The sequence below is a fragment of the Helianthus annuus genome, chromosome 15 (genome assembly GCF_002127325.2).
Source record: "Helianthus annuus cultivar XRQ/B chromosome 15, HanXRQr2.0-SUNRISE, whole genome shotgun sequence".
Lineage (NCBI taxonomy): Eukaryota > Viridiplantae > Streptophyta > Magnoliopsida > Asterales > Asteraceae > Helianthus > Helianthus annuus.
In genome coordinates, this window is record NC_035447.2 from 7462974 (window position 1) to 7607152 (window position 144179).

A 144179-nucleotide genomic window follows, 5' to 3' on the forward strand; every position below is an offset into this window, starting at 1 on the left:
ATTCTTAAAAACGAAGTTGTATTAAAAATATAGTATTTATTTGGTGTCGTAAAACGGTATTATTAAAAATTTAACCGATTATGACTGTTTGGTTTTCTAAACAACGTAGTTCATTTTCAAATAACAGTTGTTTTACAATAGCATTTGCTCTGTTCCGCCGCAACGCGCAACTTTAAGAAATCTATTTATATATAGTTGATGAAGAAACATGAATAGTTATTTTAATTTTATAAATTATTTTATAATGATATATAGTTTTTTAATATTTTATTATTTAATATTACAATAGTTTATTATTATACTTATTTTTAAGTTTTAATATTTTTTTGCTTTTTTAAAACCATATTTCCTTTATCATTTATGTTTTGTTTTTAATAATTATTTCTTTAAATCATATTTCCTTTATCAATTAATTCGATATTTCTTTAATAACTTCCATTCGTTAATTCTTTTCCCTCGACGACATTATGGTATAAGTTTTGTTAAAAAAAGAATTTGTATTCAAAATGAAGTACTTATTTGTTATCGTAAGATGGTACGGTGATACGCTAAATCGATAATAACGGTTTGACTTTCTAAACAAAATGCTTCATTTACAAAATATTATTTGTTTTACATTATCATTTGTTTTGTTTCGACACAATTTGCAACATCAAACAAGCCTAGCTATTATTGAAATTATTATTGTAATTATTATTATTATTATTATTACTATTATTATTATTATTATTATTATTATTATTATTATTATTATTATTATTATTATTATTATTATTATTGAAAGGTAAGCTTGATAAATATAGTAAATTAATTATCAATTTAATATTATATTTAATTTTTAGATCTTTATTTAATTTGATTACTTTTTAAATTGTGTTTGTTATCTTTTTAAATAAATTAAATATACAACTCAATTTAATTTTTTGGTATCTCAAGTTATACGAGTGTCGTTATTGTTCCGGTACTTTAATGAACCGAACTGATTTCAACTGAATAACATCAGTATTATTGGAACCAGGATTTATTTTTTTGGATTTTTATCGATGTAAAATACGTGTCGATATCATTTTAGACATCTCATGGCTTTATTTTTTTTTTTTGTTTTCTCTATCAGCTGTTGTAGCGAGTATCGACACTATAACGAGTTGAACCGATGCCAACCCAATTCCCCCATATAGCGCGGGAATTCCCACTAATTGTTATTATTATTATTATATATTATTATACATGCATACACACATACATATGCATACACATTGGTTAACGGTGAAGCGGAATACACTCGCTTCTTCACCGATTAATTTCATATTCGTATGTGAAATTCTCTGCCCCCGTGGGTATCAAACACGAAGACTCCAAAACCACCTTAACACTTTATCTTTGTTTCCCCAGTTAACTTACCGTGTATACATGACAAAACTACATACACGAAAGCGGTATTTTAATTCAGAGACTACCTATTACCAAACCAACACCGATGGTCTAAAAGAGGGTGTAAAGGGAGGCTTTAACAAGGGACGTAAACGTTAATGAATCAACAATACTAATGTTTTTTTTGTTTGGGATTTTGAAGCAACACATGAAACCACATATTGAGAAAATATTCGACGGACGACGGTCGTAATTTCTGTAAGAGATAATAACGAGAAAACAATTCAACTATTTACCTGAGATAAGATCGCGTTTTTTTTTGGAATTGTCCATTTTAGCGTCAGAAAAGCCGTCGAGAACCTGATATCGAACAAATGTTTGGGAATCAAACCTGAAAAAGCCTAGCGTGGACTATTATTGGGATTTAGTGATCATCGGATCACCGGCAAGTGTTCTTTCTATCGTATATTTCCGACGAATAACTGATAGTTATGTGATATTTATAAAAAAAAACATATTATTTAAATGTTTTCTAACGGCAACCATTGGTTAACATGTGTAATTTACCGATGGAACGATACGTTACCGAGGGCTCACGCAAAATTTCATGCCAATCTGACGTCGCTTGATGCGGTTTTGAAAGGTTTCAAAAAATATGATTTCTCGATAATTTAATTAATGTATGTTCATGTCACTTAGCTTTTTGTGCAAAATGTATATATATAGGGGAGAGATGGGTGATGAGCAGCCATACCTGGCGCATGCTAGCGATCAAGCTAAAGGCGGCTGGTCATCGAGCACAAGGGGCGCGTAACCCTTGTACACGAGCAAAGCATCCCCACGATGCCCGAGACCCAAGCGCCGCTACCTCCACGTTGCCTAGCAAAGTCGATCAATGACTTCGTTTCTGGTACATCGACGTGTACACACGCCCCAACGGCCTGCCTACTCGCACAATGACTCGTGCTTTCTTGGCCAACAACTCATGAACGTGCCCGAATGACTAGCAAACCTCGAACATTAAGATTCCTCGAAATTTTAATGTCTGTTTCTGTCACTTTACCTATCGTGCAAAATGTATATATAGGGGAGACGAGGGGCTTAAGCAACCCCTGTGCCCCAGCAACGACATAATGGAAGCACGCAAAAAGCAAGGTTTAAAGCCTATACAAGCACGGTGTCGGTCTCCCAAGCCTTGTTGCCTAGAAATCAATCCCCGTGCCTTGTAAACGCCTCACACGATGCCGAGACGCAATGACGTTTGCTTGTGAATCAATCAATGCCCGATGAAAACGCCCCACATCTTACAGCATGTTGCCTAGTAAACATACCATCCTGCCTAAAACATAAATAATTAATCTTCATATATTTCTTAGTGAATAGTGAGTGCAACTTTTAAAAATCCAAGATATTTCGATTGAAAAGAAAATTAGAAACATATAACGCAAAGAATTAAAAGTTATCGCAGGAGCATGTCCTATGATCACCTTCTCACTCAAAGTTATATTTGTTATATTAAGAAAGAGTTATTTAGGAATGTTATATTGATAACAATTGCCGTAGCAAAACCTAACCCGACCCAACTCGATCCCGATCAGATAAAAAAATTTAAATATCTAGCAATAGGCGACCGATCTCCAAAATTTACGATGTTCCGCTAGTGATCATACCTATGCATATTGTTCCTATTAATTTATTAAAAACTTAGCATTAAGAAATGAATTGAACTTCATATATAAAATGATCAAATTTTAGTTTATTTGAATACTTTTTAATACTTTATGCACCATTTATGAATATGCTTATTATATTAGCAGAACCCTATAGATCAATACAAATACGATTCTAGTTTTAACCTAGTGCTTAAAATGACCTCTATGTTCTTTCAAACACATTTGTTAACTCATAAATTTCAAGCTTTGGATAATAAATGAGTCAATCGAGCTCGATCTCAAGAATAACGCCCGAGCTCATATGTTAGTTCATTATAATACTGTTCGAATAATAAACCAAACATCGTGTTTGGGCTCGAGCTCGAGCACCATTATAAAAATATATTTTAGTTGTGCACATTGTTCCTAACCAAGCAAAGTCCGGATTACCCTCTACTCGGCTTGCTTCATTACAAACCCCAGGGTTATGACCAGAATGACAAGGACAAGACAACTCAAAGTCATTTTAGCGTGCTTTCAAATAAAACGATAACAGTCATATTGCCTGTTAAATTTAGGCTTTCACTATTCTTACACAACTTAATCTTATTTTCACATTTTTTTTCACTTTATCTTTCTCTGTATATATCTATGTATGTATAAAGAAAAGATAGAGAGACTGTAGGGCTGTAAACGAACCGAACTAACACGAACAAGGCCTTGTTCGTGTTCGTTCGTTAAGGAAATAAATGTGTTCACGAACAGTTCATGAACACTTACCGAACGAGATTTTATATTCGTGTTCGTTCATTAAGGAGGAAATGAGTGTGTTCGCGAACGGTTCACGAACACAAATAAATTTGGCGAATGTGACGAAGGATAAAGGTGGATGGCCTAGAGAGTAGCACTAGAACTTGAATTCTTTATTATGGAACGGATGTCAGTCGTATTCGTCGATGTAAATAATAAGAAATGAAAGAGAAATGGTGCATAAACAAGGTTAAATAGGGTTTTTTTAGTTTAATATTTAGATTAATAAAAAAAATATAAGTTTAATTATATAAAAAAGTATAGATAAAATATATGAAAGTACATAAATCTTTCATTAAAAGAAAAACATGCGAACATAAACGAACGCAAATGAACGAATGTTCACGAACACCTTACCGAACGTTCACGAACACAATTGAACGAACGAGATCTTTGTTCATGTTCGTTCATTTAACTAATCGAACGAAATTCCTTGTTCGTGTTCGTTCGTTTATTAAACAAACGAACATAAACGAACTTCCCGCCGAACGGTTCACGAACTGTTCGCTGAACGTTCAGTTCGTTTACAACCCTAGAAAGGAGAGGTATGTGAATATTAAATCATTCGTAATAAAAAACAATCAAAGATATACGTTATTTAAATTATTTTCGTTTGGAGATCCACTTAACGCGTACAGCACTAAATTCTGATATTTAAATCTGAAAACAAGTGCTTGTGAACTTATAATTGTCCGTGATGAAATTCGATTAATGTTATCAAAAGACACGTCATACATCTTATTGTTTAAAGGATAAATAATAAACTTTTGGACAGCTAATCATTTATTTCAGTTAGTCTATGCTACTGAAAAAAAAAAAAAAACCATTAAATCATAACTTGGCTGGGTAATCAAGTTGAGTCTAACTTGAGTTCCATTAAACTTGAGGTTAGCTAGTTTAACTCAAAAAACTTTTTTTTTTTTTTTTGAGATAATTGAAATTTGCTTCTATCTACTGAATTTAACATATACGTGTATATTATTTAATTTATACATATCATAAACCAGAGACGATTATAAACTAATGACAGGTAGACGAGCAACAAGTTGTGTATGCAACGCCCGATTACAAAAAACATTGAACTCGGCTCGTTACAAACCGTGTATGCAAAGCCCGAAATCGTCTTGTAAAACAATTTTCAAGCCCATCGGGTATGGGCAGGGCCGGCCCAAGGGTAATTAAACCCAAGCAAGGGCTTTGGGCCACCACTTAAGAAAGGCCCCAAATTTAAAAAAATTTGCTAGTTTTTGTATATATATTTAAACTAGGGCATTTAAACATAAAATGTAAGGTTGACTTAGTGGTAAATTTCCTGCCTATTTACAAAAGAGGCGGGGGTTCAAGCCTTTCTTATGCCGCATTTTTTCTTATTTATTTTTAAATACAAAGCTCAAAATCCAATTGGTACAAGCCCAGCAAAAAGAACCTTATTTAGTAGGCCCCAAATCTCTAATTCGCTTTGGGCCTCTAAAATGATTGAGCCGGCCCTGGGTATGGGTGACACCACTAGAGATGGGCATAATAACCGGTTCCAAACCCTACCCGATAGACTCGACCTGTAACTGGTTCCGCTTCCTACCCGCTGTATAGAAGAACCGGTTCCGGGTTCAAAAAACCCATAGGTTCTTACCCGGTTTTACATTTTATAAAAAAAAAATAGGTTCCTACCCGGAACCCGTTCATTCGTAAACAAAATAACCCGCTGCATTAAAATAAAACCGATTACATTAAAACCAAACATTACAACCAAACATTACATTACATTAAAACATAACATTAACATAAAACCAAACATCATAACTAAACATAACATTAACATAAAACACACTCAAACCAACATCACATAAATACACTAAACCTTCGAAGAACCTGTTCCGGATGATTCACCGCCTTCACTTTTCTTCATGTAGCCTTTGTAACCGGACAATGACGGTCAGTGTGTTTTTTAAGCGTCGAGTTTGCCGTAGCCTTCATGAACTTGCCGCAACCTTTGCATCGTGCCATCTTGTGGCTATCGATCATTAAGCACAGGTCAAAGTGCTTCCAAACTTGGGGGTTTCTTTTGATTTCCAAAACCATGACCACTTCATCGTTGCACGTCATAACCGATTTGAGGTGTGACTTGAAAGTGGAAACCGATTTGACTGGGAGTAAGTTTTGTTTGATGGTGATATGCACATAAATACTTGAAACCGATTTTAATGGCAATAAATCGATTTCTAACAGCATTATAGCCGTTGGAATCGATTCCGCAGGTTTTCTGGAAGTTACCCGGAGGAACCGGTTCCTCGGAGGAACTGGTTACAGTCTACCCAGATTTGGTTACTAACGGTTCCGATAATTTTGGTTTGAAACCGGGTAGGAACCGGAACCAGTCCCTACAAGAATCGGTTCCATTCAAACTCAGTAAAAAACCGGGTATGATTAGGAACCGGTTTCAAGTATAAAAAAACCCGATTTGCCCATCTCTAGCCCCCACAATGGAGTATTACATAATTTAATAGGTGTATATTAGGAGTCATTCACAAACACATATACACACACGAACATATATATATATATGTGTGTGTGTGTGTATGTATATATTTATGTAGGGGAAGGTTAACATACAATAGTTCTTAACGTACGATGCGTACGATATTAAATCACGCATGTTATAAAATTCAAACTCTAATTACGCATGAACAAAACCACATAATCACTTTTTTTTAATAAATTTCAAAACGTGTTCCAAATGGATATTACATTAAAACAGAAGGTAGACGGGCAATAGGCTGCGCCACTACCCTCTTTTTGAATAGCAAAACTAAGTCATTTAATTAAAAACTACATCCATAGATCTCGGTGTCATAACATTACTATGCATGACTCTTTAAACTCGACTAAGTAGGTGCACAGCCTCTGGCGTAAAGAAACTAAAAGTATCAAAAGTAAATGCGATAAACACGTGCTGCTTGTCAAGGCACGCTATCTCGGATGAACAAATTATATAATCACGCATGAAGAAATCATATAATGACGCATGAACAAATCAGAAAATCACGCATGCAGTAAACCCTAATCACACATGTTATATTTTGTTCATGCGTGATTAAGGTTTGAATTTTATAACATGCGTGATTTAATATCATAGTACACATCGCACCGCATGTTAAGGACTATTATATTTAAAAAAAAAAATCTATGTATGTATGTATGTACGTACGTACGTATGTATCTATGTAACTTAATGATAAGAAAATGTAGAGCGTGTATGATGGTTGTTTATCTCAAGAGAGGAATATGATTGTTTCAGTTATAGTTTTTTTTTTTTTTTTTTTTTTTTAAATTACACTGTTTATATGACCCTAACCTTGTAAATGCAAAACATGATTGAATGAAGGAAAATAAAAAAAAAAAAATCTTGGATGGCGTATGCATGTACATTATTTAACAAAAGATTTTGAGAATATGCCTTTTCGGACCCGCCACCTTACAGCGCTGAGCATATACAGTCTTCAGACAGTCATATAACCAACTTGTAACATAATTGATATTAGAAAATGATAGATATATTACTACGTCGTATGAATTTATAAAGGTTTTTTATAAACTCACGTTAATTATCATTACACAAAACCTAATCCAAAAGGTTCAGTCAGACGTGTTTTCTCACATACCCGTAAGCTATTGTTTTGTACATTTGAAACAGATATACGAGAATTCGTCAATTATTTATGTTAACTGAAGAGATAAATATCCCATATGGGTACATCAGTATAACATTGGACCACTACATCCGGACCACTAACCATAAGCTCTAGACCACGACATTCGAACCACTAGGCATAAGCCCCGTATCACCAAGTCTAGATCAATGACCACCACATATGGAGTTTGGACCACTAGGCTAGTCCTGACAAAGAAACTCTGGACTAAGCAGATTAAGGGGTTTCTTGATGAAAATGCATTATACGATGTAATTTCACATACGACACATTTAAAACGAGATCTCACCAACAGAGGGTATTCATTAGGTCAAATAGTCATTGACAAAACTAGGGGAAGGGTGATTGGACCTTCATACGAACATGTATACTCTGATTTAATACACACATTAAACACACTCTCAACCGAAAGTTATTTATTCTCACATCAGAGTCGGGGCATAAAGGAAAATCTCATTCTCCATGTGGTGAGGTAATGACCATTACAATGCAATTTAGATTGAAGACCTCGGCTTGTTACGCTAACTCATTAGCATTACAATTCTCATCGAAGAAGCATCTGGCGCGACACATATTTTGTGAGAGTGCATGCGTCTGTTAAATATGATATCCTTTTAGACACCCATTGTTGTTTGGGTTAGATGCAAGATTGTAATCTCACACATTGTATTCATACTTCAAACTTTGGCAACTTGGAAACATCGTTTTACAATGTACCCACTCTTATAATTAACGCATTGTTATAACTAGTTTGGACACACAATTATAAGCAACAATACATCTTTATATGAATGACACTATTAGAACTACTTTAGACGCAGAGCTAAAATCAACAATACGTCTTTATATGAATGACACTATACTCGAATTAAAACATATAAAAGTCTTTAGTTTATGGTATAGCTTTTTTTAATTAATCATCATCGTCGTCGTCATCATCATCTTCATACTCAGTAAATCTCACCAATAGCAAGGCTAAGATAGGGTCTCAGGATGGTAAGATGTAGACAACCTTACCTCTACCTCGTAGGAATAGAGATGCTGCTTCCAGTGAGACCCCCGGCTCGATAGTAGTTTTGCATCAAGCCTTGGACATAAGGCACATAACACTCAGCAATTGGGATAAAGGCCGATTAGTGCATGTACCACATAGTCTTTCGGCTATCAACGCCACCACATGATGCATAATTAACCGTCCCCCGTTTTTATCGTTATTTTCAGGAAATTAGTAAAATAACTTTAAAATTTGTGCACTTTCACTTTTGCCTCCCGAGTGCCCACACACATACATTATATGCGTGTAACGCAAGCGGGGTGTCTTTTTTTTTTTAAAAAATAATGAAATTTATAAAAAAATTCAAGCAAACATAACTGGTGATACTAGATTTGAACAAAAACAAAATGTTCAAAGTCAAATTCATTCTTTGTCCTTTTCATTCTTCAAGTTGAATCTAGCTTTATGACTATTTTTTAAAAATACAAATAAGTTTTGTATACTTTTTATTCTTTTCTAAATTATATAATAAATATGAAATTTTATTATCTTTAATTTGAGTGTAACTTTATTCTATATAAAGAAACTTATTTAAAAAAATATATATTGTCACACAACTGAAACATCATCTAATTATACACACGCATACACCATTTGCCTAACATAAACGTGTCACATCTGCCGGCTTCTTAAACTTTATATAAAAATGATTTGTGTATAGACCTACCTCTATATATAAAATATGATTTTGTATAAAAGCTACCTCTATAAAATATAATGTAGGCTTAATATTTTGTTATGAGAAAAGTGTCCGAATAGTCCTTGTGGTTTACTCCGTTTTCACCTATAGTCCTTACACTTTCAAAATTACAGTTATAGTCCTCAATTTTGGCACTTTTGTTCTCAGATAGTCCCTGACGTGGATGGAGGTTAGTTTTTGGTGTTAAGTAAGTGCGAAATAACTAAAATGTCCTTACTACAAAACAAAATAATAAAAACAATAAAACATTTATAAATTCAATGGGCCCCACCCAACCCGTCACCTAGGGCTGGCACATCGTGTGTACCTATACACGATAATACACAAACACGATAATGCACAAACACGATAATACACGATACACGAAATCCCATACACGAACACGACACGATAAGGTTTCATGTCCAGTTTTCCATACACGAACACGAAATATTTTTTAACGGGTATACACAATAATTAACTGTTAATACCTGTTTACGAATGTTTCAATAATTACATATTTAGGAACCCTTTAGTGAATTAAAAGTTGCCAAAAGTTCACAATAGGCTTAAATAATGTATAAACGCAAGTTTACATGGGTATTTCTTCTCAAATCTTCAATTCAAAGTTCATATGGGTCTTTCTTCTCGATGGCCAGTGGTTGGCGTGGTGTAGCTGGGAGTGGGGCTGGAGAAGGGAAGAATTAGGGTTTTTTTAATATGTCCATTGGAATGGGAACGGGCCAGAAATGTTAGGGAAACTAGAGAGATAAGTAATAAGATCAGGTTTTGAAATCACATGGTCCCACTAAATTATATTTTTTTTATTATATTAAAATTGTTAACATGTATTAACACGTATTTTCGTGTCTACCTGTTTAGTACCTGTTACTTGTTAAGGCCATACACGATATCTGTTAACTTCGTGTAGATTCGTGTCCTGTATTCGTGTACGTGTCTAAAGTTGCCAGCCCTACCCTCACCCAATCAACCCCTCCAATCATTCTTTGTGGGACCCACTATCACCATCTTCAACCTACTTCACTCTCCTTTGCAGACCCTCACTTTCCCGCCACCACACTCCACCAGGACCACCATCGCCACCACAACATTACCCTCTCACCACCACGACACCAGCCTCTCCTCCATCTCCGCCACAACACCACTCTCTCACCACCGCCGCCACCATCACCACTGCCACAACCACCATCCGCCATCATCATCACTACCACAACCAGCCCCCGCCACAACCACCACCGCTGCCATCGTCACCAGTGCTAGAACGGATGAAACATTGATAATTTCTAAGGTTTCTACCAGTTCCTCACACTCAAAATATCTCTAAAATCTACACATAACTTGTTTCTTACTGAGTTTTATTTAGATTGTAGGATTTGCAAGTGATAACAAATTAAATAAAACAGATTTGAAAGTTTGAAGAATTAAACGAACCATGATGTTGCCAAAAGGATGACAAGTAATCAGCCCTAACCCATCTGCTGCACATTGCTTGTAATACCTCTTTGATTCTAGATCAAATTATGCAAAATTCAAGATTTTGGATCGCAATTCCGGTAGATTCACCCATAAGTTTGACCACATATTTCTTCACTTCCGGAACTCGTCCCTCTATTTTTTAAGTTCTGGATCTAAGTAAAACACACTTTTCTGGCAGTGGTGATGATGGCGGCGGTGGTGGTTATGGCGGGGGGTGGTTGTGGCAGTGGTAGTGATGGCGGAGGGTGGTTGTGGCAGTGGTGATGATAGCGGCGGTGGTGAGAGGGTGGCGCAGACAAAGTACCATGGGGCCGACCATCTGATTTGGACTTTAACTCTTGGTGCAGTCAAATTTGTGTTTGAACTTATGGAGTTTTATGGTTGTGGTGGTTTAATTGGGGTTGCAGACAAAAAGCAAGAAAGAGAAAGAGAGAAAGGGAAGATAGGGCGTGGGTGTGAGGGGATAGGATAAGGTGGGGCCCACTCTTTTTTTAATATTATAATTGATAGTAAGGGCATCCTCGTCATTTCACACCCACTTAACTGAGAAACTATCCCTCATCCATGCGAGAGACCATCCGAGAACGAGTTTGCAAAACTTAAGGACTATAGTTGTAATTTAAAAAATGTAAGGACTCTAGGTAAAATCTGGGCAAACCACATAAACTGTCCGAACACTTTTCTCTTTTGTTTATATTAATTTTAACATGATTAACAAAAAAAAGGAAGTACGTTTGGCTTCTAAAAGATTATCAACTCAAATTTAGTAAATTTAGAAATATGAATAAAATAAAAATAACATGTCTAAAAGAAACTAACACCTAGTTTTAGTTGAGTAAATTGTCATTTTAGTCCTTAAGGTTTGACTAAAATTGGCACTTTAGTCCAAATAGTTTTTTTTTTCTTGTCATTTTTGTCCAAATAGTTTTATTTTATGCCATTTTAGTCCCCAACTTTTGTCATTTTTTGCCATTTTCATCGACCACCACCACCACCTCCCACAACCCACCCCGTCACAACCTTCTATCATCGCCACCACCTGCCTGCACCGTCACCACCCACCCACCTACCCCACCACTATCACCACCCATCATTTCCACCACTACCGGCCACTTTTCCGCCACCCACGTCATCAACCAACATCGCTGCCATCATCGTAAAACCAACAACCACCGCTACCATCTTCATTGTAAACCGGCACAACATCATTCCCATACCATCGCACCTGCAAAAAAAAAAGATAGAAAAATGTGGTTTGGCCAAAATTCACCTAAGTTAACTAAACTTTTTTAATGGAGTTATTGGGTTAGAAAAAAATGACAAAAAATGACAGAAGACAGGGACTAAAATGGTAGAAAACAAAACTATTTGGACTAAAATGGCAAGAAAAAAAACTGTTTGAACTAAAGTGACAATTTTAGTTAAAACTCAAGAACTAAAATGGCAATTTACTCTTTATAGTTTGAAAGTCCGAGGATAATATCTTCGAATTGGATATGAATTACTTTCAGAATAAAACATGAATTACTTTCAGATCGAATAAAGTATTTTACAGGATAATATCTTCGAATCGGGTATGATTTATTTTCAGGATAAACTATTTTATAATACTTTCAAAATCTTTAATAAATTTTTTTTTTCAAAGAGAACACAATTACACAAGAATGAGTACGTTTTTACGTTGAAAACGTATACCAAAAACATACCGGAGACATTCATTATATTGGTGTACCGCCACAACGTTCAAGTTGAAACGTTACAACTCTTCATGAAAGAGTATGTTATTTGATTATTATAATTACGAGCAGTTGTTCAATTGCATCAATCAATTGGAGAAATACTCAACACGAATATCATCAGCAATAACTTTGTTACTATTGGGTGATTAGTTTGCAATAGTTACTCAGTTATTGATGATCGTCCAACTTGCCATTCATATACATTTGATGCTAATAGCCTAAGTTGTCGTTGATGAGCATGTTAACACTAACGACCAAATTCCTACTAAAAATATTGGCTACTACTTAGTGTTAACTTACTGTTAACGATCATTATACCATTGATACTACCAGGGCCGTTCCTACGTTTTTAGAGACCCTAAGCGAACTACGAAATGGAGGCCTTTTTGCAAAATAATCCTTTTCAATATATTTAGTAACAAAACCCTCTTCCTTTACTCGGGCTTGGGACCGACAATTATAAACTAAAGAGTTTATAGTTGGCAAAGTTTAAATAAATTGTTGAAAGTTATATGTTTTGTATAGATTAAGCTTATGTTTAAATAAAACTTACTTTTCTAGCTTTTAATTGAGGCAAACTCTTTGATGAAAGAATCGTAATCAAGTTATTCTAACAATGAGCCCTAAACAACAAAGTAAAATAAGCAAATAAGCCCTAAAGGCCTAAACAACAAACTGAAATCAGCAAATAAACCCTAATTCCTTAAACTACAACTTAAAATCAACAAATATGAAATAAGCATAAGCCCTAAACAACAAATTCAAGTATGCAAACACACTGTAAACAACAAATGAAGATATCTAACCTGAGTGAGAGCCATAAGATTATATCACAATAATGAGTCGGAGTGCCACTGTGTTCCAAGTTCCAAGCTAGCCACAAAATATAAATCCCAAAACTGAGTCAATATAACTGAAATATCGCAAAACTAATATCAGTTTATGTTTGAGGGTCGATCAGTCATCAATATATATGACTGATTAGCATGTATCATACTGCTCATGATTAGTTTCACCAAGGGGCTTAGCCTCTTGGACCCGTTAGGGGAGGTGCCCCTTGTAGTATTACTTGAGAATCCTAAGTATTATGTATAATTTTAAACGAGTGTGTATTAATGTATATTCAAATTTCTATTTAACTTAATAAGTCTAATATGAAATGGCTTGACAACTCTAAAGTCACCAACATAAAGTTTAGATAGTAATTTAAAGAACAAACTTTGTTTTTATAATAAAAAACTCGTATCATATATACTGAAAAGAAAAAATGAAAGTAAGTTATGTGCACAATATATATTTTTTGGGTTGTCTTTTTATTTAAAGTGGCTAGTATATCGGACAAGATTAAGGAGGGGAGATTGAGATGGTTTGGGCATGTGAAGCGGAGGCAAACGACGACACCAGTTAGAGTAGTGGAAACTCTTACTATGGAGGGGAGGATAGGAAGAGGCAGACCCAAACTGACTTGGGATGAGCAGATTAGGCATGATTTACTAGGGTTGCATCTTTCTGAGGACATGGTCCAAGATAGGACTTCGTGGAGGCATAGGATTAGGGTTAACGACTTCTAGAGGATATTGCAGTAAGGTCTTAGGTGTTTTTTAGGGGTATAGGTCTTTCTTGTTCTTAAATTGACTTTACCGGTAATTGCCTTCTGGTGTTTATGTCCAAATGATGTTGTATACTATTATACATGATTTGCATTATATTGTGTCACTCTAATCACTTTCTTGGTATTGGTGGCTTCCTATTTACATTATATTATGTCCAAATGATGTTGTATGCTATTTCTATATTGTTTGACTTTGTGTGTTGGCATGTTGTTCGTTTTGGAGCCGAGGGTCTCTCTGGAAGCAGTCTCTCTATCCCTAGGGATAGAGGCAAGGTCTGTCTACATCCCACCCTCCCCAGACCCTATAAGTAGCTTTGCTATTTGTGAGATTTACTGGGTATGGTTGTTGTTGTATTTATTTAAAGTGCCTAAAACAGTGTAATAGGTATCACTAGGAGGTTTTTCTCTCCCGATAAAACGTGAGAACTCTATGTTATCTTATTAAAAAATGTCATACATGTTTATATAGTGTACATTAATTCAGAAGTGTGAGAAGTGTATTATAACACTATATATAACACTATATAACACCATATAAACACCGTATAACACTATGTAATACCATATAACACTATGTAACACTATATGACACTATATAACAATATATAACACTCTACATCTATCATAGACATGCTATTAGACAAACTATAGTGTTATATTTGTTATATAGTGTTATATAGTGTTACATAGTATTATATGGTGTTACATATTGTTATACGGTGTTTATATGGTGTTATATAGTGTTATATATAGTGTTATAATACACTTCTCACACTTCTGGATTAATATACAGGATCTTCTACCATATAATAGTATAATAGTATATGAAGATGCATGAACATGCAAATGAACAGGTTTTTTAATACCAAATATTGTGTCACAAGTTAAGTCTGTATTATAATTAGATTTGCATACATTTGGATGATAATTATTGTTTTATTTTTTGTATCCTATTTTGTCCTTTTATGAGTGATGATGATTGGAATTTGTCGCCACGCTTTATTTAATAATTCTAGTAAAATTCTTTTCTAATTAGATTCTAACGAATTTGTATTATTATATTAATATAATATATAAGATAGAAGATAAACTTGTGGGTTAGGGATGACCCTGAGAATTCTGTACCATGTTCGAGCTCGAAAAAACGTGCCCTTAGGCCTTAATGAAATTGAGTATTGGGCTCACTAAAGGTCTAAACCTAATGCCAATGGGCTAATAACTAAGCTAAACCATAAGAATAGTTTTGTAAGTGGACCTATGCTCATGTTTGTATGGGTACACCCTATTAATTTATTTATTTTTACATATACAAATTGCAGTTTTTTTTAAAAAAATTATGTGTCCTTCGAAATATCGGGCCCTGGCCGGTGGTCCTCCCTGCCCACCTTCAGGGCCGGCCATCTTGTGGCTCGAAATCGATTTCAGGTTGAATACTTGAATCCAACCAAACTTAAATAATCTCGAATTAGATGAAAGTCTAGATCTCATTCAATAAACAGTCGGACCTGATCCCTAGTGCGGAGAGTAACCACACTCACGAACTTATTGTTTGTATTAATATAATAACTTGGATTCAGGCGAGTGTCACGGGCTTAAGCCTTAGGTGAGGGTTTTCCCCGGTTCGAACGAGATTGTATCTCGATGTAGTGAATTTCGCCAGTATCCCATTTGAAAGATTCATTGCCCGTTCAAAAATATATAATAAATATATATAGTATATTTCGAATAAAATAAACGTGCCAAGCAATAAGCATGGGAAGTGATTTGAATTATTTTACAAGTAGCTAAAACTATAGAAGGTAATTAACCTCCTTGTTAACTTTTGTTATTTAAATCTAGTTAACATATTTTTTTGAACTTAAATTTATATATATTGTAAGACTAGTATTTTCACCCGTCGCGTGTTGTGGCGGTGTCGAAAATTAAAGTAACTCGAATTTATCCACTCGTTTTTGAACAAAAATTACGTCACAACACAGACCAACTGAAAATGCATATAAAAACTAAGCATTAAAACGTATTATATTTGACCTGTCTCAAAAAAATTGCATCAAACATAAATCCACTTAGATTTGTACCGAAACATACTTAAAAATAAGCACGTAAAAATAGTATTTTTAAGTTATAAATTAAAATATGGTACCACGCGTTGCAACAACGTCAAAACGTAAGATAACTCGAATTTATACTGCCTACTTGTATCCCTACAAAATTTATATCAAAACGTTGACCAACCGAAATTGAACATAAAAATAAGCACGTAAAACTCGAGGGGATTAAAATGACATTTTACAAAGTTTTTATAATGTCGATGGCGTGCAAGTGTCGATGCTGAAAGTGGATGTACATAAAAGAAAAAAAAAACATTGTATATAAAAATAAGCAAATCACTAAGGAACATTTTATGCGACAATAAAAAGACCTTGTCATGACGATATAGTCAAAAGTTATGGAAAAATTATTGGTTTAGCTCGTTACAGAATCAACACTAACCTACTTATGACGCTACATATGTAATTTAGAAAAACATTAATCTGTTTTAAAACAAAAAGAAAAAAAACGATTAAAGGGAAAATATTATTTAAGTTGAGATGCTAAATATATCATTACCAAAGTTGATGGACTATATGATAAAATTATTAAATATTAGGGGGTCTAAATGAAAAATATATCCCAAAAAAAAAGAAAAAAAGACAACTTAGATGACATTCTTAATTATGGTTCCTATAGATAAACGTGATTTTATAAATTTTGAATATAAAAAACAAAACAAAACAAAAATATAAAACTTAATCTATAGATAAACGTGATTTTGTAAATTTTGAATATAAAAAAACAAAACAAAAATGTTAAACTAAATAAAAAAATGGATTGTAGAAGGTATTGCCATATGGCATTAATTGGAGTTCTTTATTAAAATTTAGATACCATAAAATCAAGGATTTCTTTAATATCACTAGTTTTTTGCTATCGCCGCGTTACGGCGAAAGTTTTTTGTTGTTTCGTCTGTGTTTACATGTGTTTTGAAATCACTACGAGAGCGTTGCGCACGGAAACTGCTAACAAGAATAAAAAAAATGTAGAAAAAACACTAAAAGATAAACAAAAGAAAATCAACCAAAAAAGGTGTATGGTAATAATGTTGTTCGTATGAAACCTGTAGTTAGAGATGAGCAAATGATACAGGGTATCGGTACCGAATTTCCCGAACCGAAAAATCTTAAGTACCACTTCGGTACGACTTTTGGCGTTCCTGGTACCGGTTCGCTACCGTTTTTTAACTTCATATACAGGTACCATAATTGGTATTTTTGGTAAGTACCGATTCGGTATTGGTTGGCACCGAGCTCATCCCTACCCCTGAAACTAAAAAAATAAATCATTAAAAGTTGAAGGAAATAAAAAAAAAAGTTGCACGATACCGTTGTTGTTCATACGACACCCGTGATCAGGGATAAGCAAATGGTACCGGGTAGCAGTACCGAATTTCCCGAACTAAAAGATTTTAAAAATCAATTCGATACCGACTTTTGGTGTTTTCTGTATCAGGCTGGTGTCGATTTGTACCTTTATGTACCGATAACCGTACTGGTAATTTCGATACCAGTACCGGTTGACAAAAGCTTATCTAACTGAAAAAGTAAAAAAGATAATAAAACTATTAAAAAAAAAGCATATATATTAATATAACTTTTACTGTTCAAAGCATTGCAAGGAGAATTTTAAGTATAGCATTTTTATATTCTTTTTGAACCTACATTATTTAAATGTTGATACAATGTTGTAAGCTACTTCTAAACTAGATACAACCATGCATGTAAGTTGTTCAATTACAATAGTAAATTTTAACCAATTACAACAATGGTATAGCATATATTGGTGAAATGAATCATCATAACCATGTTACTTGTTGCAAATAATTATCTACAATGACACTCAATATATATATCCCACAAACATGAAAAGAATATAGCCGTAGAGAACCAACAAGATTTTTAGTCATTCATGGATTTAACGGTTAATGTCACATGGTGCACGCATGGATAGCGGTCACGCGAAAGAAACCTCACATTGAATGGAGCCCGTCGGGCCTATCACTTTATCTCATTGTATTTTTATAAGTCTAAAAAGAGACAATACAAGCATTGGTATAAATTGCTACAATACAAATTTTAAGAAGTATATGTGGTATGTTGATAATGTAGCAAAAGAAGGTCACATGAATCCCTTGTATAAAGTTATGATATTATACACTTGTTAGTATGTCCATTGTCCAAGACCAACAGTATGACTAGAAGCAATGGCTTTTGTACAACAAACCAATATTCATTATTGATACAAGTACATACAAATAGGTTGGCTTATCTGGAAATGTAACCATCACAAAAGAAAATAACAAAACTGTAAGATAAATGTACCAAAACTGAGGTTACATTGCAGTACATGATGGGATAAACAGGCTGGCTAATCTTCAAGCGGTGACACGGTACAAAGTGACCGCTCTTTAGAATTTCATTTTTACCTGGTGGCAGGTCAAGAAATTTTCGTCGGTCTGGTTACATCAAATCATGGAAACGTACATATAAATTTTTGAGGTCCTACGAAAAAAGTTGCAAATTTTAGAATTTTATATAGCCATTAGTGTGTCAGGAAATTTCCTTAGTGGTGGCTCGAAAAAGAATCGAGTTGAAATATGTCACTTAAAAGTAATTACATTAAATCTTAGCAAAAGTAAAATTTTCTTTTGTGGTGGATCGATTAAAAACAAGTACATCAAATCATGGGAACACATAAATTCTTGAGAGCCTATGAATACGCATAATTTGGAATTCTATATAATAGCGTCTCAGGAAATTTCGTCATTGGTGTCTCGAAAACGAATCGGGTTGAAATATGTCGTTTAAAACTAATTACATTAAATCTTTGAGTTAATATATTATTTAGGAAAGTTGTTAGATTTTATTTTTTCATAGTTGAGTATTGGCCTTAGGCCCCAACAAGCATTTGGGCCAAGCTGAAACTGGTGCAACAGAAACTTAAGCACACAAAGTCACAAAACCCACACGGATTGGCCCAATCATTTTGTTTTGTGCAAACCATCATAGATTCATACCAAAGGCCCAACCCAAAACTATATCTAAACCCATTTTAATGAAGATCCTTGGTTACAAGAAAGGATTTGCTTCAAGGTTGGTGAAAGTAAAATGGGGTTTCTAAAAGTGAAACCGGTTTGGTCAATGTGGGTTTGGTTCGGTGGCACGAGTTGGTTTGGTTAACCGTGGTTTGGCTTGGGTTTTCATTGATGAGAACAAGTATAAGCGGAACCAAACTACGAAAGTAGCTTTTCAACGAAAGCTTAAAGGAACGTCGGTTTTATTTTGTTCATTTACATCGGTTAATTTAGTTTACGTTTACTTCATCCGCTAAATACAGAGCATTTCTTTCCATATGTTTAATTTAGTTTAAGTTTAGCTCACCCGCTGAGTACATGGTATCGATGTCAAACGACACCCTTCTCTTTTGTGTATCATATAGAACATATAATAGCTAGATTCCTAACGACCTCATTCTTTTGTTACGATTAACTCACCTTCTAAAGAAATAGTATCGCGAGAGTATCTTTATTGTATCTTAAGCTATAACGAGTTCCGATACCAGGAACAAAGTTGGCACCGATAGTGTACCATCGGGTCGATGTAAAACACGCGTGAATATCCTCACGACTTTATTTTCAGGCATTCTTTTTTTCTACTAGTTTAATTAATTTTACTTTTTTTACTAAGTATATAACACAACTTATAATTTTATAATTCAATACCATAAAAAGTATATTATAGTAAGTTCAATACCAATTTACTTACACATTATACTATACTATACTATAAAATACACTATACAATACAATTGTTTAAAAACCAACTTTTGTAATAGTGTAGTTTTGGATTATCTTAATTGAACCACTATATTTTTCTATAATAAAATTTGACCATAACAATTTAATTTTCTCATAAACATTTGTACTTTAAAATTTTGTGTTGTGTTTACCCCCTACACTTATATAAGTTGTTTGCTAATTTATTTTACTATCGCTTATGCTTTGAAATTTTATGTTTACCATTTGTACTTTATCTAAATTGTTTTTTTTTTTTTCCCTTTTTTTATTAGTTTACTTCTTGATGTCATGTAAAATTTAAAAACTAACTTCTGTACCACTAAATTTTCAATATTAAAATTTGGCCAAAAGGTTTTTCTCATAAACCTCTATACTATAAAATTTTATGTTTACTCCCTACACTTATACATTTTTTTCCTTTATTTTAGCTAATTTATTTTGCAATCCCTTATGCTTTGAAATTTTATGTTTATCCCTTATACTTTATCTAAGTTATGTTTTTCCAAATTATACTGATTTTTTTTATTGTTGTCCTTTTACTCGAATGAAGTTATTAAATAGCCCTTGAATTTTAATGAAGCTACTTTTTAACCAACCATAAGCTTTTCACTTTTTAAAAAGTAACCACAAATTTTGTATATTATATTCTTTTTAATCAATCTTTGCACCTTCCTTAATTTTATCTACCTTTCAGCCCGCTAGGAAACACAGTTACTACTAATTTACTTTGTTAACTCTAAACTTTAGTTAACTTATTATATGGTCCGTGAACAATCGTCGTCGCCATGCATTTTGCGTATGTTGGATCCTTGTCGCAACGCATGGGTGGGAAACCAGCTAGTACAGTTATTTAAAACAAATTTTTGTAAAAGTATAGTTTTAGGTTTTTTTTCTAATTGAACCACTAAACTTTTCTTTATTACAATTTGGCCAGAAAAGTTTTTTCTCGTAAATCTCTATACTTTGATATTTTACGTTTACCCCCATACACTTATTTAAGCTATTTCCTTATTTTAGCTAATTTATTTTGCTATCTCTTATACTTTGAAAATTTTCGTTTACCCCTTACACTTTATTTAAGTTATTTTTTTCCCTTTTTTAACAAATTTACTTAGTATCCCTAAACTTTAATAAAGTTACTAAGCAACCCTTGAACTTTAATGAAGTTATTTTTTTCTTTTTAAACTAACCCTAATTTTTTTTCACTTTTTAAAAATATAACAACAAATTTTTTATATTATATTCTATTTTACCAATCCTTACACCTTGCTTTTAAAAGTGAATTGCAAATTTTATTCTTTATTTTTATACCTTTTTTAGTGGTGCACTTTGTGTTTAAAATTGATGAGTTTTGTACTTAATGTTTCAAAATCCTGCACGTTATGTCCTTTAGCCCTAACGCAGTTAAAATTTAACTAGGTTAGTGCTAAAGGACATTTCATGCAAAATTTTGAATCAATATAAATATAAAACTCGTCAATTTTAAAGACAAAGAACACCACCTGAGATTTGATATATAGATTTTGTATCAATAAGTGCAAAACTCGTCAATTTTAAACTTTAGTTAACTTATTCTACGGTCAAGGAACAATCGTTATCGCCAAGCATTTTGTGCATGTTGGATCCTTGTTGCAACGCACGGGTGAGAAACCAACTAGTATAGTATAGTTATTTAAAAACCAACTTTTGTAATAGTATATTTATAGGTTTTCTTAATTAAACCACCAAATTTTCTATATTACAATTTGGCCACAAAAGTTATTCTCATAAACCTCTATGCTTTGAAATTTTACATTTACTCTCTACACTTTTTATAAGTTATTTTTCCTTATTTTAGCTAACGTACTTTGCTTTCCCCTAGACTTTAACCCGCCGTGAAACATGGTAATTACCTACTACAAATTTACTTTGCTACTTTGAACTTTAGTTAACTTATCATACGGTCCGTGAACAATTTTTATTGCCATGCATTTTGTGCATCTTGGATTCTTGCCGCAACGCACGGGTGGGTATTAGCTAGTATAACTACTTAAAAACTGACTTTTGTAATAGTATGGTTTTAGATTTTCTTAATTGAACCAATAAATTTTTCTACATTACAATTTGGACACACAAGTTTTCTTTTTAAACCTCTATACTTTAAAACTTTATGTGTACGCCCTACACATTTTTACGTTATTTTTTTACTAAATTACTTGTTATCACTAAACTTAAAGTTACTAAATTCCACCTTAATGAAATTATTATTTTTTTAGACCAACTCTAAGTTTTGCACTTTTTATAAGTAACAATAAAATTTTATATTGTATTCCTTTTTTACTAATTTCCTTGCGTCTCGCTTATTTTTATCTACTTTTTTCAACCTATCGTGGAGTACGTGTAATTACCCACTACTAAATTACCTTGCTACCTCTAACTATAATTAACTTACCATACCGTCCGTGAGCTATCCTTGTTACACGTTTTACACATGTTGGATCCCTACCGCAACGCGCAAGTGGAAAACCAGCTAGCTTTATTAATTTATAACAAAATGCTATAATTAAATCTCGAGGTGATGCAATTTTAAAACCTTTATAATTGATATAAACTTATAGAAGTTTTTCTTTCCTTTTCCGTGTTCCATTAACGTTTTGTGGCTCTGACTAAGGGTGTAAGGGGTGCTCACCTAAGAGGTGAGTCCCCTCTCTTACGCCCAACCAATCCTCGTGTGCCACGTCAACTCCCCTCTTAAACTCCCCTAACACCCTAAATTGATGGCGGCACTCCCCTCTTAGGTGAATTGTTTTTTTTTTTTTTTTTTAAAAAAAAGAAAAGCATTGATTGGTCACTCCCTCTCTCTCTCCTCCCTCTCTCTTCGGTGAGCCGCCACCGGTTCTCTCTCCTCTCTCTACCTCACCGCATGGATGGCGGTGTATCCCCGCTCGGCAAAACACCTCCCCGATGGGGTTTTCGGTGTGCACCCCGATCGCCCTAAAGATGGGTTTGGTCAATCGAACCACGATATTGAAAGTTTGAAACAAATAAAATCCAGATATTATGAATTCATTTTAATAAAATCAAGTTGTAAGGTTATCGTCTTTTTTATGTTTAATATAAATATGCCAAAGTGAGTCATGTACGTAAGTAGCGTTTGGTATAATACAAAAGTCGAAAATATTATACATATTTTCGGTTCACGTAGGAGCTTTACAATGTAGATAAACTTTAATTCAACGTACTAAATTTGTTTGACAGACCCTTTTTTTATGTTGATAATAATGATATTAAATTAAATTCCAAATCAAAAGACATGAAGCTTTTGAATAGTTTTTGTTTATTTATACATGTATTAAGATTAAAACTTGTTAGTAATTGACCATTTCAAGTCAAGCAAGGAAAAAAATAAAATAAAATAGAAGCTGTCTATCACTTGTTAAAACAAAAGCTAGTTTTGTCTAAAACAAAAAAAAAATAATAATAATAAAAATATATTATATTTCCCTAAAACAAATAACATATTATCTTTAATCTCCTAAAGTTATTACAAGATATGTTTCAGTATATTAATTTTTAATCTCCTGAATTAATTAAGCAATTAAAGTATAGGTTTTAGAATAATCGTATTTGATTTGTTAAATGGTTGCAACAGGTTGGACTTTCAATTAATACCAAGGATTTTCAATTAATATAACTACAAATAACCTTAATGAACACAACACATGTTAAATTTAGATGGAGTAATAAATACTAATAATGTGATTATGAAATGATAGAATTGTTTTTATTTAGAAAAATAATAATTGTTATAATTATCTTAAACCCAGATAGAGCATGATAGGCACTACAAGAAATAAGGCATTTAGCCACTAACCCTTTAGCGACGATTTTTTAGGTTTCCGTTAAGGGTGCAGACGAGACGAACTGAACCGAGCCTAGTTCAAGCCTTGCACTACTCAAGCTTGGCTCATTAGGCTTTGCTGAAGCTTGAGCTCGGATTGATTCGAGCGTATGTTATTGTGTAAGGCCTCAAATCCGAGAAACTTCACAGTTGGGTTTAAGTATTAAAACATAGTTATTAAACTAATGAAAAGGTCATACATGTGCAGTGGAAGATCATTAATGTCAAATACATCAAGCCATCAAAGTTAAACAAAGCAATACAGGTCTAAATAAGTAAACTATGTTTTATAGGATGCCAAACTTCAAGGTGCCTTTGCTCTATGTCGTGAGACCTCCTTTTTTTTTTTTTTTTTTTTTTTTTAAACGGCTAATTTCTTTAATCTCCTGTCGTCTGTAGGACTTGAACCCAAGACCTTCCCCTTCCTAACCTAGGTGTTTTTAAAGGTTTTGCCTTTACCAATGGACCACCACCCCATTGGTGTGAGACCTCCTATTACACATTAATACATGTTTAACGTGACATGCATGTTAAATCTAGTCTTTGCTGAGTGAGTTCCTATTTTATATAAAATATTTAGGATCATTTAAAGACATTCCATGATATTAAGCTTTAGTTGTAATACATTTTATACCTTGAACAACCTTATCACCAAACATTTATATTTGATACAGAATACGTTTAACCTTAACCTTAGTAAAGCTAAGTATGTAAGTGTCCAAAAATTATCATAACATTGCCCTTATGGCTCGTTGTCCATAAACTGATAATGCATATATATCATAGCCCCTATGGCTTGCTATCCATAAACGACCATGCGTATCATAGCCCCGGTGATTTGTTGTCCATAAACCTACCATGCACAACACGAGTGATCATCACCACTCTCATCTTATAAGTTGTACAACCCTCCGGTGACAGGTATATAATTACAACATACAATCTTGTGAAAGCACCGGATCGATGACGAACATCAAACATTGCACTTGATTCAAGACATGAAGAACACAATATGAAGAACAAGATAGAAATATGTAGAAGATGAATCCCTTTATTGATGAATCAGTCATCACAGATTACACAAACCAAAGGAGTATACATCATCTACAAGCTGGTTTAGATCACAAAGATCTAAACCCTAGCTTTCTCTCACTAACACATAGTCTCTCTCTCTAGAATTCACACCAGGAGGATGAACAAGTGGGAGAGGTGCACAAAGCTTCAAGAGTTGCACAAAGCTTTCTCTAAATCGTTGCCCTAATCTACACAATACACACATATATATAGGCTAGGGACTAAACCTCGGACAAACCAATTCTACACCAAAACTCAGACAAAAGTTCTCCCTAGGAACTTCTTGGGACAAGTTGTCCCTAGGAACTTCTTGGGACCAACTTTACATAAAACTCTGACTAAACAAAAACCCTTCCAAACCTTGGACAAGTTGTCCCTAGGAACTTCTTAGGGACAAATTGTCCCTAGGAACTTCTTAGGGACTAACTTTGGGCACTTGTACAATAAAGACCCTAACAATTGGAAGCCATACACTTTTCACCCAAAGTGCATTAACAACTCCCCCTTGATCAATGCAGGTCTTCATGTGGTCTTGAATTCTTCGTTATGGTTGACTTTAACTTGGACTTCTGCTTTGGTTGACTAGAACTGATAAGCGACAGTTACCCGGCAGGAACTGCACTTACAGTCTCCCCCTTAACTGTTGCATCAGTTCAGTGTGGCATCGATAATCTTCAATCACGGATACTGCACTTAGAGACTCCCCTTAACTGAAGATATTATGTCAGCTTTCAACTTTGGCTGAGACTTGATCTTTCTGGTAGAGCACAGTGATCTTCAACCCTTCTAATTAAAGACTTGCTGACGATCACTTAAGGCCGCTTTGAGAAACCCGAAGAATCCAACATCAAACACTGTACATCCTCCCCCTCAAACTACTCCCGAATCAAATTAACGCGAACCGACCTACAACCACATGTAGGAATATCGCTCGATACATTAATCTTCAAACCTAACTGGTAGCAGAAAGAAACATTGGATTTCCAATGCCCAACCTTGAACACTTCAAACTTCACAAAGACATGAAGCTCAGTTCGATAAGTTAATAACAAACTGAACTTTGTAAAAGTACATCCACCATCTTGATCAGAGTCTTCAACCGAGTGTCTGAAATCATTTCATCTCGAATCTTCAAGATCCAATCCCATATCTTCACAAATCCACCAATTACCCGTTGACTTTCGTCTCTCATCTCCCCCTCAATGTAAGAACCCCTATTTCGAGAATCCGATCAGTCACCAACTTGGAAGAGGTACCAAGAAGACTAATCTTCTCTACTCTAACCGGCATACGATAAAGGCTTGACCTTCAACTAGTTGCCAAATGAACAATTTGCTTCATCACGTCAACACTTGATTGAACCTCGAACAAACTTGACAAAACTCAATCATACACTAGCTCTAACTTGCTTCATGTTAAAAACACTTCCCCATCGGTAAGATTAACACTAAGTTAATCTAAAAAACAGTGAACATGAACTTGTTTCGATTGTAGCACTACGAGCTTTTGGTTTACAAAGAAAACAGGAAGTTCAAAATTTTTACTCCCCGTTTTTCTTTGTAAACAATACAAAAATCCAAGCAGGTCGTATTCTCTTCAACTCCTCACTTGATCCGGACAACATAAGTACCATAAAACTTTTCGATAATCCAAAACTGACTTCAAGTCTTCAAACTACGCATAATTCTGACTCTTAGTTAGTTATCCGGTACCCCAGGTAACCCGGAATAACTAGAAAAACTCGGAACATGCACAACTTGAAACTTCCGAGCAGCACAACCTTCTAAATTGAGCTAAAAATCCGGTACCCCAGGTAACCCAGAATTCTAGAAAATTTGGAACTCGTAAAACCCAGAAGCTCTTGAAACCTCGGATCAAATCATTTGAGCAGTATTTAGAGTACAATGGAATTCAAAACAAATAAGGAAATAGAGAAAGCTCTGAAGAGAACCCAGAACACGAAGCCAGATTTAAAGGTTGGACCTCAAAAGCTGACTGTGAAACCTATCCGAATGAACTTGGAGAAATCAGCTCGGTTAATCTCGGAACCAATCTCACTCGCTTGAACCCTATCCAAATGAACTTCAACCAAACAATTTTCCGAATCAGTAACCTCCGTTAACAACGATCCCAATCACCCAACCATCTTAACAACTTTAACGCCTTCAATCTCTTCGTACCACAAATCAATGAGCCAAAGAACTGTCCGTTATAAAGCTCGTTCAAACAAACCGATTTCCATGAATTTGCATCCGAGCCAACACCAATCGGCTTTTCTGATAGCAATCCGTATGCTTGATTAAGCAGTCCAGCACGACCAAACATGTCAAACACACAAGTATAATGTTCAACCGTTGGTGTAATATTGTACTTTGACTTCATTTGACTTAGAAATTCTTGCCCTTCCTTTACTAGACCCGCGTGGTTGCAAGCCGATAGCACCCCAATGAACGTCACTTCATCGGGCGTTAAACCTTTTTCACACATTTTGTGAAACAAATTTAACGCCTTGTTGCCAAACCCGTGCATTGCATAACCCATGAACATGATGTTTCATGAAGTCGGATCTTAGTGCACATATGATCAAAATTAATTTAGCTTCTCGCAACCACCCACATTTACCATACATGTCCATGATAGCGTTGTCAACGTATGTATCATCCGCATTATTAAACTCCCCAATCTGAGCATATCCATTAATCATAGCATTCCACAACATCTCGGAATTGAAAAAGGAACTCGGACATTTGCAAAACTTGCTTCAAAATTCAGACATACAAAACTCGGAGCACTGTAGTTTAGATCAAAACTCGGAGACTGTGCGGAAACAATTCAAGACTTTGATAACAATTTCGCACACCATAGCATTGTTCAAGTGAATCATGTTATCAAACTCGGAACAGTGAATCATGTAACTATTCCAAAACTCGGAATAGTGAATTAATTCGGAACAAATACCAGCTGTAAAAACTCGGAACAGACAAATTTTTTAAACCTCAGACCAGACTTTCGGACTGTAAAAACTCCTTTTAAACCTCGGACTAGATTTTCAAAAATCGGAACAGTGAAACTCGCACAAGGTATTACTCAGAAAACTTCGGACTAGGATGTAAACTCGGAACAGAATGTAAACACAAGAGTACAAAACTCGGAACCCCATATATATGCGAAACTCGGAACAGTGAAACTCGGAACAGACAACCAGACCTCGGACAGATATACCCATTCAAAACTCGGGGTCATGATGAACCTCGGAGCTGTAAAGAACTCGAACCTCGGACCAAACAAACAACGTTTCAAAAACTTACCTCGGAGCACAAACCTCGGACTGTGTTATAAAAACTCAGACAGAACGTTTTGGTCAAACTCGGGACAGTACAAAAACTCGGGACCTGTTCAAAAACTCTGAACCAAGAAACTGTTATATTTGGTTAAAAAACTCGGGACCATGTTACTATATCATTCAAACTCGGGCTAAGTTTGAAACATAACCAAAAACTCGGACCAAAGAAACGACAAGACTCGGGAACGTTTGAAAAGAAAAACTCGGAGCTGTTTCACAAAGGCGATACTCGGACATAAAAGATCTGTAAAACTCGGTCAGTTAATTCACAAAGAAACTCGGACCACTGTTTTCTGTTTAAACTCAGACAAGTTCAATGAAAACTCAGAAAAGCTAAAGCTCAAAGGAAACAAATCTCCGGACTTTCTCCCTAGTGTGACTTCACACTAGTTCACCAAAACCACGGAAACAACAAACACAGAGTTTTAAAAAAAACTCAGACAAGTTTAACACTAAGAAAAACTCGGACAGAGCAATTTTTGGATCAAACCTCACATCTGCAACAACTTGGAGAACAAAACAACCACGAACAGCTCCATTTTCTTCAACTTTTCTGCAAAATCTTCAAGTCTTCAAGATGTTTGGCGGAAACAAACATCAAATCAAGAGCAATGGTGATTAGGAAGGCGGTTAGACCATTCCGAATCGGTAACCATGCTCTGATACCACTTGTAAGGCCTCCTAATCCAAGATCTCACTCAGCTAAAGCAACCAAAAGGTGTGCGGAATCCACCTGATGATCAACCACTGTAGATGATAACAAGAATGCAAGGATTTGAGAGAGAAATCAAGAATACACTGAGTATTCTTGATGAAGATGAATGACGTCACTCACACAAAGCGCCGCCAGACAAAACACAATGATTAGGGCACAGAAATTCACACAGAAATCGTTACCTTGTCTATTCCATATTAAAGTATATATACAAGGTGAAACCCGGACTTTCAACACTAAATAGAAAGCCCGGACAAAACATAGAGCACAAAGCAAACACAGAGTTTTTTCCACAAAACTCAGACAAAGTCTAATCTATACAAAACTCAGACAAAGCAAAAACTCTGACTAACAAAAACTCTTCCAAACCTTGGACAAGGTTGTCCCTAGGAACTTCTTAGGGACAAGAGAAACTCTGACTAACAAAAACTCTTCCAAACCTTGGACAAGGTTGTCCCTAGGAACTTCTTAGGGACAAGAGTTCTCCCTAGGAACTTCTTGGGACAAAGTTTAGACACTTGTTCAATAAAGACCCTAAATGTTGGAAGACTTGCACTTATCACCAAAAGTGCATTAACAAACTCCCCCTTGATCAGTGCATGGTCTTCATTGAACTTGAGATCTTCAAACTTCCATTGGTAACATGGGAGTCATGCACTTATCACCTAAAGTGCATTAACAAACTCCCCCTTGATCAGTGCATGGTCTTCATTGGACTTGAGATCTTCATCCTTTCTTCGAGAGCTGCTTCCTGTCCAGAACTTGTTCTTCACACATAACTGAACCACCTTGATGGACTGGTCAGCTAGAACACGATCTTCTTCATTTTATTTTAGAGGAAGGCGCCGAAGCTTCTTCAGATGTGCTCCCCTTAAGTTTGCAAGCCAAATCAGATCCAGCACCTTAGCAATCTCAACCGTCACTTTCTTTTCAGAAATCACTGCTTCCCCAGTCTTGAGATGCACGATCCAAACGCACACAGCTTCTCCAAATCTTCCATCTTGAGATGAACGATCCAGACCTGAAACACTTAACCCAGAATTAAGAAACTTGACCCTGGAGACATCGGCCCAAACCTGGATCCCAAAATATAAATTCCAATACCCCAGAATAAACAATTGAAATATTAAACAACCAACATTTAATAACTTGTTTAAACAATTTTCACAACCCTAGAGTATTCTTAATAAGATAACTCGCACATAGAAACAAGAAAGCAAAATCTTTTTGAGGTTTTTCAATTTTTGACTAAAAGGAAATTAAACCTACGAACGTATTTACACTAATTATCTTTTTGTGAAGTCGGAGCAAAGGAATCATATCGGTTTTTCTGTCGGTATCCAACACAGAAACCATAGCATTTAGCTTTAATGTTTTAGAATAATGTTGACAGTTCAAGACGTTCAACGGTATTGTGGTCCACTTAAGTTTTAGCACGCTTTCGAACACTGTTTTCGAGATATGGAATTAAGTATATTAAGCTGACAGTAACTGTGTTTACCCACCTCAGAATATACTCCCGTATCAAGGTATGCGCGAGAGATCATCTTACTGGTGAGTATACCATTTATCATCTGTTTTTGACGTATAAGCTAATGTGAGATACTCACTTATTTGGATTTCAGATGCAAAGGGCACAGGAGCAAGTCATTTGTGATAGAATCACTTATTGAGGATAGACTTGACTCCCGCAAGATTTTGAGGGACATGTGATTGTTTATCACTTATTTGGGTCGGATGCATCATGTTTTGAAGATATTTACACGTATGTATGGTATCATGGAAGATCTAGACTTGCGTCCCCGTTATTTTCCGGTAAAAGAAGCAACCATGATACCCAGATGATAAACAACATAAAGACCACGTATCTCAGAACCTCGGCAATCTATCAAACGAAATTACGGTACCAAGACCATATATCCGAGAGATGCGCCACACGAGTTACGCAGTTCATTATGTTTATATACCAAAAACAGGTTCTTATTTACGCGTAAAACCTACCGAAGCAACGTATAATGAAGTTGTCACATTTAACAGTTACCTTTATATATGTATATAGCCATAGACATGCACCAGATACGACTAACCGATGTACTATCATTTCCCTTATATCTCAACACGACTTCATTTTAGATTTTTCATATGTTTTTGTATTTTTCTGAAAATTTATCCTACAACTAAGTAAAATATTTTTGGAGTTTTTCAAATTTTTCGAAAGCGGTAAGAACTATACAGAAAAATAAAATAAAGTTTCTATGCGAGTTTGGAAAGCATTTTACTCTGGGTTGATCATGCCAATCATTCGGACCAGATTTTCAAATCTAGCCCGATCTAATGTTTTCGTAAACAGGTCGGCAAGATTATCCAAGGTGTCTACCCTAACCACTTCTATCAACCCCTTCTCAGCACAGTCGCGAATAAAGTGATGCCTAACATCTATGTGTTTAGTGCGTGAGTGATTTACCGGATTGTTTGTTATGGAAATGGCAGAGTTGTTATCAACAAGGATAGGAGTTCGAGTAAAATTCAAACCGTAGTCCCTCATTTGCTGCTGAATCCACAAAACCTGAGCACAACAGCTTGAAGCAGCAATGTACTCGGCCTCGCACGTGGATAGAGAAACGGCAACTTGCTTTTTGCATTGCCAAGAGACAAGACGGTTTCCAAGAAGTTGTGCGCCACCAGAGGTTGACTTTCTGTTCATCCGGCACCCTCCGAAATCTGCGTCAGCGTACGCCATCAAATCCAGACCACCTTCAGCTGGATACCACAATCCAAGCTTAGGCGTTCCTTTCAGATATCTGAAAATACGCTTGACAGCTTTCAAGTGCGACTCCTTCGGAGTTGATTGGTACCTAGCACACAAACAAACAGAGAACATAATATCTGGTCGTGAAGCAGTAAGATACATCAATGAACCTATCATTGCTCGATATAGAGTCGGATCCACTTCAGGATCTTTCTCATCATCGGGTGAAAGCTTGAGATTTGTCGGCAGAGGCGTGTCATAGGGTAAGCTATCTTCCAATCCAAATCTTTTGAGAATCTCGTGGACATACTTTGTCTGATGCACGTACGTCCCGGTTTTTTCTTAACTCACTTGAAGACCTAAAAAGAATGATAACTCGCCCATCGCGCTCATTTCAAACTTTGACTTCATCACCTTCTCAAACTCACGACACAACTCTTCATTTGAAGAACCAAAGATTATGTCATCAACGTAAATTTGCACGATCAGAAAATCTCCCCCTTTCTTCAAAATGAACAGTGTGGAGTCGATTGCACCACGCGAGAACCCGTGCTCCAAAAGATGCTTTGACAACGTCTCGTACCAAGCTCGAGGGGCCTGTTCAAAAACTCTGAACCAAGAAACTGTTATATTTGGTTAAAAAACTCGGGACCATGTTACTATATCATTCAAACTCGGGCTAAGTTTGAAACATAACCAAAAACTCGGACCAAAGAAACGACAAGACTCGGGAACGTTTGAAAAGAAAAACTCGGAGCTGTTTCACAAAGGCGATACTCGGACATAAAAGATCTGTAAAACTCGGTCAGTTAATTCACAAAGAAACTCGGACCACTGTTTTCTGTTTAAACTCAGACAAGTTCAATGAAAACTCAGACAAGCTAAAGCTCAGAGGAAACAAATCTCCGGACTTTCTCCCTAGTGTGACTTCACACTAGTTCACCAAAACCACGGAAACAACAAACACAGAGTTTTAAAAAAAACTCAGACAAGTTTAACACTAAGAAAAACTCGGACAGAGCAATTTTTGGATCAAACGTCACATCTGCAACAACTTGGAGAACAAAACAACCACGAACAGCTTCATTTTCTTCAACTTTTCTGCAAAATCTTCAAGTCTTCAAGATGTTTGGCGGAAACAAACATCAAATCAAGAGCAATGGTGATTCAGAAGGCGGTTAGACCATTCTGAATCGGTAACCATGCTCTGATACCACTGTGAAAGCACCGGATCGATGACGAACATCAAACATTGCACTTGATTCAAGACATGAAGAACACAATATGAAGAACAAGATAGAAATATGTAGAAGATGAATCCCTTTATTGATGAATCAGTCATCACAGATTACACAAACCAAAGGAGTATACATCATCTACAAGCTGGTTTAGATCACAAAGATCTAAACCCTAGCTTTCTCTCACTAACACATAGTCTCTCTCTCTAGAATTCACACCAGGAGGATGAACAAGTGGGAGAGGTGCACAAAGCTTCAAGAGTTGCACAAAGCTTTCTCTAAATCGTTGCCCTAATCTACACAATACACACATATATATAGGCTAGGGACTAAACCTCGGACAAACCAATTCTACACCAAAACTCAGACAAAAGTTCTCCCTAGGAACTTCTTGGGACAAGTTGTCCCTAGGAACTTCTTGGGACCAACTTTACATAAAACTCTGACTAAACAAAAACCCTTCCAAACCTTGGACAAGTTGTCCCTAGGAACTTCTTAGGGACAAATTGTCCCTAGGAACTTCTTAGGGACTAACTTTGGGCACTTGTACAATAAAGACCCTAACAATTGGAAGCCATACACTTTTCACCCAAAGTGCATTAACAACCCCCCCTTGATCAATGCAGGTCTTCATGTGGTCTTGAATTCTTCGTTATGGTTGACTTTAACTTGGACTTCTGCTTTGGTTGACTAGAACTGATAAGCGACAGTTACCCGACAGGAACTGCACTTACAAATCTGATACTTTGAACACTTAGTCAGCTGTCATATACTCATATAAACCATGTCAACTTTGCGCACAATCTAACCATACAAAAAGGTATGCTTTTCGCTTCCATATAACCCATCGAAATGTGGGACTTTTTGCTAAGAATGCTTCCACGCAAAAAGTAACTTTTCGCTTGGGCAACATTTCTTTCAATACTGTGAACATTTTGCTAATTTAACATTTCGCATAACGGACCTTTCGTTCAACATACATTTCCTTGTTCATGCTTTTTGTTGTCTAAAACATTTCATGCAATAAGATATGCTTTCATTGATTACCCTTTTCGCTAGAACATACATACATATATTTATTTCCAGGGAAACAAAACGCAAGCAAGTGTAGTTGAAAAATGGTATAAACGGTTTGCAAAGTTTCTTCGCGTCGTTTGTTTTGCATGACTATTAATAAAAGTCAAGGACAGTCATTGTGTAAGGTTGGATTGTTTCTAAAACAACCAGTGTTTACACATGGCCAGCTATACGTGGCATTATCAAGAGTAAAAAATAGACATGGACTCAAGATATTGATACTTGATGAGGATGGTTAAATTTACCTTTCAAAAAAAAAAAAAAAAGAGGAATAATCCGTGATTTCTTTTTTAGGAAAGAAGAGCAGACTTTCTATGATTCTGAGATAATAATTTTTTTTTTTTGAACGGCAAATTTGGATCACTGACGGATCACTGGAGTATCATCGTGCCACCAGCGGAATCACCCGATCATATCCATCTCCACTAGGCATAATACCTATACACCAATTCAGGAGGAAACCCAATAAATATGGGAAAACCCCCCTTGTGGGAATCGAACTCAGGACCTATTGGTCTCAAAGTCTTATCCCACCACCAAGGTGCCACTAGGCTATAAATTAAGATTTCAATTAATCATTGCTAGATCTGTGAATTTGACATAAATTTTTTCCATGTTTAAGATTTCAATTAATCATTGCTAGATCTGTGAATTTGACATAAATTCTTTCCATGTAAAATTGAAATGTTTGTTAAACATGGTTGAAATTTAAAGAACCATTTTTAGCTACGACGTAGTGAAAAAACACAATGTATTTCAATCTAATGGGGAAGCATAAAAAAATTAAAGTCTTTCGCATCTTATAAAAGTCGTATTCGGCACCTTCTTCATTATTTAGAAGTCATATCACGTCATTGTTTTCTTTTTAAATCTAATCTTTATCGTCATTGTTTTCTTTTTAAATCATATCTTTATCTGAATATATATTTTTATTACTAAAAGTCATTATATGTTAGTAGAAACATTAACGTGTAGGCCTAATATTAATTTAGTCACCATGGTTTCGGACTTTTAGAATTTCAAAACGTAAGAATAATTCAAAGCCCTTAATTTCATGTCTGAACACTTTAATTTCAACCCAAATCCGATTTGTTCTTATCATAATAATATTTTAATCATGGTCGTATAAAATGATATAATAGAACTGAAATTAATCTTATATTTTTTTATTTTAGGAGTTGGAAACACGGTTTGACCTTTTTGTTCCAGAAGGAATACCTTGTAAATAAAGTCATGTAAATAACCGAAATTTTCGGGATGATTTAACTTTGATATGTTTTTATTACCTCTTATGGCAATAAGGTTAACGTAAGTTAAATAAAATGTTAACGGTCAGTTAGGCTTTGGTCTAAGGCTCCAGGGTGTGGTATAGGGCTTTATCATGTCACTCAGCGTCACGTTACATACAGGGCTTTAAAGCTCCTTCCATTAATTTGCAGAGTGTGGTTTAAACCCCCCCCCCCCTTTTAAGCTATAGTGCCCCCCTCTAACCAATCTCAACCTTCATCCCCTCAATTCTGCTCGTTAACACAATGGCGAGGACATGATGACGCCCCCTTTAATTCCGGCGGTATGGTCGAAGGCGCCCTAGGGGCGCTATAGTGGCTGAGGTGGCAGGGTGGCGTTAAACCATACCCACCAACCTAATAATTAAAAGGAATTATCTTTTATGACAAGAATAAAGTTTAATCCCTTGTAAATGTAATTTATATAGATATTATGGAAGAAAGCTTAGTTGTTAAAAAGAAATAAAATGTTAACTCAAAGAATTCATATATACAGTAGAGAAAACAAAATACAATACTGATGAGTATTTTGTCTCATTGAGATAATTCTTAATGTATTTTATAGGGTAAATTGTATTTTACGTCCTTTAAATTTCGACAAAATTTCAGACATTGTTATTTAATTAATGAAATTACAGCAGATGTGTTTCATGTTATAATTTCTTTACAGGCGAGTCCACTCTAAGATAAACTCTTATAGAGGTAATACGATAATGTAAACAAACTCTTCGTTAAGAATAATATATGATAAACTCTGATATGTGATAATGATATTCTATTATTTGATAATGATAGTCTCCTCTATAAGATAATTCTAGATTAACCCAGTGTATATGTATATATAGGAAAATCCTACACAAAGGGAAAACGAAAAATGTATGACCTGTAAGAAGCCATCAGATTGTGATACATATACCAATGATCTTTTGGCTTAGTGGTTAAGGAGGAGATGAGACGCTTTGTTTATCTTGGAGGTCCGAGGTTCAAATTCAGGCAAGTGGGGGATTTTAATACTAACTTGATGATACTAACATATTAACTACTAACCCGATTAGCGACATTCTAACTGTACGTCGTTCGAACAAAATGTCATGCATATACTTTAGGCTAGTTAGGAACATTGTCGTCCATACGTGAACAAGTATTTGGTGTATATCATTATGTAAAACCGCCTAAAAAATCACTTGGCGTTATAATTGTTATGAATACAAGTCATATTACCTATTCACATACCATGTTAAAAGAAAATTATTAAGAAGAAACTATAAAAATACTATAGTCAAATTAAAGATAATTTGTTTTTATTGTGTATATTTTTTAAATATTAACTTATACAAAAGTTGTGTTAAAAAGTCAAGATGAAGTTGTTTTAAAAGTTAATAATGTTGGTTATTCCTTTTTGTTTTCCTTTCAACCCTTTTATTATATATAATTTTTTTTTGAATAGCTAATTTTTAATCCTCGTTGTATCGTGTGTGAAACCTGAATCTAAAACCTCTGTTTTCTAAACCTAAATGTTTAAAAACTTTGTTTTTGCAATGGACTACAACCCTTTTTTTAACAGTATACTTCATTAGAACTAATGCCAACCTCAAAACGAACCGGCCACAAACACGAAAGATATATTTACAAATTTGCACCAATCTTTCCACGAAATGGTTTTGTTTTCAGATCTACATTTGAACCATAAATAACCAACCAACTTAACCTCACTAATAATCTCCTCGATCTTTATATTCTTGTTGTTTAACTTGACTTCGTTTCTCGCTCTCCAAATGCTCCAACAACCAATCCTTAGTAGGCCTTTTAAAGTTTCTTTTTGAATACCTTTTAACCCGAGATGTTCGTGAATCTCCAAGAGGTCCCTAAACGAAAAAAACGAAAAGGTTTGGGATTTTACACCAAGCACTAATACTAGACCAAAGGATAGAGGCGATCACACACGAGCAAAAGATATGTTCCACACATTCGTCGCCATCGTTGCATAACACACACGTTGAGTCTTGAATCCCAATATTCCTCTTTGCTAAAGCATCCATTGTCGCAATCTTGTTCATCTTGGCTCGCCATATGAACACATTACATTTTATAGGCAACCATTTACACCATTCTGGGACATACACGTCTTGATCAATCCTGTTTCTATCAAGTAACCTTTTTACCGCTCCAACTGAAAATTCATTATCTGCGGCTCCGAACCATATCCATCTGTCTATGGCTTCTTTTAATTCAAAGTTGAAAAGAAGGCTGCATAAATTGGTCAATTTGATTACCTCAATACCTTGCATTAATAGACCGCTTCCACTTTCAGCAATAAGCACTACCATCGACCGGAACTTTCACCCTCTCGCTCACTCTACATCTCTTGTCCAATTCCAACTTGAATAACTCTGGGAACTTATCTTTTAAAGGCTCATTACACAACCAAGGGTCTAACCAGCAAGCCGTATCCAAACCGTTACCAACCGAACTCTTGAAAAATCTTCTCAAGGATTCCGTTGATAGATATTTTAGATAACACCGACGCAATATTACGTAAACTCCCATCCATGTTTTGTCACATGAATGGCTTCCACACTTTAGACCAAAGCTTGCTTTTATCCGATACGAACCTCCATCCCCATTTAATGAGAAGTGTTGTATTAATAGTTTTGAGCTTGCTTCCTTAGGAAGAGACACCCGGTTCCAAGCCACTCAATGTATTTTCTTATTAGACTCGTCGCTGATGCGGGCCCAAGTGTGGATGAGCGGGCCATCTTTGTATTTGGAGGCCCAAGATCACGTGACAAAAGGGGCTTCACTAAAATGACTCTAACTTGGGCTACAGGCGTCCGTTTTGGGCGTGCGACCAGGCGAATCGATCTTGAGAACGAACCCCATCTTTCTACGAGTTATTTATATGAGTTATTTCTATGAGTTATTTATATTTTTATGTTTTTTAGTGCTTTTCATGGACTTTTATTTCGTTCTAGCTTTGGGTCCAAGTGTGTTTTGAGGCCCGTTTTCAATTTACATTATTATTTATATGGATGTAAAGGGAGGAAGATAATCAGTTTTGAAATATATGAAAAGTCATTTTTCTCTCCCAATTCACTGTTGAGTGTTTTGAGTGTGAAACCCCCAACTTTCGGTATTCTTCGTGAATCAACGAATTTTTGAAGAATCATTCCTGTTCCTGGCATTCTGTGAGAATCAAGAGGTCCGATTTTGTATCCCGTTTTCTAGTCTACATCCCCCCCCCAACCCCAACCAAAAGGAAATTGCTAATTTTAGATTATAAGTCCTTAATGACTTGAACCGGCGCTTTATACAATGAGAAATAATAATTTGAAAGACTTTCTAAAACAGATTTGATTATTTCATATATCTTGGCTTAACGGTGGGTGCGAACATGAACCAGGTTACTAATTGAAAACCGGTTTATGATATTTTTGATGCCAGACTTGCAAAATGGAAGGCTTCTTTATTGTCGATCGGGGAATGGACTACAACCCTCAAGTCCTTTTGTATATACTTGATTCAAAGATTTTGGGCCAATTAAATATCAACTATTTTTTTTTTTTGAACGGCCGACAGAAAATTTTATTAAAAGTAGCAAGATGCTACACACCAAAGTTACAACGTATTACACCAAACAAAACAGTACAATTACATCAAGGCATAGCATCTAACTTGAATCGACTCCAATCCTCCCACATTAAAGCCCCCACCTTTGACCGATTCTTTACCCATAAGTATGCCAGCGATTTGATTTCTTCAATCGACCTCGTAACATTTGGAACCACCTGACGGAATAGGGCATCGTTCCTAGACTTCCATATGCTCCAAAAAGACACAAGGATGATAGCATGAATGACCTTCTTTTTACGCCGCGAGCCCGAGCATGAGAGATGTAATGAAAGTAAATCATTTATACTGAATGCGACGATTGGTGGAATCTTGCACCAGTCCGCGATGATCTGCCATAGCAATTGTGCGAAGCAACACGAGACAAATAAGTGATCACTTGACTCAGCATATTCACCGCATAACACACACAATTGGTCTGAAACCGGGATACTTCGATTAGCCAGAGCACTTTTCGTCGGCAACTTTTCCATTTCTGCCAGCCAAGCGACGATACTGACCTTCTTCGGGACCCAGTTATTCCATTCGAAGACGTTGGTAGGCCTGATACGATTAGCAGAACTGAGAATATTTTTGATGCTGGCCACAGTAAAAGCCCCACTGTCATCATACCTCCATTTCCAGCAGTCCGCACCCAACGATCCAGCCCGATTGCTTAATAAAAGCTGCAACTGCTGCAGCTGAGACGCAACAACATGATCAAGATCCGGCCGAACCCAGGCCCAACTAAAAATAGGCCCAGAACCACTATGGGACCAACGGTCCTGAACCAAACAATCTTTTACAACTTCCATGTGGAATAGAGCAGGGAACATTAGACACAATGGTGATGACTCGGCCCAAGTATCCAACCAAAAGCAAGTGTTCTTACCATTTCCGACGGCTACTGAGAAAGCGGACTTGAGATCAATATTAGCGGCTAGCAGAGGCTGCCAAATGCTATGTAAATTCTTCCATGGTCCCGCAATCGACGCCTTAACTGGAAAGTCGCACCATGCCCTCGAATTATGATGTATTGCCCATATAACCCGCCACCACAAACCTTGTTTCTCTGTTTTGAAGCGCCACCACCATTTTGCTAACATCGCAAGGTTAGTATCTCTAAGTGAACCAAAACCCAAACCCCCATATTCGACCGGAGCTATTGTTTTTTCCCACGCCACCCAGTTCATCTTCGCTTTCTCTTCCGACCCGCCCCAAAAGAAAACCCTTCTAATTTTATCCAAAGCCTCTATAACTTTAATTGGGGCTTTAAATAAAGATAGATAATAAGTAGGTAGAGCATTTAACACTGATTTTATCAAGGTTATTCTTCCACCGTATGAGAGCGTTTTAGCTTTCCATATTGATAACCTGTTTCTGAAAGATTCGATTACCGGCTTCCAATTCCGAGCTAGATTCATGTTCGCACCAACCATTAAGCCAAGGTGTATGAAAGGAAACGTACCTTGTCTGCAATTCAATAATTGTGCCATTCCTTGGACATCCTCCTCATTCACACCCACACCAAAGACACTACATTTGGCCAGATTTACTTTCAGGCCAGAGACTAGGTAGAAACATCTCAAAATACGCTTCAGGTTGATTATGTTCGAAACCGACCAATCCCCAACGAACATTGCGTCGTCCGCGTATAGTAGGTGAGACAAAGAAGGCCCATCATTGGTGATTTTTAACCCTTTAAATAGACCGATAGAGACAGCCTTTTTCATGATCCTAGAGAGGGCTTCCATAACAATTACGAACAGAAAAGGGGAAAGGGGATCCCCTTGGCGAAGTCCCCGAGAGCATGAAAACTCCCGCGTTGGAGAACCGTTCACTAGAACCGATGCCCTAGCGGAGACTAAAGTCGCCATCACCCATGCCCGCCACCTACTCGGAAAGTTCATCTGTGCCATAACCGAATCAAGGAACTCCCAATTTACAGAATCATACGCCTTACTAATGTCTACTTTAAAGAACATCCCACTTCGCTTGGACTTTTTTAACCAACTGAACACTTCATTAAGGACCAATGGACCTTCCATAATATTCCTGCCGGCCAAAAATGCGGATTGTTCTTCCGAAATCAAACCCCCCACTACTCTTTTAAGGCGATTGACGAGAACCTTAGATATTACTTTATTAACAACCCCAATTAAACTTATTGGGCGAAAATCCGATGGACCCATCGGATCTTTTGTTTTGGGGATCAAGGCAATAAAAGAAGATGAACAACATTGATTAAGGGTCCCTTCCTCATAGAATTTACTGAATAGCTGCACTAAATCCTCACGAAAACCTGACCAACACCTTTTGATGAACTTAAAGTTGAAACCGTCCGGTCCCGGAGCCCGATCCCCATCGCATTCCCAAACAGCCGCTTTGATTTCCTCTAGAGAGAAAGGACTTACCAGCATCGTAGAATCCTCATCAGAGATAATATCTAGGTCCGGGCACACCAAGGTTGGCCTGGCTGACATCGGCTCCGAAAACTGGTGAGCAAAGAACTCGTACAAAGACTCCTTCATTGCTAGTGGATTCGTAACCCACACCCCATTAATCATAAGCCCGTTTAACCGATTGGTGCTAATATTAGAATTTATAATATGATGAAAAAAGGCAGAATTTTCATCCCCTTCTATTGCCCACTTTGATCTAGATTTCTGCCTTAAATCCAACTGATTTATTCTATCGAATTCCGCCATGTAATTTCTGCATTCCGCTCTTTCGGCCAACTCCCCATCTAATAGCATTCTTTCCTCCGCCAGACATTCAAGACAAGCTAATCTCTTTTTTTTCTCGTTATAAATACCCTCCTTATTGGCTTTTTCCGATTTCAACCAAGCTTTGATTCTATTTTTTAGCCACCTTAATTTAATCGCTAGAGCGAGATCCCCTGGCCCCTCAAAAGTGAACGACCCACACTGTTGTAAAACGTAATCCAGAAAACCATCATATTCAAACCAGGAATTGAAGAACCGGAATGGTATATGCCCAAAATCCGACTGGACAGTAGAAAGGACAATAGGCCGATGGTCAGACACAACCCTATCTAACGCAATCACCGTTGCATTAGGCCACATGTCCCTAAACCCCATACACACAAGGAACCGATCCAGTTTGCTAAGCTTTTTACCATTATCCGAAATGTATGTGAAATTACCCCCACCCATATTGTACTCCACCAAGCCGGCCGATGAAATAAATTGGTTAAACGCAGTAGCATTAGATTCAATAAATTCTGAATTCATTCGCTCATGCTCATCCCGAACCTCATTAAAATCACCCATCATCACCCAAAAACCTTGAACCGAGTTCCTAATACCCAAAATCTCCGACCAAAGAGCACGTCTACTAATCGCATCATTTGGGGCATAAACGTTCATGAAATTGATTCTACTACCAGAGTGAACAAGTGACCCCGACACTACAATAAAGGATCTATTATAAATAATATCATCGCACCTGAAAACAGACGGGCACCATAAGCAAGCTAGTCCCCCGGATCTGCCTTGTGAGTTTACCACTGCCAATTTGAATTCCGCTCTTCCCCAGAACTGACTAAATCTGAATGACTCGGAGTCTTGAAGTTTAGTTTCCTGAATAGCGAGAAAGTGAATACCATAACCAGTTTTTAGACCACGGATCCAATCAGATTTCCGACTGTTCCGTATCCCCCTTAGATTAATGGACAGGCAATTCATTGGTAACCGATTGTGACACCCTCTTCTGCAACGAGCTTCTCAGTTTCGATTGCAAAACCATTAAGGTCAACCCCAATCAAAGCCCCAACCTGTATTGTAGCTTGAGTCTCTTCTAACACCGAACGATGCAGATCTGACGCGACTTGATCATCTCCAACACCGGTTCCGGGAAACTCCTCCTGAAGCGCTGGATACACTATTGGGGTAACCGGCACCACAGGTTCTGTAGGTGCAGCATCCGACGAGTCAGGGTTGATCGTATGTTCCTCATCCACCGTGACCGGGTTGCTAGAATATTCACGAACAGGGGTGTTCAGATCAATTGGGTCAATTGTGGCCCTACTATCATGGTGATACAACCTGTGGGAAGGCCCCTGGGTAGACCCAATCGACGGTGGGCTTCGGTCTTTTCTAAACCTTTTCCCCAAATTGACAGGTCTTACTGGATCTTCTTTTGCCAGCCCAACATCAGGCCCGGTGTTATTAATCTCCTTATTTACCATAGTAGGCCCACCATTATCAAACTCATTTAAAAATTCCACGTCATCATCTATCTGCTCATCATTCCCGCCGCCAACCTCCTCATCACCCATTTCCCCATGCATGGGGGCCGAATTCCCACCATCATTAAATATTGGAACCTCTTGAGCTCCCTGCAGCTCCCGATTGGTCAACGGCTGTTCGTTTCCCATCTGTTCCGAATCCGGCCGGCGAGTATTCCGATCATCTTCCTGATTATGAATTTCACTAACCCTGATCTCCCCCTCCTCAAAGTCATCCAAGTCTTCCGAGCCCGAATCCGATTCCGATTCCGAGCATTCTTCTGATTCAGAATCATGAGAATCTTGTACCGATACCTCATCCATGCCTTGCTGCCATTGCCCACCCGACTCCAGCACCCAGCAAACTATCGACTTGTTATTCCACTTGATAACCACAGCCTCATCAATCCGAGAAGGCTGATGGGTAATGATCATAACCGAACCCATGGAGTTATCCTCCTCCTGCCAAGAAAACGACGACTTCTGCACCACCTCCCCGAACATACCACCGATGTTGTCAAACAGCGAGTTGTCACGAATGATGAACGGAACCCCAGTGATATTGAGAGACACCAGCCTACTGTACGGAATATCCTCTCCATTCCATAAGTGGAACTTCGAGAACATTGAGTTAAGGAACTCAGCGTGTAACACCAAACTAGAAGTGGCAGTCACTTTATCACGAAAGGTAAGGATGAAGGTAACCCCTCCAACAAACGACAGACCAACTTCTACTAATCCTTCATCTTCAATGGCCTTTTTCATACTACTAATGGACATTACAGATTTTGCATAACCCAGTATAGACCTGCCGATACAGTGAAGAGGATAAAGAGAGCCTTTACCCCCCACCGTTATCACTTTTGCCCCGTTTCCCATTCCCCCAGCCTTACCTGATAGCGCCTCCGCATAAGACCTACCAACCGGATTAGTCGGTTGTGGAACATAACCTTGACCAGCCGAGCCATTGTTCCTAGGAGGATGATCACTAAAACCATTCCCATCACTTTTCTTGTCCTGCTTCCAATCCTTTGGCCTCCACTCTTTTCGACCCAATAACTCAGGAGCATAGTTAATCTTGTTATGATCTTTATCATATTTGGCCAATGAAACAGAGGCTATCAACCCAAACATCTTCACTGTGTTCATGGACCTCAATGTCTCCTTAATATCCGCGACACCGACGTACCGGATAAAACCGAAACACCTACCCTTCGTATCTCGCTTCCGAGCCACGTAGGCATCGGAGACATAACCGAACGGTTTAAACGCCCTCCATAGAATGCCCTTCGTCACTTTCTCATCAATATTTTGGACGAGGAATGTCCACTCCACACCGTCCCCTCTCCCCCTATAGTTTTTCCGGTATTCCACCTCAGACCACGGACCACCGGTGTCATGCTCTCCCCCTCCATCGTTCATCTCAACAGTTTTGAACAAAACCACCAATACGTCGGCCACCCAGGACGCAACTTCTACGGAGTGTTAACGGGATTCGAATCGATCTAGCTGTGCTATACGTAGATAGACGCGACCAATATCAGACCCGCTAAGCCAACAAGAAGAGGGTCCGTCAGGGAAACCGACAGTCAACCAGCAAATCACAACCAGAGAAACAAGAACTGATCCCGGTAGCGAGAGGAGGAATACAATCCGGCGAGATTAGAATGAGAGGTCAAACCAAAAGAAGGCAACCTCGCACGCTAACCAGGCCGAGACGTCCCCGTCGAGTCGCCGGCAATCAGAAGACCTTTCGTATTCTAGTGAGTTGTGCTTTTATGTAACACAAATTGTAATGCCTCACTGTAATTAAATATCAACTATTGCCGTTCAAAAAAAAAATATATATCTACTATTGAATTAATAAATGAATACTCCAAATTCTTAACCATCACTCATACAACTAACTTATCTGATATTTAGGTGTGAAAACTAAAAAGTTATAAAAGAAGACACGTAGAGCTAACATTACCGATAGTATTAACTACACTAAAACTAAAACTCGTATCTCACATCTCATATTTAAATTGATGATTATTTGTTTGTAAGATACTGGTTTGACACACAATGCATATGAGTTTATGACGGCCATCTGATTTGGTTGACACCTAAGGTTTGCATCATGTGATATTACTTGTAAGTTGTAAGGGATTTCTCTAGTCTTAAGCAAACATTTCAGCCTTTTTTTTCTAAGTTTTTCGGTATTTTGACTTTTGGAATTTCATGTATTCGTTTTCTATTTGTATATAAACTTAGCTCTTTATTGAAAGTTAATAATAAAATTACAACGAAACTAAATTAGCATTAAGAAGATAATTAGTATTTAGAAATCACTATTCAATCATGTTAATTTTTATTGGAAAACAATTATGAATTTATATCGAGATAGATGGTAAACGGCCAACAAGCTACGCCGCTACCCCTTTTTTAATACAAAAACTAAGTCTTATAAATACTACGTCCATAGATCTCGGGGTTATAACATTACTAATTAGTTTTGTTGTAATATATATATATACACACACATATATATATATATATATATATTTGGGTAAATTGCATTTTACGTCTTTTAAGTTTTAGCAAAATTGCAGACGTTATCCTTTAACTAACGAAATTACAGCGCATGTCCTTTATGTTCTAATTTTGTTTACAGGTGTTATATATATATGAGTAAATTGCAATTTACGTCCTTTAAGTTTCAACAAAATTTCAGACATAGCGCATGTCATCCTTTATGTTTTAATTTCTTTACAAGCGTTGTCCTTTCTCCCTAAAAAGAATTAAAAAATATAAACAACATCCGCGGTAAAGAAATTAAAACATAAAGAACATCTGCTATAAAGAAGTTAAAACATAAAGGACATCCGTTGTAATTTTCTTAGTTAAAGGACAACGTCTGAAATTTTATTGAAACTAAAAGAATGTAAAATGCAATATTTACTCTATATATATATATATATATATTTTTTTTTTATCAGAGAATACATAATACATATGATTCACAAATAGTGTAATCATGAGCAAATACACGTATACTTTGATGATGGTTCATATATATGCCCATATAATTACACAAAGGAAAATATATCATGTAACTGTGAAAAAAAGTCACCCAAGTTTCATAAGGGTTTTGTTTAGGTTATTCAGTTTAACTATTTATGGGAAAAAAATTAATTACTTACAATTAAGTCATACTTGTCTATTTTTATATGCTCTACCACAAACATGTATAAACTGGTGAACCCATAACTTCTAGAATCTTACTTTGACATTTTTGTATTGTTACTTATTGTTAATTCACTTTTAATATATTTCAGTGCTTTCTACATGTTTCACATTCATTTGTTTGAAATTTCGATCATTTGAAACTGTGTTGTTTTTATTGTTCTCGGTCGACCTAGATTGTAGTTTATTGTTTGATCAATTGATATGCAACACCCCTTTTTATTATGTTCTCATTCGTTTCAAGTAAATTTGTTGTCATTTGTTTGTATTCAAAATTTGCTCTCACTTGTTCTATCTGAATCCAAATTTTCTAATTGATTCTTTTAACACAAACGGTTGGGAGAAAAGTTAAATTTGGCTATGTGGTGTTAAAATTCTTTTAATCTTAAATTACACATTTTCTAAATCTCATAGATCGTGTGGCACATATATATAAGAGATGGTTCTTATTTCATAGGGGCGCCGAGCAGGGAGTGAGGCGGTGAAGGTTTTTGCCGAGCGGCGTATCGCTGCCTGCTCCGTTCCGGTGTGCGGTGAAGTGCATGAAGGGTGACTAGTTACTGAGGAGAAAATTATAACAGTTAAGAAAATGAACATTGGTATGTACCATTGCACAATTAAAAAAAATATATATATATTTGTTTTCTTTTATATAATTGGCCATGCTCTTTTTAAATTTTTAGTTTTATTATGGTTTATGTTTTAATTTTATGTAATGGGTTCTTTTAATTAAATATAATTTTATTTTGTTTAATATATGTTTTATTTAATTTTAAAGCATAATTTCTAGAAATAAAAAATATTAAAAAAAGAAGATTCCTCATGTGTTTGAGCATCCCTGATGATTGAGTGCAAAGTGAGGAGTGAAGATGGGAGTTGACATGACATAGGGTGATTGGCTAGGTGAAGAGTAAGGGTGCAAATGAGCCGGGCCGAGCCTGAGCTCGACCAGGCTCGAGCTCGGCTCGAAGGGAATTTTTCAAGCTCGAGCTCGACTCATTTAGTATTTATCAATTAATTTATATTAATTATTATTATTATTATACATATAATTAAGTTACTTTTTTATATTTATATAGATGTTAATTATTATTATATAAATATATGTTTAATATATTAATAAAAAAATATATAAACAGAAAGTTCGTTTAGGCTCGCAAGCCGGCTCGAATTCGATAAGCGAAGATCGGGCTCGGGCTCGTTTACTAAACGAGCTTGTTTTTTAGGCTCGAGCTTGTTTAAGCTCGGCTCGTTAAAGCTTTTTTTCGAGTCGAGCTCGAGTAGCTCGCGAGTAGCTCGGCTCGTTTGCGCCCCTAGTGAAGAGTTTACCATTTCACATGTGTTTGAGCACCCCTTTTACCCTTATTCACACACGTCAAATACAAATTAAAATAATTATCCGAGATAAATTTAAAAATGAAATAAGAAACGTCCAAAAAATAAACAAACATTAAACTTTAATTGTAGGGGTCAATTGACACCAACGATCGTTAAGTTTCTCTTCATTTTCGTTTGTTTAGAGATTGAGACGTGCTTAGGTTTTTATATTCTTTAGTTCAATTTTAAAACTTTATTTTGGATGATTATTAGTTAGCATTTGAAATGAATTTACTGAAAAAAAAAAAAAATTATAGTGGGTTGGTTAAAAATTACAAATGAATTATAGTTCGTTGATTGAAAAAAAATAAAAAAAATAAAAAATGGGTTGATTAAATAAAAAAAGTTAAAAACATAAAAAAATCTATTACGTTGATTAAAAAGTACAGAATAAATAAAATTATATCAGCTTAATAAGTACATTTATTCAACACCATTTTAACATTTTTGGTAAGTTTATGAAAAACTTATCAACTTCTACGTACTAGTTTATTAAGAGTTGACAACTGGAAGCATGCAAGATGGTCAAGGTGTTTAGGTGTTAACGATTAAAAAACCGTGTCGTTATACTAATTCAAACATCTTCAAAATTCAACTCACATGTTATTCAAGCAACCAATATATATATATATGCATACAGATATGTTCTTCTAACCAGCCACAACTACCTTCTCTCTATATGTATGTACATACATATATACACATCTAATCACATATACAACCAACACATCTAAAAAATCTTTCAAAACTTCTTGCACGTATAGTATTGCTTTATTGTTGTTCCGCGATGGTACGAAGCTCATTGTTCGCGATTGGATTGGTGCTAGCATTCTTCGCTTTGTCTTGTTCGCCAGCGTTTGGTGATACCGTGGAGACAACATTTCGTGTAACCACAACTTCTCTTTTGTATCTTTTATTTTAATAATTCGTGTTAGCTAAAGTAAAATGTTATTCTTCACAGGTCGCAAATTTGACAGCGAATCGGTTATGTCAAAATCAAGTCATCTCAGCGGTTAATGGAACCCTTCCGGGGCCGGCTTTAACGGTTAAGGAGGGTGACACCGTTATTGTTCATGTGATTAACAACTCTCCATACAACGTTACTATTCACTGGTAATAATATTATTTCCTTTTATGGAAACATGTCACTACTAGAAAATTGTGTGATTGAGACCGAAAAAAAGTGTCGTTATATTAGCGGCTGATTTGCGACCAAAGGGATATCGATCACAAATGACCAGTTTTCTAGTAGTGTGACGGTAGCAATTTAAGTAATTAATATATGTTTAACTAATTAAAGAGATGATGATATAATTAAATTTGATGTAGGCATGGGGTTTTCCAGAGGTTGACTCAATGGGCGGATGGCCCTGAATTCGTCACTCAATGCCCGATCAGGCCGGGAGGTAACTATACTTACCGGTTCAATCTCACGGGACAAGTGGGCACGCTTTGGTGGCATGCACACTCGCAATGGCTCCGAGCGACCGTACATGGTGCTCTCATCATCCGCCCTCGAGATGGTCAAAACTACCCTTTCGCTCAACCCGATCTTGAAGATACAATTATGTTAGGTACCTTTTGTTTCTTTGCTTTCTTCTTCCTAGATATATGCAAATGTTCATTTTAGAGCCAATATAAATATGTTAGGAAATGTGAGAACTTAACGTTGATATTAACATTTCAGGAGAATGGTGGAATGCTGACCCTAATGATGTCGAGAACGCTGCACTAGCCAATGGAAGCGCACCTGCTAACGCTGATGCTTATACCATCAACGGGTGGCCTGGTGATTTGTTTAACTCGTGCCAATCGATCTCAAATAGTAAGTGAAAGGAAAAACGTTTATGCAAATTTAATTATAAAAAGGTCTAACTGGCCGGTCCAGTCTGGTTCTGAAAACACTGATATATATTATTTTTTGAACTAGACACGTACAGGTTGAACGTGGCACCAGGACAAACAATTTTGTTGCGAATAATCAACGTTGCACTCAATAATCAGTTCTTCTTCAAGATAGCGAACCATAGCTTTACGGTGGTCGCGATCGATGCAGCCTACACGAACCCATACCAGACGGACGTTATCGTTATTGGACCCGGTCAAACCACCGATGTCCTATTAACCGCAAACCAGTCACAAGGATTATATTACATGGCGGCACATCCATACGTCAGCGCAGTGCTTCCTATACTCAATACCAACATCACCACCGCGATCCTTGTGTACCCGAACGCGACCCAAACAACACCAATACTTCCCGACCTACCCGCTTTCAACGATACACCAACGGCCCATACGTTTTTAACCAATCTAACCGCTCTTACCACTAGCCCGTTCTGGTCACCGGTTCCACAAACAGTTGATGAGAACATGTTTATAACTTTCGGGCTTGGGTTATCAGATTGCGGTGCCAACCTATCATGTGGAGGGCTATTTTTTGAAAGAATGGCCGCAAGCATGAACAATCTATCGTTCGCTTTGCCCACAAGCGTCTCTATTTTAGAAGCTTTTTACCGAAACATTAGTGGGGTTTACACTACAGATTTCCCTGATCAACCACCTACAGTATTCGATTACACGAACATCAGCAACAGTTTCGATCAAAATCTTTTGATGACAAACAAATCAACAAGCCTCAAGAGATTGAGGTTTAACTCAACGGTCCAAATAGTGCTTCAGAACACAGCCTTGATCGGTGTTGAAAATCACCCCATGCATCTGCATGGGTTCAACTTCTATGTGTTGGCTCAAGGGTTCGGGAACTATGATGCTGCGAACGCCACCAGCATGTTTAATATGGTTAACCCACAAGAACGAAACACGCTTGGAGTCCCTGTCGGCGGCTGGGCTGTCATTAGATTCAGAGCAAATAATCCAGGTAAACTGATCGTCGTCATAATTTGGTTGAAGTTAACAAAACAAAATTCATATTTTTGGTTTTCACATTTGTACATTGAGTGAATGTACGATTGAGAAAACCGTGGTCAATGGATATCTTTGGGCTCTGAGTGCACCATATGTCGAGGATAACGTAAAAATGTACCACTTGAGAATTAGTTTTTTTTTTTTTTTTTTTTTTTTTCTGACTTATTACGCCTAAAGATTCCAAGTGGTATGTTTTCAAGTTGTCCATGTGCAGTCATATGGTGTACTCTATACCAAAGAATCCAAATGTTGGCTTCTAAGTGGTCCGCTCCGTCTATATTTATCGGTTAAAATTAAAAAGACAATGTTTACTTGATGGTTTGACAAGTCAAATTCGTGAATATCCTTCAATGTCTTCTCAACTTTACAATTTATTGAAATGAATATTTCAGGTGTGTGGTTCTTTCACTGTCATTTGGAAGTACATTTGCCATGGGGTTTGGGCATGGCATTCTTGGTGGAGAACGGCGGTACGCCGGAGTCAACGTTGCCGCCACCACCGGCCGACTTTCCTCAGTGCTAGAAGGAAACGTGGAGACAAGCATAGTTCAAATGCTAACAAGAGGATTAGCAGCATATGCATGCAAGTATGATTTTTAATGTTCTAGTTTATATTGTATTGTTGTGAAATATAATAAATGTACTCTATTGGATTATACTAATACTGTGCATTCTTGTTAATTAATAATGTTTATTTGACCATTACAAACGATAATAAATATTTCATATCTATTTGACCATAACAAACGATAGATGATAATAAACATTTCATATCAAACCAATTAGTTTATCTCTTTTATTATTTTATCTAATTCGCCACCGTGCAAATAAATTAATTATTGAAAACCACGATATGATGATCACACCTAAATCTATTATCATATACAAAATAAGTTATAATGTTTTCTCATTGATTAAGAAACTGCATGTTTACATCTATTATTTAAAATTATTACGACTTAATTATCTGTGTGAAAGTCCAATTAATTCATCTCTTTGTTTACTTGCAAGTTTTTTTTTTTTTTTTTTTTTTTTTTTTTTTTTTTTTTTTTTTTTTTTTTTAACTATATGAGCATATTAGTCACTTAAAATTTAGAATTGTTTGAGAAGTTTATTTGTATTTGTTCATTTGTGTTCGTTTATGTCTATGATTTGTTCGTTAAGAACGTTAATCAAATGAACATAAACGAACCAACATGTTCATTTCTTAACGACAAAACCTAAATAAGAAAACCCGTCCGTGTTCGTTTCCAATTAAAGTACAACAAATGAACACCAACATGCCTTCATTCATGATCGTTTTATTCATTTACAGGTCAAGCTGTCTATGGTGACAAAAAGAAAGTTTTTAGTGATGATCTCGTTTCATAAACAAAAATGACGAATAAAATGGTGTAAAACCAATACTTTATAAGTTTTACTAATTTATATAATCTTAAAGAGGAATGTCGGTGGACATTCCTCTTTAACCCCTCAAAGTTTTTTTCAAAGTTCATTTTTACCCCTTAGATATTGCTTTTTGACATTCAAGTTTTTCAACTTTCATTTTCATCCCTTTTTTAGGTCCTTTAGTTTAGGCAATGTAATTTTCAACCTCTTAACTTTTTGTAAACTTTATAAAATGTCACTTTGACCCCATCGAGAGTATATATGTTCTTTTGTTCTTAATACACTCGGTCGTTAACTTAAAAAAAAATTGTTGTGTGCTTATTTTTATGTACGTGTTGGTATAAAAAATTGTGTTGGGCTACGTTTCGATGAAAAAAATTGTTTGAAAACAAGTCGGATAAAATATAATACATTTTTGTGCTTACTTTTTTATGTATATTTTGATGTCAGTTTTGCTCAGAAACTATTCAGGTCAAATATTATACGTCTTGATTTGACAAAATAAATTCAAGTTGGTCTACATTTCGAAGAAAATTTTGTTTTCAATTATAATATGTTTTCGAGCATACTTTCGATGTACATGTCGTTTGTTTAAAAATAATCGGGTCAAATACGATTCGTCAATTAAAGATTTTTTCTACGTTTTAACGTAAAGGGTCGCTAATAATCTATATATCATCACGCCACATAGTCGGTACAATATTCGAGTTTGTCTACATTTCGACTCAAATTTCGTATACGTTTTCCTATAAGTTCGAGTTTGTCTACGTTTTAATGTTAACTTGGTGTACACTTTTGTGGTTTATTTTGTACATTTCCTACATATGATTCAAGTCGCATATTCGTTTTGACTTGACAGTATTCGAGTTAGTCGGGTCGCGTATAATATCTTATGATTGTATGGTATAAATTCAATTTACTTTACGTTTTGATCGAATCACGATGCTTATATAGGTTAAACTGAGTTCAATCATACGCATAAAGCTTGGACTAATTCATTTGACATTTACGAGGTACCCGCGCCGCAACGCGCATGAGTCTTATTACTAGTATTTCCTAAAGAAAAATTAATAGTGTCACACTTTTAAGTAGGCTAAGTATCTATGGAAAACCCATTTAATCAAGAAAACTTGGCAAACCTTAATTGTGTGGTCAAGATTGATCCACATCATCTTTTTAAAACACATGTTAAAAGGGCACATTGGTCATTTGATCAAGCTATCATTTTACTTTCTTCCCCATCCCATCAACTCATTTATTACCCATCATTTCATTCTCCCTCTTTCTTCTTTCTTCTTCTTTTAGAATTCAAAATATATCATTCTATCTCTTTCTTCTTCTTCTGTAAATTCACCATCATCATCATCATTCATTCTCTCTCTCTCTCTCCATGTTTCAAAATAAACACCAAGAACACACATAAGTGTGTGTGAGAGAGTTCAGGAGGTAGAGAGAGAGATTTAAGAGAGAGAAGAAGACGACGATGGACGACGGACAAGTCGTCGTCTACAGCGGTGGAGGTTCTCCGACGAACCGTCGGTGCCGACGACGGTGTTACAGGCAACCGGAGTGGGGATTCTGATTACAAGCCTTCGTCTACAGCGATGGAGGTTCTCCGACGAACCGTCGGTGCCGACGACGGTGTTACAGGCAACCGGAGTGGGGATTCTGATTTTAGCTCAGTTCAGATTCGAGTCAGCCACAGATCGGGACTCGGTTCAGGTTTCCGGTTAGTGATCCAGTCCAAGTATGGTTCAGTCTTTTTGGATTCTCTTGTTTTATTTTGGTTTGGATTCTCTGGTTTTATACTCGGTTAGGTGTCATTTGGTTTGGATTCTTTGGTTTTTTTTTCAGTCTTTTTTAATTTGTGATTATTGTTTGTTTAGGACTGTTCAAATGTTATTTTTTCTCTGTTTAAGCGGTTTGGTTTGGTAATGTTGTTAGATTTAGTATTGAGATTGTGTTTTTAGTGTCGGATTAGCTGAATGTGGGCATTTTTTGTTAAAATGTGAAGGCGTAGGGTGGAAAGGTGTGTGCAGAAAAATGCAACGTCCCGAGTGCATCAGAGAGTGTGATTGTGTAGTTTCGGTGCAGAATACAGTTTCAGGTAACACTTTGTAGTGAGGGTGTTGCTTGACGAAAAGAAGATAGTTGTTGACGATTGTGTAGTTTCGGTGCAGAATACAGTTTCAGGTAACATGTGTTACCTATCTCGTACCTGTTTGTTGTGTTAAATAACTCCGGAAATATTACTTGTGTTATTATGTATTTACTATGGCTGTTGTATTTGCAGGAGTGAGGAGAATGACCAGGTCCGTGACGGGTAGGCTGGCTAATAAGCGAAAGCAGAACGATAAAGAAACAGAACGATAACGAAAGAAGGTAGATGGAGAAACCGATGAAGAATGGGAACAAGAAGTCGATGAAGGGCAAGTGGTGGGTACCTTTGATGTTGTACAGAAGTTACCCTCCAGTGTAACACATGTTACAAACATGTGTTACATATGTTCAACCTCTTTGTTACAAAAAATCGGGGCTGCACATATGTAACACGTGTTACAACAGGTTTTTACCTACTTGCACGTCTCTATTACAAATGGATGAAAACAGTTTTTTTAAAACATCCACGGTGTAACACTTGTTTATTTGAAAGTTCTTAAAACAACCGTTGTAACACGTGTTACATCTTTATACTCAGTTGTGCATTTTCCTTTTTATAATCCCATCCTCAACGTAAAGATACATCCAATGTAACACGTGTTACAAAAGAAAATTACCTACTTACACATCTCTATTACGTTGATTTAAACAGTTATTTAAAAACATCCACTTTGCAACACTTGTTTATTTGAAAGTTCTTAAAACAACGGTTGTAACACGTGTTACAACTTTTTTAGTGTTGTGCATTTTCCTTTTATAATCCCATCTTCAGCTTGAAGATACATCCAATGCAACACGTGTTAGGTTTTTTACGTGTTACAAAAGGTTTTTACTTAATGTAATAGTAAGTTTAAATGTTAAAACGTTTTTTTAAGATTGGTTGTTAAATGTTAGAATGTATAAACTTCATAATTTATTCGGAATATCTCGTTTATTTTACAAATAAAAAGTCGTGTTTTTTTGGTGGGATAATTAGCTACATATGTAGTAAACGTTACCCAAGTTACTTGTAGTTACCCCAACCCTTTTTTGGACACAAAGGGGGGTTGCACATATGTAACACATGTTTGTAACATGTGTTACACTAGAGAAGTAACACATGTATAGCCACGTTACACATGTTACATAGGAGATTAATAAGTTTTTAACTATAGAAACTAATATTGATGTACTTATTTTGTTCACATGTGAAAAAATGTTTTGTGTTCAAGATGAAGATGGTTATCAAGAAGCGAAGCCCGCCGAAGGATTACAACGCATCATCAGGTTTTCGTGGTGACGATGGTGTGTTTTTTGGTTGGCTGCTATGTGTTGTGAAGATGGATGTTGTTGTGAAGACCATTTTTTAGAAGCATTACAACTATTGATATAAAATTCATTTTTATTTTCATTTTCATTGTTAGTATGCCCATTTTTGGATGAATACGGATGTTGATGTGACGGCAATTTTTTTTGGGATGCAACAACTATATGTAACATGTGTAACCTTGACGTTGTAACACATGTAACACCTATATGTAACATGTGTAAGATGGCTATACATGTGTTACATTTGTTGCCCCATAGTGTAACATATGTTACATATGTCAGTCCCTTTGGTGTCAATTTAAACTTAGTAAAATTACATATGTAACAACATTACGTCATCCAAAATGTCATATCAATGAACAAACAAGTAATATATGTAACTATAAGTATATGAGACTAGCGTAACGAATTAAAGGGACAAACGATACACTTCATGTTACATATGTACCTAGAGTTGTTATTAACAATGTTATTAGTAGATAAAAAAACTGCATTAACGTATATTTTTTACATTGAACCCAGCTTATTGGTCATAAGTCTTATACATGGCAAGAAGTTCTTTCAGTGTGACATATGATTTAACACTAATAGGATGATATTGCTCGTTGACATTCGGTGTCCATAATTTAGTGCCATTAGAAGACTCGTAAAGATGGTAATGTGGAGTATGTTCTAGATCATCTGTGGACATAGGGATGGATGTTAGTATAAGTTTACGTGCATTTTCCTTTTTATAATCCCATCTTCAGCTTGAAGATACATCCAACGCAACACGTGTTAGATTTTTCAAAACATCCATTTGTACCACTGGCTATCGTCCGGCTTGTTACTTATTTGAAAGTTCTGTAAACAACCGTTGTAACACGTGTTACAAATTTTTACTCAGACGTGCATTTTCTTTTTATAATCCCCTCCTCAACGTAAAGATACATCAAATGTAACACGTGTTACAGCAGGTTTTTACCTACTTACATGTCTCTATTGCAAATGGATGAAAACAGTTTTTTTTAAACATCAACTTTGTAACACTTGTTTACTTGTTTTTGTTCACAGGTGAAAAGATGTTTTGTGTTCAAGATGAAGTTGGTTATCAAGAAGCGAAGCCCGCCGAAGGATTAAAACGCATCATCAAGTTTTCATGGTGACGATGGTGTGTTTTTTGGTTGGCTGCTATGTGTTGTGAAGATGGATGTTGTTGTGAAGACCATATGTAACATGTGTAAGATAGCTATACATGTGTTACATTTGTTGCCCCATAGTGTAACATATGTTATAAACATGTGTTACATATGTCAGTCCCTTTGGTGTCAATTTAAACTTAGTAAAATTACATATGTAACAACATTACGTCATCCAAAATGTCATATCAATGAACAAACAAGTAATATATGTAACTATAAGTATATGAGACTAGCGTAACGAATTAAAGGGACAAACGATACACTTCATGTTACATATGTACCTAGAGTTGTTATTAACAATGTTATTAGTAGATACAAAAACTGCATTAATGTATATTTTTTACATTGAACCCAGCATATTGGTCATAAGTCTTATACATGGCAAGAAGTTCTTCCGGTGTGACGTATGATTTAACATTAATAGGATGATATTGCTCGTTGACATTCGGTGTCCACAATTTAGTGCCATTAGAAGACTCGCAAAGATGGTAATGTGGAGTATGTTCTAGATCATCTGTGGACATAGGGATGGATGTTAGTATAAGTTTACGTGCGTTATGAACGTTGTAATACGTTTAGCACCCTAGGGTAACAAAAAAAGATCACACATGACACTTGTCGCCATGTTACACATGTTAATTGTGTGTGCACATGTAACATCTTCTCTACAACGTGTGTAACATCCTTAAAAGTTGTGTTCCTACTATGCTTTATATTTTTTAAGTACTTATAGGTAAACATGTTTTTTAAGATACAACATGTAACATGTGTTACACCGAAATGTTACACAAGTGTTTCCAGTTTACACATGTTACGTCTTGTGTAACTCTGCTTTATATTTTGTAAGTGTTTCCAGTTTCCAGTTTAAACATGTTTTAAAGATACAACTTGTAACATGTAAGTATTTATAGGTAAACATGTTTTAAAGATACAACCGTATCACCTTACAAGTTATATGTTTTGCTGACAAACGCCATGTCACACATGTTACACACTATAGAGTGAAACAACAGTATTGAACGCTGCTACACATTTCCCATTCTGTCATAACATGTGTAACCTTTTTGGGGGTTTCGATGTTGTAGGTTTATACAGACTTAAATATATACAAATGATCCAAAAATGATCATACATGTGCTACCCTCTAGTGTAACATAAGTTACAAACATGTCTTACATATGTGCAGCCCCGATTTTTGGTAACAAAGGGGTTGAACATATGTAACACATGTTTGTAACATGTGTTACACTAGAGGGTTACTTCTGTTCAACGTCAAATGTACCCACCACCTGCCCTTCATCGACTTCTTGTTCCCCTTCTTCATCGGTTTCTCCATCTTCCTGCCAAGATCCCTTCTCGTTTGGCTGCAACTGCTATGGTCAAGTCATAATAACACAAGTTACAGTCCAGTATTTTTAATTTACTAATTAAAAAACAATAGTAATAACATCACTAACACTAGTTACCTTCGACCCAATTATGCCCTGAACTTGAAGACTCCCCAAATTTTGAGTTTTTATCTGCATCATTTCACACATAAAAAAAACTAAGCAAAACCACCCAAAAAAAGGTTACATATGTAAACAGTTACCATACACTTCAAACAACTACTATCCGGTAGAACCAACTCCCTCGCTGCAAGCACTAAACAAACATGTAACATATGTTAGCACAACCTTTCGTATTTGTTTGACGTCGTATAGCTTTTGTTTTTGTTTTCTAGACTGGACAGTTGTACTCCCCACAACAATTGTTTTAGATGTGTTACCCTTAAGTGTAACACACGTTACAAACATGTGTTACATATGTGTAGCTCCTTTTTGTGTCCAAGAAAGGGCTGGTTTTAACATAGGTAACAAGTGTAACATTATTACAACATATGTAGCTAATTATGCTAGCAAGACATTTCAACTAACAACCCATTTAAAATAAATTTCAACCCATTTAAAATTACATTTCAACATTTCAACTTGTAAGCTAAGAACAACTGATAATATCAAAAAAAAATAAAAATGATTTTAATACAAAAATAAAAACCTGTAAACTACATAAACATTTACCCATTAGTAGACCATTTTGTGCACACAAAAACATATTAACAACAGCCTTAACAAAAAAAGGTTACTAAGTAAAACCTCTAGTGTAACACACGTTACAAACATGTGTTACATATGTGTAGCTCCTTTTGTGTCCAAGAAAGGGCTGATTTTAACATAAGTAACATGTGTAACATTGTTACAACATATGTAGCAGCAAAAAGAACTGCTTTTTATATATAAAATGAACGAGATCATTACTACATAAACATGATTTTAATACAAAAAACAAAAACCTGTAACTACTAAACATTTACCATTACTAGACCACTTTGAGCACACAAAAACATATTAACAACAACCTTAACAAAAAAAATCAAGGTAAATTAGTTCAAACCTGCTTCTCTCTCACACACTTGTGTGTGTGTTCTTGGTGTTCGAGAACACGATGAAGATTGTTGTCTCTCTATCTAAAATCAAGGTAAATTAGGTTCAAACATGCTTCTCTCTCACATACTTGTGCGTGTGTTCTTGGTGTTCGAGATGAACACGATGAAGATTGTTGTTCCTCTCTCTAAATCTGCTTCTCTCTCATGTTCATCTTCAAATCTGCTTCTCTCTCATGTTCATCTTCAAATCTGCTTCTGCACTTGCTTCTTGTTTTCTTCCATTTTCCGGTGACTTTTACCGGATGATAACAACTGAAATGTTGCTCTCATATCTAGGGATTTTGATTCACCGTCGCACCTTGTTTTCATCTTGTTTCGCGATTCACCGTAGCACCTTTTTCTTCTTCTCCGGCGAGACTTCTTCTTCTCCGGCGAATGGATGATGATGATGATGATGATGGTGGTGGTGGTGACTTCTTCTTCTCCGGCGAGATTTCTTCTTCTCCGGCGAGACTTCTCTCTTAAATCTCTCTCTCTCTACCTCCTGAACTCTCACACACACACTTGTATGTGTTCTTGGTGTTTATTTTGAAACATGGAGAGAGAGAGAGAATGGATGATGATGATGATGATGGTGAATTTACAGAAGAAGAAGAAGAATGAAGAGAGAGAATGAGATATTTTGAATTCTCAAAAAGAAGAAAGAAGAAAGAGAGAGAATGATGATGGTTTGATGGTGATGGTGACAATTAAAGAAGAGAGAGAAAGAGATATTTTAATATATGGTTTGTACTTACTTTGACTTCTTTTGGACAAATGTAATCATATCATATGTAATTTTACCCATATGCCCTTGAACTAACTTTATTGACTTTATCATGTATTTAATTTAATTCAAAAAGGTTTCAAATTTTATGAGCCATTGGATGATCTTGATCAATGGTCATAGATTGGGTTTTCTAGGTTTTCTTAGTACAAATAAGTTTTCTATACATCCATGCCCCTTTTAAGTAAACTATATTATAAATATAAAATACAATTATATAATCATACAAAAACTAACTTGGACACGACCGGCTTATGGAATCGTCGTGACCACACAAACACCCCGTCATGTCCAATCACACCGTTCAAGTAATGTCCCCGCAAAAAGCAACTAAAAGTTGCGTAACCGCCATACAACATACTCACCACCGCCATACGTCCCGGTATCACTTCCAATCATCCTTAACAACAATCGGACTTTCCACACAACCCAACTATAAGATTACTAACATGTTTAAACAACCAGAAAATAAAGTCAAACTCTGAAGATGGTGGACACACCGTTGCATAACCGACAATACCATTCAAAACCCGTCATCCAAAAAAGCCATTCATAAACCGTCATTTCCGTTGATAAACAAACCGCCGCACCTCCTCTCTACGCACCGTTTCCCCCTTCTGCCACTGTTTCAAACCCTATATAACACTTACCGGTCAGAACATTTACAATTATTTTTTGGTTGCCGCAAAGAAGTTTAGACGGTTACGGATGGGAGCAACAAACAATTTTTTCGGTGGAGGTGTTGTTGTGGCGGTGGTTCGGTGGTGGTGCCTTGGCGGTGGTGTGGTGCTCGTTTCTTCTTCGACGCCTTTGGTTCCCTTTTTGAGGTATGTGTTTAGATTATCTGTGTATAAAAAAACCTTAGAGTATGAAGAGGGGAGATGTATACTTTTTGACATTGAAGAAACATTTGTTTTAGAGATTGAAATTATATATATTTGAGATTACATATCATCGAACCGATCTAGAGTGACACAAAATCTGAGAGAGAATAATTATGGGTTGGGTTAAAGTTCTGAAAACCAAAAAAATTATGGTGGTGTGATTGTGGCGGTGGTGGGTGGTATTTGATGGCACATTGTTTGAGTTTTTTCTCATAATAGTGTTGTTGAAAAACTATTTACAAAAATACTTTTTTCCCACCAACACTATTATGGGAAAAAACTCTACATTGTTTTATCTTTCTTCAAATATAATAAATTTACATATTTAAGTTCTAGAATTTCCATTGCCTAAAGCCAGAATGAATTAAAGTGGTATCCCTTAAAAGAAATCAATGAGTCTCTTTCACGTTTGAGGTATGTGTTAGCCTGAATTGAAGAATCGTACAAGAAAGAGAGAGAGAGAGAGAGAGAGAGAGAGAGAGGGAAAATCCAAATCAAGCTTAGTTCAATAGTTTGGGGTTGTTATCTTTATAACTACCATTAACTACTTCTTACACATATTACAATTACAGTCCATCAACTATCACTTATTACAATTGACTACCCCCAACTAATACTAACAGACTTATACCGTAACAATAACCCCCCCCCCCCCCCCCCTTTATAATATTTTTGTCCTCAAAAAGTGAAATTGGGGAATCTCAGTTGAACATCCTCCAAAAATTCCCAAGAAGCCTCTGAGATAGGCAGACCCTCCCAATGAATTAGCACTTTCATTGCAGCTTTGGATCCCCGTTTCACCAATTGACGGTCCAGCACAGCTCGTGGTTGCAGTATAAACCCCGGACCCTGTGGAATTGGTCCAGTTAAGACAGTGGAACCTCGAGCTTTTTTCAGCAAAGATACATGGAAGGTGTGGTGGATTTGAGCATGTGCCGGTAAGTCCAATTTATAAGCAACTTTTCCAATTCTTTGTAGAACTAGGAATGGACCGAAATATCTCGGTGAAAGCTTCCTGTTGTGATGAGTTTTTAAGGATTGTTGTGAAAATGGGTGTAATTTGACATACACCCAATCCCCTGGTTCAAATACTCTGTCGGTCCTATGTAGTTAATTGTTTCATCCTGTTCCTAGCAACCTCAAGATTAGCTTTCAACTTCACAATCATTCATTCCCTGTCTCTGTGAAAATCTTCAACCGCTGCAATAGTGGTATCACCAGAGATATAAGGAATGTGAATGTTAGGTTTAACTCCAAACAGGCCTTCATAAGGAGTCATTTTAATGGTGGAATGCCAAGTAGTGTTATACCACCATTGGGCTAGAGGAACCCATTTCACCCAAGTTAGGGGAGCATCCATGCTCATAGCCCTTAGATAAGATTCTAAGCACCTATTTAGTACTCCAGTCTATCCATCATGATGACATAGCTAATTCAATTCCTTGTAATTTCATGAGTTCCATCCAAAATGCACTTAAAAATACAGGATCTATGTCTGAGACTATTGTAGCAGGACATCCATGAATTTTGAACACATTGTCCATAACAACAGTGGCCACAGTAGCAGCCGAGTAGGGGTGGTTTAATAGTAAAAAATGACCATACTTAGTTAGCCTGTCCACCAATACCAATATAGTATCCTTGCCTTGGACTTTAGGTAATCCAGAAATAAAATCCATTGAAATATCACTAAAAATGGCTTTAGGAACTGGCAATGGTTGTAATAGTCCAAGTGTAGCAGTAGTTTCATATTTAGCTCTCTGGCATACTGTGCACTCTTTGACAAATTTATGCACATCCTTGGAACAGCCTTTCCAATAGAAGAAATCCTTAATTCTGTTAAGTGTAGGAATCACACCTGAGTGCCCCCCAGTGGATGATGCATGGAACAAGGTCAAGATCTCTTGTTTAAGAGAAGGGTCATTAGGAATCAGCAACTTATATTTCCTTTTTAAACACTGCCCATCCCAACTTTTGTTTGTAATAACCACTCCTTGTTCAAGTTTGTCAATCAAGTCTTTGGTCTCAGCATTATGTTTCGAAGCATCTTGAATCTTTTGCCATAAGGTAGGATAAAAGGAGCTCAAACTGATCTGAAACAAAGCCATACCCTGAATCCTTGATAAGGCATCTGCTGCCACATTATCTGCCCCTTGTTTGTAACAAATTTCATAGTCATACCCCAATAATTTTGAGAGCCATTTCTGTTGTAGGGGTGTTACAATTTTCTGTTCTAGCAAGTATTTTAGACTTTGATGATCAGTTTTAATGACAAATGGTTTGGTCACCAAATAATGGTGCCACTGTTTGACAGCCATAAGAATGGCTAGCAGTTCTTTTTCATAAACAGATAAACTCTGTTGTTTATTAGATAGTGCTTTGCTAATGTATGCTAAGGGGTGCCCCCTTGCATTAAAACTGTACCCATCCCTTTTGCAGATGCATCAGTCTCCAAAATAAACTTCTTTGAAAAGTCAGGGAGTTTCAGAACTGGAGGTGTACTAAGAGCCTCTTTGAGCTGATCAAAAGCCAACTGAGCTTCATTGGTCCAATTAAAACTGTCTTTCTTCAATAATTCAGTAAGAGGTTTGGCTAAGGATCCAAAACTCTTAATGAATCTTCTGTAATACCCCTGCTAGCCCTAGGAAACCCCTTAACTGTTTAACAGTGGTTGGAACAGGCCAGTCTTGAACTGCTTTCAGTTTGTTAGGATCAGTGGAAACACCATCTTTAGTAATAATGTGGCCTAAATATTCAACTTTGCCTCCCCCAAATGAGCACTTAGACTTTTTAGCCTTGAGAGAATTAATTCTCATATGTTGTAGTACAGATTTTAGATCCAGTAAGTGTTGCTTCCATCTACAACTGTACACTAAGATGTCATAAAAAAAACTAATGCACATTTCCTTAAAACATTCTTGAATGTAGCATTCATCAAGGATTGGAATGTGGCTGGTGCATTAGTAAGGCCAAAGGGTAACACGAGAAACTCAAAATGGCCCTGATGAGTCTTAAATGCAGTTTTATATATATCAGGCTCATACATCCTTACCTGATGATATCCAGTCATCCAGATCTCAGGTCAAGTTTAGAAAATATGCTAGCTCCTTGTAGTTCATCCAGAAGTTCTTCAATCAGAGGAATGGGAAAAACATCCTTAACAGTTGCTTCATTCAACCTTCTATAGTCCACACACATTCTCCAATACCCATCCTTCTTTTTGACAAGGACTACCGGTGCAGCAAAAGAACTGCCGATGTGTCTTATCACCCCTGAATCTAACAATTCTTGTGTCATTCTTCAAAACACTTCTTAGTTTTGCAACACTTTTAAATTCAAACTCTATTATTTATGTTTTATTACAGAATCTAGACTATAACTCTAAAATAATTTTATAATTATTAAACAATATCTAACACGCTCATCAGAAGACATAAAACAATTACAAATCGTTTTGACAAAATTAGTTTATTATAGTCAAACTGATTCTAACCTGCTTGTTAGAAAATAAATGATTACAAATCGTTATAATATGTGGTTTTTAAGATAAACCAATTTTAATACGCTCATTAGAACTTAAACGTTTGACAAACGTTCAACATATTCGGTTTTTATAAAGTAAATTATTTCTAATGCGCTCGTTAGAAGTAAAACAAGTACACTTAGCATTATAAGTCATTTTGGTTTATATAAAATAAACCTTTTTTAACCTGCTCGTTAAACAATTACCAAACTTGTTAAACCGTTTTAAACACGTTTGTTAGAAATGACCAATTACAAATTTATTTTGAGTTACTATTCAATCATGGTTCACAAATACATTTTTTTTTTACTCAGAGAATACATTATATACATATGATTCACAAATAGTGTAATCTTGAGCAAATACACTATAATCATTAGTAATGCAATATTGACGAGTAAAACTAATGAAATTGTCGAAGCACGTATACTTTGATGATGTATGTATGTCCATATAATTAAAAAAGGAAAACGTATCATGTAATTATGAAAAAAAGTCACCCAACTTTCATATTTTTTTATAGGTCATTCAGTTTAAGTATTTATGAAAAAGAATTGCATTACACATAATTCAGTCATACTTGTGTATTCAAAATTTAGATAGTTATTAATTATTAATTTGGATTACATATATAACATGGGTATGCTCTAGTGCTCTACTACCAACATATACTGGTGAACGCGTTACTTCTAGATGCTTACTTTGACAATTTAGTAACACTTGTCTATTAACAATTTCGTCAGTTTATTCTTTTTTAATTTGGATTATATATATATTAAAACATGGGTATGCTATATACTACCAACATATGCTATATACTGGTGAACGTGTTACTTAGATGCTTACAGTTTTGTATTGTTACTTATTGTTAATTCACTTGTAATATATTTCAGTGTTCTCTGCTTACTCGCATTCATTTGTTTGAAATTTCGATTATTGAAACTGTGTTGTTTTTATTGTTCTTGATCGACCTGGATTCAAGTTTTTTGTTTGATCTATTGATTCGTGACATCCCTTTCTTCAAGTAAATTTGGCGTCATTAGTTTTCAATTAAAATTTGTTCTCACTCTTTCAATTTGAGTCCAAATTTTCGGAATTTTTTGTTGGGAAGTGTTAAAATTCTTATTAATCGTAATCACACATGATCTAAATCTCATAGATCCCGTGGCACAATATATATAAGACGGTTTATCAATAAACTCACGCACACCAAATACACATTGAAATAACTATCCTAGAAAGATTTTAGAACGTAATAAGAAACGTCAAAAAGAAAAACAATTAAACATTAAAACTTTAATCGTCGGGATGGAGAAGTCAATTGACACATTAAACTTTAAAACTTTAATCGTCGCGATGGAGAGGTCAATTGACACGAATAACCGTTTTTCTTCATTTTTGTTTGTGTAAATATTGAGACGAGTTAAGTTTAAATGTTTGCTTAGCTTATAATCATCCTAATTTTCAAGTTTATTAGGATGATTATAATAGTTTGTGTTTGAAATGAATTGACTGAAAAGAAAAAGTTATAATGGGTTGGTTAAAAAAATATAAATGAACCATAGTTTGTTGATTTAATTTTTATTTTAAAAATATATAAAATGGGTTGACTAAGCAAAAAGAAAAAAATACATAAAATATATTATCTATTTATGTTGGTAAGTTTATTTAAAAATTAGCGCTGAAAACTGGAAGCCTGATGGTCAACAGAAGGTGTTTAGGTGTTTTCAGATTCAAAAACAGTGTCGTTATACTAATTCAAACTTCTTCAAAATTCAACTCACATGTTTTCCAAGCAATCAATATATATATATATATATATATATATATCATATATGTATATGGATATGTAACCAGCCACAACTTAATCTTCTTTACCTTCTCTCTCTCTATATATATGTACATATATATATAGATATCTGATCACATATACAACCAACACATTCAGAAATCTTTCCAAACTTCTGCACGTATAGTATTGTTTTATTGTTGTTCCACGATGGTACGAAGCTCATTCTTCGCGGTTGGATTGGTGCTAGCATTTTTCGCTTTGTCTTGTTCGCCAGCGTTTGGTTATATCGTGGAGACAACATTTCATGTAACCACATCTTCTCTTCTGGTACCTTCTATTTTATTTAATCATTCGTATTAGCTAAAGTAAAATGTTATCCTTCACAGGTTGCGAATCTTACAGTGAATCGGTTATGTAAAAATCAAGTCATTACGGCAGTCAATGGTACCCTTCCGGGGCCGGCTTTAACGGTTAGGGAGGGTGATACCGTTATTGTTCATGTGATTAACGACTCTCCATACAACGTTACTATTCACTGGTAATAATATTATTTCCTTTTATGGAAAACATGTCACTACTAGAAAAAAAAATGTGCAATCAAGACTGAAAAAACAGTCAGAAAATTAGCAACCGGTTTATGACCAGAATGATAACGGTCGCAAAATTAGCGAACGAAAATGTGGTCACCAATAATCAATTTTCTAGTAACGTGACAGAATCAATTTAACTAATTAATATATATTTTAAACGAACTAAGGCGTACGGTATAATTACATTGATGTAGGCATGGGGTTTTCCAGAGGTCAACTCAATGGGCGGATGGCCCCGAATTCGTCACTCAATGCCCGATCAGGCCAGGCGGTAACTATACTTACAGGTTCAATCTCAGGGGACAAGTGGGCACACTTTGGTGGCACGCACACTCGCAATGGCTCCGAGCAACCGTCCATGGTGCTCTCATCATCCGCCCTCGACTTTGGCAAAAGTACCCTTTTGCTAAACCCGATCTTGAAGATACAATTATGTTAGGTAACTTTTGTTTCCTTGATCTTTTATATATATACACATACAAACGTTCATTTCAAAACCAATATAATATATTAGGAACTGTGAAAACTTAACAATGATATTAACATTTCAGGAGAATGGTGGAATGCTGACCCGAACGATGTTGAGAACGCAGCACTAGCCGATGGAAGCGCCCCTGCTAATGCTGATGCTTATACCATCAATGGGTGGCCTGGTGATTTGTTTAACTCGTGCATCTCAAACAGTAAGTGAAGGAAAAAAAAAGTTATGCAAATTTAATTAAAAAAAAATCTAATAGGACGTTCCAGCATGGTTCTACTAAAAACACTAATATATATTATTTTTTGAACTAGACACGTATAGGTTGAACGTGAAACCAGGAAAAACAACTTTGTTGCGAATAATCAACGTTGCACTCAATAACCAATTCTTCTTCAAGATAGCGAACCACAGCTTTACAGTGGTCGCAATCGATGCAGCCTACACGAACCCATACAAGACGGACGTCATCGTCATTGGTCCCGGTCAGACCACCGATGTCCTAATAACCACAAACCAGTCACCAGGATTATATTACATGGCGGCGCATCCATATGTCAGTGCGGTACTTCCTATACTCAATACGAACATCACCACCGCAATCCTTGCTTACCCGAACACGACCCAAACAAGGCCAATACTTCCTAACCTACCCGCTTTCAACGATACACCAACGGCCCATAGATTTTTAACCAATCTAACGGCACTTACCACGAGCCCGTTTTGGTCACCGGTTCCACGAACAGTCGATGAGAACATGTTTATAACCTTTGGGCTTGGGTTATCAGATTGCGGTGCCAACCTATCATGTGGAGGGCTATTTTTTGAAAGAATGGCCGCAAGCATGAACAATCGATCGTTTGTTTTGCCCACAGGCGTGTCTCTTTTAGAAGCTTTTTACCGAAACATTAGTGGGGTATACACTACTGATTTCCCCGATCAACCGCCTCTGATATTCGATTACACGAACATCAGCAACAGTTTCGATCAAAATCTTTTGATGACACCCAAATCAACAAGTCTTAAGAGATTAAGGTTTAATTCCACTGTGCAAATAGTGCTTCAGAACACAGCCTTGATCGGTATTGAAAATCACCCCATGCATCTGCATGGGTTTAACTTCTATGTGTTGGCTCAAGGGTTCGGGAACTATGATGCTGCGACTGCCACTAGTAGTTTTAATTTGGTTAACCCACAAGAACGAAACACGCTTGGAGTCCCTGTTGGCGGCTGGGCTGTCATTAGATTCAGAGCAAATAATCCAGGTAAACTCATCCTTGTAATAATTTGATTGGTCAAAGTTGACAAAACACACATTGATTTTTTTTTTTTTGGTTTTCACATATGTACATTGAGTGAATGTACGATTGAGAACATTGTGGTCTGTGGATATCTTTGGGCTCCGAGTGCACAATATGTCGGCCACTTAGATAACGTAAAAACGTACCACTTGAGAATTAGTTTTTTTTGTCGACCTATTACGCCCAAAGCTTCCAAATAGTATGTTTTGAAGTTGTCAATGTGGTAGACATATGGTGCACTCGATAGCAAACAATCCACATGTTAGCTTCTAAGTTTTTATTAGTTAAAAACTTTTAAACTAAAAAGATAATATTTACTTGATTTTTGACAAGTCAAATTGATGAATTTCCTTCAATATTTTCTCAACTTTACAATTTATTGAAATGTATATTTCAGGTGTGTGGTTCTTTCACTGTCATTTGGAAGTGCATTTGCCATGGGGTTTGGGCATGGCATTCTTGGTGGAGAACGGCGGTACACCGGAGTCAACGCTGCCACCACCACCGGCAGACTTTCCTCAATGCTAGAAAGAAACGTTGAGACAAGCATAGTTCACATGTTAACAAGAGGATTTGCAGCATATACATGCAAGTATGATTTATAATGTGTAATTTAATATAACAAATGTAATATAATAAATGTAACCTTTTGGATTATATTTTTATTTTGCATTCATGGTTTGTATTTTTTTTTCTTTGAAATATAATAAATGTACCCTTTTGGATTATATTGTTATTTTTCATTCATGGTTTGTGTTTTTCTTTTAAAAATCAATTAGTTTTTCTCTTATTTTATTTTATCAGATTAGGCGCCGTGCAAATAAATAAATTAATTATTGAAAATCACGATATGATGATTACACCTAAATTCAAAATAAGTTATAATGTATTCTCATTGATTAAGAAAATGCATCTTTACACCTATTATTCAAAATTAATACGACTTTTCTGTGTTAAAGTCCAATTAACTCATCTCTATGTTTACTTAAGATTTTTTTAATAAACTATACGAGCATATTACTCACCTAAATTTTTGAAAATTTTTATGTATTTCTTCATGTTTATGAATTGTTCGTTAAGAACGTTATCCAATGAACATAAACGAACTCGGACATGTTCACTTCTTAACGACTAAATATAAACAAGAAGATCTGTTCGTGTTCATTTTCTATTAAAGTATAACAAACGAACACGGATATGCCTTCATTCATGTTTGCGCTGTTTATTTACGTGGTGGCACAAAGGAAGTTTTTTTAGTGATGATCTATATAAACAAAATGACTAATAAAGTGGTGTAATACCAATACCTTTTTAAGTTTTACAAATGCTTTTTAAAGGAAAAATAATTGTGTGTCACAATGTTATAATTACATACTCCTACAAAAGTTTGGTTTCATTTATAACTAAAAATGACTTAATTTTTTTTTAAGAAAATGAACTCATTTTCAACTAACCATAGGATGTAACACCGACTTTTCAAAAGTCTCTATACAAGGATATGAGTAAGCAAATCCTTAATATTTACGTATCTTATAAAAGGATATGAGTAAGCAAATCCTTAATATTTACAAGATTTGATGACTAAGATAATTTGGCCACGGCCACCCATACCCATTGACTAGTCTATGTTTCAACCGTGTTGACTCAGTTTTGGTAAACCAAACATTTATAATGTGAATTGTATAATTAAAGAGACGCAATTTTTGACATATGTCTGATATAACGCAATTAATTAAATAGCACACAAACACCGTCGTTTTTTTTTTTTTTTTTTTTTGTGTGTAAGGTGAGAAGGGGCGGTGCGTTATAACACCGTTATATACAAATTCAACGCGTGGAAAACAAAGAAATCCCACCGCCACCATTATTTCAACGCTTAATACTTCAACGCACTCCCGATTCCGTGATTTTTTTTCACAGCGTTATTTTGTTAGTTGTGAGGGTAGTTGTTGGTTGGGGGGAAATTGTTGGGTGTGGTGGTGAGTGATGACCACCGCCATTAAAAAAGGTTGTGAGTGATGAAAAATTGGTTGCTGACATGGCGGAACATGATTGGATATTGTGAGTGATGAAATTCTATCACTAGTGACCACCCCCACTCCCCTAAACGAACATTTTAATTTCACACATGATTCTAGATTAAACGTTTGAAATGATCCATTACGCGCTTGAAGTTATTGTTACCGTACATGACGAGTCCTGTAAGGCTATAAACCCGTATAAGAATGCGTTAATTATACAAACGATCCACGTGGTTTACATATATCACAGGTTTAGTCTATAGTTTTGAAAATTAGATTGTTCGTTTTTACGGTTCGTTCAAGCGTAACACAGATGATCCTTAGAGTGGATGGCATTAACTTTGTTGTTAGATGTATGTAGAAGTAGAATGTCTCTTTTGCCTCTCATATATGCTAAAGAAAAAGTAATTAACTTTAAAATAAAATAAATGCCCCCACCACCCGTTTACTTCCTCAAACCCTAGACTTAATATCCCCTTTTTTAGGCAATCTTTGACAAATGGTGGATAGTGGAACATGCACCGAACAAGACTTTAACATCTCAAGCAACACAAGTGCAAACAATCGGTAGTATCTTAGACCAAGAAAAATGATGTGCTCCGATTGGCTAAGCAAAAAGATACATAAGCATTTTATTTTCTGCATACCTCATAAAATAAGCAAAGCCCTCTATATATAGGTAATAGGAGAACAAAAGTTTATGTTGGAAATCAAACAAACCATTCCTACTTTTATGAGAGATGGGCACCTTGATACCTATTCTCACCTTTATTTTAAGACTATCCATTATCACAACCCAACCCAACCCAATCTTTCAATAAAATACTAATTTCTCTCTCTTCCACCTACACAACCCAACCCAACCCAATTCAATTTTTTACCTACATTCACAACCCAATCTAAACTAATATTTTATTATATAAATATGATTTGTAATTATTATTTATTATATAAGCTATTAGAAATAATAGAGAAAAGAGAAAAAAGGATTAAATAATATTTTCACAATTGGTTGCAAACTTGGTTGTGCAGACAACCTGGTCGTGCAAGATATTCATTTATTTAATTAAAATTTGTACTTTTCATTTTGTCTTTTCCTTGATGTGGCAACCGGTTGGCTCAATGAGTCACCATAATGTATAGTCTAACAATTGTAAAACAAAAGAACGTTGCATGATATTTTGCATGTGACTAATTTTTTAACGGCCAAGCTTTGATGTCCACCAGAACTCTAGACATTGATACCGGTTTTTGACTAAATATCACCTCATTCCGTAGCTTCCAAATGCCCCAAACTGCAACCATGATTATTGCTTGGACCGTCTTCTTTGTTGTTTCGTTTCCTGGAACTCCTCTATGCAACTCCACTAGATCTCTGAACCAATTTGCATGTGACTAATCACATTGCATATGGGCCGTCAGGTGTTGATACGATCCCCTTTGGGCTAAGCATTGGGCTGGCTTGAGGTGGGCCACTAGACATGTAACAATCCACCACGCTTGCGAACACCTTGTCCTCAAGGTGAAAGTTTGGGTAAGCCTTCATGAAACGCCACTTCGTCTCCAAAGTTTCCTCCTCCCCTAATCAGCCACGCCATTTGACAAGCACTTCAGTTTTGAGCCGATATTTTCCTTTTTGTACGATTCTTTCCTCTAAGATTGCTTTCGGTTGTAACAGTGGTGAACATTCGACCAGTTCTTCACTTGGGGGTGGGGTGACAGTTAACTCATTACCTACACAACGCCTATGCTGATCCGCGACGACTTTCATACGCTTTTGAGCGGCCATACATGACTACCTCAAAGGGTATCAATTTTGTGGACAAGTGTGTCGACGTGTTGTAACTGTATTCTACCCACAGTAGACACTCCACCCATTTCTTAGGCGCATGTCCTGTAAAACACCGCAAATACTGTTCCATAATGTAATTGGTATCAATTCTATCACTCGAATCAGACACAAATCACGTAATCAGAAAATGCGAACCAAACAGTTATTGCAAACACCCAACAATTTTATTAACAAGGAAACTCTCTCAAAACCTTGATATCAATCCTTACTCAAAACCTTGATATCAATCCCTACCAATTAGATTGGTATATATAGATAACCTAGACGTGTTAGACTATAATTAGGATTCTATTAACTAATTACATATAATAATTATCTAACACACTTCCTCGATATGCTACACAGAACGTAAAAGGGAACGTGATAAAAAAAAAATCGAAGGGAGTGAACGGTTTACCTCGGAAATACGGGTTGTCACATTATCACCAAGTTGAAAGAAATTTCGTCACGAAATTTAGCAAACACTGAAGAAACTATTACGATTGAGCATTTTCGTGGGGTGTCACACAATAATTATCTACCAATTAATTAACAATGTTGTTAATTACTTGTCTTGCAGTTCAAGTAATTCTTCCTTAATCCGGTTAACAACTTCCGTTTGATAGTCCGTTTACGGGTGATAACTAGAACTCAATATTATTGCACTATCTTTTAACCAAACATTTGAATTTAAGAGCTAGATTATCGTTTACCAAATATGACTAAACATCTAAACCTAGAGAATTCAATAAATAAACTCATTGGGCTTCCTCTTATGGATTAAACGAAAACCCATAGATTTAAATGATGGGCTGGATTTTTTTAGAGCAAAGAAAACCGAAGTGGAATAAAAAAGGTTCACGAAAGGAGTCTTGGAGGGCATGGTTCGAAGGACAGTAGCCTTGCGGTTGAAGGTTGAAATCGCGATAAAAAGATACACACGGAACGGGTCAATAATATTTATTTATTTCATTCTTAGGACTCAGTATGGTTAACTTTGATGTGTAATATTTTTATTCTCGAACTTATTAAATTGTGATACATCGAGTGTTGCTCGAATGTGATAATATGTTGACGGGCGGGTATAGTATATTATTCAGTTAGTATTTCTAACTTAGTTGGCGTAGCTAGACAAAAGATGAATCGTAGAAATTTACATAGTTTGTGCCTTAGTTAGTCGATCAAACATATATATGCTTAGTAACTAATTGTAATCCAACTTAGTTGGATGATAGTTATCTTTATGCATTTAAAGAGATGTTAATGTTCAGTATGATTGATTCCCACAATGATTCAATAGACAGATTATAGTAGGCCACCCCATCAGAATCCAACCGGTGGCAGATCTAGACCAAAATTTTAGGGATAACGCTCATTTTTTTTTCTCGTACTTTCATACAATGTAAACGAAACAAAAATAAAAACACGATAATAAACGTGCCGGGCTTATTTAAACTTGTTTATAAGCTTTTTAGTAAATGAGCTTGGGCTTCACTTATCGAGCGCGCATTGCAACGGCGTCAAAATGTATAGTGACTCGAACTAATACCGTTGAATGGAACGTAAAATATTTAATCTAACTCGTTTCCGAACAAAATTTACGTCAAAATATGGGCTTTCGTCGTTATCGGCTCGATTCGATATAGTACCGTCAATCAAAATGACAACCTGAAGAGATACACGACAAAAAATATCGACACTCATAATAATTTATGGTACCATAAAACTACTCTATTATGAATACAACTCCATTTTCAACGAACTTTATTCCGTCACGTGAAAGAAAACATAAAACAAATACCATACCAGTACCGATATTTTTCAAACTGTATCCGTTTTGTTCTCCACGAAAAAAAAGAAAAAGAAAATCAAGTAATCAACTATACTTAATTCGTACGAAAAATATAATAGGCTAAAATATAACTCATACTAAAAAATAGGCTAAAAAACAATTTAAATAATAAAACCATGCCAAATCTTCATAAGTTTTTCTTCTTTCTTTTTTTTTCTTTTTTACCGGCTCAAAAAATATCTATATTAAATTTTGATACTTTTAGTTATTATCTTTCATTTTATGCTCATATGTTAAACTTTAGAAAAAAAAAGAAAATATTCATGTTATATGTGCAAATTATAGAAGATATAAATATAAATTAAAAAAAAGAAAAAAGAAAAGATGGCCCCAAATGTTCACTATATGCAAATCTCTACATGTACTTAAGCAGTTGACATTTTTACCCATTTTTTGTGTGTACTGTAGCTAGTTATGCTATTTAATATATAGTATAGTATAGTATAGTATAATATAATATAATATAATATAATATAATATAATATAATATAATATAATATAATATAATAATTAATAGATAATACATGAGCCAAGCCCGAGTTGAGCTCAAGCTTGAGAAATTATCAACGAGCCAAGCTTGAGCTTTGAAAACAAAGTTCGTACCGAGCCAAGCTCGAGCTCTCAGAAGTTGATCGAGCTCGAGTCAGGCTCGGGCTAAGATCGGCTCATTTGCACCCCTAGCTTTAATCTACCATTTTAATTGGGCTTTTAACTTATAAATTGTGTAGTGAGCTTTTAATAAAACTTAGAGATGATAAGGGTGTTGGCTTTTTAAGTTTTGTGGAGCACCACAATTTTATTTCAGGGTAGCGTAATATAAAAAACGTAAATGAAAAAATTGTACTTTGCCAGAAAAGTCAAGTGATAGCGGGTGGTAACCTTAAGATTACACTACATCCGTCTCTGAAACCAACAAAAAATTGTTTTTTGATTAACACTAGGGGGCGGACCTAAAAATTGCTTGTATGATTAACACTAGGGGCGGACCTACCTTGTAACAAGTGGTAATCCCCGTCGCCCCCTGACGCTCTTACGATAGTGTAAATTTTGAAAAAAAATGGACGTTTTTCGATTTCATTACCCTTTTTTTAAACATTGCTCTATAAGGATTTTCTAAACCCACCATTGCTTAACACCACCAGATAATATCACGAGAATAGATATGAGCCCAATAGTCAAAATGAAATGCAGTAAACAGTAAAAATTTACAAACATATTTTTGGTGAGCATGTTAGAGGATCATATCAGCTACCGACAAGTTACAAGTACCGTTGAGTTTGATTTCACACTAAGTATTAAACAATTCACTTAGATTGCTGATATACTGATCCTTTTAAATTTCCACACAAATTTCAACTTATTCAGGATACGATTTAACGTTTTAAGAACTTAATTTATACGCATGTCCCACCTCAGAATATACTCTCATATCCAGACTTCTATATTCAGTCTTACAGATGAACATACAATAATGATATCTGTAATGGGTATTGCGAGGCCATAAGAGCTCAGGTTAGAACTTTCGTTCAGACAAATAGATGATGGCTCGACTTTCGGTGTGTCCCGTTTAGGGATCTTTTCTTCAACAGCATACAATTAGCATTTTGCAATATTTATCATTTTTTATGTTGAGGAGAGACTTTAAAGATTTAAAGCAATACAGAGTATTATACGATCTAAGCCTGGACTTAATTAAATCGTAGCCCAATCATGATCACAAAAAACACACAGCTCAGCCATGAACACAAAAGAAAATATTGTTGTCACACCGTAAATCTAAATAAAAATTAAACCAGGATTTTAAAGTTGACGCCTCATCTCGGTTTCCTGTGGTGTTGTCACTCGCGCTATTCATCGGCACCTTTTTTTCCTCTCTCGTGGGCTTCATGGACTTTTAGCTCCTACCAAATAAGTAATAATTATTGGCCCATACGAAGAGGTGCACAAATTGGTTAATTTTAGTAACCAGTTTGGTTAACCAGTTATACCAGTTTATACTTTAACCAGTTATTTTTCTAACTGGTCTAGTTAATTACTTTAACTGGTTCGATTAATCAACCGGTTATTTTGCCGTTTTTTATATTTTCATTTTTTTTTTCAGTTAATCAGTCTATCGGTTAAAAAACTGGTTTAAAAAAACCGGTTCCTATACTAAATACTTATAACCAATTACCAACATACGGTTAAAACTAACCATCAACCGATTATTCCTAAATCAGTTATTAACCGGTTACAATTTCAATTAATTACCGATTACCATTAATTAACCGGTATTTTGTGCATCATGTGACCCCAACTTTAATTCATTTTGTTTTTTTAGTCGGCTTCTTTCAACTATTGGCCCATTCCTTTTCATTGCCAACTTGCTACTTGAGAACTTGAGAATTTTAGTTAAACTTTATGGTATTTAATTTCATTGGTTTAGCCCAATTTCCACTTTATAGTATTTAATTTCAGGTTTAGCCCAATTTCCTTTAATTAATGTATTACATAATAATATCCATGCATTTCTTAAGGCTAAAGTCATGTTGTCGATCTAATAGGCATAAGTATTAACTGGATTATTGGTTAGATTCAGCCATTCAGGCAAACATTGGATCGTGAGATTATATAAGGTTACAAAATGAAAAATTATTAAGAGATTAAATAATTATTACATTCAAGGAAAAGAGGTGATTGGTCTTTTGGTTAAAATAATGAAGGATTAAATTTCAAACTTTCACTTTGTACCTCAGTATATCGTATTATCATAATATATCGTCCATTAAATTTCAAGCTTTCACTTTATAAGCCAATATATCGTATCGTCTTAACATCTGGTTTGGTATCTTAATTTCGTCTTTATATCTCGTCTTAATATCCCATGGAAATTAATTTTTTATGTAAAAAAAAGTTATATTTTAATATAGTATAGACTAGTTACGATTTCATGAGTAATGAGTTTACGAGGCTGTCATAATCTATAGAATTAGTTGGTTTCCCCAAAAATAATGTGCATATGGGTTTATTTTGATAACCTCAAGTTTTTCAACAAATCAATTAGGTTCAACTAAATTAGAAAACGAGTCAAAACACGTTTTTTTTTTACTAAAAAGCTCCAAATGGGTTATCATCACCCATGATTATTGAGTGTATTAATCACCTACTCCTTGTCGCCGAGCTGACACCACTACCAACATCATCATCATCACCACCGTTCCCACAACAACCACTATCATCGCCGCCACCACATCACCACTACCGTCGCCAGTCCACCACCCATTGTCAACATGTCTACTACCACCACCACTGCCGTCACAGCCATCTCCACTGTTGCCACTAGCCACGAAAAAAACAACTTATATACTTTTTAAACTTCTAATTTCAATCTGACTCTCTTTCATCCAATGCCCATTTTAACCTGAACTAAAACAATACCTAATGCAACCCGTTTTATTCCGAATCCATTCCTTCTTAAAACTCGTATTAACCTGAACATGTTTTGACCCATCACCCAAACCCGCCCGACCCGCCCAATTCCCAGTCTTCCTCATAACCGGTCCAAGACCAAAATCTATCAAAAAACCACAAGCAATCAACACTTCGAAACATTCAATTACTCTGCTCCAATTCTCCAGTATTTCTTCTCCAAATCAGTTCCAATTCATCACGGTAAGTCCATTTCTCCATTAACACCTGACACATTAATCGCATATCAACCTTTAATCCTTACAAAAACTCGATCTACACCTCAAAACCTAGAGATCTGTAGATCAAAATGCCGTTATTGTTCATAACAATTACATTATTCACAGTTAACAACAATTCAACAACAATAACAGAATCAGCAGCAGAAATAACGAGCATTAAACGATGTCGTTTGAGTTAGAAGAAGAAGATGCCTTCGAGCACACGTTACTAGTGGTTCGAGAAGTTTCGGTGTTCAAAATACCGCCGCGATCCACCAGCGGCGGTTACAAGTGCGGCGAGTGGCTGCAATCGGACAAGATCTGGTCCGGGAGGCTCCGAGTGGTGTCGTGCAACAATCGGTGTGATATCCGGTTAGAGGATCCGAATTCTGGTGATTTGTTTGCTGCGTGTTTTGTGCATCCTGGACAGAGGGAGAATGCGGTGGAATCGGTGCTTGATTCGTCGAGATATTTTGTGTTGAAGATTGAGGATGGGACGGGGAAGCATGCGTTTATCGGGCTAGGGTTTACGGAGAGGAATGAGGCGTTTGATTTCAATGTGGCGTTGTCGGATCATGAGAAGTATGTGAAGAGGGAGAGTGAGAAGGAGGATGGTGGTGAAGGGAGTGATGAGAGGCAGATTAATATTCATCCTGCTGTTAATCATAGATTGAAGGTATTGTTGTTACTTTCGGTTTTCACTAATTTTTTGAAGTGTTGAAGTTTAGGCAAGGTTGTAAGGATCGCTAGGCGTTAGTCGGCCGGTGAGGTACCGACTAGCGATTAATCGGGATTAACAGTGATTAATCGGATTGGGATTTGATATGTGATTTTCAGTTTTATATGTATATACACACATTTTTTATGTATTTTATTAAGTAGACATGATTTAACACCTTATTCGACCCATATTTTCAAGTAGATAAGATTAATTGTCGGTGTCTACAGGTTTTGGTCAAGAATCTAGCCTAAATATGGCCGGAATTGCTAAACTACCACCGAATTTTGGCTAATTAGGGCCGTATTTGACTACTATTGACTGCCTACTGATTAATTGACCGATTAGATAAAAATTACTCGGTGAACCTGGGAGTAGCGATTAATTAGCGATTAATCAGCGACTAATCGGAAGCTAGTTAGGATTTTTACAACCATGAGTTTAGGTTGTCTTGTTGCCGTCGGTTACTTCTCTGTTTTTTTTTTCATTCATCATAAATGCTAATTTGAATTGTTACGAATTATAGGAAGGTGAGACAATTAGGATCACTGTAAAAAACAAGCCTGCTAGTGGAGCTGGGATGCTTTCGGCTGCTGGATTATCTGGCGGTGCTGGTGGGTCTGAAAAGATTAAGCCACTAAGCCTTGCTCCACCACCTGTTACCTCCACAAGGAGTGGAGCTTCGGAAACCGAGAAAGTGAAGCCGCTAGGCCTTGCTCCTCCACCTGCCGCCACTCGGAAAACAAGGTCACTTATCCCACCGCCACCCAATGACCCTGCTGCTGTTCGGATGACATCTACAAATCACAAGGAAACTGCAAAGAGTTCTACAGATGCTTTTGCTGATTTCTCTCAGATTGAGGTATGTTTATCGTTGGATGTACTATACTATGCTCTTTAAATTCTAATTACAGTTTGGACCTTTTTATTTTGGGTTTCACATACTATATTCATCATTGCTTCATTAGTGCATTACCATTGGCAATTAGACTTAAAATGTTAAAACGTGTTTGCAGATTACATGTTCACATATGAATATAAGCCATTTACCAAAAAAACACCCATTAATAGTTAAAATATTAATTAATTATATAAAAAGGTAAAAAAGGACAAAACAATGTACTAAGAAATCGACCCGTTTACCCAACCCAGATTGACCCCTTCTGTCATGTACTAAGTTTGACCCATTAAGCTGCGTCGCCTCAATATTCATGGTATTCTTTACTTACACTTTGCTATTTTCGCAGAAGAATCTTCCTTCCATTAGTGGTTCTGGATCAGGTCAAAATAAAAACACTGCAGCTGGATGGGCAGCATTTTGAGGTTGTAATACTTGGTAAACATTTATTGTGTTATGTTTTGAAACACAGAATATGGCCCATTATTACTAATAATTCTACCTGAAATATGTCGATTACTACACTTGATTCAATTATTTTGTTTCATATTTATACGTGCAATTGCGGTTTCACTCAAGCCTAAGATCCCTGAGTTATGGCTATCTGCATTCTATTCAATTATGCCTTGTAACGTCACATTCAACCCAAGATCTTTTACCACCGTGATCGAATAATTTTGATAGCAATTGTATTAGAAAGTATACTAGTCCACTCACTGATCCAAGCTCCTTGTATAAAAGTACGGATATTAAAAGTAATCTCAGTTGCATGTATACTCGCATCGTGGACTGACCGTAGAGGCGTAGACCGTAGTGTTTGGATCACAATATATAAAACGAGACAGTAGCGGTATGATTGATGACACGGTCGGACTATCTCAACCTTAGTGTCAAGTCCAAATTTCAAAAACGAGACAGTAGCAGTATGGTTCACAAAAATTCAAACCATGTGACAATTCAAGCAAAAATTGTACAACAGGGTCAAAAGCAAATCACATATACTTGAAAAAACAAAATAAAAACGGAAAGAAATACAAAATTCAATGAAAAATAGTTGTAAAAATGCTTCATGATGGACAATCTGCGTGGTTGCTCAATACTTTGCCCTGCATCGCGTTTCAAAGAGGTGCAAAAGAAAATAGTTAGACCAGACATAGCCAACTTAGCAAGCAAAAATGGATACATCAATTGCCACATGTAAAATCTACCGAATGCATAACTCAATTAAACCAAATATTAGTTACATATACACACACCCCCCCTTGTGATATGAAGCTAGAAAGAGTACCTTATGGAATCGATTGCTTCATATAAAGACGCCACTCATCGATATACGCCATCTTGTCTTCATCCATGCTTGGTACCTTATCACATTCCTCGAGTTTTTCTATTATCTTGGTAGTCTTGCCAAGAAGCTTTGCTGCCACCCTCACACTTGCCTCTCTTTTCTCTATCACATTTTCATGGCATCTCGTTGTTATGACTCGCGGTAGGTTGGTGAAGCAAGCACAAAATATGTCTGCAATCATGCCATTTAAATGGGAAAACAACTGCTTTTTTGTAATTGGTTCTGTGTTGCTTTGGAACCTAAGCAAGATTGTTTGTGTGATTCGGTACATTGAATTGGCAGCAATCAACTTGCCAGGAGGGTTCTCCACGAGTTCTCCGTCGCTAGTACTATCTTTGATTTCAGTCACAATTTCTTTAGCTTTATCTGAAAACCACTTAACAATCTCTGTTGCTGCTTTCCCATCAAACACATTTTTTGCTAGAGGATTGTCCAACCACTTGCATTTGTATTCGACCTCATGCCATAAAGACATACTGGCTTTTCGAAGATTTACATATTCGCTTGTACAATTCAGGCCTTCTTCCACGAGATGAGTGAACGAAAGGCCTTCACCAACACTACTTAATAAGCTCTTAACTGTGTCCTCTGGAATATTTGGGATGGAAACTGCGATGCACGTTAAGGTTACTACCGGTAAGCTCCAACTGTTAACAAGTTCAGTAGGAAGCAGAGATTGAACATGATCAGTGTCGAAGATCTGTACTCCGTCGAATTCACGAAATTTATCGAGAAGATCTAACAGATTGTTGTTTTGTGCCTTCTCAGCCTTTGATATGAAAGAATCCATTGATCTTGAAATGATCTTTAATAGTATTGCTGTAGCATATGTGTCATTGTCAATTTGTAAGACGTACATTTTGAGGTTGTTATCTATGCCACGTGGATGTTTAAGCATACAAGAGGCCAGAAATAGACCGGGTACTGTCACAATGACCCATATTAATTTGCACAATGAAATAATCACCGTCTGAAACCAAATAAAAAAGTCTAGAAAGATATTTTTTGAGTAATAGATGAGACTTCTTAATCTTCGATTGCTTGATAGAAAAGGTACAGGGCTTTCTTTCCACTCATGCAACTTTTGGATCCAGTAATTCTCTACTTTAAAAAACATGATATTTTTCATGTTCAAATAGTGAAATGGAAAAGATCTTATTACAGAAGCAAAGAATCCCACCGCGATTCCAATGGACTGTGTTATTAAAATTGCAGTTGCTGACCACTTGTATGGCGACCCATTAGTTTTAGAATCATATAGATACTGAGTACCATGAACGCTAAAATTCGTAAGGATGTTTATGACCAAAACTACTGCACAAGTAACACCAGAAGCAGTGGATAATGGACTACCAGCCATCCCAAACTGAGGGCTACCAGTTTCCGCCATGACCCAATACCTTCTCACATGTTGTCTTAGTTTCTCAACTGTTGACATTTGGATATGTTGATCAGTTAAAGAGCTTTTGTTTGTGGCTCGATACTTGAATTCTAAAACTTTCTTATAGGTTGGAAATGTTAGAGATGAAGAAATCATTATCATTAGTAACAAGAGGAGCATAGCCGTATTGATGCATGCAAAAATAGTGAATCTATAGTAAACTTGCTCATACCGGTGAATGATAACATCATTATGAATAACACCAGTATTAATCTGAATGCATATATTCACAACCATCGTGATAACGAGAATACACAAAGCTATAATATTTGCTAGCAGTGTCTTGTTATCCATAGACGCCAAAGAAGGCATTAAGTTGGCCATCAACACGCACATAAATGCCAAACTTCCTACCTTGGCTGCTTGGTCCGCGTAAGAAGGCATTGGGCTAGTTAGATCAAGGGGCAGTTTCATGGCGATGGTTATCACCGTGATAGAGGCGGCATTTAGAGAGAAATACTTGCAAGGAAACCAAAGCTTTCTATTTCGGAAACCATGCACCAAATCCGCCGCCATGGCAAGGATGCAGACACCCGAAGCTACTGCAATGTAGATCCCAATCCACACCATAGGTTCGCTAAACCTGTCACTCTCTATCTTATCTGTGATACAAGCATTACATTCAGAATTGTATGAATCCATGTTGGGATTTTTTAGCAAGTAATGAGCTTAGTTGATGCTAAAAATGAAAATTTTGGTATTGTTGCAATGAAACTTCCTTTCTATGCAATTGAATAACCATAGATATGATTCATCAGATTGAGGACGACCACTAACTGAAAGTAAAACACAAATGGTTCAAACGTTATGTGACCGGACCTGTCGTTAATATAATAATTCCCGTAACTAGCAACTAGCAAGTCACCAATGTTTATATATAATATCTTGCTTATCGTTATCTCCAAGAAAAGTTATTATATCACCGGCCGGTGTAATGTTGAATAGGTCTTGGTAATCAATCGTCATTAACGACGCCTTTTTTTTCTTCTTCTTCTTTTTTTTATATTTTTTTTAAGAGATGATGACGAGAAGTTAATTGGAAGAGACAAGTAGGTTATATAATATATTATTATATTACATCAAATGGTAGTTGGAAGAGACAAGTAGGTGATATAATATAATATAGTATTTCTAGTTTAGTTACCCATCTGTTATACGGTTACTTAAACTAAAGGCTCATTCCCCCCTCTTTCCTGATTATACCCCTCCTTGTGAGAGGAAAACTGTTGGTCCCACGCAGGCCCCACCTGTAAGTATGTGAAAGGAGGGGGGTGAAAAAAGTAAATAGGGGGGGTGTAGAAAGTAGCACCCAAACTAAATTATATAATATTTAATATGTTGGCATAAATTTTGAAAGGGTGTGACTATTGGCACACTAAAGTGCCTATTGGCACACCAAACCCTAGCAAAATTAGGGTTTATCTACGCGGCGTATTTTTCAATACAAAGCGTATAGGGTTAACCCTCTACGCTGCGTATTGACCAATACGCTGCGTAGATAAACCATGGATCTCAGTGCCTGATAACCAATCATTGCAAAGAAAACAAGGGTCATATACGCTGCATATAGGCCTCTAAGCAGCGTATATAAAGGTCTGAAAATGTCTTTTATACCCTTGTGTTGAGGCTATACGAAGCCAAATACAAGGGTAGTTGTGTCATTTTTGTCTAATACGCTGCGTAAGGACCTCTAAGGAGCGTATATAAAGCTCCATTTTTGTATTTTTTTATTTTTATATAAAGCTCCATTTTTTGTATTTTTGTTTATTTATAAAAAAAAGAAAATTATTTATAAAAAAACAATATTATTGGTAAATAATACAAATATAAATTATAAAAATAAAAAATAATATAAATATTATGAATTATAAAAATTAAAAAAGAAAATTATTTATAAAAAAACAATATTATTGGTAAAGAGTTAATTACATAGTTAGTCCCCGTGGTTTGCACAAAGTAACATATTTAGGTACTAATAGTTTAAAATCACATTCTAGGGTATTAACTTTTCATTTTGTAACGTTTGGAGGTATTAACGTTATTTTTAGGTTTAAAATCATATTCTATTAGTACCTAAGTATGTTATTTTGTGCAAACCACATGGACTAACTATGTTAATACCCTAGAAGTTAATACCTTCAAACGTTACAAAATGAAAGGTTAATACCCTAGAAGGTGATTTTAAACTATTAGTACCTAAGTATGTTATTTTGTGCAAAGCACAGGGACTAACTATGTAATTAACTCTAAATTTAAAAAAGTAATTTTTTTTAAATTTAAAAAATATTTTAATTTTTTTGTTAAAGTATTTTTTTTAAATATTTTAAAGTACTAGTGGGAAGCCCGCACGTTGCGGCGGGTGTCCCGACTGATATCAGATTCAATTATCATGCCTATTACGAGCCACAACCCATTCCAGGTTTCTAACATTTTATTCCATTCAACGAAAAAATAGCCGTAGAAGTTATAGAGACTTTTGTAACTGCATTAAATATATATTTACAACTAATTGGATGAAGGTTTATAAATTTCTTGATTTTATGATATAAGTTACTTAAAGTCGTGAAGTATATAAAAAAGGTATGCATTAGGTGTTGCTAAAGGTACACCTCCATCTGACGTCGTCATACGGGATGACAGTCGAAAAAATGGCTACAAAGATCGTATGACTTTATCAGTAACATGCATCGTCACATCAATCATAATTGGATCAGTTCAACAAATCGTGACATGCATCATCACATCAATCATTTTTGAACCAGTTTAACATATCATAAAGTCCGTCCGATGTGTCATTACAACATGCCTTATGACTTGTGTGACCATTTCACTTGTTATACTGTCCACATAATATTTTTGGTGTGTAAATGGTGTCTCTTTGGCATCACCCGCATATATTTAATAATGAAACGTGCAAAGCCATTAAAATCACCGAAACTAATCCTTACATACATGTAAATAATCCCATCATTTCATCTTTCCTTTCAAGCTCTTAATATAAACTAAATAAAAAGCATCATGTTTCATCCTTTCTTCCTCCCATCCCGTTTTGATGTTTCCAAACCATTGAACTAAACAAAATTATTACAAAACATTCTATTCCATGAAACACTAAACACGAAGTCCTCAAGAGTGTGAAGAAGTCACCGCAAGTGCTCGATTCTCTTGTTTCTGTCTCGTTTTCCGCTCCGCAGCTAATTGGTTTTCAAGATCCCGAACCTACACATAAACGATTGAGTGAGTGTATGTTTTATCTCGTAGCACTAAAAAGCCTAATGGCAAGTAACTTGTAAGCTAAGTTGTGTACCTTTTCTTGCAGAGTTTTACATACGTGTTCTCTAGCATTTGTTTCTTTTTCTTCATTTTGGCTTTTGATTCGCCATTTGCAGCGCCACTTTCTTTGTCATTTGACCATTTATTTTTCTTGTTCTAATTTGGTTAGGGAGTTCCAGCAGTGTATAGAACATAAGGTGAGAAGGTTATCAATTAATCCCACATCCGCTGGGTAACAGAAGGAGAGATTGATGAAGGAAGTATTAAAAAAGGCAGTCGGTATGGTTGAAGGATATGCAGCCATGTAGTAAGCACAAAGCGAACTATTCTTTCGCCTTTTACTAAAGAATACCGTGTGCTCGTTACATCAAATGGCATACACTTATTTTTGGAGAGCCTTTTCTATGATTGAAGGGCTCCTACCAATCTTCTAGTTTAAAATTGATAGCTATAAAAGTAAGGTTGATTTGTATCATTTATTTATAACTACATTTAAAAAAAATCAGTGTTTGTGGATGTGTATGACCTATAATTTCCAACTCAAATGTGATGACTATAGCTGAAAATGTAACCGTTACATCAACTTTTAAAACAAAAGGTTGCTATATGTTTCAAAATGGTATTAAATTATCTTTCTTTTGTTTCTAGAAACGCCTACCTCACACACCCTCTAAATCTACTTCTAAATTTACACCAATGTCCACCATGGGACAAGAACCCTCGACCACTTGAAACCAATCTTGCAGTTTAAATTCAATTTTGTCGCGAAGGCCTGTTTGCTGTGCATTGCGACCCTTTTTTTTTGCGTAGGAAACCTCCCACTTCTCTAGTAGTGATATTATTATCTTCACTGTACTGCTTATTCCTTTTTGTTGTTCTTCACTAACAGCAGGTATAATCATATCATATATTTTGCCATTTGAATTATTTTCGAGTAATCTTTTTGTCTTCTTTTCGGATTTTGATTCCATTTGCAACAATGTTTTCTCTGTCGTCTGATAATTTTTTTCTTGATCTTATTTGGTGTATTAAGCAATTAATTCTAATAAAAAAAAGACACAAAGTTGGAAAAGTTGGAAGGGTGAATAAAACACAAGGTGAGAGGCTGGACTGATAAGGGAAGGAGAGATGGAGGAAGATAGTTATAAAAATGAAGGTTATGTTGAAATGAGTGCAGCCATGTACTGAGCACAAACCAAATATGAAATAAGTTAAAACTTAACCTTTTGTTTTGCAATTGTAGACATGCTTGAGTTGTTGAATCTGACTGGTGTCTATGACAAGGTAAAGAAATGACATGATTTCAGTAAGCAATATGATTTAAGAACTAAAAAGCTTTTTGATAAGGTTATGAGATTTTGCCAGTGAGAACGGCTACTTAGCTCATTAGCATTGGTTGATCCAACCGAACGTACACAACTCCCGCTCTTAAGCAGTTCCCAAACTTCATCGGTCTTGTGCACGCGCACCTGAGATGGCCCCCGGACTTCTTGGGTTCCTTCGGCCGATTGCTTTATCTCCAACCTGCGGTATTTAGATGTCAACAATTCAGTCAACGCGTTTTGTAAATTCTTTAAAAATTAAGTGAATGGTCAACAAGCTTACTTTTTAGCAGGATGGTCAGTATCTTCAACTAAGAGGTCTTTTATCTTCTCATTGTAGACCTCCAACATGCTTACAAATAGTTGGTATTTCATAATATCACTCCTTTCCTTAGATACCCTGAATAACTCTTTCAAAGTGCGGTAGTTAACTCCCCAGTTTTCAGCAGTTCCTTCCATTGTAAACGCCTTTCCTGTTCCAGTTTGCCCATATGCAAAGATACACATATTGTATCCATCAAGCACTGACACTGCAAAATCAGCCTCTGCAAACACAGTAAAATCAAGTGTTCATATTATAACAACACTAACAGAATCAAAATATATAACCGAGAACGAAATTATCACCATATTTATGCTACAATTACCTTGGTTGTCCTCGGGTCTAAATATATGATCAAAGTTGGAACTGTTTTTTTAGAGAGTTTAACGTACCAGTCTGGGGTGCAGGTGTTGAGAGATCGCCGACAATCAGAGAGAACAAAGAACCCTCTACAGTTTACGGTATTAAGAATTTTCATTTTTGCCAATGAGACAAATTGAAAACAATACTTAGCCCATTACAGCCTACAATATTTTGCTAAAATCCAAATGACCATATATGTAAATGTGAGTCAAGATTGATTGTCTGGTACCCATAGGTGTACCCACAAGTACACTATACACTATACAGAGTTGAATTCGTATATAAGCTTTTATCTTCCCATACAAAATAGTAATGAGAGAGACAGGACCTCACACCTACGGATCAAACAAGTCAAAAACTTTTGTTCATATGAAGCTTTCTAAATATCCGAAAATTCACCCAAATGTAATATTTTATCTAAATCTATTAATAAATAACAAAATAACAATCTACCAAAAGCTTTCCTTTCGTTCTGCTCGGATGAAACGATGAATCAACAACCCTCGCCACAACAAATCTATTATAATTATCATGACAAAAGAACAAATCAGCAAAATAATATATAAAACTCAAATTCAACAACGCAAACCACCAGAAACCTAAAATTTCATTTGTGACCATTCAAAATCAAACCAACGTTTAAGGTTGAATCATGATAAGAGAATTATGCCTACAAATCGATGGCCTCCGAGGCGAATCAACAAGATTTATCGAGTATTGAATAAAACAGGCGATAAGACAACTTAATGGAAAATAAAGAAAAAACAAACAACTTACAATAAAAAAACCTCAAAAACTTACCTCAAAATCTGGTTGAGATGTGTGATAAAGAGAGAAGATTTAGGGTTCGAAGCATAACCACCATCTACACTCGACAGCAACCTTAGCCGTCGGCATCTCAGCACCTTTGCAACCGTCACTGCAATTCAGACCTAAATCCCTGTCTCGCCAACATCTGAGACCACCGACTCCATTACAACCGTCGCTCACTCCTCCGACGACGCCACCACCTGCTGAAGTTGTGGAGAAAAACACTGGGTGCGGCCTTCGTTGTCGCCGTTGATTTATTTGGGGGAGGAGAGGGCTTAAAAAGGGATGGCTGATTTCATTGGACTGTTTGATTCACCAAATTAAATGTGAAGATCGCGATTAATAATACACTGATTCAATGGACATCGGTTTCAAGTGTAGACTGATTATGAGATTAAATGTGAAAGGCTAGCCATGATAAACATGATTAATGATATCCGTTATATTTCTGAAAGAGGTCATGGGTAAGTGAAAATTCTTGGGGGAGTCAGGTATGAGGGTGAGGGTAGAGATGGAAGAAAATGGAGGAGAGAGGAAAATTAGATTGTGCCTTTTCACCTACCGTCTTAAAATTTTAGTTGGAAATTACATTTCTGTCCTAGGGGAGATGTATTATGTAGTTATAACGTGAATAAGAGTGTTCTTACATTCTGCTCACGCAAGATATTAATATATCTTCGGAGACGTGGTGATGGAGGACTCATGTAGGCAAGCACACGACTTGTCTAGCTAAACAAGAATAATAGCATACATACAATGAAACTCCTGGTCAGATTCATTTTGCAATCAATGGGAAGTTCAAAAGACTGAAACATCCATCTATTTCATTTCTTATTATAAGCTTTGATTTGTTTCTACTTGATAATAATTTCAGTGTTAGTTTATTATAATAAACATAATACGTACACCACAGGCTATATATGTATAACTATTTCATCCAAATTTTTAACTCTCTGATTGCAAAAGAAAGTGTTTTGGGGAAAAACAAAACCCTAAATCAACCAAGTAAGACAGATATATACTTTAACAATATGTTTAAAACAAAAGAAAAGGATGATAAATGAAAGGTTTGATTGATGATAATCTTACATCCTCACTTGAGTTGCACTTTCGATTATTCAAAAGAGACTGTTTGGGATGTCTGTTCACCAACACGAAACAAATATTGTGCGAAATCAATCAATTGAACACATGTAAACGAAGAGTATAGTACTACTGTAAGGTAAGTACGTACCTGGACCTCTTAATTGCTTCACGGACCGTGGCGAATTAGCAAACCCTAACGCAACAAAACCAAAGACAAGATTAGAAACAGCCGACATATGGTTCATGATTTTGAACTCCGACGAACTTCACCGATCAGTCTTGGGTTTGACACGACGACACCGGGGCGATTGATTGGGATTCAATTTGAGAATAGAAAATAAAGAGGAAGACCTTTAAAATTCCTAATTCACTGTGGCGACATAATTACAGGTGCGACATAATTGCAATGTGTGAGTATGGATTGTGGAGTTTACTATTATACCCTTCTAGAGTCTTAAAAATTTCACCTCTTTACAATTTTACCCTCATAAAACAAGCTTTCATTAGTTGTATACATTGCTTTAAAAGTTAGACGTCATGTAAAATTACATTTGTGTACGTCACTTCTCCTTTTTATAATAGTATAGATTTTCTTAAATTATTTTAAAGATATCTTAGAAGAGTCTCCTCGGCCCTTTGTAAGACTCTGCCTAACCCTTTGGAAGAGTCTGTCGCTGACGCAATAACCTTGTCGGACACGTGTCAGCACCACACTAAAGGACGCAATAGATGGTCAGCCAAACAAATCTCCTTGTTATTGCGTCTCTCCATGGACACCTGAGAGTAACATTTTAGTAAAATCATTTGGTCAAATGATATTTTGATAATTTTCCCATTGTTGGTGATGGGTTGACTGGATGAGGGGTAAGGCTACAAAAAATGACTAATTCCCTCCTACGTCTGATGCACGTACACATTTGACCCAAATCAACACATGATGGATTAACTAAAAAACGCAGTTACATGCCTCTTCTCCTTATGTTTTTAGTTAATATTTAACTAGATTAAAACCCCGTGTATTACACGGGTTGCATAAATATAATTTTATATAATATATAATAAAAAGATACATTAAAAAAAAACTCGTATATTGCTTGTATTAAATAAAACATAATGTCATATGTTAATACAAACAGTTATCAAGATTTATCTTTTAAAAATGAATATTGATGTACTATTTACTTATTATAACATTTTAATTTGTTTGTTTTATTTTCAAATCTCAAACTTTTTGCAATTGGGTCCTTGTTGTTTCAGTTTTGTTGCCATTTTAGTCCAAAAATAAAATCAGCTCAGATTTCTTAAAAAAAACCTGGTTTTTTGTCCTTTTCCTCAGGGGGCAAATTTGTCATTTATGAGTTATTATAACAAATTATTAATTAAAATAAATAATCCCTTATCATTTCCCTAAAACATCATCTTCTCTAAATAATCCCTTTCGAAGGATTCTCCGATTCAAGAAACAGAAGAAGCTGAGCAACCACATGCGATGTTAATAGGCTTCTGTCACCATAGATTCAACTCCGACCACCGTACTCTGCCTCATAACCACCACTTCTGCACATACATCTCTGAACCACCATCCTGATCTGAACCCTCAAAACCACATTCAATTCCCAAATCACAGATTGACATGAAATCGTCCCAGGTCACATTCAGTTCCACCTGCATTTTAAACCCTAGATTTCTGTAACATATTGGTATATAACATTATCCCCAAAATCAACAAACATTAACATCCTTATGTGTGTGTGTGAGAATCTAACATGCAACAACTTCTTTAAAAGAGTGACGTAGAATCGAACCCCAAATCAGCAAACATCACCGTGAATCGAACCTGCAATAACATCAATGTGCGGCGGCGTTGATGACGTGACGTATACGGCTAGCGTTCCAACGAATGATGTGCGACGGCGTTGATGAACATCGTCCCCCAAATCAGCAAACATTAACATCATTCTGGCGTTGATTGAAGAGAGAGAGGGAGGGTTCGTCATAGTTCCAACAGTGGCCGGCGAAGATCTGGTCGGGTTCTGGATCTACGACAACCAATTTTTTAGAAACCACCACCCATGGCCGGCAGTGGATCTGGTTCTGTCGTCATCATCACCATCCGGATAGAAACCACCACCCATCGCCGCTAAGGGAGGATGTGGTGGTGGTGGAGGCTGGCTGGGATACGAAGGTGGTGGTGGTGTTGATTGAAGAGAGAGAAGGTGGCGGTGGTGTTGCTCAAGAGAGAGAGAGAGAGAAGAGAGAGACAAAGGTGTATTTATAGAGAGAGACAAAGGGGTATTTAAAATGACCATTTTGTCCCTGATGAATAGGACAAAAAACCAGGGTTTTTTTTTGAGAAATCTGACCTGATTTCATTTTTGGACCAAAATGGCAACAAAAATAAAACCACAGGGATCCGGATGCAAAAACTTTGAGATTTGGACTAAAGTGGCAAAACTGCCAAAACCTCAGGGACCAAAATGGCAGCTTACTCGTATTCTTAACTAATTTTTTTGCTTAAAATTATTATTATTATTTAATATGATAATAAAAATAATCGTTTATATTCTTATCTAATTTTTTGTTGGGAAATTGGCCTGTAATAATCTCACTTAGACCTTATTGGCCATTAATAATCCCACCTCAGAATATTCCCCCTACCAGTCCCACCTTTTACCTATTTTTCCTACAATGGTCCTCCGTTAAAAAAAACTTAACGGAGTTAAGCTTTTTTCCAAATTACAAACAGATTTTTAAGGCTTTTGATTAGAACGATGATACAAGTCCATTGATGTAAACTTGTCTCGAAACGGTGCTCCAAACGATGAAAACGACGCTTCAATTTGGGTGTTTATATTTCCAGTTAACCGAAATCAAGTCACTTGGAGCATCATTTCGAAGGAAGTTTTACATCAATGGACTCGTATCATCGTTCTGATCAAAAGCCCTAAATAATTTGTTTGTAATTTGGAAAAAAGCTTAACTCCGTTAAGTTTTTTTAACGGATGACCATTGTAGGAAAAATAGGTGAAAGGTGGGACTGGTGGAGGGGAATATTTTGAGGTGGGATTATTAATGGCCAATAAGGTTTAGGTGGGATTATTACATGCCAATTCCCCTTTTTTGTTTAAAATTATTATTATTATTATTTAATATGATAATAATAAAAAAAACAAATGTTTATCCTTATCTAAATATTTATTCTTATCTAATATTTTTGTTTAAAATTATTATTATTATTATTTAATATGAGAGATAAATAGGAAAATAAGTTGAGAAAGCATGAGAAAGTGACACGTGTCCAAAAAAGATTTTTGTTTATTAGTATAAAAAGATTTGTATATAAAAGAAGTTTTCATTATTTCATCTCATACAACGGGGTCGGGTTGATGCATGACTTCGAATACGAAGAATATGCTAAACATTGCATTGTGCATTACTAATGGTACATGTAGCCAATCACCTTGTGGTCCAGTGGTAGAAAGTACTTGAGTTCTCAAACGAGGCTCAGATTCGATCCCCATTAACTGCAAGTGAGGTGGTAAGGTTTGCCCAACTTGGTAGGGTTCCTGACTGGGTCACAGGTTCGAGCCTGCCAGTCAGGATTAAGTTTTCATGAGGTGCGAGGAAGGGCTCTGCACTACACTCCCACTCATTCGAACCCGGGTGGCTGTGCTTCCGATAAAAAGGGTTGAAGCACAGTCGGTAGTGGGTTTCCAATCAATCTACACCTTCAAAAAAAAACTAACGGTACATGTGGTCGTGCTTTGTGTATCATTGATCGGTCTAAGCAGGGGCACAGGTTAAGTAGGGCGGGAGGGGGCGGCCGACCCACCAAACTTTTCACTCCATAGTGGAGAGTGTATAGTTTTCGTACAAAAATTTTTTGGTATATACGTTTTCGACCCCCCGGTTCTATAGAAATTTTTTGGTATATATGTTTTCGACCCCCCCCCCTCGGGTCGAAAATCTCAAGCTTCGCCACTGAGTATAAGGTTGGTTTCGCCACAAACATCTTTTTGAGTTTTATAGGTGTTATACTCATATATGATTAAAAAGTTGTATTTTGTAATAATTCTTCCTAGAAATAAATAATCGGTCCCTTTAGGTTTGGGTGCTAATATCACGATTTCTTGCTTTGAGCATAATAGCAATACAAATATTGCAAGAGAATTCACACGTTAATTGAAAACATGTATGTCGGAAATTTTCATCACGCGCGGATTTCCTACTAATTTAATATTTGCATTCTATCAATTTAAATCTAGTTAATAATTAATATAGCAACGCAGATATTTGCATTAATTCTATCACAAGTTGGAAAAAAAAACTATTGAGAGTCCATCTTTTGTGAGGGTTTCCTACTAATTTAATATTTGCATAGCACGGGCATCGCGTTAGTTATTAATGCAAATACATCAATTTACCAACTTGTAATTTTTCCGTAATCATTTTTTTTAACTCATTGTAATTTAATATTTACATGAGTCATGTGACGTTTTTTTCATTTCAAAAGGCCCTCACTATTTGCACACTTTGGCAGGCTATCTGCACACTTAGGGTTTACATACGCCGCGTATTGGTCAATACGCAGCGTATAGGGTTACCTCAATACGCTGCGTATAGAGCTATACTCAGCATATATAAACCATGGATTTCAGAGCCTTATCATCAATTATTGCACAGAAAACAAGGGTTATATACGCTGCGTATATAAACCATTAGATTTTTTTGAGTCATTTTGGTAGGTTTGAGGGATCATTTTTTCACAAAGTTTAAATACGCTGCGTATAGACCTCTAAGGAGCGTATATAAAGGTCTGAAAATGTCTTTTATACCCTTGTGTTGAGGCTATACGAAGCCAAATACAAGGGTAGTTGTGTCATTTTTGTCTCATACGCTGCGTAGTGACCTCTAAGGAGCGTATATAAAACTCCATTTTTGTATTTTTTTTATTGTGTATTCCTTTGTTTATTTATAAAAAAAAAGTAAATTAATTGTGTATTTTAGGGTATTTCCATGTTTATTTATAAAAAAACAATATTATTAAAAATAATACAAATATTATGAATTATAAGAATTAAAAATAATACAAATATTAGGTCCCGTATTGACCTCGTATAAGCCTATAAGTGTGATATCGTGTCGTATAGCGTCGTATAGGTCACGTATTGACCTCGTATAAGCCTATAAGTGTGATATCGTATCGTATAGGGGTAGTATAGGTCACGTATTGACCTCGTATAAGCCTATAAGTGTGATATCGTATCGTATAACGTAGTATAGGTCACGTATTGACCTCGTATAAGCCTATAAGTGTGATATCGTATCGTATAGCGTTGTATAGGTCACGTATTGACCTCGTATAAGCCTATAAGTGTGATATCGTATCGTATAGTGGTAGTATAGGTCACGTATTGACCTCGTATAAGCCTATAAGTGTGATATCGTATCGTAAACGTAGAATAGGTCACGTATTGACCGCGTATAAGCCTATAAGTGTGATATCGTATCGTATAGCGTCGTATAGATCACGTATTGACCTCGTATAAGCCTATAAGTGTGATATCGTATCGTATAGGGTAGTATAGGTCACGTATTGACCTCGTATAAGCCTATAAGTGTGATATCGTATCGTATAGCGTCGTATAGGTCACGTATTGACCTCGTATAAGCCTATAAGTGTGATATCGTATCGTATAGGGGTAGTATAGGTCACGTATTGACCTCGTATAAGCATATAAGTGTGATATCGTATCGTATAACGTAGTATAGGTCACGTATTGACCTCGTATAAGCCTATAAGTGTGATATCGTATCGTATAGCGTTGTATAGGTCACGTATTGACCTCGTATAAGCCTATAAGTGTGATATCGTATCGTATAGTGGTAGTATAGGTCACGTATTGACCTCGTATAAGCCTATAAGTGTGATATCGTATCGTAAACGTAGAATAGGTCACGTATTGACCGCGTATAAGCCTATAAGTGTGATATCGTATCGTATAGCGTCGTATAGATCACGTATTGACCTCGTATAAGCCTATAAGTGTGATATCGTATCGTATAGGGTAGTATAGGTCACGTATTGACCTCGTATAAGCCTATAAGTGTGATATCGTATCGTATAGCGTCGTATAGGTCACGTATTGACCTCGTATAAGCCTATAAGTGTGATATCGTATCGTATAGGGGTAGTATAGGTCACGTATTGACCTCGTATAAGCCTATAAGTGTGATATCGTATCGTATAACGTAGTATAGGTCACGTATTGACCTCGTATAAGCCTATAAGTGTGATATCGAATCATATAGCGCCGTATAGGTCACGTATTGACCTCGTATAAGCCTATAAGTGTGATATCGTTTCATATAACGCCGTATAGGTCACGTATTGACCTCGTATAAGCCTATAAGTGTGATATCGTATCGTATAGGTGTGGTTTAGGTCACGTATTGACCTCGTATAAGCCTATAAGTATGATATCGTATCGTATAGGTGTGGCTTAGGTCACGTATTAACCTCGTATAAGCCTATAAGTGTGTTATCGTATCGTATAGGTGTGGTTTAGGTCCCGTCTAATCCTATATGCATATACAAGACCTATAGGAAACCTATACGAGACTTATACTACTCTATGCGATACGATACGATACTATACTATACAATAACACCCGTATGGGCCTCTATACGAGACTTATATACTATACACTATACGATACGATATGATGCAATAAGATACGATACGATACGATCCAATACGATAAGATAATTTAATTTAAACGATAACAATATAATATATTTGTATTATTTACGAATAACATTGTTTTTTATAAATAATTTTCTTTTTTTATAAATAAACAAAGGAATACGATAATTTAATTTAAACGATAACAAAACAATATATTTGTATTATTTACCATTAATATTGTTTTTTATAAATAATTTTCTTTTTTAATTTTTATAATTCATAATATTTATATTATTTTTTATTTTTATAATTTATATTTGTATTATTTACCAATAATATTGTTTTTTTATAAACAATTTTCTTTTTTTTATAAATAAACAAAGGAATAACAATAAAAAAATACAAAAATGGGGCTTTATATACGCTCCTTAGAGGTCCCTACGCAGCGTATGAGACGAAAATGACACAACTACCCTTGTATTTGGCTTCGTATAGCCTCAACACAAGGGTATAAAAGACATTTTCAGACCTTTATATACGTTGCGTATAGGTCAATACGCAGCGTATATAAAGGGTAGTTTTTATTTTTAACCCCAAACATGTGGTTAAATTATCTTTTTAACCCTTATTGTATATATACGCTGCGTATAGACCTCTAAGGAGCGTATATAAAGGTCTGAAAATGTCTTTTATACCCTTATGTTGAGGCTATACGAAGCCAAATACAAGGGTAGTTGTGTCATTTTTGTCTCATACGCTGCGTAGGGACCTCTAAGAAGCGTATATAAAGCTCCATTTTTGTATTTTTTTATAGTGTATCCCTTTGTTTATTTATAAAAAAAAGTAAATTAATTGTGTGTATTTTGGGGTATTTCCATATTTATTTATAAAAAAACAATATTATTAAAAATAATACAAATATTATGAATTTTAAGAATTAAAAATAATACAAATATTACGTCCCGTATTGACCTCGTATAAGCCTATAAGTGTGATATCGTGTCGTATAGCGTCGTATAGGTCACGTATTGACCTCGTATAAGCCTATAAGTGTGATACCGAATCATATAGTGTTGTATAGGTCACGTATTGACCTCGTATAAGCCTATAAGTGTGATATCGTATCGTATAACGTAGTATAGGTCACATATTGACCTCGTATAAGCCTATAAGTGTGATATCGTATCGTATAGGGGTAGTATAGGTCACGTATTGACCTCGTATAAGCCTATAAGTGTGATATCGTATCGTATAGGGGTAGTATATGTCACGTATTGACCTCGTATAAGCCTCCTATAAGTGTGATATCGAATCATGTAGCGCCGTATAGGTCACGTATTGACCTCGTATAAGCCTATAAGTGTGATATCGTTTCATATAACGTAGTATAGGTCACGTATTGACCTCGTATAAGCCTATAAGTGTGATATCGTATCGTATAGGTGTGGTTTAGGTCACGTATTGACCTCGTATAAGCTTATAAGTGTGATATCGTATCGTATAGGTGTGGCTTAGGTCACGTATTAACCTCGTATAAGCCTATAAGTGTGATATCGTATTGTATAGGTGTGGTTTAGGTCCCGTCTAATCCTATATGCATAGACAAGACGTATAGAAAACCTATACGAGACTTATACTACTCTATACGATACGATACTATACTATACAATAACACCCGTATAGGCCTCTATACGAGACTTATATACTATACACTATACGATACGATATGATGCAATAAGTTACGATACGATGCAATACGATAAGATAATTTAATTTAAACGATAACAATATAATATATTTGTATTATTTACGAATAATATTGTTTTTTATAAATAATTTCCTTTTTTTTATAAATAAACAAAGGAATACGATAATTTAATTTAAACGATAACAAAACAATATATTTGTATTATTTACCAATAATATTATTTTTTTATAAATAATTTTCTTTTAATTTTTATAATTCATAATATTTATATTATTTTTTATTTTTATAATTTATATTTGTATTATTTACCAATAATATTGTTTTTTTATAAATAATTTTCTTTTTTTTATAAATAAACAAAGGAATACACAATAAAAAAATACAAAAATGGAGCTTTATATACGCTCCTTAGAGGTCCCTACGCAGCGTATGAGACGAAAATGACACAACTACCCTTGTATTTGGCTTCGTATAGCCTCAACACAAGGGTATAAAAGACATTTTCAGACCTTTATATACGCTGCGTATAGGTCAATACGCAGCGTATATAAAGGGTAGTTTTTATTTTTAACCACAAACATGTGGTTAAATTATCTTTTTAACCCTTATTATATATATACGCTGCGTATAGACCTCTAAGAAGCGTATATAAAGGTCTGAAAATGTCTTTTATACCCTTGTGTTGAGGCTATACGAAGCCAAATACAAGGGTAGTTGTGTCATTTTTGTCTCATACGCTGCGTAGGGACCTCTAAGAAGCGTATATAAAGCTCCATTTTTGTATTTTTTTTATAGTGTATCCCTTTGTTTATTTATAAAAAAAGTAAATTAATTGTGTGTATTTTGGGGTATTTCCATGTTTATTTATAAAAAAAACAATATTATTAAAAATAATACAAATATTATGAATTTTAAGAATTAAAAATAATACAAATATTACGTCCCGTATTGACCTCGTATAAGCCTATAAGTGTGATATCGTGTTGTATAGCGTCGTATAGGTCACGTATTGACCTCGTATAAGCCTATAAGTGTGATACCGAATCATATAGCGTCGTATAGGTCACGTATTGACCTCGTATAATGTGACACCCCAGGAAAACTAGTGAACAATATAGCTTACCTAGCTTCCTTAGTGAGTGCATACCAAATTTCGGGACGAAATTTCTTTTTAGTTGGGGATACTGTGACAACACGCAATTCGAACCTATTTTATGTAACGATACATGCTTATGTGAACTATTATAATTATTGATTGTTATGATTTTGTGTTGTGTGTAATGAAATGTATGTATGTATATAATGGCCCAACCGCACAACATGAACCAACCGCACAACACACACACTCGAACGCATAAGGCCATTGGGCCGTATTGCTTGCACTCGGATCAAAGGGGCAGCCCAAGTGTGGGTTCGGCCCATTCCCCTAGTCGATTAACACTTGAGATGTTGTAACCATCTCACATTTTTAACAAAACAAACACAAGTTACAAACCCTAGCTCTCTCTCTCTCTCACGCTCAAACCCGACGGCCATCACCTCGAAGACTTTCTTGTTCGTTGTACGGATCATCTATTTCCAATCGGTTAGTATGTTTATTGTTAGTCGCATGATTGAATGTTGTTATGTCTCCATGATTAAGTGTTGTTTACTTGTTATGTTTAAGTGAACCGGGGGTTACAATTAAGAACCGAAAAGATGTTAGTCTGTTGGTACGATAGGTGATTCGGATTGTTAGTTTGATTGATGAACTAATAAATCAGATTGTTCAAGATGATTGTTAACCGAATGTTTGATAAGCGGCCGTATGTTGTGTGAGATTATACGAGGAGATGTTACGCGATTGCTAGATTAATCCAACTGTTCGATTATGTTACACAGGAATTCGGGTTGTTAGTTAATTGGATATCGTTGAATTGATTATGATTCGATTAGGGTTCATGTAAATTGGATGCTAGATAGCTTGTTTGATCGATATAGGGTTGAGTAGAATTGTTAATTATGTTGATTGATTGATGTAAAATTTGGAAACTATTAATGTGTAACTGATTTGCATGTTAATCGGAAATTGTAAACAAAACGCACAAGATCACACGTACAAGGGAGCCCATTCGCACAAGGGCTCCGATCGCACAAGAGTCCCATCACACATGTGAATCGCACAAATTAGAATGGACTAAGGTACAACTAGTAATACACATGATACTGATTATTCCTGCATGATCGCACAAGATCGAGTGGATCGCACAAGAAGGTGCCGATCGCACAAGATCTTGGGCCTTACACATGGTTGAGCCAAATAAGATGCTGATTGGGCCGAATGGCCCAATTCAGTCGCACAAGATCACTATTGGACCGAGCTTACTATTGTATCGCACAAGTTGAATTGTTTGTTTAACCGTTGGGCCTTCAAGCCCAAACCTGATCACACAATCCGTCCGGATCGCACAAGTCAACCTGATCGTACATGATGTTTAGGTCGCACAAGATGGTTAATTGTTTATCGATTGTTGGGCCGTATATGTTATTGGATCACTTAGGTTTATTTGGGCCGAAGTATTGGATCGCACAACATGTTGATGGATCACACAACATGTTGGGCCGATTACCATCGGACTTATCTTATTTGCACATTGATTGATTGTTAAAGTGTTGCCATGACCTGTATGTGTTTGTAACATGTTAAACTTGTGTGAAACAAACGTGCACTACTTGAGTCGAAACCTGACTTGTATGGTAATCCTGTTAGGACGTGGTTGACCACTCTTAGTACAAGAACCTTTTACATATCTTACCGAGCAACCCAAGGTGAGTTCACTGCATTTCTCAAGCATGCGTCCCGGTGGTTTGGGACAACTAGTAAACATTGGAAGGGAACATTGGGTAAACATCTAAATTGGGTTTTGGTTATTGAACATTGGGGTCTGAACACTTCCAGGTTATTAAGGGGCACACTCCCCGGATATATATGGGCACACTCCCTAGGGTATCTAGCATGTTATGAGCAACATCGTATTGCAACGTTGAATCGCATTAACGTACATCTGGTAACAAAACATGTTAACAAAACTTTGAACTCACCAGCGAAGTCTGACACACTTGTTTGCATGCTTGTAGGTCGTTAGTCTTGGAACATGGACTTGCTATCTGGGAGTGCTGGAGTGGTCATGGATCGAGGCTTTCGGATTATCTTATATTGACACATTGGTTTAAGTGTTATTACGAAACATTTGCTAAATAATTTATTACATGCTTCCGCTACACAACTTTTGGGAATTGATATCATATTGACATCTTATTTTAGTAATTAATGTCATGACTTATTTAAATATTTATCATTGGTTCAATGTGATTGGTGGCTCGAACTCTGATGCGTAACACGCCTCGCAGGGTTTCCGCAGGTGGAATTTTGGGGGTGTTACATATAAGCCTATAAGTGTGATATCATATCGTATAACGTAGTATAGGTCACGTATTGACCTCGTATAAGCCTATAAGTGTGATATCGTATCGTATAGGGGTAGTATAGGTCACGTATTGACCTCGTATAAGCCTATAAGTGTGATATCGTATCGTATAGGGGTAGTATATGTCACGTATTGACCTCGTATAATCCTCCTATAAGTGTGATAGCGAATCATATAGCGCCGTATAGGTCACGTATTGACCTCGTATAAGCCTATAAGTGTGATATCGTTTCATATAACGTAGTATAGGTCACGTATTGACCTCATATAAGCCTATAAGTGTGATATCGTATCGTATAGGTGTGGTTTAGGTCACGTATTGACCTCGTATAAGCCTATAAGTGTGATATCGTATCGTATAGGTGTGGCTTAGGTCACGTATTAACCTCATATAAGCTTAAAAGTGTGATATCGTGTTGTATAGGTGTGGTTTAGGTCCCGTCTAATCCTATATGCATATACAAGACCTATAGGAAACCTATACGAGATTTATACTACTCTATACGATACGATACGATACTATACTATACAATAACACCCGTATAGGCCTCTATACGAGACTTATATACTATACACTATACGATACGATATGATGCAATAAGATACGATACGATACGATGCAATACGATAAGATAATTTAATTTAAACGATAACAATATAATATATTTGTATTATTTACGAATAATATTGTTTTTTATAAATAATTTCTTTTTTTTATAAATAAACAAAGGAATACGATAATTTAATTTAAACGATAACAAAACAATATATTTGTATTATTTACCAATAATATTGTTTGTTTTTATAAATAATTTTCTTTTTTAATTTTTATAATTCATATTATTTATATTATTTTTTATTTTTATAATTTATATTTGTATTATTTACCAATAATATTGTTTTTTTATAAATAATTTTCTTTTTTTTTATAAATAAACAAAGGAATACACAATAAAACAAATACAAAAATGGAGCTTTATATACGCTCCTTAGAGGTCCCTACGCAGCGTATGAGACGAAAATGACACAACTACCCTTGTATTTGGCTTCGTATAGCCTCAACACAAGGGTATAAAAAACATTTTCAGACCTTTATATACGCTGCGTATAGGTCAATACGCAGCGTATATAAAGGGTAGTTTTTATTTTTAACCCCAAACATGTGGTTAAATTATCTTTTTAACCCTTATTGTATATACACGCTGCGTATAGACCTCTAAGGAGCGTATATAAAGGTCTGCAAATGTCTTTTATACCCTTGTGTTGAGGCTATACGAAGCCAAATACAAGGGTAGTTGTGTCATTTTTGTCTCATACGCTGCGTAGGGACCTCTAAGAAGCATATATAAAGCTCCATTTTTGTATTTTTTTTATAGTGTATCCCTTTGTTTATTTATAAAAAAAAAGTAAATTAATTGTGTGTATTTTGGGGTATTTCCATGTTTATTTATAAAAAAAACAATATTATTAAAAATAATACAAATATTATGAATTTTAAGAATTAAAAATAATACAAATATTACGTCCCGTATTGACCTCGTATAAGCCTATAAGTGTGATATCGTGTTGTATAGCGTCGTATATGTCACGTATTGACCTCGTATAAGCCTATAAGTGTGATACCGAATCATATAGTGTTGTATAGGTCACGTATTGACCTCGTATAAGCCTATAAGTGTGATATCGTTTCATATAACGTAGTATAGGTCACGTATTGACCTCGTATAAGCCTATAAGTGTGATACCGTATCCTATAGGTGTGGTTTAGGTCACGTATTAATTCGCTTACAGGGACTAAACTTGACAAACTGCGAAAGTATGCCAATTTAAACTGTAACGAACATTCCGGAACATGTCCATAAGTTAAACATACCATAAATATCCTTTACATAGCTTAGAAATAGGCTTTGAGGGGTTTGTTATGCTAAAACAAACTTTTGGATCATTCAGGGGCTAAAAGTGTCAAAAAGTGCACAAGTTTGCACTTTCGCGCATAACTTACGTTCTGAATACATCCGGACATCCAAAAATTTATGTAAGCATCCTAGTATTATGCCTTAGTGTTTGGCATGAGAAAAATCCATTCGTCGCGCAATTTGGATCGTCTTTCGCGCTTATGCGCATTCCGTCGTAATTAACCGAACATCGCGACCGTACGGCCAAACGAACCGACATCCGACATATCTTTGAGCACATTTTAGGTCCCCTATACTTTAACTTCATTTTAGAGCTTTGAAATGGGGTTAACGGGGCTTAAAAGTACCAAAAACGCACCAAAAACCAAGTTTTGGTGCTGCAGGGACCAAAATGGTAAATCTGCAAACTAGGGGCCTACGGACCGTAAGCCAAAGCCCATACGGTCCATAAGGGGTCCCCAGTACAGCAGAACCCACATTTAATGCTGATTGGCTCTTCAAATGACGAAAGGTCCAATTGCCTTTTCACCCAATCAAAGGCCAAGGGCCATATTCAGTGAATCTAGCAATGTAACCCATGTACGCACAAGATCATGGCACGATATTCGATAAAACGATCCTAACAGTTCCACTTTTCCTATAAATACCCCCCCCCATTTTGCTCAAAACCCACACAATCTGATCTTAAGGCTCTAAGTTGGAACCATTGTTTCATACCTGAGCCATTTTGGTCTAGATTAGCATTCGGGGACCCTCCGTAAGTATTCTTTCGTTCTTTTATTCGCTTTTCGAGCCCAAAAGTCGACGTTTTGTTGACTTTCTGCATTGACCAGCTTATGGTCGATGCGAAGTTCATTAGAACTTCATAACGTGAGCGTGATCACGATGGTTATAGTCCGTAGTGACTATACCTACTGATCACCACGTTATCTAGGCTCAGTGACGAGTCGTAGTTTCGGCCAAAATGCGCATTCTTGCGTATTTTGTAACCAAACTACTCGTGAGCATCAAAGCCGTTTGTTTTGATGCCAAACCTGTTTTCTAAACTTAGTTAAGCATGTTCTAACATGCTTAGCTCGTCACTTTTAGTATAGTGCGTATATAGGGTCGTAAGGTAAGCGATCTAAACCATCGCTTATACTTTCGAACCCGACCCATTTGGTCGATCATTAGGATCCGACCAAACACATTAGGTGACCATAGCTATAACCTTCCGAGGTTATACCTTGTGGTCACGATGTTAGGCGTTCCAGACGCGTTCTACGCGAACGACGCGTAAGGTAACATAAGCTACCTAAGCGGGTCGTGATGGGTCGTAAGCACTTAGGTTGGGTTTCATTTTAGTATGTAGGCTTTGTTAAACCATATTACACGAGTCTCTATACTCATTTGGTTTACGAACCCGCATACTATCCGATCCTTCCGATTTGGTCCGGTATATTGACATAGCTACCTATTAGGTGTCGTTTGATATTCCGTGATCTCTAGCATTATTTGGTTATTATACAAGAACTACAAAGCAATCTCAGGTGAGTACATAGAACCCCATCTTTTACTGTTTTCCAAACTGTTTTGGGGTGAAACACATGTGCCTATCTGTTACTTTCATGCTTTCCATGTTTTCACATCATATACCTGCTATGTTGTTAGTACATTATAGTACACGATTTCATTACATTTCATGCTATGTATGCCCATTGTGTGCGTACTTAGTACAATGATTTACATTACATTTCTGTTGCATATGTTTACTCAGCATATGGACACATTGATTTACATGAACATTTCTGCTGCATATGTTTACTCAGCATATGGGCACATGCCTTCATTTTGTTATGACATTTGGTTTGTTTAACATGGGACAATACATTCATTAACATTAGCTACGCCGTTCGTTAGTAGGTAGTGGTACCATAGGAATTGACAACTCTCATTCCTGAAGTCCTGGGTTTGATAGGACTGGAAGGAGTGACCGAATTCGATATACATAACTTAGATGAACCTTTAATTTGTTTAAGGGTTTATCGCCGCAGTCTCAAGGCTTGGATGTATGCATATTTCACAATACCGCATAAATGTTAATATCAGAAGAGCATGCATTGTTCCGCAAAACCTAACGTTGATTTAAACCATGTTTTACTTCAACGACTTGTTTTGCGCATTATACATATAGTTTAAGTTGATACATTTCGCTTACCATACATGATACATTTTGGGATACACATTACATGATTTACATTGAACATAAACATTTGACATGGTTTACATAATAACACTTGACATTTGGTTTATACATGAACAATATACATGGTGGATTGGTTTGGGTAAATGATTTGAGTAACGTGGCGTATGTAATATGATACAAACATGATGGATACGCCGCTGGTACTTCCTATACATAAATGTTTGTATAATATTACATATCGGGGCGTTATCTAAGTCATTTCAGTTTAGACACATTACATTTTACACAAATATCATATTCTTCACAAGACATTATTTTCACAAACAACTTATCTTATTCAACTCATTTTACTAGGTTATTCATTTAACCTTACATTTATCTATACATATCATCTGATATTATCGTTTTTCAAACGGTTTACAAAGCAAGACAAATTACAAGGTTCATGACTGACTGTTATTAAACATTTCTTTAAACTCAAGTCATGAATCCCATTTTCACAAAAACTATGTATCTCACAGGCATTTTTATGCTGACGTACCTACTTTCACATGTGTTTTCAGGAGCTATTCCATAGGATGATGATCATGACACTAAAGCGGACCCGTGCCTTAGAGATTAAAAATGAAGATAGAATTAGTTTAATTGTGTTCTGAACTCTTTGTTTTCCTGTTTGAAACGATGTAGCACTCTTGTTTAATAAATAAAATGTAACTTTAATTTCCAGGGTTGTATAACAATTAATTCTGTCCACAACACTCCCCGGCGTTTCCGCCGCGGTTGCATGTTATACGCGGCCGGGGTGTGACAGAAGAGTTGGTATCAGAGCCATTGGTTATAGGGAATTAGGTTATTAGTAATGCTTTGACCTAGACTATAACTTTCTAGGACCCTAACACAAGTTATCTTGTGTTTAGAGTTTAAAACATGCACATCACCTATCCTTAGGTGATAACCACAACGGGAACTTCAGCTCCGAATCCGCTTGGAAAATTAATCATCTGTTCTAGGATGATTGATTACTAGGTTTTGAACCCTCTGTTATATGGTTTTGAACCCTTTGGATTCTCAAAAATCTCGTCAAAGTTTTGGGTTAATAGTGTGAACACGTGCGAACTGGAAGAGTGAATGCCTGTACCCTGGGTTTTCTGTCTAAGGCTAGAGTGTTCGTACAAATCCACATAATCGGACCAGTCACTCTTACCTGGGAACTCTTGGGGTGAGTGTTCACTTATAGGCGAGCATGTCTTCACGATACACTAATTCTGACCCATTTACTTTGACTAGACATTTCATGTCGCTTGTTTGCTTTGCGATGCATAACCGCCATCTTTGCTTTTGTTGATTTTGCTTCATCTCATTCTCTTCATCCAATCATCTCACTCGTTTCATTTCATGTTTTTCTCTTCTAGAATGCCTCCTCGACGCGACAACCAGATAGCTACTGCCGAGCTGGCGTAGATTATTGCGCAGCAGATGGCTGCTCAATTCCCAAATCTCTTCGCTCAATGGAACCAAGCCAACAACAACAACAATGGTATATGCAAATACAAGGATTTTAACTCGGCTAAGCCACTCAAGTTCAGTGGTTCTGAAGGAGCAACTGGGCTTCTTCAGTGGTTCGAGAGCATCGAGAACACTTTTCGCCACGTGCAGTGTCCGGGTAATCGCAAGGTCAAGTTTTCTTCAAGCGTGTTTCAGAAGAGGGCTTTTACATGGTGGAATGGGGTTATGAGAGATCAAGGTGCAGAAGTAGCTCTAACTCAGACATGGGCTGAACTGAGAGCTCTTATGATGAGGGAGTTCTGTCCTCGTCATGAACAACGGGCGTTGGAGAAAAAATTTGATGTTTTGAAGCAAGATAGTGGCGAGCACAGGGCTTATACTGATAGGTTTGAGGAGTTGAGTCTGCTTTGCCCAACCATGGTTACCCCACTCGATAAGGCCATCGAAAGGTATATCGACGGCCTACCTGACTCAGTACAAGACATCCTCACTGGTAGCAACCCTACCACACTCCGTCAGGCAATCGAGTTATCAGCGACACTGACTGAGTCGCAGATTCGAAAGAATAAGCTGCACAGGAAGGGCGACAAGGGCAAGAAACAGTCGGCTGACAAGGAAGATAGCAAGAAAGGTCAAAACAAGAAGGGAAAGGATTCTGGTTCCTCAAGGGGGTCAAGGAAGCGTAAGGCTTCCCAAAACTATGCTGTCACTGCCCAAGCTAACCAGGCAGCTCCCAACCAGCCTCCAGCAAAGAAGCCCTATTCAGGAAGTGCACCTTTGTGCAATCAATGCAACAGTCACCATCAGCCGCAGTATCAGTGCCGTTTCTGTACTAACTGTGGGAAGTCGGGTCATCTTGCCGATGTTTGTTGGTTTGCTCAGAACCGCGCAGTTCAGAACCCTGCTCAACAAGTTGCTCAGCAACAGGGTCAGGCTGCACGGCCAAACTACCCACCTCGTGCTTGTTATAACTGTGGGGATCTGACCCACTACAGAAATCGGTGTCCAAGGCTAGCCAACCAGAACCAGAATGCAAACCAGAATCAGGCTCAGGCTCGAGGTCGAGTCTTCAACATGAATGCACAAGAAGCACAAGCAGACAACGAAGTGGTGAACGGTACGTTCTTTATTAATAATCAGCCAGCATCTGTTCTTTTTGATTCGGGTGCCGACAAGAGCTTTGTGTCATTGTCTTTTGAGACAATGCTTCGCGTGTCTAGAACGAAACTAGGTAAACCTTTGACAGTAGAGGTTGCCAGTGGTGAACCCATTGTTCTTAATTCTGTTCTACGCAACTGCCAGTTGAACCTTAACGACCATATCTTTCCTATTGACCTCACGCCAATGCAACTTGGAAGCTTCGACGTTATAGTGGGCATGGATTGGTTATCTAAGCATCGCGCAGATATAGTTTGTTCTGAGAAGATTGTTCGTGTGCCGCTGTCGACAGGCGAGATCCTACAGGTTCGTGGTGAGAAACCTGCCGGTGGTCTCAAACTCATGTCTTGTTTTAAAGCTCAGAAATATCTGCGAAAGCACTATGTGGCTTTCTTAGCACATGTTACAGCAGATAAAGGCAAGGGTAAGTCTATTTCAGATATTCCTGTCGTTCGGGATTATTCTGAAGTTTTCCCTGAAGAGTTACCCGGTCTACCTCCAGCACGCCAAGTCGAGTTCCGTATTGATCTCGTACCTGGTGCAAATCCCATTGCCAGAGCTCCATACCGTCTTGCACCATCAGAGATGCAAGAATTATCTAAGCAGCTTCAGGAGCTCCCTGACAAAGGTTTTATCCGTCCTAGCTTTTCACCTTGGGGTGCTCCCGTTCTCTTTGTAAAGAAGAAGGATGGATCTTTTAGGATGTGTATCGATTATCGTGAGCTTAACAAGCTTACCATCAAGAATCGATATCCCCTACCTCGCATTGATGATCTCTTTGATCAATTGCAAGGCGCTTCTTATTTTTCAAAGATTGATCTACGATCTGGATATCATCAGCTTCGTGTACATGAAGAAGACATTCCCAAGACAGCGTTCCGTACTCGTTATGGACATTATGAGTTCACAGTCATGCCATTCGGTTTGACTAATGCTCCTACTGTTTTCATGGACTTGATGAATAGGGTCTGCAAACCTTATTTGGATAAGTTCATCATCGTTTTCATTGATGACATCTTAATATATTCTAAGACGCAAGCCGACCATGAGCAACATCTCCGTCTTACGTTGGAGCTCCTAAAGAAAGAGCAACTTTTCGCCAAATTCTCCAAGTGTGAATTCTGGCTTAAGGAGGTTCAATTCTTGGGACATATTGTCAACGAACAAGGCATTCACGTAGATCCCTCCAAGATCAGTGCGATCAAGGATTGGGATACACCTACTACTCCTACTGAAGTTCGTTCTTTTCTTGGTCTAGCGGGTTATTACCGCCGCTTCATTGAGAACTTCTCAAAGATTGCAGTTCCTCTAACTGCTCTAACTCAGAAGAACAAGCCATTTGATTGGGGAGTCAAACAAGAGGAAGCGTTTCTGACTTTGAAACAAAAGCTTTGCGACGCGCCTGTCCTAACATTGCCTGAGGGTAATGATGATTTCGTCGTTTATTGCGATGCATCTAAATTGGGTCTTGGCTGCGTCCTGATGCAAAGGAACAAAGTCATAGCATACGCATCAAGACAGTTGAAGATACATGAGAAGAACTACACCACTCATGATCTGGAGTTGGGTGCAGTTGTATTCACTCTCAAAATCTGGAGACACTATTTGTACGGTACGAAATGTGTGGTTTTCACGGACCACAAAAGTCTTCAACATATCTTTAATCAAAAGGAACTCAACATGAGGCAAAGACGTTGGGTTGAACTTCTAAATGACTATGACTGCGAAATTCGCTACCATCCTGGTAAGGCGAATGTCGTAGCCGATGCATTAAGTCGCAAGGAACGTACTAAGCTTCACTGTGTACGTGTCCAATCTGTTATTCAAACTGATATCCAAGCTCGTATTTCTCAGGCTCAACAAGCTTGTGTTTCACAAGGTTTGATGGATAAGGAATTTCCTTATCACATAACTCCTGCTCTAGAACTGAAGGACAATGGATCATATTACTTCATAGACCGTTTGTGGGTCCCAAGCCAAGATAATCTTCGTACCTTGCTTATGGATGAAGCCCATAAGTCTCGTTATTCTATTCATCCTGGCTCAGATAAAATGTATAAGGATCTTCGTATTCAGTATTGGTGGCCTGGTATGAAGAAAGACATTGCCTTATACGTATCAAAATGCCTTACTTGTCTTAAGGTTAAGGCTGAACACCAGCGTCCTTCCGGTTTATTGGAGCAACCAGAGATCCCAGTTTGGAAATGGGAAAACATTACTATGGATCTCATTACCAAACTCCCGCGCACAAAGAAAGGTCACGATGCCATCTGGGTAGTCGTTGATCGTCTTACAAAGTCAGCGCATTTCTTGCCAATCCGTGAGGATTTTTCGGCTGACAAACTTGCTCAAATCTACGTGGATGAAATTGTAGCACGACATGGTGTTCCTTTGAACATCATTTCTGATAGGGATGCTCGTTTCACTTCCCATTTTTGGAGAACCATGCAATCTGCTATGGGGTCTCAACTTAATCTGAGCACAGCTTATCATCCGCAAACGGATGGTCAATCCGAAAGAACAATCCAGACACTGGAGGATATGCTTAGAGCTTGTGTGATCGATTTTGGTGGTAGTTGGGATTCACATCTTCCGTTGATTGAATTCTCCTACAACAACAGTTATCACTCCAGCATCAACATGGCTCCTTTCGAGGCTCTCTATGGTCGAAAATGTCGTTCACCAGTCTGCTGGAATGAGATTGGCGAGGCTCAACTTACTGGACCTGCCCTCATTTTAGAGACAACAGATAAGGTTAAGAAAGTACGTGATAACCTTCAGACAGCTAGAAGCCGTCAGAAGAGTTACACGGACCTAAAACGCAAACCCTTGGATTTTCAAGTCGGTGATCGTGTATTACTTAAGGTCTCACCTTGGAAAGGTGTGATCAGATTTGGAAAGAAAGGAAAACTTGCACCTAGATACGTTGGACCATTCAAGATCGTCGAAAGAATCGGTAAGGTAGCCTACAGACTTGAGTTACCTCCTGAACTTGGAAATGTTCAACCAACTTTTCACGTGTCCAATCTCAAGAGGTGTTTAGCTGATGAAAACCTCCACATACCGCTTGACGAAATTCGTGTTGATAAAACACTGAAATTTGTTGAGAAACCGGTAGAAATCATGGAACGTGAAGTCAAGTGGCTCAAACGCAAGCGCATTCCTTTGGTCAAGGTTCGCTGGGAATCAAAACGTGGACCCGAGTTTACTTGGGAACGTGAAGATCAAATGAAGGCAAAATATCCACATCTTTTTCCACGAGTTTCCTCTAAAGAAATTTCGGGACGAAATTTCCACAAGTAGGGGAGACTGTAACATTTGTGCTTGTAATCATTATGAACAGTTCAATTATCAATAAAACAATGTTATTTTATCCCAATGATTGTTTGATTGTGTTTTACATTTTTCATATTTTAACTTTTGTTCAATTTCAAACTCTACATCGCTTTCTGGAGAGTTATACGCTAACTGGTGCTTAAACGTACTCAGTTTAATGCGACAAATACTCCGGAACATCAACATATACTCAACATACCTTAAATAACCTTTACATAACTTATACCTTGTGGTCACGATGTTAGGCGTTCCAGACGCGTTCTACGCGAACGACGCGTAAGGTAACATAAGCTACCTAAGCGGGTCGTGATGGGTCGTAAGCACTTAGGTTGGGTTTCATTTTAGTATGTAGGCTTTGTTAAACCATATTACACGAGTCTCTATACTCGTTTGGTTTACGAACCCGCATACTATCCGATCCTTCCGATTTGGTCCGGTATATTGACATAGCTACGTATTAGGTGCCGTTTGATATTCCGTGATCTCTAGCATTATTTGGTTATTATACAAGAACTACAAAGCAATCTCAGGTGAGTACATAGAACCCCATCTTTTACTGTTTTCCAAACTGTTTTGGGGTGAAACACATGTGCCTATCTGTTATTTTCATGCTTTCCATGTTTTCACATCATATACCTGCTATGTTGTTAGTACATTATAGTACACGATTTCATTACATTTCATGCTATGTATGCCCATTGTGTGCGTACTTAGTACAATGATTTACATTACATTTATGTTGCATATGTTTACTCAGCATATGGACACATTGATTTACATGAACATTTCTGCTGCATATGTTTACTCAGCATATGGGCACATGCCTTCATTTTGTTATGACATTTGGTTTGTTTAACATGGGACAATACATTCATTAACATTAGCTACGCCGTTCGTTAGTAGGTAGTGGTACCATAGGAATTGACAACTCCCATTCCTGAAGTCCAGGGTTTGATAGGACTGGAAGGAGTGACCGAATTCGATATACATAACTTAGATGAACCTTTAATTTGTTTAAGGGTTTATCGCCGCAGTCTCAAGGCTTGGATGTATGCATATTTCACAATACCGCATAAATGTTAATATCAGAAGAGCATGCATTGTTCCGCAAAACCTAACATTGATTTAAACCATGTTTTACTTCAACGACTTGTTTTGCGCATTATACATATAGTTTAAGTTGATACATTTCGCTTACCATACATGATACATTTTGGGATACACATTACATGATTTACATTGAACATAAACATTTGACATGGTTTACATAATAACACTTGACATTTGGTTTATACATGAACAATATACATGGTGGATTGGTTTGGGTAAATGATTTGAGTAACGTGGCGTATGTAATATGATACAAACATGGTGGATACGCCGCTGGTACTTCCTATATATAAATGTTTGTATAATATTACATATCGGGGCGTTATCTAAGTCATTTCAGTTTAGACACATTACATTTTACATAAATATCATATTCTTCACAAGACATCATTTTCACAAACAACTTATCTTATTCAACTCATTTTACTAGGTTATTCATTTAACCTTACATTTATCTATACATATCATCTGATATTATCGTTTTTCAAACGGTTTACAAGCAAGACAAATTACAAGGTTCATGACTGACTGTTATTAAACATTTCTTTAAACTCAAGTCATGAATCCCATTTTCACAAAAACTATGTATCTCACAGGCATTTTTATGCTGACGTACCTACTTTCACATGTGTTTTCAGGAGCTATTCCATAGGATGATGATCATGACACTAGGGCGGACCCGTGCCTTAGAGATTAAAATTGAAGATAGAATTAGTTTAATTGTGTTCTGAACTCTTTGTTTTCCTGTTTGAAACGATGTAGCACTCTTGTTTAATAAATAAAATGTAACTTTAATTTCCATGGTTGTATAACAATTAATTCTGTCCACAACACTCCCCGGCGTTTCCGCCGCGGTTGCATGTTATACGCGGCCGGGGTGTGACAGTTTATTTATAAAAAAAAGTAAATTAATTGTGTGTATTTTGGGGTATTTCCATGTTTATTTATAAAAAAACAATATTATTAAAAATAATACAAATATTATGAATTATAAGAATTAAAAATAATACAAATATTAGGTCACGTATTGACCTCGTATAAGCCTATAAGTGTGATATCGTGTCGTATAGCGTCGTATAGGTCACGTGTTGACCTCGTATAAGCCTATAAGTGTGATACCGAATCATATAGCGTCGTATAGGTCACGTATTGACCTCGTATAAGCCTATAAGTGTGATATCGTATCGTATAACGTAGTATAGGTCACGTATTGACCTCGTATAAGCCTATAAGTGTGATATCGTATCGTATAGGGGTAGCATAGGTCACGTATTGACCTCGTATAAGCCTATAAGTGTGATATCGTATCGTATAGGGGTAGTATATGTCACGTATTGACCTCGTATAAGCCTCCTATAAGTGTGATATCGAATCATATAGCGTCGTATAGGTCACGTATTGACCTCGTATAAGCCTATAAGTGTGATATCGTATCGTATAGGTGTGGTTTAGGTCACGTATTGACCTCGTATAAGCCTATAAGTGTGATATCGTATCGTATAGGTGTGGCTTAGGTCACGTATTAACCTCGCATAATCCTATAAGTGTGATATCGTATCGTATAGGGGTGGTTTAGGTCCCGTCTAATCCTATATGCATATACAAGACCTATAGGAAACCTATACGAGACTTATACTACACTATACGATACGATACGATACTATACTATACAATAACACCCGTATAGGCCTCTATACGAGACTTATATACTATACACTATACGATACGATAGGATGCAATAAGATACGATACGATACGATGCAATACGATAAGATAATTTAATTTAAACGATAACAATATAATATATTTGTATTATTTATGAATAATATTGTTTTTTTATAAATAATTTTCTTTTTTTTATATAAATAAAGGAATACGATAATTTAATTTAAACGATAACAAAACAATATATGTGTATTATTTACCAATAGAGTTAATTACATAGTTAGTCCCTGTGCTTTGCACAAAATAACATACTTAGGTACTAATAGTTTAAAATCACCTTCTAGGGTATTAACCTTTCATTTTGTAACGTTTGAAGGTATTAACTTCTAGGGTATTAACATAGTTAGTCCATTTATATGCGTAAAGATATCTTTAAAATACTTTAAGAAAATACTTAAAAAAATTTTAAAAATACTTTAAAAAAATACTTAAAATATTTTTTTAAATTAAAAAAATATTTTTAAATTTATATAGATAAATATATCTTTAAAATTACTTTAAAAAATACTTTAAATTTTTTTTTTAAATTTAAAAAAATACTTTACGTATATAAATTTAAAATAATTTAAATAAAATACTTTACGTATATAAATTTTAAAAAAATATTTTTTTTAAATTAAAAAAATATATATTTTAAAAAAATATTTTAAGTATTTTTTAAAGTATTTTTTTAATAAATATTTTAAAGTATTTTTTTAAAATATTTTAAAGATATCTTGTAAGAGTCTGTCCGACCCTTTGGAAGAGTCTGCCTGATCCCTTGGAAGAATCTGCCTGACTTCTTGGAAGAGTCTGCCACTGACGCAATAACCTTTTCGGACACGTGTCTGCATCACACTAAAGGACGCAATAGATGGTCAGCCGGACGCTTCCCTTTGTTATTGCGTCTATCAATGGACGCCTGAGAGTGACATTTTGATAAAACCACTTGATCAAATGACATTTTGGTAATTTTCTCATATAAAATTAGAGCCAATCCATCACCAACAATATAAAATTTGAGTCAACTCATCACCAACACCAACACACCAACAATATAAAATTTGAGCCAACCCAACTTTTGTACAACGGGCTTGAAATACCCTTGTTGATTCTAAACGTCGTTCGCAAAGTCATCAGAATTTTGACGGACCACCCCATTTTATGTACCTTTTTCCCAAATAGGCTTCTCACCAATCACTAATATTGTAATAGGTATACACACAAAATACAATCTACAAACATCAGTTTGACCCATTACCAACAAAATAAAATTTGTAATCTGACCCAATTCCAACAAAATACGATATGCAATTTGAAGCACTTTCCTTTTACACTATTTTGGAAACTCAAAGACTCAATTGTATGGATATGTAAAATACAGAATTTCCAATCCTAGCAGAAAGGGAGGGAAAGATATACTCAATTGGCGGGGAATCAACCTGTTTTAGAAAGCAAAAATAACTAAATTATTTAAGAATCTAATTATTGATAACAATTTATCTTTAAGTTACATATTCCCACTACAATAACATAAACTATTTATAAAATCACTATTTATAAAATCCAGAACTAAATGCATACATATCAAAGGGATGTCATTTATAATCCCACATTATAAATTTATGATGATTCATATGTTGATAGAAAAATATGATAATAAGGCTTAGAATATTTTAGTTATTTAGTGTTAATAACATTGACCTATAAACACATCTTTGTACACAATTGTTAATTAATGTACAAGAATAAAAAGCTCATGATCCTTCACTTTTACTTTAAAAATTAAATCATTAATTAAAATACGAAATAAATCCATGTTACAATTTAACCCGAATTGAAATATGTGGATATGTTTTTCTAGTTGAGAGTTAACCCGGATTCATATAAGACGACTACATTTTTTCGTCTCGATTTTCCTAAGTTTTAACTAAATAGCATGATCTCAAATCATGCAAGCTCTGCCACTTTCTCCCACTGTTAACAGTCCCTTAGCCATACTCACCCCAAAGGAATTATACTTTCAAGAATCTTTAGCATCACCACTTCCTTCAAATAAACAACCACCCAAAGGTTGTTCATTAGTATATAGTATAACAAAACAAATCCATGTTACAATTTAACCCAGATTCAAATGTGTGGATATCTTGGTTCTTCTAGTTGCGACATAACCCAGATTCAAATGATACAACAATTTTTTCGCCTCGTTTTTTCTGAGTTTTAACTAAATAGCAGGATCTCAAACCCTACAAACTTTGCCACCGCCTCCCACCAATAACAGTCCTCTAGCCACTCACACCCCAAAGGAATTATACTTTCAAGACTCTTCAACGTCACCACTTCTTCTGAACAAACAACCACCCTAAGGTTTCTTTTTAGTATATAGTATAACGTGTTGCAATGGATCGATTTAAGCTAAGCGTATATATAGTGGCAAGAACTACAGGCTGCAACTGCCAGCTCAAAGTGAACTGCCAGCGACCCTCCTGCGGACCGCAAGAGGTGAGGCCTTGCGGTCCGTAAGGGCTTCTGGGGCACAGTATTCAAATGCCTTAAGGACCGTAAGGCACATGTCTTGCGGCCCGTAAGGGACCGCCAGAAGCCAAAAATTTGGCATTTTAACATTTGATCCCTCAATTTGTATCATCTTCCATTTTTATGAAATTTGTCTCGCTCGTCTAACATATCTGGAATATTTGAGAGTTTATCGAGCACGTGTTGGCATATTATTCGATTAAAATTTCCGAGGTGTCACAGATATACCCATGTTTCACCTATTTTTTTCATGGTTGCAAAAGTCGCTAGGCGCTCCCTAGTCGGATTTGAGAGTACTCGGGAGTAATCGGGAAGTACTCGGCCTAGGCGGAGATTACTCGGAGAGTAATCAGCCTAGGCGAACAGTACTCGGGCCTCGGCAGCCTACCTTGTAGCGAGTACTCGGGGAGTACTCGGAGCCTAGGCGGGACTTTTACAACCATGATTTTTTTTTTAAAAAATCAGAATAATAGATTTTAATAATCACAACTATTTGTAACACTCCCAACTATAAAAAAATAACCACTAATGGTCCAACCTTTTCACCTATTGTCCATGAGCGACCTTTTCTAGCTTACGTCTAACCCAGTTAGTTTTTTGGTGACGTGGATGCTGACATGACACAAATCTTTGTTATTTGATGAGGTGGCTGCTTGTGTAGCACTATCATCACCACCTCACCACTACCACCCACCACCACTGCCAACAGCCATCACCACTACTCTTCACCAACACCACCACCGTCATCACCACCATTTCAAGTTCTCTTCTCTCTCTCTCTCTCTACGTTACGATGGCCTAAGGTTGTCGCAGGTGGATGGCGACGGTATGACGATAGTTTAATGATGGTGGTTGGTGTTTGAGATGGGGGTGATGGTGTCGGGTTGCAGGTGTTGTGAGTGGTGGTGAATGTTGGTGGTGGTGATGTTGATGGCGATGATGGTGGTTGATGGTTGTGATGGTGGTGGTGGTGGTGGTGGTGGTGGAGGTGAGGTGGTGGTGATGAAAGTGCCATATAAGCAGTCACCTCATCCAATAACAATGGTTTGTGTCACGTCACCAAAAAAAACAACTGAGTTACCTCAGTTAGAAAAGGTCCATTGGTGGACAATTTATTAAAAGGTGAGACTATCGATGGTTAATTTTGTAGTTATGATTGTTGCCAGCAAATGACAAATAGTTAGGATTATTAACATCCATTATTCCAAAATTTTAATACAAAAAGTAGTTATTAGTTTAAAACAAACACTTACTAAACAAAACTAAAATATAAAGATAAGATTAAAGGGGTGTTTGGAATTGAGTTTGAAAATGACTTATTAACTTAGTGATGACTTATCTCTACTCTAATAAAGCAAAACTTTTTGATCCTAGCTGTCAATCATACAAGCCCCCACCTTTATCTTCATCCTACGTGTCAACCTAGGGATCCATATATCCTAAACAAGAAAGGTCAAAGCTAAGTAGCATTCTTCCAGCTTGATTGAATCTATATGGAGTAAAATTAGCGGTCAATTGCTACCAAAAGATTCAAATTTTGAATCCCATCAATTTCTTGAAACAAGCAAACGGTGAGATCACTTTTAGGGTTTCTTGCTTCATCTCCTCTTTCCAATTGCCGATGCTTATCCTTTCTTACTAGGTTTTTTTATGAGATAAAAAGCCTCCCAAACGACAAACCTTCTCCTACCTTCATCTCCTACCTTCAGCCGCCTCTCCTACCTTCATCTGCCGTCCGCCGATATGAAGTAAACCTTATCCAAACGCAGATAATAGATATTACAGAGAATGATGTACAGTCGCAGATCTGTTCATCGAAGATTCCACGAGTCTCGTGACCGATCCAAACGCAGATTTGTTAATCGACGGTCAAATTTGGGGTAAGTGCTTACACTCATGTTAATTGTATCCTTGCTAGAGGGAATTTAGGGATTGACCTTCGATTGTCGGTATGTTCTTGCCCCTGTTAATGTTGTTAAGTTTATCGGCGATTGGTTGCCGTGCTTTTCGATTTTTGATAAACACATATTGGATTCAGAAAGATTAACAGAATTATGGTTAATTGGATCATTTATTGTAACTGTGGATGCTGGCAATGGAAATCATGGCTTTGTTTTTTGAAAGAATTTTATTTTTCCTAAAACACAAGTTATGTGCCATTAAATAAACTTACATTTTTTTTAAATTTTTTTTAGGGAAAGGGGTTGGAGCTACGGATGTTGCTAATAGAACATTTGTGGGCGATGGGTGAATCTAATGCGCTTGTAAATAGAATTAAAGTAAGAATTTTTCGTTATCCATTTCTTCGCTACTTTGTTTCCAGTCTTGCAGCCGTTCATTTTATATTTACATGTATGTTTATTTTGCATGAATGGGTTTAGTTCTTAAAAAGAGACACCGCTCTAGTGACAGCTGTTGTTTATGAGTCCATGTTTGCAGCAGAAGATGGCTCCATCCCTGCGACTGTCCAGGTGATTTTTTTAAATCCTCCATTATAGAAAACAATTCCATTTGAACAATTTTCTTTGACTGATTATAGCATATTGTCACATGTTTTGGGTCAGGTGATATATATGACTGGGTCATAACTATAAATTAGATTATTAGTCCGCTTCTATATGTTCGATTTGTAGTACCATGCATCTATATATCTATGTTTGATGGGTGATTTTACTAGAAGAGTGATTTGTAGTAATTAAATTAAATTGTTTTTTTTTGTTTAAGTTTTGTTTAGAAAGCTATACATCATCCGATTTGATTTGTATTCTCTTCAAGGTAATAGTTTTAAACTTTTAATGACCTCAATAACTATAGATGTAGTTATTTCGTCCACAACAGCATTATATGTCTAAATTTACATCTGATCATAATAAGAGACATCATCACATTGTTTTTTTTTTGTATGTGGCGAGTTTTACCATAGTGATTAGTGTATTAGTATATCCTGCCCTGGCCTTTAATTTCTCCGAAGCCTTTATCTTTCATTATGCCAATCATAAGATGAGTTATTTAAAATAACACATATTTTTTTCCACTTACCGGTATTTAAACAAACCTTTTATGGTTATAAATTCAATGTTGAAAATGGCTCTAAACCTCTCAAGAAGTGATCTTCTTAGTTAGTCAACAGTCAACTGAATGTTTGGCTCAAATCTTGCAGCAAGAAGATATCAGAAGCTATATAGATGACTCTATAAAAAAACGGTGTCCCTCTTTCATCATTTCATAAAGAACATGCAGGTGGCGATTCTCATGGAGTTTATTTCAGGTAGTATGCCAATCTTTCGGATCAATTTGTTTCATCATTATTCTAATCACCCAAAAGTATGTTGTTTGGTTTGTTAACATCTGTAACGTGACAAATTGGATAAATATTAAAACAGAACGAAAAGTTAAATGGATTGAAAGTCACCTAATGTGTTATTCAGATGGTTGATTTGTTCAAAGTTCAAACAATCATATTGTCTTTTGTTAACCATAGGGGCCCACCTTATTTTAATACTCAAAACACATTTTGTCACCTCTAATTAGTGTGAACTTATTTGTCTTGTGTTTATTGGTGACAAGGTACGAGGATTGATCCTATAATCGGGCAGAGACTATACCATGAAATTAGGACAGTTGAAGTAAAGAAAGGGAAGGGGAAAGACGTACAGTGCGTTCCATCTTGGATATTATATAAGAGTTAATTACTGTTTTCGTCCCTGTAGTTTGTCAAAAATCACTATTTCAGTCCATTAGTTTAAAAATTGCGATTTCAGTCCATGTGGTTATTGGAATGAATTCGCTAATAGAGATCAGAATGTTTCGATATTGTTCTTGATTGAATTGGTAAATCTAAATGATACATACACAGTTTCATATATACATCAGAGGGTTTAAGATAACTGCCCTAACTTAGGATAAAATAATGATAATAGAAAAAACATAATATAACCTATATTATATCGAATATAAACTTATAATAAGATCTAGCTTAATACTAATATCCGTCTAATACCCTCCCGTAAGCTAGATCAGAGCTGTTGCTGATTCTTCAGGTATGTCCATCACTGACTTGCAACTGATTCTTTAGACGTGAAAAAACTTTGAATTGCAGCGCCTTAGTGAGCACATCTGCAATTTGACTTCCTGTGGAGCAGAAACAAACCTCAACATTGTTATTCTTGATCAAGTCTCGAATGAAGTGATACTTGATCCTTATATGTTTGCTTTTGCCATGAAACACAGGATCCTTGGCTAAGCATATTGTAGATTTGTTATCACAATAAATAATCACTGGGCCCTTGATTCCTTCTTGAAGCTCGTCTAGGATCCCTTTGAGCCAAAGTGCTTGGCAACCAGCCATGGAGAGAGCAATGTACTCGGCTTCCGTTGATGATAAAGCCACTACTTTTTGTTTCTTTGATTGCCATGCTATCGTTCTTGTTCCTAACTGAAATACATACCCTGATGTGCTCTTGCTGTCATCAACATTCCCTGCATAATCGCTATCACTGTAACCGATTAGTGTTCCTTTGCCTCCTTTTGAATATACAAGTCCTTGATTTAGAGTTCCCTTTACATATCTAAGTATCCTCTTCCCAGCTTCCCAGTGACTTCGCTTGGGTTGTTCCATGAATTGACTTATTTTGTTTACTGCAAACATTATGTCCGGTCTGGTATTGGTTAAGTACATAAGACTTCCAACCAATCTCCTGTATAAGTTAGGATCTACTTCATCATCTGGATCTTGTTTAGACAGACGTAAACCATACTCCATTGGAGTTGAAATCCCAGAGCAGTTCATCATATTGAACTTGCTTAACAAACCCTTTGCATATTGCTGTTGAGACAGAATGATGTTCCCATTGTCGAATGAAACTTCCATGCCCAGAAAGTAGTGTAGGATTCCCATATCAGTCATTTCAAATTCAGTTTTCATTAATTCTTTGAAAGATTCAAGACTGGATAATGAATCACTTGCCATAATGAGGTCGTCTACATACAAGCAAATGATTATTTTCTCATCTTTGGATATTTTGGTGAATAGAGTATGTTCATAAACACACTTCTTGAAACCATGAGTGGTAAAATATCCTTCTATCCTACTATACCATGCTCTCGGAGCTTGTTTTAAACCATACAATGCCTTTTTTAACTTGCACACCTTTCTTTCCTTTCCCTTTATAACATATCCTTCCGGTTGTTCGATAAAAACATGTTCTTTTAAATATCCATTTAAAAAGGCTGTTTTTACGTCCATTTGATGCAAGTGCCATCCATGATGTGCTGCTAGTGCAAGTACAAGTCGAACTGTATCAAACCTGATAACGGGTGCAAAAACGTCTTGATAATCTATCCCATACTTTTGCTTGTAACCTTTCACAACCAACCTTGATTTGTGGTTGTGATGTGCGTAAGTGTGTATATGTTTTTAGATGTTTATTTAAGCCCTTTTTACACTTTTAGCCAAGTTTTAAATTTATAAAACACGATATTTACTAACACTAAACACACATATGGGCAAGTGCACCCATCGTGGACGTAGTATAGTGTTGGTAAGATACCGAGGTCGTCCAAGGACACAAGAGCTTTTAATACCGGTTTATCCTCAACGTCTAATCAAATCAAAAAGTTAGAAAAATATTTTAAACTAAGAAAAATAAAAACTAACTAAATGCTGAAAAATAAAATAAAATAAAAAACAGATAGACAAGATGAATCACTTGGATCCGACTCGTGTATTAGTATAACCTTTGATTATTTTCGCACTTTTGCACTTGTTTAAGAGATTATCTTAGTTATTGTAGTAGGCCCCTCTTTTGAAGGCGACGTTACCCTCAACCCAGTAGTTTGAGTCAGCAAGGATACAATCCTAAAGGGTCGGATTATTGAAAGATAATGAATTAAGTTATTAATGCAAATTATGGTAGGCCCCGTTTTCGGCGGTGACGTTACCCTCGACTAAGTAGTCTGAGTCAGCAGGGATACAGTCCTAAATAGCCGGGTTATAGTATTAATAGTAGTTAGCTTATGAGGGGGTCAAAGAGTTTGGATCCCCGCCATCCAATACCCATAGGCATTGAAGGCGGTCCTATTAAATTTGACCCAGGTCCCAAGCAGGACCTCTAAACGCTGAACAAGGGCAAGACCTTTACCAAACCGTTCCCTTAACCCCCGACCGGGTAGCCAACATACCTCCATATAGACCGTGGAGATATGAATGGTGAAAATCTTTTATTTTATATAGACAGTAAAATAATGCCAAGACACCACGGACAAACGATAAGGAAAGATCACCTTCAACATAAGTAACTAGTTATTAAAGTCATTAATACAAAACCAAATAAAAAGTGCAAAAGATTAAAAATAAAAAGTATTATACTAAACACTTGTCTTCACCAAGTGATGTAAGAGACTTAGGCAAACATGGCCTTGATTGTCAAGAACTCTTACGATCAATCTTGGATCCCGAGACGACTCACACACTCTATGATGGACAATGGATGATGGTGGTGGATGATGGTGTTATGGTGGTGATGGGTGGTGGATGAAGTGTGAGAGAGGTGGTGTGCCAAGGGATGAGAGAGAATGAAGCCAAGCTCCTCTATTTATAGGCTGAACAGAACGCTGGACACGGCCCCGTGTCCGCTGGACACGGCCCCGTGCCCGTCTGACATTCTCTCTCTTCATTAATTGTAATTGCGAATTACAATTAATGCGCCTGCTGTACTTTCAACACGCCCCCGTGTCCGCTGGGCACGGCCCCGTGGTGAGCAATGGAAGCTTCTACTGGTTTGTCTTTTCTGCTGCTTCCTGGGCACGCCCCCGTGTTCACTGGACACGGGGCGTGTTCAGGCTCTGTTCTCTTCTCTTTGTCTTGGGAGGTGCCGTTGAGGGTCCGGGCAGTTTACTTTTTGTTCCTTTTCTTGTATTTATGATAGAATTAGGGGTCTTTTTGCTTCTTTTGTGATTTTGAGCCCATTTCATCCTGAAAATACAAAAGGAAGACAAAAACACTCTTTTTCCAACATTAGTACTCAAAAAGGGTTAGTTTTATGCCTTAATTGATGTGTTTTATATGTTGCATTTTACACACATCAAATACCCCCACACTTGAACTTTTGCTTGTCCTCAAGCAAAACTCTTTTAATGTGGCTTACACTCCCAAATGGAATAGGTAGAAGAGAAGTTTTTTAACTTGTCCTAGAGTGTCGGGAATCCAAGGTTTGTATAGGTTCTATTTTTATTTTATTTACAATCTTATTCGTCATGGTTTATTTTGAACTTTTCATAAGATAAACTACTTAATTGGGCATAGCATGCCTTATTAAAATTCCATTTATATACAAGTTCACATACCTCACGGGAGATCACTCAATCACTCGGCCGAAGGTGTATATTTAAGTGAATCGCTCGAGAGCGGCACGGATTTACATTCTCCATATGCTTGCCAAGCGATCAATCCTCCTCCTTTTTAACTTTTTACCTTTGTAAATATCAAGAGGTCTTTTGGGGTGAAGGCTTGGGTTTAAAGGTGGGTGGTTGGTTAGTGGTTAGTAAAAAGGGTGAAAATCGTAACAAGTGTCGGTTTTTCGTGAAATACCTTATTTTTGGTGATATTTATTTTTGAAGTATTTCTCCAAACAAGCTTTTTGTAGCTTATGTTTGTTTTTGACTTCATCATTTTTTTTTTTTTTTTTTTGTGTCACGTAAAGGGTATGTTTATGAAAAACCGAGTTTGTTACTAAAATAAAGGTGAAAAAATGAAAAAGGTTTTTGGTGGGTAAAAAAAAATGTTTTGGGGGTAATGAAATGAAAGGTTTAGGCTCAAAGGGGTTTTCTAGGGGGATTTTGGGTAGGTAAAAAAAATGAAAAATAATGGTTTTGAAAGAAAAATAGTTAGTCCTAATGCCTCCATCATTTACTTACTTGGGTTTAAGTTGGTAAGGACCGGGAATGTATCGTCGTGGCAAGTTCTAGATTTGTAAAGACCGAGCGGCTATTCACACAAGAAACGAAAAATGAGCATTAAATCTAAATATGTGTATTTTTATGCTCAATAAAGGCTCAAAACTCACTTTTTGTGGGAATGGGTTTTTTAATGTGATCAAGCATATATAATCGAATTTTAGCTAGACTTGTTATACCGGTTCATAATTTTCTTATGTTAGTTCTTTTTATCACGACGCTATCGGTTGTAAGTTTGTAAAAATATAACCCTTTTATAACTTGTTATTCCCAACTTAAACTAAGACAAGTAAATAATAAAAATGAAAAAGTTTTTGAAAAAATTTGGGGTGTTTAGCGGTTCCAATAGAGTTTTGTGTAAGGCTTGTTTTAGGATTTTGCAAAATTCCAAGGTTTTAGCATCCCCCCCACACTTAAATTACACATTGTCCTCAATGTGTCCAAAAATAAAGTTTTTGGTTGATTAGAATATGTAAAAGTGTGTTTAAAACAAAGATTTGTGTTACTGGCACTCTGGACACGGCCCCGTGTCCATTGGACACGGCCCCGTGGCGAACTGCCAGTAACGAAAAACTTACAGAGGGTGAACACGGGGGCGTGTTGGGTGAACACGGCCACGTGTCCGACAAAAATCTGCAGGTCAGTAGCCAAACAGCAGAACTGGGAGATGGACACGGGGGCGTGTCGGCTGGGCACGTCCCCGTGTGGACAGTCTGTTAGCCAGAAAAATAGGGTTTTCTCCCGGTTTCTTCCTCCTAGGGCTGCGAGTGCTAATGTTTAGCATTCTAACCCTTGCATTGCACCTGTTCAAGCATTCAATACCATCCAACCAAGCACAAACCATCCTAATCTTACCATAGTCAAATATTATCCAAACATAAAGTAAAAACAAAATAAAGATAAAAAGTAGTTAAGGAAAGTAAATTGTCTTGACAAATGGCACGCAGGCCATGAATTGTTCGATGGATAAGAAGGGTAATCAAACCTGTGGGCTCATCACCAGCTAGCCCTTTGCTCCTCCCAGCCTCCTACTCCATGTCTTCATCACTGTCTTCACCTCCACCTCCCTGCCTCGCCATGTACTCCCGGATGCTACCGATATCATCTTGTATATCGTTGACGCTGCGTTCGATAGCTCCTACCCGGAGGTGTGTGTTGTTGGCGAGGTTGTAGGTGTTCCGGGTGCACATTAGGTTTTCCTGCAAAAGATCATGCAAACTTTGGAAGTTAGGAAAACCGCCTCCTTGAGAGGAGGATTGACCCTGTTCGCCTTGGGGAGGGTATTGGTATTGTGGAGGTGGTGCATGAAGAACTAGAGCCTCTTGCGGGTTCCATGCGTAGCCTTGCGTCCTTTGAAAGCTCACCGTCCCGTCCTCCGCTTCATAGAGCAAGTTCATGGCCCGGCAGATATGGTAATCAACCCGGCCCGACCATGGACTCCTTTCGAAGGACTTCGGGATGTTTGCGAAGTGCTTGAAAAGACGGTACACCCATCCCCCGAAGAAGATTGGTGTAGGAGCAGAGGCAAGGCGATTCAAGTGCATGTTCCGCAGTAGGAGGTAAGGAACATCGAGAGGCTTCCGGTTGTGGATGCAGTGAAGGACAACCAAATCTCTAACCCCAACAACGCCACTACTGTCATGGCGTTGGTTCAGCGAGTACGTGAGGAGCCTGTGGATGTAGCGATATAACGGGTCTCTCAATTTGGTACTCTTTGTGCTGCTGGAGTTGTAGATCCCCTCACCGATTTGAGCCCATGCGGCTTGGCGTTCTGTCGCGTCCAAGTCTCGCAATCCCCCGGTATTCTCTTCGTTCCCCGCTTCTTCGTCTTTGTACAGCCCAATGATTGATCCGAACTGCGCCATGGAGGTTCTATAGGTCGTACCCCCACATCGAAACTCGACCGCCTCGTGATCAAACGGGTCGCGTCTCGAGCTGAAGATGAACGTGCTATAGAACTCCAATGTGCATTGGTGGACCGACCGAAGTCGGGCAGTCAATGCGACGTGCAGTGGACCGGTCACTATGTTGTTGAAGCGGTCCAGTTGGTTTACCATTGTCAGAAGATCGGTACATGCTCGCCTGGGATACTCTTCGGGCCTTGTTTGTAGGACCTCATAGCGAGCCCTTGCGTCAAGTTCGCTGGCATTGAACCGTGTGAATTTGGACATCTGAAAAGAATACAGCAAAAGTTAGTGCGAAACATGGAAATTCAGGTTGAAAACTGCAAACAGTGGGCTGGACACGGCCCCGTGTTCAGCGAACACGGCCCCGTGTTCAGGCGTCTGTAACACCTAATTTTCATTTTTTCGTCCCGGTTTCGAAAACCTGAAAATTTTTAGCCTACTACCAGCGGTTTCCCCCGAAAATGAAACCCTAAGTGTCATTTTTCCAAAATCAAACCATTTACCCTTTCAATTTTGTGTTTTTTGGTTCAAGAACAAGGGTTTGTGTTTTTAGTTGGAAATCGGACGAATCCATCAACAATACTTGTCTATTTACTCCCTACTACTCTACTCTAAACTACTACTAACAATTTTCATCAAAAATTTTGAGTTCGATCCGGATGAACATGAAGAACCCTAGATTTCCCCCAATTTTTGATGTTTTAACTACATGCAAGTAACTAATCTAACTACTAAGAAGGATAGAATCATACCTTGATGTTGTTAGGCTTGGTGGTAACGTTCGAAATCGGCAGAAAATCGCTCTAAACCAGAGAGTTCTCGGCGAAACGGGGCGTGTGGAATGGTGTAACTGATAGAAAAAGAGGGTTTTATCCCGACAGTCGCCTCGACACGGCCCCGTGTTCAGCGAACACGGCCCCGTGCCGGGTGAAATTTTTGAAAAAATATTTTTTTTTTTTTTTTTTTTTTTTTTTTTAACGTGCTCGTGTGCATGCCCCTTATCTCCGAATAATGGTTAGATGATTTTACCAGTTCCGAATGTATACTTACCTGTAACATGTCTGGTATGAGTTTATTCGTTGACCGTTTGAAGTGCGATTTCCTCTTCCTCATCCTCAATGGATCCTCTGTAGAGTTTCAGCCGTTGGCCATTGACTTTAAATGGTATCCCATTTCGAGTTTTAATTTCTACTGCACCGTGTGGAAAAACATGGGTGACTGAAAAAGGTCCCGACCACCTAGATTTTAACTTACCAGGAAACAATCGAAGTCGCGAATTGAACAATAGAACTTGGTCTCCAACCCGAAATTCATTAGATTTAATATATTTATCATGCAAATTTTTCATTCTTTCTTTATAAATTTCGGAGTTAGAATATGCATAATTCCTAAGTTCTTCTAATTCGTTTATTTGACAAAATCGATTCTTACCGGCAACTTCTAAGTCTAAGTTTACGTTTTTTATTGCCCAGTAGGCTTTGTGAGCGATTTCTACTGGCAAGTGACAACTTTTTCCATAGACTAGTTTATATGGGGTTGTGCCTATAGTGGTTTTATAAGCGGTTCGAAAAGCCCATAAAGCGTCGTCTAGTTTGTCAGCCCATTCTTTTTTATTTATCCCTACGGTTTTCTCAAGTATTCGTTTTAAACCTCGATTAGTCACTTCGGCTTGCCCATTTGTTTGAGGATGATATGCTGTTGAGACCCGGTGATAGACCCCATACCTTGTTAATATTTTTTCGAGTTGATGATTGCAAAAATGGGTACCTCTATCACTTATTAATGCTTTTGGTGTCCCGAAACGAGAGAACAATTTTTTTAGGAATTTTACCACTACTCTTCCATCATTTGTTGGAAGAGCTTCGGCCTCTGCCCATTTAGACAAGTAATCGACTGCCACAAGTATATATTTGTTTCCTTTTGAAGGTGGGAAAGGTCCCATGAAATCGAGTCCCCACACATCAAAGATTTCACAAACGAGAATGCCATTTTGGGGCATTTCGTTTTTGGAAGAAATATTACCTGATCTTTGGCAGGCATCACATGTCTTTACAAGGTTTTGTGCGTCCTTGTAAATGGTTGGCCAGTAAAATCCCGAATCAAATACCTTTCTTGCGGTACTTGCGGCATCATGATGTCCTCCGTATGGACTTTCATGACAATGACGGAGTATTCTTCGTGCTTCATTACCATGGACACACCTTCGGATGAGTTGATCGGCACACATTTTGAAAAGATAGGGGTCTTCCCAAAAGTAATGCTTTACATCAGCAAAGAATTTTTTCCTTTGATGATGTGGCCATCCTTTGGTGACTATACCGCTGGCTAAGAAATTAGCGTAGTCGGCATACCATGGTTCTTGTCTGCTTTCCATCATTTCCAGGGACTCCGTGGGAAATTTTTCGTTGATTTGCTCGTCCCTGGTTGTCTCCAAAGCTGGGTCTTCTAAGCGTGAGAGGTGATCTGCAGCAGTGTTTTCTGCTCCTCTTTTGTCCTTGATTTCAATATCGAATTCTTGGAGGAGTAGAATCCACCTTATCAAACGGGGTTTTGCGTCTTGCTTCTTGAAGAGGTACCTGATGGCTGCATGGTCTGTATAAACTATTGTTTTAGAAAGAACAAGATAAGAACGGAATTTATCAAAAGCAAACACCACCGCTAGTAACTCTTTTTCTGTAGTTGTATAATTTTCTTGTGCATCATTTAGAGTTTTACTAGCATAATAAATTGGGTGGAAATGTTTTTCTTTTCTTTGTCCCAATACTGCTCCAACAGCAAAGTCGCTTGCATCGCACATGATTTCGAAAGGAAATTTCCAATCTGGTGCTATCATGATAGGTGCATTGACTAGCATTTCCTTGAGGGTCAGAAATGCTTGATTGCATTCCTTGTCAAAGATGAAGGGTGCATCTTTTTCAAGCAATTTTGTTAGAGGTCTTGAGATTTTCGAAAAGTCTTTGATAAACCTTCTATAGAATCCGGCATGCCCTAGGAAACTCCTGATTGCTCGCACGGAGGATGGAGGAGGTAATCGAGATATAGTCTCGATTTTTGCTCGATCAACTTCCATTCCTTCGCTTGAGATTTTATGTCCGAGTACTATTCCCTCTGTTACCATGAAATGGCATTTTTCCCAGTTAAGGGCGAGGTTAGTTTCCTCACATCGGGATAGCATTCGTTCAAGATTATCGAGGCATTGATCATATGAGTCTCCAAAGATGGAAAAGTCATCCATGAAGACTTCCATGGTTTTTTCAATCATATCATGGAAAATGGCGACCATACAACGTTGGAATGTTGCAGGCGCATTACATAGACCGAATGGCATGCGTCGATATGCAAAAGTTCCGTAGGGGCATGTGAAAGTTGTTTTCTCTTGGTCTTCTGGTGCTATCGGTATTTGGAAATAACCTGAAAAACCATCTAAGAAACAATAAAATTTATGACCGGATAATCTTTCTAACATTTGATCAATGAAGGGCAAAGGAAAGTGGTCTTTCCTTGTTGCTTCATTTAATCTCCTATAGTCTATACAGACTCTCCATCCTGTGACGGTTCTTGTGGGTATTAATTCATTTTTCTCGTTAGTTATTACCGTCATACCTCCTTTCTTTGGGACTACTTGGACGGGACTTACCCACGGGCTATCGGAGATAGGGTAGATTAGTCCGGCGTCGAGTAGTTTGATGACTTCATTTTTAACCACTTCTTGAACATTGGGGTTCACTCTTCGTTGTGGTTGAATCACCGTTTTGTAGTCATCATTCATTAAAATTTTGTGCGTGCACATGGAAGGACTTATTCCCTTAATATCTACAAGCTTCCAAGCGATCGCATTTTTGTGTTTTTTAAGTAGGTTAACTAATTTTTCTTTTTCTATGCTAGTTAATTTAGACGAAATAATTACAGGTAAACTACCATCTTTGCCTAGAAAAGCATATTCCAAACCCTTAGGGAGTTCTTTGAGCTCGATGGGTGGGTCTTTAGGCGACACCTTATTTTGTGGCTCATCTAGATCAAGAACTTTAAAAGTTTGTTCTACGGCTACCTCTTCGTCGACAAAGTGGTCTTCCTCGTGGTTTGTATCAGGTGGTTCAGCTTCATCTTCAATTAGGGGGTCATTGTTGCCAAAAGGATATTTCATTGAGCGCTCAAGATCTATGCTCCTTTTGAATGCCCCTAATTGAAGAGTTAGATTGTTGAATTTCCGGTTTTTCAAAGCCTTGTGAGTTTGTACAAAAGGTTTTCCCAAGACTAGGGGGCATCATCTAAGATGACGAAGTCGGTTGGGATTACCATTTGATTTGTTTGAACCAAAATATCTTCGACTACACCGATTGATTTCATTACTTTTCGGTCGGATAGAAAAATGGGTATTTGAAGTGGAGTAAAATCACTAATACTTAACTTTTCAAAAATGTAGTTGGGCATTATGTTAACACAAAGATCTTTATCAATAGTTACATTACTAATAAACGAATTTTGAAAGAAACATGGAACCGGTGTGATGTTAATTTCAAAAGGATCTTCCTTTATTAGTGAGGTTTGATCATTAGTTAACTTAACACTTACTATTTCTTTGATTTTAGTACTAGTGTTTAACTCTTTTAAAAACTTGGCATGAGGGGTTATTAAACAATGGTTTTCGAAAGTAGGTGACAAGAGAATAATTTCCTCTAAATTAGACTCTTCTTGAATTTTAACATTATCGGACTCACCATTTTCGTTGTTTAACTCATGTGTCTGTTTTTCACTTTCTTGTTCTTCCATTTTTACACTTTCAACTATCTCTACGTTTTTATTACTTTTTAACTCTTCTCTCGCACGGGATTCCTCTTCCCTTGCGCGAGATTCTTTTATGCAACGTTCGATAGTTTTAATGTGTTCTAATATCCTATTGGTCACTTCGGTGAGATTAAAAGAATTTGGATCCTCTAAGCTTGAATCCGGTTGTTCGATCCTTGGCTCCTCATAATTCTCATATGAAGTAGATGGTTCACACCATTGTTCTTCATTGTAAGTATATGATGGATAAGGGTCGAAACTTTGTTCTTCATAGTACTCATATGAGGTGGGTTGTTCACGCCATGGGTCCTCATAATAAGTGTATGAAGGTGGTGGCTCATATGTTCTTCAAAGTATGAGTATGAAGGCTCATACCTTGGTTCATCAAAATATGAGTATGAGGAAGGAGGTTCATACCTTTGGTCTTCATAGGATGTGTATGAAGTTGATGGCTCGTACCTGGGCTCCTCATAATGGTTGTATGAATTGGATGGTTGATATGAAGTATTATATTGAACCGAGCGTGCATTACGACAATTAGTGCAATAATTACCTCTATAATCATCCTCATCATAGGTGTAGTTGTAATCTCTTGAGTATTGATCCATAGGAATCACTCAACAGACTACAACTGAGTCTCGGGACCAGAAAACAAAAATAAAGACGGAAACAGAAGCTGGACACGGCCCCGTGTTGAGTGAACACGGCCCCGTGTTCAGGGACTGTATCTGGGCGTTTTAATTAAATTATCTGGTCACGTTGAGCACGGGGGCGTGTTGAGTGAACACGGCCCCGTGGTCAGACTCTGTATCTGGGTATCTACTCTAAAAATATGCAGCACGGGGGCGTGTTCAGCGAGCACGGCCCCGTGTTCAAGCTACTGTAAATGCAAAACTAAGCTAAAATGCAGAAAAAATTGCGCGCGTTTTGAAAAGGTTTTAAAAAACTGATTAGGCCGTCGATTTTAAGCTTTCTTAAAATCCTTGTGTCCCCGGCAACGGCGCCAAAAACTTGATGTGCGTAAGTGTGTATATGTTTTTAGATGTTTATTTAAGCCCTTTTTACACTTTTAGCCAAGTTTTAAATTTATAAAACACGATATTTACTAACACTAAACACACATATGGGCAAGTGCACCCATCGTGGACGTAGTATAGTGTTGGTAAGATACCGAGGTCGTCCAAGGACACAAGAGCTTTTAATACCGGTTTATCCTCAACGTCTAATCAAATCAAAAAGTTAGAAAAATATTTTAAACTAAGAAAAATAAAAACTAACTAAATGCTGAAAAATAAAATAAAATAAAAAACAGATAGACAAGATGAATCACTTGGATCCGACTCGTGTATTAGTATAACCTTTGATTATTTTCGCACTTTTGCACTTGTTTAAGAGATTATCTTAGTTATTGTAGTAGGCCCCTCTTTTGAAGGCGACGTTACCCTCAACCCAGTAGTTTGAGTCAGCAAGGATACAATCCTAAAGGGTCGGATTATTGAAAGATAATGAATTAAGTTATTAATGCAAATTATGGTAGGCCCCGTTTTCGGCGGTGACGTTACCCTCGACTAAGTAGTCTGAGTCAGCAGGGATACAGTCCTAAATAGCCGGGTTATAGTATTAATAGTAGTTAGCTTATGAGGGGGTCAAAGAGTTTGGATCCCCGCCATCCAATACCCATAGGCATTGAAGGCGGTCCTATTAAATTTGACCCAGGTCCCAAGCAGGACCTCTAAACGCTGAACAAGGGCAAGACCTTTACCAAACCGTTCCCTTAACCCCCGACCGGGTAGCCAACATACCTCCATATAGACCGTGGAGATATGAATGGTGAAAATCTTTTATTTTATATAGACAGTAAAATAATGCCAAGACACCACGGACAAACGATAAGGAAAGATCACCTTCAACATAAGTAACTAGTTATTAAAGTCATTAATACAAAACCAAATAAAAAGTGCAAAAGATTAAAAATAAAAAGTATTATACTAAACACTTGTCTTCACCAAGTGATGTAAGAGACTTAGGCAAACATGGCCTTGATTGTCAAGAACTCTTACGATCAATCTTGGATCCCGAGACGACTCACACACTCTATGATGGACAATGGATGATGGTGGTGGATGATGGTGTTATGGTGGTGATGGGTGGTGGATGAAGTGTGAGAGAGGTGGTGTGCCAAGGGATGAGAGAGAATGAAGCCAAGCTCCTCTATTTATAGGCTGAACAGAACGCTGGACACGGCCCCGTGTCCGCTGGACACGGCCCCGTGCCCGTCTGACATTCTCTCTCTTCATTAATTGTAATTGCGAATTACAATTAATGCGCCTGCTGTACTTTCAACACGCCCCCGTGTCCGCTGGGCACGGCCCCGTGGTGAGCAATGGAAGCTTCTACTGGTTTGTCTTTTCTGCTGCTTCCTGGGCACGCCCCCGTGTTCACTGGACACGGGGCGTGTTCAGGCTCTGTTCTCTTCTCTTTGTCTTGGGAGGTGCCGTTGAGGGTCCGGGCAGTTTACTTTTTGTTCCTTTTCTTGTATTTATGATAGAATTAGGGGTCTTTTTGCTTCTTTTGTGATTTTGAGCCCATTTCATCCTGAAAATACAAAAGGAAGACAAAAACACTCTTTTTCCAACATTAGTACTCAAAAAGGGTTAGTTTTATGCCTTAATTGATGTGTTTTATATGTTGCATTTTACACACATCAGGTTGCTTATTCCCCCATGTTCATCATACTTAGTCTTATATATCCATTTAACGCCGATTGGCGTTTGGTTCGGAGGTGGATCCACTAATTCCCATGTGTCATTCTTTATAATTGATTCCATTTCTTTATCCATGGCTTCTTGCCATATTGCTTCTTTGCTTGCTTCAACATAGGTTGTTGGATCTGTATCCGCATACAAAACAAAATTTACCACCCCACTCGAGTTGCCTTGACCCTTCTTATAAAGTTCCTTTACTTGTGCTTCGATTAATTCTGTTGTGTCTTGATATACTTGAGTTATCGGCTTAGTTCTAATAACTTCATTCTCGGAGTCTGATGAAGAACCAGTACCTTCATTGTTTCCTGTTTCTTCACTATCTCCAGTACCTTCATTACGAGTTTCAGGTATTTCGGCTTCTATGTTACTGGATTGCACATTATCTTCATCATTTGTCACTGGTACATCGATCTGATCTTCCACTGCAACATTTCTGTCATCTTCACCTGTATTACTTATCTCTATCCAGAACCCACCATCACTTCCTTTAGTGGTTGCCCAATGTTGATTCTCGCTGAAAATCACATCTCTACTTATAATCATCTTGTTTGTTATCGGGTTGTATAATTTGTATGCTTTGCTATTTTCACTATATCCAACAAAGATAACCCGCTCGGTCTTATCGTCTAGCTTGGAACGGTTTTGCTTGGGAACATGCACATAGGCAATGCAGCCAAACACACGGAGATGATCTACATTTGGCTTTCTTCCACTCCATGCTTCTTGTGGTGTTAACTTTGGCACACTTTTGGTAATTGCACGGTTCAACAGGTAGGTAGCACAGGCCACTGCTTCAGCCCAATAAGCGTTTGGTAGTTCTTTCATCTTCAACATACTCCTGCTTAATTCCATTAAAGTTCTATTTTTTCTTTCGGCCACTCCGTTTTGCTAAGGAGTGTAGCTTGTCGTGAGTTGATGATGTATTCCATTATCCTTGAGAAAGTTCTGAAATTCATGTCCATAGTATTCTCCTCCTCTATCTGTCCTTATGCCTTTTATTTTGTGTTCCATCTGGTTTTCTACTAGTCGTTTGAAGTTCTTGAAATAACATAGTGCTTCAGATTTGAGCTTCAAGAAATATACCCAGGTATTTCTTAAGAAATCATCTATAAACGTAATAAAATACTTGCAGCCTCCAATAGATTGTGTTCTCATGGGTCCACATATATCAGAATGAACAAGTTGCAACGGTTTGCTTGCTCGCCATGTAGCATTTTTTGAGAATGGTTTTCTGGCATGTTTGCCGAAAATGCATCCCTCACATATATGTTGTGATTTGGCAATCTTTGGCAGTCCATTCACTATTTCATTCGCCCCCATATCGTGCAAGGTTTCAAAATTTAAGTGCCCATATCTTCGATGCCATAAGGTCGAATTGTCTTGTTAGTCATATTACATACTCTAGGAACTACATCATGTTTTAGATTCAACAGGAACATTTTGTTCCCTGTCATCTTTACAGTACCAATGCAACATCTAGACGAGTCATTAATGATACATCCTTTGTCATTAAACCGCACATCGTAGCCCTTTTGCACTAGTTGCCCAACACTTAAAAGGTTGTGTTTCAATCCAGCCACATAAAATACGTTTGGAATTCGCTTCTCGTGACCTTTGATTCTAACATTGACATCACCACAACCAAGGACTTCTAGTCTTTTGTCGTCGCCGGTTCGAACCTCCCGTCTTTCTGAACCATTCACATTTATAAATAAATTTTTGTTACCTGTCATATGATTACTGCATCCACTATCAAGATACCAACAATCATTCTTAACTACTTCTTCCATGTTAAAAATCATAAACATTGTGTCTTCGGTTTCATCTTCTGTATCATCTTTATGTAACAGTGCATTATTTGACCGATCACCTTCTTCACGTTTATTGCAAAACCTTTCCGTATGCCCTAATCTTTGGCAATTATAACATCGGATCATCCTGTTGAATTTACCCTTTCCTTTCCCTTGTCCCTTTTCGGAGTTATCAAATCTAGATGATCTAGATTTATCATAACCATTCCCTTGGACTTGGAAAGCCTGTTCTGTTCTACTGATGCATCATCATCATATTGCTTTAACCTTAATTCATGCGATTGAAGAATGCCTAGCAATTCCTCAGTGGAGATTGCATTTAAATCTTTCGACTCTTCAATCGCCACTACAACCGATTCATACTTCCTAGTCAGGCTTCTGAGAATTTTTTCAATTACGCATTGTTCTTCTACTCGTTCTTCATTCATGCGTAATTGGTTGACTATTATTGTAATTCGGTTAACATAATCTTCTATGGTTTCGGTTTCTTTCATTCTTAAACTATCGAATTCACATCTTAGGGTTTGAAGCCTTACCATTTTAACCCTATTCTCGCCCCTGTAGGCTTTATGTAGAACTTCCCACGCGTCTTTGGATGTTTTGCATGTTGCAATGCGTTCAAACACCGTTTCGTTCACTGCCTGAAACATAATATGCAGTGCCTTCTTGTCCCTTTTTACTTTTTCCTTGTAAACATTCTGTTCATTCTCTAGTGCTCCTGCTGCAATTTCTGTATAACCTTCCTCCACAATTGTCCACAAGTCTTGCGATTCCAGTAATACTTTCATCTGTGTGTGCCAGTGATAGTAATTTTGTCCCAGTAATTTTGGGATCTGGGTTTGAATTCCACCATTGGAGGCCATATTTGTTGATGTCTGATGTAATCGTGTGATTTGTGAATCGTTAAAATTGAAACTTGATTGCGGATCGGTGGCTCTGATACCACTATATTGGAATGAATTCGCTAATAGAGATCAGAATGTTTCGATATTGTTCTTGATTGAATTGGTAAATCTAAATGATACATACGCGGTTTCATATATACATCAGAGGGTTTAAGATAACTGCCCTAACTTAGGATAAAATAATGATAATAGAAAAACATAATATAACCTATATTATATCGAATATAAACTTATAATAAGATCTAGCTTAATAATAGTATCCGTCTAATAGTGGTTTCACTTTCGTAACCATTTCAGTCCACCTCGTAACCATTTCAGTCCCTGTACTTAACAAAATAATGGATTGAAATGGTTACAAAAGTGAAACCACAGGGACTGAAATCGTAATTTTTAAACTAATGGACTGAAATAGTGATTTTTGACAAACCACGGGACGAAAACAATAATTAACTCTATATAATATAACAAAAAGCAACTTGGGTTGTTAGTTTAGCAATGCGCCGTTGGTTACTGGACCTAGGGTTCCGGTGAAACCCTGGTAAGTGTTTCTTCACTTACATGTTCCACCATTTGATAGATCGAATTTGATTCAATGCTATGGTCGAAAGAAAAAAAAGGTCTATCTCCATTGCTCTTATTGGGTAACTCATTTTGATTGACCCGTCTTTCCTACTCACTTTGCCCAACCCATATTTTGACTCCAGCGCAAAAAAAAGTATCCGCCATTGGTGTGGGTCCTATTTATATCAGGAGAATTATGGGTACCAGTAACGAATACCATAGATGGAACCCGTGTGCTTACCACTTACATTTCTTATGACTTAACGGCCCAGTTAAGTCTGTTTTGAGCGATGTGCTAACCCATCAAAGCAAGCATCAGTTCATATGTTGCCTATCATAACTTACATTGTTGTTCATGGCCGAATATCTTTGTTTTTTTGTTTTTGTTTTTCAAAGATAAGCAGCATGGTCGCGAAAGTCGACCACAACTACACACCGACCAAGTTTTACTGGAGTTCCATTGTTTTCTTTACCATCTTCGCTTTTATTGTTTCATCTTATTGACTTATCTTCATTGCTTCTTAACCTACCTCTTTTTTGCAGGATCTTTTCATCTTTTTATCATTGTTTATAGTCTTATACTTTCATACACACATATATGTATCTTTCTGTTAATTGTGGTTCCAACCCATGGCTGTTTGAATGATATATTGGAGATGAGAAAAGTAAGCTTGAATCAAGTTACTTGGTGTTGGATAAAGCTGACCGGATGTTGCTTGTATTTTGCTTTTTAGCTTTTGGCTCTCTTAGCAGCTTGCTAAGGAGCTTTGTTTTGTATGTTGGTTTTGTTTGTTCAAAAAAAAAAACATGAACATAATTGTTTTTTATTTTAAGTGTTATGCTAACAATTTCAATGGCATTAATCAAATTAACCTTGATGTCATTTTACATGCATTATTGTGTCGCTGGTATATGTGTCATTTGTTATATGGGGGAACCCGGCCGCAACGCGGCGAATGCAGGAGCTATTTCATATGGAATGTAACTGAGCTTCAAAACTAAGAATGACAATTTTACATAAGCTCAAAATGCTTCGGAGGTTGCCCACAGTCGAGGAATAAGAGGTTGAAGAAAAATACACTTACATATAGATAACACTTGTGAAGAATCTTTTAATCCGCAAAAGTGTTACTGTGTCCTTTTAAACTGTTCTTTACTTATTTTCCTAATAAGAAGATGATGATAATTGAAAAAATGTAGAGTAGTTTTAGTGTGCCTTAATGATGATAGATGGAATGGAGTGAACCATTTATTCAAATAGTCATGAAATTTGTTGTTGGTTTTGCGTCTTATCTTGGTTTTGCGTCTTATGTTATGTCTTTCATAATACATAATTCAATAAAACATTTGTAAAAACATATTTTTATTAATTCAATAAAACATTTGTAAAAACATATTTTTATTTTTTACGACATAAATCTATTAATTAAATTAAATTTTCCTACCCGCGAAGCTCGCGGGCTCTAACCTAGTTAACTTATTGAAGTCAATTAGTTAACAAGTTGTTTGGAAAAGCTTTAAATCCCGGCTTTTGAAAATGACTTATTAATTTATTAGTTTTTTCAAAAAACAAACTTTTTAAAAAAACCTAATAGGTAAATAAGTCATATCAATTAATTTTTTTTTTCAAAACGTTACATAATAATAAGAAGAATGTAAAAAATACTTAACTTCAAATTAAATAACATAAATGTAAAATAAATATAAAATTTAGATGTGTATATCTCTATTAATGGTCGTTGAATAGTTGAATTTTCAATTTTGTAAATATGTTCCACTTAACTTTATGCGCTTCCGGTTACCGATTTTTGAATATTAGCTTCTTTTTGTTATTCATTAATAAAGAAACACCAAGTTAATCTATAGGTTAACTTGTGGGATTAGTCTGGTTCAAATAAGGTTAATCTTCTTTCCTCCTCCACTGATTACTGTTTGATCCTGCAAAACAACACAACACCATGAAACTCGTCACAAAGAGAAGGATTTGGTTCTTTGGCCAACGGTTCCAAAGCCGTTACACAATGATCACACTCACCTACCAAAATCGGTAAACACCACCCATTTTACATACCGATTAGTCGATTACCATTATCTGAGCCACCAACGGTATTACCAATTAGGTAGGGGTACCCAATGACACCCTTATTATAGAATTGCATAATTATCTCTCAACTCAATCACGTGATATTGCTTTCCATATTTTTAGTTGCTAGAATATTGGGTTTCCATTCTTTTGTATATGTTATGCCTATATAGGCTTTTTCCCATGTAATCGTATCTGAGCTTTTCAAAAAAAAACATCTGAGCCAGATTCTTCATGGTATCAGAGCGGGTCTCTAAACCGCTCGACAAACAAACCCTAGAACCGACCATCCCACTCTGATTGGCAGCCATGGGAGATGAACGATCATCCGTAAAGAAGATCGAAGAAAGCCGTGTTGACACCAACTCTCCATGCTACACTCACGCTTCCGAATACGGTGATTTCGACCCAAAATCGAGCCCTATATCAGGTTTGAATTCTGAACAATATTGTACTCTCTTAGACTATATTGCAAAGAAAAGCTTGTCAAAGGACGAGGCACTTCCAGAAGCCAACTTAGCGTGTAAGGATAGAGAGGATAATGGATTCCGGTTGTACCGAACACATAACACATCGAGCCGAATGGCTTGAAAACGAAACGGTATCAACTCATGAGCCTCCTGTCATGATACCAAATGGTGATTCCATACCCGTTGTAGGTAAAGGAAATTGTCATTTGCCCAACGGAACCACTATTAAAGGAGTTTTGCATGTTCCAAAGTTTAGGTGCAACCTTTTATTGGTAAGTCGCTTATCAAAAGATCATCAATGTTCGGTGACTTTCTTCCCAGATTTCTGCTTTATGCAGGACTTGCATTCAAGGGAATTGATTGGAATGGGTAAGTGCAAACGTGGCCTATATTGCATTGGTGGAAAATAAAAGAAAAACTATGATGGCTTCAGTGGAGGTATGGCACAAGAGGTTAGGCCATACTTCTAATGATAAGCTATCTTGTTTTGATTTTGTTGAGAATGCTTCTTTTAAAACCATGGACTGTGATTCATGTGCAAAAGCCAAACACACTCGATTACCTTTTCCAGTAAGTTCTATTAAAAGTAAAGAGTGTTTTGAGTTGTTGCATTGCGACATATGGGGAAGGTACAGAACTCCCTCGTTCTCTTCTGGGGCAAACTATTTTTTGACAATCGTGGACGACTATAGTCGATCCGTTTGGGTTTTTCTCTTAAAGCACAAATATGAGGCAGGCGACCGCCTAATGTATTTTCACAAACTGGTCAAGACACAATTTGGAAAAATGATAAAAAGAATCCGATGTGACAACGGGGGAGAATTTGTTTCAAACCGGATGAATGATTTCTATGCCGAGCAAGGCATAATCCTTGAGACTACCTGCCCCCACATGCCACAACAAAATGGCATTGTGGAAATCAAGCACAGGCACCTACTCGAGACTGCACGAGCCCTTAGATTTGAGGCAAACTTGCCAAAAAAGTTTTGGGGCGAATGCGTCATGACGGCTGCCTATATAATCAACCGTCTCCCATCGAAAACTATTGACAATAAAACCCCTTTTGAGATTCTTTTTGAAGAAAAACCTGAGTATGAACATATGAAAGTTTTTGGGTGCCTTGCCTACTTTCGGAACACCGACACAAAGGGAGACAAGTTCGAATGGAAGGGGAAACCCGGTGTGTTTTTGGGCTACCCGCCGGGGACAAAGGGGTACAAAATATATGATATGGTTCATAACAAAATGGTGGTGTCAAGAGACGTGAGATTTGTGGAAAACAATTTTCCCTATCGAAACTTGGACCCCATTGATAAACAAGAGAATAAAAGGCTCTTTGATTTCCTACCTTGGTATTACGAGGGAATTGATAAACCCACACCAAACCAAACTGGTGGTCCTAACACAGAGGACATGTGTACAAATAGGCCTTTCCTACAAGATCTAGATAGCAACATTCAGTTTGATAATGAAAATGGGGCCCAAGATAATGAGTCTGCTACACTAGATGATGGGCCTGATGGTCACCCACAACAAACTAACCAAACCGAGAACTCCATACAAGAAGAAGAAAGCAATGTTGGGCCGCAATTAGACAAACCGCAAAGGGTCAGAACTCAGCCAAAACGATTGAACGATTTCATTGTCAACCTTCCTCCATCCATTGATCATGCTTTACCTTCTTCCGATCAACAATCCTCAACGGTATATCCCCTATCGAACTTTGTTTCTTATGAAAAGTTTTCGGATTCACACAAAGCCTTTTTAGCGGCCATCAGTTCCAATGATGAGCCAAGAAACTTTAAACAGGCCGTGTAGGATCAGAATTGGAGAGATTACATGCAAAGAGAAATAAAAGCTCTTGAAGAAAACGAAACTTGGACCATAGAAGACTTACCAATCGGGAAGCGTGCTATAGACTCAAAATGGGTCTACAAGATAAAATACAAACCAAATGGTGAAATAGAGAGATATAAGGCAAGGCTTGTTGCCAAGGGATACACACAAATGGAGGGCATCGACTACCATGACACATTTGCACCAGTGGCCAAGCTAGTCACGGTTAGAAGTCTTCTTGCCATTGCCATAAAAAAAGGAATGGATTATTCACCAACTAGATGTGAATAATGCGTTCTTGCACGGAGACTTAAACAAAGAGGTCTATATGAAAATTCCACACGGTTACGACAAAGGGGGAGGAACGAAGGTGTGTCGGTTGAGAAAGTCATTATATGGTTTGAAACAAGCTTCGAGAAACTGGTATCAAAAATTTAAGCCAGCTCTTCTCGAACTTGGTTTCAAGCAGTCCTTTGCGGATCACTCACTCTTTACGTACAAAAAAGGAGAGGTGTTCGTTGGTGCACTCATATACGTCGATGATGTCATTATAGTGGGAAATGACCAACAGAAAATACAAGACACAAAAACCCATCTTGACACAAAATTTAGCATCAAGGATCTCGGGCCTCTTAAATACTTTCTTGGTATCGAAGTTGCGCGTACGAAGGATGGTTTAGTACTTAGTCAACGAAAATACACTTTAGATATTCTGGAGGATAGTGGAATGCTAGGGTGTAAACCATGTTCCTTCCCCATGGAACAAAACGTGAAACTCGAAGATGATAGTGAAGACATTCGTGTGGATGCTAACATGTACAAATGGTTGGTTGGAAGATTACTTTATCTCCAAGCCACAAGACCGGATCTGACATACTGGGTAAATGTCCTTAGCCAGTTTGTGTCTGACCCCCGTCAAAACCATTTGGATGCAGCCATGAGAGTTCTTCGGTACCTAAAGGCAACACCGGGACAAGGTATCCTTTTTCCTAAAAATGGAGGCACAAAATTGGTCACGTATTGTGATGCCGACTGGTTAGGATGCCCCTTCACAAGGAGATCACGAACGGGATATCTTCTTCTCTTGGGGGGAGCACCCATCTCATGGAAGTCCAAGAAACAATCCGTGGTTTCTCGCTCCTCAGCTGAAGCCGAATACCGAGCTATGGCAACCACCACTAGTGAAATTTTATGGATGCGATGGCTCCTAAAGGGTCTTGAAGCCGAGCAAATTGGACCTACACCTCTCTATTGTGACAACCAAGCGGCGCGACACATCGCCAATAACCCGGTTTTTCATGAGCGAACAAAACACGTAGAGATGGATTGTTATTTTGTCAAGGAACGAGTTACCTCTCAAGAAAGAAATTGAACCACTCTACATAGACACCAAAATGCAAATAGCCTACCTCTTTACTAAAGCACTGGGAGCACAACAACTCGAACTTTTACTTGTCAAGCTGGGCATGCGAAATCTGCATGCTCCATCTTGCGGGGGAGTATAGAATTGCATAATTATCTCTCAACTCAATCACGTGATATTGCTTTCCATATTTTTAGTTGCTAGAATATAGGGTTTCTATTCTTTTGTATATGTTATGCCTATATAGGCTTCTTCCCATGTAATCGTATTGGAGCTTTTCAAAAAAAAAACATCTGAGCCAAATTTGGCTGGGTGGTATGGATTCACCACAAACCTTTATATGGGTTGTTTGAAGGTAGTCCTAAGTTGCAATAATTAAATTGTTTATGTCTTATATAACTTTTTTTTTATCAGTTAAATTCATTTATTTGAAAAGAACAAAAAGTAAATGATCATAACAAAGGTAATATAGCCCACAAATTATATTTTACAAAATGGATGATTCTATCATATTAGGAAATAAAATTGTATTTGAGATAAAACTTGCTTTAATAATTAATATACACAAGATAAACTCCAAAGTTGAAGAGTGTTGTCACAACTCTAGCAGGACAATAAAAACCCCGATTGTTATAATACAAGTATCCATGCATCAAGTACAAGTAATTACAGTAGCACTGCAAGGAGTTTTTAGTTAAGTAATTCTAGCAATAAAGATGATGCCAGATGCAATCATAACATCATCAAGTATAATAAAAATAAGATAATAACCAGTTCAAGATATTGATGTTAATCAAAGGAGAAAATGTACTTTTCTTGAGATTGTTCAAGAGGGGTAGTAATCTATAAGTT

The 144179-nt window shown here is 36.7% G+C and overlaps 5 protein-coding genes, 2 long non-coding RNA genes and 1 other non-coding gene across 12 annotated transcripts; 6 read left to right on the forward strand and 2 right to left on the reverse strand.

The window, feature by feature from the left end:
• The first annotated feature begins 48485 nt into the window (after positions 1-48485).
• LOC110910389 (laccase-7) lies at positions 48486-51466 on the forward strand. Its single transcript, XM_022155056.2, has 6 exons — positions 48486-48722; positions 48798-48949; positions 49166-49410; positions 49524-49661; positions 49767-50717; positions 51157-51466. Exons 1-6 carry the CDS (start codon positions 48624-48626, stop codon positions 51285-51287), a joined length of 1716 nt encoding a protein of 571 aa, XP_022010748.1. The 5' UTR covers positions 48486-48623; the 3' UTR covers positions 51288-51466.
• A 2669-nt stretch (positions 51467-54135) lies between these two features.
• LOC118487353 lies at positions 54136-55736 on the forward strand. The gene is made up of 3 exons (XR_004881501.1): positions 54136-54346; positions 54447-54589; positions 55525-55736. It is a non-coding gene; the product is annotated as an uncharacterized LOC118487353 (long non-coding RNA).
• Positions 55737-66307: 10571 nt separating this feature from the next.
• On the forward strand, positions 66308-69349 carry LOC110910387 (laccase-7). Its single transcript, XM_022155055.2, has 6 exons — positions 66308-66558; positions 66639-66790; positions 67037-67281; positions 67394-67525; positions 67635-68585; positions 69019-69349. Exons 1-6 carry the CDS (start codon positions 66460-66462, stop codon positions 69147-69149), a joined length of 1710 nt encoding a protein of 569 aa, XP_022010747.1. The 5' UTR covers positions 66308-66459; the 3' UTR covers positions 69150-69349.
• Positions 69350-77817: 8468 nt separating this feature from the next.
• LOC110910386 (uncharacterized protein At1g03900) lies at positions 77818-80162 on the forward strand. 2 transcript variants are annotated; one of them, XM_022155054.2, is made up of 4 exons: positions 77818-77976; positions 78147-78669; positions 79238-79573; positions 79959-80162. In XM_022155054.2, exons 2-4 carry the CDS (start codon positions 78178-78180, stop codon positions 80031-80033), a joined length of 903 nt encoding a protein of 300 aa, XP_022010746.1. In that variant the 5' UTR covers positions 77818-77976; positions 78147-78177; the 3' UTR covers positions 80034-80162. The 2 variants fall into 2 exon arrangements, with proteins under 2 accessions (XP_022010746.1, XP_022010745.1); XM_022155053.2 differs by having other exon boundaries at positions 77829-77976; positions 78120-78669.
• Positions 80163-80483: 321 nt separating this feature from the next.
• On the reverse strand, positions 80484-83156 carry LOC110910385. Its single transcript, XM_022155052.2, has 2 exons — positions 80898-83156; positions 80484-80715 (listed from the first exon to the last, which is right to left on the reverse strand). The coding sequence occupies exon 1, from the start codon at positions 83038-83040 to the stop codon at positions 80899-80901; it is 2142 nt and encodes a 713-aa protein (XP_022010744.1). The 5' UTR covers positions 83041-83156; the 3' UTR covers positions 80484-80715; position 80898.
• Positions 83157-85295: 2139 nt separating this feature from the next.
• LOC110910384 lies at positions 85296-89963 on the reverse strand. Of its 4 annotated transcripts, none has more exons than XR_004881502.1 (5): positions 89723-89963; positions 88480-89629; positions 87277-88195; positions 85706-87195; positions 85296-85617 (listed from the first exon to the last, which is right to left on the reverse strand). It is a non-coding gene; the product is annotated as an uncharacterized LOC110910384 (long non-coding RNA). The 4 variants fall into 4 exon arrangements; XR_004881503.1 differs by having other exon boundaries at positions 87277-87538; positions 87708-89629; XR_002576090.2 differs by having other exon boundaries at positions 85706-85899; positions 86895-87195; positions 87277-89629.
• Positions 85970-86088, forward strand: LOC118487812. Its single transcript, XR_004882755.1, has one exon. It is a non-coding gene; the product is annotated as a U5 spliceosomal RNA (small nuclear RNA).
• Positions 89964-142292: 52329 nt separating the features above from the next.
• LOC110913214 (uncharacterized mitochondrial protein AtMg00810) lies at positions 142293-143336 on the forward strand. The gene has a single exon (XM_022158060.2). The coding sequence runs from the start codon at positions 142293-142295 to the stop codon at positions 143334-143336; it is 1044 nt and encodes a 347-aa protein (XP_022013752.2).
• Positions 143337-144179: the final 843 nt, after the last annotated feature.

Coding starts and splice junctions, on each gene's coding strand:
- LOC110910389 (XM_022155056.2), top strand. CDS start 48,624: ATGGTACGAAGCTCATTGTTCGCGATTGGATTGGTGCTAGCATTCTTC. Junction 48,950..49,165: donor TACAACGTTACTATTCACTG/GTAATAATATTA, acceptor AATTTGATGTAG/GCATGGGGTTTTCCAGAGGT. Junction 49,662..49,766: donor GTGCCAATCGATCTCAAATA/GTAAGTGAAAGG, acceptor TTTTTGAACTAG/ACACGTACAGGTTGAACGTG.
- LOC110910387 (XM_022155055.2), top strand. CDS start 66,460: ATGGTACGAAGCTCATTCTTCGCGGTTGGATTGGTGCTAGCATTTTTC. Junction 66,559..66,638: donor TCGTGGAGACAACATTTCAT/GTAACCACATCT, acceptor TATCCTTCACAG/GTTGCGAATCTTACAGTGAA. Junction 67,526..67,634: donor TAACTCGTGCATCTCAAACA/GTAAGTGAAGGA, acceptor TTTTTGAACTAG/ACACGTATAGGTTGAACGTG.
- LOC110910386 (XM_022155054.2), top strand. CDS start 78,178: ATGTCGTTTGAGTTAGAAGAAGAAGATGCCTTCGAGCACACGTTACTA. Junction 78,670..79,237: donor CTGTTAATCATAGATTGAAG/GTATTGTTGTTA, acceptor TACGAATTATAG/GAAGGTGAGACAATTAGGAT. Junction 79,574..79,958: donor CTGATTTCTCTCAGATTGAG/GTATGTTTATCG, acceptor CTATTTTCGCAG/AAGAATCTTCCTTCCATTAG.
- LOC110910385 (XM_022155052.2), bottom strand. CDS start 83,040: ATGGATTCATACAATTCTGAATGTAATGCTTGTATCACAGATAAGATA.
- LOC110913214 (XM_022158060.2), top strand. CDS start 142,293: ATGAAAATTCCACACGGTTACGACAAAGGGGGAGGAACGAAGGTGTGT.